General features: G+C 41.0%; 1 protein-coding gene across 2 annotated transcripts; it reads left to right on the top strand.

Annotated features, from left to right (window-relative positions):
• Positions 1 to 10,063: 10,063 nt before the first annotated feature.
• BRMS1L (BRMS1 like transcriptional repressor) lies at positions 10,064 to 63,338 on the top strand. Of its 2 annotated transcripts, none has more exons than XM_056133384.1 (10): positions 10,064 to 10,421; positions 17,247 to 17,337; positions 24,321 to 24,448; positions 27,066 to 27,145; positions 52,441 to 52,537; positions 53,565 to 53,648; positions 57,990 to 58,054; positions 58,727 to 58,766; positions 60,905 to 61,052; positions 62,299 to 63,338. In XM_056133384.1, exons 1-10 carry the CDS (start codon positions 10,280 to 10,282, stop codon positions 62,414 to 62,416), a joined length of 993 nt encoding a protein of 330 aa, XP_055989359.1. In that variant the 5' UTR covers positions 10,064 to 10,279; the 3' UTR covers positions 62,417 to 63,338. The 2 variants fall into 2 exon arrangements, with proteins under 2 accessions (XP_055989359.1, XP_055989360.1); XM_056133385.1 differs by having other exon boundaries at positions 10,067 to 10,421; positions 60,926 to 61,052.
• Positions 63,339 to 121,896: the final 58,558 nt, after the last annotated feature.

Below are 121,896 nucleotides of genomic sequence, written 5' to 3'. Positions count from 1 at the left end.
CAAGTGTTTTCCCTGAAGATCACCACTGTGCTGAAGAGCTTTGTGATATTTCCCACTTGGCCATAGAAATTATTAAGAAGGGTCCTTAGCGCTGAGGATGTGACTCAGTGGTAGAGCACATGCCTTGCAAATATGAGCTCCTGGGCTTGATTTTACCCCCAGTATCACAGGTGAAGCTTCAGCTGTCAACCACCAACCAATACCACCAACCACTACCCATAACCAGCCACCACCCACCACAAGATGTGTATTGAATACTTTGATATTATGAAGACATTTTCTACTGTTTTATCAGGAATACTCTTTTTTTTTTTATTATTCAGAGGGAACTAAGGAGTTAGCATGTTGTTGGTGTGTTGAGGCATTCATTACACATGCGAGGCCCGTGCTTTACCTCTGAGTTCCCAGCCTGGACCCTATTAGGAGCTTCTTAAATGAAATTGGCAGTGAAGAGTACAGTGAATATTTGAAGAGTTGGTCTCACTGAATTAATGCTGAGATGGTAAGTGCCAACTCTTTAACCTATCATCACTTTTACACAAGTAGTTTCAATGTCAATATATTTTGCAGTTTGTTAATTGTAATTTCATAGATCATGATTTAATTTTAGAGAAAATGAGAAATGGTAGCAAAGGTCAAGAAGCATTAGGGGGACAGGAGAATTCAAAGGGTTAGAGTACATGCTTTGTATGTGGAGACCTCAAATTTAGTCACTGGCACTGTATGTCTTCCTCAGCCACCACTGGGTGTGGCTCTGGTGCACCCGGCGATGCACAGGGGTTACTCCTGGCTCTGCACTAAGGAATCACTCCTGGCGGTGCTCAGGGGACCATATGGGATGCTGGGAATTGAACCCGGGTCGGCCGCGTGCAAGGCAAACACCCTACCCGATGTGCTATCTATCACTCCAGCCCCAAGGATAGAACTTCTTAAAGGTGTTTAAAGGAGCTTAGTTGAAGCAAGGCTGCTGATATTAGCATGAAGGAAAGGAATCAAATTCAGAGAGAAGGGAGAATAGTAAATTATATCCTATACCCTTACCCTCATGTCCTAAATTTAAGCCATTACTAATCTTTGCTTATACCACAGCTTTTCCTTTTCATTTTCTTCGTGGTGTCAGAGATTGAACCCAGGACCTTCCACTCAGAAGACAAAGTGCTTTACTACTTTGTGACAGGCACAGCTCCCCTGTGTTACTCAGGTCTCAGCAAGAAATGCTCCCAACGCCAGCAGAGAGCCCATCTCAGTTTACCGAGTTCAATAGTTAATGCTTCTCTCTTGGCTTTCTTCTAAGCCCTATATATCAGGTCAAGCTGTTTCTGTTTTGTTTGTCAGTGGATCCCTTGAAACCAGCACAGTGCCTGACCTATAGTATATGTTCAATACACAATTTGTGTGTGAATATGAAAGGTAGAAGTTTGTCAAAAATATATAAGAAATTACAATGGGAAGTTTTAAAATATTTTATTCATTGCTTCCATTCAAAACAAATACATTTTGGGAGCTGGAGTGATAGTACAGCGGGTCGGGCATTTGCCTTGCACGCGGCCGACCAGGGTTCGATTCCCAGCATCCCATATGGTCCCCTGAGCACTTCCAGGAGTAATTCTTGAATGTATGAGCCTGGAATAACTCCAGTGCATCGTCGGTATGACCCAAAAAGAAAAAACAAAAACAAAAAATCTAAAACAAATACATTTTAAAGGAAAAAAACCCTAGCTGCCTATTTTTTAAATTGTATTAAACTTTATGGTATTGATGTAAAATTTTTCTACAATCCCCTACTGCTTCCATCCTCCCCCACCTATGTACCCATGACCTGTACCAATATTCCAAGGTCACCTCCAGCATGATCTTCTGTCTCCCTCCTTTCCAACTGTTTTAGTTGCCTGTTTTAGTTAGGTCTCTTTCAACTGAAAGTAACAACCAAAAAGAAGCAGCATTGGTTTACATAATCCATAGTATTAAGAACTGACACTGAACACATAGTTCAGATGGATCCAGGTACTTAAGGAATATCATCAGGGATCTTTCACACTATTTCAGCTTTGCAATCCCCAGTCAGCTTTTCCTCTGTGTTGTGTTGGTTCCTATTCCCCCTGCCCACATCTCTCCCAAGAAAACATTCTAGCAACGAAGTATTCCACTGAGTGACTATTAAGGATAGACCATGTACCAGTGAATGGGCTATTTCAAACACCTTTGTTTCATTTTTATTTTGTTTTGGGGTTTTCGGGCCACACCCGGGAGTGCTCAGGCATTTCTCCTGATAGTGCTCGGAGGACCATCTGGGATGCCAAGACTCGAACCCAGGTCAGCTGCATGCAAGGCAAAAGCCCAGCCCACTAAACTATCTCTCTGCCCCCTGTGTTTCATTGTTAAGCAATTGAAACCACTGTTTTATATAACTGGTATATTCATAAATTGGTTTCTCTAAACCTTCTTTTATCTTAATGATTAAGAGGTTTCTACCCTTACTTCCTACTAGGGAATGTAGTTGCTTTCCTTCCTTTCTTTTTTTTCCGCTGTTTACCAGCAACTGGCTTGGACCAATCAGGAATGAAAGTTTGTGGCTGCAGAGCTGATCTCTCAGCTCCACCATGTGGTACAAACTCAAATTACCTAAACATTCCATTCAGAGGCTGGACCTGTCTATTTAGCAGTGCGAGCACAATTAATACAATGGTCAATTTAAATAATAAAAAAAGACTTCTAGAAGTTTCCCTAAAATGAATTTCTTCCAAACAAAAATGAAATAGAGGGCCAGGAGACACAGTACAGAGGGTAAGGGTTTGCCTTGCACGTGGCCAACCTGGGTTCAATTTCCAGCACCACATAATGGTCTGTTCCTTGAGCGAAGTAGTGATCCTTGAGCCCAGAGCCAGGAGTAAGCTCTGATTACTGCCAGGCCTCAAAACAAAACAGGACAAAGAGTGAAATATAAGATTATCTAAATAGAAGTTGTAATTTTTTCTCTTCCCCTCAAGATATATGGAGACACATGCCCACTTTGGAGAATACTGACTTTAGATAGACATCACACATATGCCCCAAGTGAGAGACAGGCGATAGTCGTTGAAGAAACATTTTTTGTAGTGAGCAAAGTTGGAAGTGTCCTTAATATGCTGTAGCAGGTAAATTTTCATATTTATTTCATGGAATATTTATTTCAAATAAGTATCTTAGAGTAGGTCAAATAATTGGATTAGAACTACTGATCTAGAGGCTGGAATAATAATTCAGTGTGTAGGGCGCTTGCCTTGTGTCAATCCCCAGCACCCCATACAGTTCTCTGAGCCTCACTGGGAATAATTCCTGAGTACACACCCAGGAGTAAGCCCTGAGCACTCCTAGGTGTGCCTCGCCCGTTCCTCCCCCAAAAGAACTACCCATCTCACAATGGATACATTTGAAAATCACTGTTGGGGAAAAAATAAAGTTTTTTTTTTAAATATAATACATAGTGCAGGAGTCCACTTTAAAATGTGTACTTTTAAAATATATTAAACGTTTATATATATTAATTATTTATGGATCCATACTCACCTTCCACCAAGGGGCCCTGGTGAGGACAGCCAGGCGCGGAGGCAGGAGACTCTGTGCTGTTCTCTTCCGGGAGCAGAGTTTTATAGTCTCTGGGTCTAGGCCGTTGATGGGATTACACAGCGCTGAGGGCAGTTGGTGAGTGTAATGCCTACATACTGGAAGATGGGGGAATCTGGGTGGAGGAGGCCCCAGTCCCAATCCGAGCAGACTTGGAGATCTACGCCTTGGGTTCCACACACCTGGATTCCTCTGCCGGTTCCTTCATGCATGAGGCTCATCTGAACGTGTGGAGAGTGGTCTTAAGCATGACTGTGTATGGAACCGGAGGTCTTCAGCTGCCAGGGCTCTGCTAGGGGTGGGGAGGGAAACTCAACCCACCCTCCTCCAAGGGGCCCCGGTGAGGACACCCCGAGCAGAGCCCTGGCAGCTGAAGACTTCCGGTTCCAGCCACAGCCATGCTTGGGACCACTCCCCATACATTCGGACAAGCCTCACGCATGAAGGAACCGGCAGAGGAACCCAGGTGTGCGGGACCCGGGGCGTAGATTTCCAAGCCTGCTTTGATTGGGACTGGGCCTCCTCCACCCAGATCCCCCATCTTCCAGTATGTAGGCGTTACACCAACTGCCTTTGGCACCGTGTAATCTCATCAACGGCCAAGACCCAGAGACTATAAAACCCTGCTCCAATAATGAGATGTTGCACGGCCGCATTTGTGGCCGCGCAACATCTTATTATCTAGTTCTTACTCTGGAGAAGCTGGCAGGCTATCAAAAGTATCCTGCCCACACGGCAAAGTCTGGCAAACTCCCTGTGGCGTATTTAATATATCAAAAACCAGTAACAATGATGGGTCTCATTCTCCTGACCCTGAAAGAGCCTCAAATGTGGCACTTTTTAAAATCTCAGGGTTAGGATGAAGGAGACATTACTGGGACCTGCTCGAGGCAATCGATGAACAACAGGATGACAGTGATACAGTGATAGATCCATGCATACAAATAAGTAAAGTAAAAGTAAAGGCCCTCCTGTTGATCATCAATTTGCTCGAGCGGGCCCAGTAACGTCTCCATTGGAGACTTTGTTGTTACTGTGTTTGGCATATCGAATACGTCACGGGGAGCTTGCCAGGCTCTGCCGTGTGGGCAAGATACTCTTGGTAGCTTGCCGGGCTCTCCGAGAGGGGCGGAGGAATCAAACTTGGGTCAGCCATGTTGGCTGCGTGCAAGGCAAACGCCCTACCGCTGTGCTATCGCTCCAGCTCCACATAATATGCATTGCAGTAGATAAATAATGCAATAGCACTGTAGCACTGTCCTCCCATTGTTCATCAGTTTGCTCGAGCAGGCACCAGTAACATCTCACAACAAATAGTGAGACTTGTTGTTACTGTTTTTTGGCATATCGAATATGTCACAGGTAGCTTGCCAGACTTTGCTGTGCGGGTGAGATATCCTTGGTAGCTTGTCGGGCTCTCTGAGAGGGGTGGAGGAATCGAACCTGGGTCAAAGATAGGATAATTGTTACTCTGGAAAGGGAAAGAATTGAAATTGAGAGAGGTCTCGAACAAATGTAATAAAATGCTTAAATTTAAAAGTAGGGGTGGTGAAAAATGAGTACTGGTGAAGGGAAAGGTGTTTGATCATTGTATGACCAAGACTTAAACCTGAAAGCTTAGTAACTTTTCCCACAGTGATTCAACAAATAAATATAAAAAGAAAATAAATAGATAAAAAAAATTAAGGTGGAGTTCATGCCCAATTCAATCAGCTAATCAATGGCTGAATAAACAGCAGTACTCCTATAAAAAAATTAAATGTAGGCACTGTGATTACACACACACAAATACATGATTGTGTGATAATCTGAATACCTTTCAATACATTTAAGTTGTCATGTAATATTAAAATACTTAGTTTAAAAAAGAAAAAAGTATAGTATGGTGGATAGGGCACTTGTGTTGCATATGACCGACCCATGTTTGATTCCAGGCATCCCATATGGTCTTCTGATCCCTGTCAGGAGTAAGTCCTGAATACACAGCCAGTAGTAAGTCCTGAGCACCACTGGGTATGGTACACTAAAACTAATATATGCATAAATCATGTATACGTATAACGAGGAAAGCCAAAACTTTTATTTTAGTTACATGCACCTGGTGTTCAGGGTTTGCGTGTGGCTCTACACTCAAGGATCACTCCTGGCAGGGCTCAGGGTATACCATATGAGGTGCTGGGAACAAACCAATCAACCCCCTTTAGACTGAGTGCATCTCTCTAGCTCAAGCCAAAACTTTAAAATTCCACCAGATCAAACTCATTAGAAATGGAGCGAAACAGGATCATCTACCTGAATATTGAAATGACCAAGTGTTATGAGAGACATACTTTTGGAGGAAATGACACCAAGCCAAGAGCTAAAATCTTCAGAAAACATGGGGAGTTTCCTAGGGGTATGGAGATAACATCCTCCAATGGAGCTACTGTTAGTATATCCTGATGACAGGCTGGTTGTTTAGGGAGGAGGAAGAGATTACCTAAAGGAACAGGGAAGACAAAGATCATCCTCACTCTATGACAGAGTGCTAGAAGGAGCACAAAGAAAGCAGGGTCAGAGGGGAGAACCATGGTTTCTTGTTATTATTATTTTTTTCTTTTGGGGGCTGACAGTAGAGCAGCGATGACCTCACCATGTTCAATGGCACTGGACTGCGGTTAAGACAGACCATGTGCTTCCTCTAGAGCAATGAGCTATTTTCCAGATCCGCCTAATTCCTGTAGGACAAGAAATTTAAAGGGATCACTCAGAAAAGAAAGCTAATATATAGTGAATTTTGCCTACGACAGCTCATGAGTTCCAGAAGGCTCCAAATAAATAAATATACATGAATCAATAAAATACAAGATATAAAGTGTATCTAATGGCTTTAAAGGCATATAGGAAATATAAAGTACTGCAAAAGTGTAAGGTGTCATGACTATGTCTAACTGCAACTGAGGAAACTTCCTTCTGCTTTAATTTCTTTTTGGGGGTTTTAGGTCACACCCGGTGATGCACAGGGGTCACTTCATACACTCAGGAATTACTTCTGATGGTGCTCGGGGGACCATACAGGATGCTGGGATTTGAACCCAGGTTGGCTGCGTGCAAGGCAAATGCCCTACTCGCTGTGCCATGGCTCCAGACCCTGCTTTCATGTTTTTATATTGCTTTTTGTTTTTTGAAATTAACAATATTCTCTTCCATTCTTGTTTTGGGTAAGGAACACCTGCGAGTGCTCAGGATTTACTCCTGGCTTTGTGCTCAGGTATCATTCTTGGTGGGCTTGGGACTACCTGTGAGGTGTTGGGACTGAACCCAAGTCAGCCATCTGCGAGGCAAGCACCTTACCTGTTCTCTCATTGCTTCTTCTATTCTCTTTCAATCTTGTTAGCTCTTCCTTTATGGTTCCACTTAAGTTTCCTACAAACATTCAAAAATCTGGCAGAAAAATTCTTTCCTCTTAGGCAAAACACTATAGTGCAACCTTAATTTCTCTTCTTATTCTCTCTGTCTTAAACACAAATACAATTAAGTTAAACAGTTTAATAGTAACTCACATCCTGCATATCAACTTAAACACAAATATAGTTCTGAAAAGATTTTTAAAGCTGGAAGAACACTCAAAAATAGCATAGAGCAATCTCATTATTTATACAATTGACCAGAAATTATGTAGTTTGTTTAATTGGATTGTCTAGTTAACATTAGAAAGGGGATAGAATCAATGCTCCTTTCCAGCTTTCTTGTGGCTCTCTTAAAACAATAAAAATGTTGCAACCAGAGCACATATGGTGCTGTTCAAGTCAGACTCTTTTGCCAGTATAACCAAGTTCAAACCTAAGATTTGCTACTCTTTGGATGTCTGACTTTGGTGAAGTAAGATTACTTCTGACTGTTCTACGTCCCAGTTTCCTGGAAAACAAAAGGTAGAATTTTATCTATATGCGGTAATTTGTAGTAAGAATTAAGTGAATTAATGTACTTAAAGAATGTAGCAGTGCTTGGTACAGTTTAGATACCTAGATACCCAGGAACCTAACTGTTGTTACTTTTGTTACTATTTAGCACACCCTGCAAGCTGAGATAGAGTAGAGGCTAGGGATTTCACTCACAGTTATTTTTATATGCTCTGGAAACAAAATAACAACCAATCAAATCACCCCCCCAAACTATTACATTATTACAAAACCTACACTTATAAATTAGGAAATGTCAGAGTTATCTAAATTTCCTTGAGAATTAGAAGGCCAGAACTTTGGGTGAGCAGTAGAATGCAGTAATAATAAACTAGAGCTAAAAAACAGATGCTCCCCTGGTCCATATAACTCACACAATGCACAGAAAGTAGACGAGTTTCTACTCCCCTGGCCTGGTGCTAGGGATTTAACCTTGGGCCTCACATATGAAAGAAAAATGTTCTGTTTTAGAACTACAAATGTAGCTTTTCAGTTTCCACTTTTTGGAGGTGGACTGGGGCCATATCTGGAGGCATACTCCCGACCATAGTGGTGCTGGGGATTCAACCTGGATGAGCTGCATGCAAAGCAAGTGCCCTATCTGCTCCCTACACTCTCTCTCCATCACCAGTTTCCATCTTTTAACTTTATTTCTATGAATACTACATGCTTGTAAAGTTGTATCCCAAACTCAAACCATCCCTGCAGAGGAGGAATTTAAATCTAGTGGGTAACCTGCATTTCTCAACAATCCAGCAAGATAAAACAAGAAAACAAGTACAAAGTTGCCATGTACAAATTATAGCAGATCCTGAAGGAACACGAATGTCCACCAAATGGTAGAGGAGCTGCTGGTGGAGTGGGCTGTCAGAACTGATTTTGTAAAACAGGTGGCAGACAGATTAGGATGCGCAGTGTATGATTCATAACCCAGGAGTTGTTTTAGAGAATATAGCAAGATGGGAGAAGTAGACTTGGTGTTAGGTAATAAAAGCCCTTAATTTGGAGGCAGTTATTGAAAAGATTTTTTAAATATTAAACCACAGATTTGACTTGAATCTATTATGCCTAGTAATTATCACAACCATCTTCTGGCAAACATGTTTATTTGAGCAGGTAATGTGGTAAAATCTATAACTACTAAATAGACATTAATAGCAATTGCCATTTCAAGAAAAAAGAAAAAGCCATCTTTATAGGGGATGAAAGAGTTGTGCTTCTCCCTTTTGTTTTCACTCTTTTAAAGATTTCCCCTTCCTGGGGGCTGGAGCAATAGTAGGGTGTTTGTCTTGCATGCAGCCGACCCGGGGTTCGATTCCCAGCATCCCATATGGTCCCCTGAGCACGGTCAGGAGTAATTCCTGAGTGCATGAGCCAGGAATAACCCCTGTGCATCACCAGGTGTGATCCAAAAAGCAAAAAAAAAAAAAAAAAAAAAAGATTTCCCCTTCCTTCCTACCCCTTGTTTGTTGCATTGTGTGTGAGGGGGTTGGGTGATGTCACATACTAGGTCTTGGTGCTGGGATCTGCATATTCATGGTGCAGGAAATAAAAATAGGCAGCGCAGGATATGGTAATCAGAGAAAGCAGGGATTGAGGATTTCTGCATTGTATGAGCCACATCCCTAGGTCAAGGAAAGTTAGATTTGTCTGCAAATAAAATTTTCTGTAAAATAGAGGTAATAGCACTTACCTTGGAGGTATTAAGTTGCGAATTAAACCCAGTGTAATCCTTATTAAGGGCCTACCTGATATAGGCAGGGCACCTGATACAGAATAAAAGTGGGCAATTACTAAATTAAAATCATTATATTTATTGAGCTCTTCTTGTCGATGTATTCTGTCACTGGGGAAGTATTACCTTGATCAAGTTAGATATGAGGTTTTAATTTGAAAACTGAAGTTAAATCCAGACGGAAGGTGGCATATTTGGGTGGCATTTTGTAAATAATACCAATAATATTAGATAAAAATTGTAGGGGAAAAAAAAACCCTTCCTTGCTACATTACTGACTTAAAACATTTTAGGAACAACTGAAAGTGCAACCGGAAAAGTGCAAATTACCGTCCACATTTAATAATTTAATATGATAGTTTGTTAATAAGTATGTGCAAATTACCATCCACACTTAATACTTTAATATAGCTTGGTAATAAAGATACTTAGGCAGAGGAGACGTTTCTTCAGTTTCCTCCTATAAAAGACCTCGTCACCTCTGACAGCAACACCTCGGATAGTATCCTGCGAACCCAGACAATCACTTGGCGGGAAAAGTGTATTTACAGAGCAAATTCGCACAATCTGTTTCTGTTTAGTTTATAAACTGCGATCGGGGCCGTCAGCGTTCGTGCCTTGTGGGACTTGAAGTCCAGAGGGAGGAAGGGCTCGGGACTGCTGCCGCCTGGAAGCCGGCAGCGTCCGCAGGGCCGGAGACGGAGGACTACAACTCCCGACAGAACTTGCGAGGTGGCGCCGCAATTACGAGCAACCAATCGGGTGGGAGCACGGCAAGCCCCGCCTCCCCGGCTCCGAGGACGCTCTCCACCAATGGCCGCGCTCCCGGAGCAAAGCCCGAGGGTTAGGTTGTGAGGCTCGGGCCGGGGGCGGGGAGGAGCTGAGGGGATTCAGAACCAGCTCGGCCGCCGGGTGGGTCGGGGCGTTCGGCGCGCCCTTGCTTGGAGCGGCCGTGGCCGGGCTGGGCGCCGGCAGTGGGAAACGGCGGCGCGGCTGGAAAATGCCAGTCCACTCCCGAGGGGATAAGAAGGAGACGAACCATCACGATGAGATGGAGGTGGACTACGCCGAAAACGAGGGGAGCAGCTCCGAGGACGAGGACACGGAGAGCTCGTCGGTCTCCGAGGATGGCGACAGCTCAGGTGCGCGACCCACCTGGGCTGGAACGTCGCGTCCCCGCTCGGGGCTCAGCGACAGGCCGCTTTCCGCACGCCGGGCAGCTGCGTCCTGCTGGGCAGGAGCGGGGCGGGGTGGAGGGAAGGGGCGGAGACTGGCGCCCGGCCCTCGGCTGCACCCGGACACCTAGCCGGGTGCTGTGCCTGCTTCTGCCGGCAGATCCCGGTGGACGCGGCCGGCGGGACCGCTCGGGAGCCCGGGGCGCCCCCCGCTCGCTCGCACGCCCTGCCCTGGGCATCTCCAGGCTGTGCCGGCGGCTTGGAAGCGAAAACCGGGAATGCCCAGTTTTGTCTGGGGGACCCTGGAAATGCCGCCTTTCCCCCAGACTACTGAGCAATCCCCTTAGTGTCCGCCCTACCCCCCCCCCCCGCCCCCCGCCACTTTGCAGCCGTCACATTTCAGCAGGGTGGGTGGTCGGGGCCGAAGGTCGATTTGGGGACTTGATCGAACCCCACGTTAGCCAGCACTGCGCTGCTCCCTTGCTGGGGATGGGGTGGGGGAGTGAGGGGTAGGGATAGTAATGGGGAGAACTCGGGAGCCGTCCCGATTGTGTCCTCGCCCGAAACTTTCCAAGATCGAGATGAGCCCAGCATCAGTACTTGTTCTAGATTTTATGCTGATAAATGGGATGCCTTTTTTTTTTTTTTTGGTCACTTTTGTTTGAACGTTGTCATGAATTTTCTTCCCTCCGATCTACTTAACTTGGGGCAGTTCCCAGGTTTTTCTTTGCAGAGGTCGGAAGGGCATTAACATCAAGAAATCAGTTTTGCAAGCTTTCAGGAATGGGTATTTCAAGAAAAGAATTTGTGATCTGGATGCTTTCCCTTCTGTTTATATGATGAGTCTGTCTTTGTCTTAGCCTGATTGGGGGGTCATTTAAAGCGAGGATTGATGACAGGTTGATGACAGCCTATTATCACCCCCCATTCATTCTCATTCATTCTCTTCAGGTTTCCCTTTCACAGCCCATCTTCCTTGGAAGGGTGTGATTTCAGGAAATCAGCGGACTGAAATAAGTAATTTTGAGGGACTTCTTTTTGCAGTACTGGGCACTGCTTGATGAGGCGCAAATAAATAGTTATCACTTAAGTGAAAGAACTGTCAGAAATTACTAATGTGATTAATTTTGCCAAATCAACAATTAATAGTACACAGTTTTGTAGTAATTAAAGTCAAAAGAAATCTTTTCAGAATAGGTGACTAGCATAGGCTATGTCGAGTTTACTTGAGTTGTCTTGTAGGATGAGTTTGGTTCCTGGTTGTTAATTCCTGGTTGTTAAAGATCAAGATTAGGCAGTGCAAAGGCCAGAGTTGAAAGCTTATAAAGGTGAGGAAACTACTTTGGTTGGAGAATGACGGTAAAGCAAGTTCTAGATAGCTCTGTCCTCCCATTGCTAATCGGTTTGCTTGAGCTGGCACCAATAACATTTCCATTGTGAGACTTGTTGTTACTGTTTTTTTGGCATATTGAATACACTGGGGAGCTTTCTGCTGTGTGGGTGGGATACTCTCAGTAGCTTCGGGGCTCTCCTAGATAGGGGCGGAGGACTCGAACCTGGGTTGGCGGAATGCAAGGCAAATGCCCTACCCACTGTGTCATCACTCAGAGCAACCATATGGTCCCCTGAGTACCTCCAGGAGTAATGTTCTAGATATGAAATCTATTTAAAAGTGCATCCCCCAACACAGATATTAATTGATGAGTACAAATTTAAAGTTAAAAGGAAAACCCAGGGAGATATTACAGGGGTTAAATAATGTGCTTGTTCTGAATGTGGTAAACCCAAGTTTTATCCCTGGTACTGCATATGGTTCTGGAGCATACCAGGAGTAATCACTGAACACCGCTGACCGCTGGGTGTGACCCCCCCCCCCCGACACACACAAGCCCTCAATAAATAAATATAATTCAGTCTTTAAAAAATGGAAAAATCCCAGGTACAGGGAGGAGCATGTGGGACTATGAACAGAAATAGAAAGTAAACTATTTGAAGTGAAGAAGAAAGAAGATTCCAGATATGCTGCTTTTGAGTTGATAGAGGCATGTTTAAGGGTTCCTGATAGGGGGAAATTGGCAGGCATTGGAACCTGGCATAACTTGAAATCTGCCTAGTGATGAAAGTCAGTGAGATTTTAACATTGAGGCTTATAAGGAAAGAATATTTAGGTTGTTTGAGAATCTATTACCTAGATCTGTGAAACATTTATATTCAGTTATTCATTTGATGTTTTATGGGTACTTTTACCTCACAAAACAGTACTTGCTAACATTCTCCCCCTCTAATGTTGTTGTTATTTTGTTTATTTTTTTTTTGTTGTTGGGGGCAGCAGCAGCAGTGTTTAGGACTGCTCCTGGTGGTGTTCTGAGACCATGAAGGATTCAACCAGGGTTTGAATCAGTCATTCAGATAGAAAAGCATTTGTACTATCCCTTTGAGCTATATAACTGTAACACTTGTGATTTTTAAAAAACTGCTTTATTCTATTTCTAGAAAATGGACATCTTTATTTGCGAAGAACATGTTAATTTGAACTACACATTAAACTTTTCAAGTACAGAGAAATTAGGTATTTTTCCAGTTTACTTATAAAGGGCTGGAGCGATAGCACAGCGGGTAGGGCATTTGCCTTGCATGTAGCTGACCCGGGTTCAGTTTCTCCGTTCCTCTCAGAGAGCCCAGCAAGCTACCGAGAGTATCCCAGCCCCGTGGTGTATTTGATATGCCAAAAACAGTAACAAGTCTCACAATAGAGACATTCCTGGTGCCTGCTGGAGCAAATCGTGATCAGCAGGAGGAGAGTGCTACAGTACTACTTATAAAAGCATCCCTTTTACCGTTTTGTGTGTTAAGCCTTTACAGTTTTCTTTTTCTTCCTTTTTTTTCTTTTTTTGCTCTTTGGGTCACACCCGGCAATGCACAGGAGTTACTCCTGGTTCATGCACTCAGGAATTACTCCTGGAGGTGCTCAGGGTACTACCATATGGGATGCTGGGAATCAAACCCAGGTCGGCCACATGCAAGACAAACGCCCTACCCGCTGTGCTATTGCTTCAGCCCCAGTTTTGTTTTTCTTAAGGCTACAGAAAAACCTCTGCTGTCCAGATATACTGAAGACTGAATCTGAGTGATCAGATTTTAAATAGTCAAGGACTAAATGATGAGCAAGCAAAAATAATTTTAATATAAATTATAAAATTTAAAAGATGAATCATAATTCCTTGCTATATGAAAGCAGCTGAAAATAATTTAACATTTTTTTCAGGCTCAACCTTTTGTTGAAGATTAACATGTCAGATGGTTTTGTGCTTCAATTATTTTGATATATATATATTTTTTTTCTTTTTGGGTCTCACTTAGCAATACTCAGGAGTTATTTCTGGCTCTGCGCTCAGGAATTACTCCTGGCGGTGCTTGTGGGACCATATGGGATGTCAGGGATCGAATCCATGTCTGTGCATGCAAGGCAGGGTCCTTCCTGCTAATACCATCACTCTGGCGCCTATTTTGCTATGTTAAGGTATGGGACCCAAAAATAGAAGATACAGAATATACAAAGGATCTAGTAATTAACAGCATCTTTTCTTTAAGTATTTTTCTTATTTTTATCCTCATTTTCCTCTTTCTTAATAAGTAACGCTAATTTATGAAGCAACAACAATGGAAGTAGAGGAGCAGGAGATCAAAATCTTAATGGTGAACATAAAGAGATTAAGTTTTCTCTTTAAATGACTGGGAATTCAACCATGTGAGCAATTGTGAAAGAATTTCAAAAGTGTTTTGAATAATATTAACTTTTTTCCCGCTCTTTGGGTCACACCAGTGATGCACAGGGGTTACTCCTGGCTCTGCACTCAGGAATTACTCCTGGCGGTGCTCAGGGGACCATATGGGATGCTGGGAATTGAACCCAGGTTGGCTGCGTGCAAGGCAAACGCCCTACCCTCTGTGCTATTGCTCTAGTCCCTGAACAATCACTTGATCACTTGACATCACGTTACTCATCATTGTGCTCGAGCAGGCACCAGTAACATCTCTATTTGTCCCTGTCACATGCTAGTGTAGCCCAATGGCATCTACTCGTTCTAGGAACACGGAGAGCCTCAAATCGATCGTTCAGGGTCTTGATGAAGAAGTCTGACCATCTCGTAGGTGGGTGGCCACGCCATCTTTTGACGTCCTGTGGAATCCAGTCGGTAATGGCTCTAGTCCAGCGGTCCTCTCCAAATCTCATTATGTGTCCAGCCCATCTGAGTTTCAGCATCTTGGCAAATGAGACAGCGTCCCTGATTCTTGATCATCGACGAAGTTCAAAACTCCGGGTTCTTTCTCTCATTTGAGCGAAGCGTGATTCTCCAAGCAAAGCTCTTTCGATTCCTCTTTGGGAGAACCGAATAGCGTTCTCATCCTGTTTTTGTAGGGCCCAGGCTTCTGAGGCCCTATGAAATGTTAATGCAGGAAGAACAGTGGAATCGAAGAGATGTGCCCAGAGCCAGAGGTTCTTTGTCCTTTTAGCTATTTCTTTGACGCTCTTGAAGGCATTCCAAGCTGCTCTCTTCCTCCTGCGCAACTCAGGTGCCAGGTCATTTGTCATGTTGACTTCTCGACCTAGGTACACATAACTGTTATATTTAGAGATGTTCATTCTGTTGAGAGTGAATGGAACGTCAGGAATGAGACTGTTTCTCATAAACATTCAGCTGGAGTCTGACCTTTCCACACTCAGGGTCAAAGTCGGCCAGCATTTGTGCCACTTGACTAATGTTTGGTATTATTAGAATGATGTCATCAGCAAAGCGGAGATGGTGTAGTTGCCGACAATCTATCTTCACTCCCATTCCTTCCCATTCCAGTCATTGCATGACGTTCTCGAGGGTGGCACTGAAGAGTTTCAGTGAAATGGTATCACCCTGCCGAACCCCTCTCTTGACATTGATGATCACTTCTTTGTAGGATGGTGAGATCCTGGTAGTGAATCTGTAATACAGCTCACGGAGGATCCTGATGTATTGAGTTTGAACACCCTGTTTGGCTAGGACTTCAATGACTGCTTCAGTCTCAACAGAATCAAAGGCTGAACAATATTAACTTTTAATCATTTTGGTGCTTAAATTCTGATGAGTTGGTGGAAACAAACCCAAAGTGGGTTAATTACTTCATAAAGATAGCTTATACAGAGTCCTTTAAAATGATTTTTAACGGGGGTATGGTGCCGCCAGCAGGTCAATCTGTACCTGTGACGCGAGTGCATCAGCAGCCTGATGGCGCCTTCAGACTTCCAGATACCCCAAAATTGCTGCTGTGCCTTTGGCCAGACCCCAAAAACTTGGGGCAAAGTTTACCAAGAAAATAAATGGCCAAAAGTTAGGTATGTGGTAAACACACCCACAAACCACCTCCGGCTCAGCTATATAATTGGAGGCAAGGCCTCTTTGGTTCCTGATTGAACTGCTTAATGGACATGATCCTAGAGACTCAGAAACGAATCTCAGAACCCCGTGGCTTTAGGTAGAAATGCGTCTGGTCTCTGCAATAGGCTACCGGTGCTGGGCCAACCCAGGTGGGAATAGGTTTCGTGCCTTGGCCTGTTCCCCCTGGTGGCCCAGTGGCCGCCATCCATCTGAGGCCACTGGATAGTCACATTTGGGCCCCCAGTGACGAGACACACAGGGCCTCATGGGATGGGGGTGGAGCCAGGCTTGTCCTCCCCACCCCAACAAGACCCCAAGTCATCGCCCACAAATGGCCTCTCTGGCTCCTGATCAAGCTGCTTAACGGCCATGATCCCAGAGACTCAGAAACAAATCTCAAAACCCAGTGTCTTTTGGCAGAAATGCATCTGGACTCCACAGTACGTTACTGTTGCCAGGCCACCCCAGGGAGGAAAGGGTCTTGTCCCTCCACCAGCTCCCTCTTGGCGACTTGGTGGCTGTCATCCTCCAGAGGCCATTGGACAGTCAGGCTTGGGCCCGCAGTGATGAAACTTGTTGGGCCTCACGGAATGGGGGCGGGGGGAGCCGGGCCTGTCCTCCCCACCCCAATGAGACCCCAAGTCATTGCCCACAAACGGCCTCTCTGGCTCCTCATCAAGCTGCTCAACGGCCATGATCCCAGAGACTCAGGAGCAGATCTCTAAACCCAGTGGCTTTGGGCAGAAATCCCTCCAGATTTAAGTGTTAAAATTTCGGAATTTCAAAACCACATGGCCCTACTGCAGCCACACGACATCATATGTTATTCATAATCAGCAATAGAACACAAATTGTCTATTGCCTTTTCATCAGATCTGAGTGTTGGGGTAAAATCTCAAATAATGGTGGGTCTGGTGTCGAAATAGTGAATGTGATCAAAGTAGAGAGAGAGTAATGTAGAAATCATCTGCCCCACAGGCAGGGGGAGGATGTGGGATGGGGGTATACTGGGATTTTTGGTGGTGGAGAATGGGCACTGGTGAAGGTACGGGTGTTTCATTGTATGACTGAGACTTAGACCCAAAAGCTTTGTAACTGCTCTCACGTTGATTCAATAAATAAAATTATAAAAAATGAAAAAAAAAGATTTTTAAAAGGATTAAAAACAAGGTCTAGAAACTGCTATAGTCATAATGCTCTTCTGTATTTTAGGTTACAGTCTATATAGTAGACTTTAGTTTGGATAATTATTTTTCCCTTATGACTTTGCACGTCTAATTTCATAAATATGGTTCTGTTGTTTTTCCATTTAAATTAATGTTCACGTAAATTTGGAACATAAAAATAATTTTTTCTTTGCCATTTTCCTTCTTATGACTAGAAATGGATGATGAAGACTGTGAAAGAAGAAGGATGGAATGTTTGGATGAAATGTCTAATCTTGAGAAACAGTTTACCGATCTCAAAGATCAGTAAGTAGAGACTTAAGAAGGTCATTGTCATTGAATTGTAACCATGTTACATATATATTGTGCAAGAAAAGTTATCTTCAGCCTGAAGTCTTTTCCGTTATGTGTTTTATGATATTACTGATCTAAATGGGGCTGGAGCGATAGCACAGCAAGTAGGGCGTTTGCCTTGCAAGCGGCCAACATGGCCGACCCACGTTCGATTCCTCTGCCCCTCTCAGAGAGCCCGGCAAGCTACCAAGAGTATATTGCCCTCACGGCAAAGCCTGGCAAGCTACCTGTGACGTATTCGATATGCCACACACAATAACAACAAAGTCTCACAATGGAGACGTTATTGGGCCCGCTCGAGAAAATCGATGAACAACGGGAGGACAGTGACAGTGACAGTGACAGTGACTGATCTAAATGAGGCTTTCAGTGTTTGCTGAAGTCATTACTTTAACTGAGGATTCTGAAGTAGGTGTTTTGGGGGATTTATTAAGATTTCTTTATGGATAATTGATTGCCTATTGGTAAAATGTTTTTCCTGGTTGTTGAACTCTTGGTCCTAATCTGCCTCATTCATTATTGTGATAAGTAGTTGGATAAAGATAACATTATAATTTAATTTAATTTTTTGGGGGGGCCACTTCCGGCGGGGCTTAGGAATTACTCCTAACTCTGTTCCTGGCAGGCACAAGTACCATATAGGGATGTCAGGGATCGAACACAGATTGGCAGCAGGCAAGGCAAGCTCCCAACCTACTGTAATATCACTTTGGCCCCTAAAGATAACATTTTAAATATTTGAGAATAAAAGAATATTTTCTAAGGATGACATTGTGATTTTTATCTACATCTCATATTTGATTGTACATACATGTTTTCACGTGTATTTAGTTTAGTGTACTTCTTGCAACAGCTTCAAGGCTGGGAAATTTTTTTTCCCCCTCATATTTTGTGGTCAGAAAAGTAAAATAATTTTTCTACAATTCATTAGAAAGTAATGTTAACTCAGGCTTTGTACTATTGTGTTCCTTCCACTAAGGCAGATAATATTAGAAGAAGTGTAGAATAATCCAATCTTTTCTGAAATTAGTAAAGTATAATAACAGCTTCCTTATTAAGTGCACAAGGATTGACATGAGCAAGGTGTAAAATTTATAGACATTTGCTTGGCAGGTGTTGGGTTCTTATTAGGTACTGCTATATCCTCCCTGTCCAATGCCAGAATTTTTTTGGTTTTATTTTGGGACCCTCCTAGTGGTTTCAGAGGCTAGTTGCTGTGCAGCGTCCTCATCTCGGGTCATGTCAAGGGGACCCTGATGAGACCTGGGACTTCCACATGCACAGCATCAGCTTTTGCGCTGTTTCCTGGCTTTGAAGTGCCAAAACTCTTTTTTTTCTTTTGCTTTTTGGGTTACACCCAGTTATGCTCCCGGGTTACTCCTGGCTCTGAACTCAGGAATTAACTCCTGGCGGTGCTCTGGGGACCATGTGGGATGCTGGGAATCAAACTTGAGTCAGCCACGTGCAAGGCAAACACCCTACCTACTGTGCTATCACTCCAGCCTTGTGTCAGAACTCTTAGGTAAAGTTGGGGATAATTTAAGAGTGGATTGAGTGTTTCCAACATCAAAGATGGAGATGCAGAGTAAAAAAAAAAAAAAAACAAACTCAAAGGAGAGCTTTCACTTTGGAGCTAATTGGCAATATCATGTAGTACAGGTACATATTTGGACATATGTGAAAGCTGATGTACATGAAAGAACCGTCTGAGAATATAAGATAATGTCTATGCAGAAGCTGGTTCTTCAGTTTATTAATTTTTCACAATTGTGTTGCCTCCCCCTTAACTCTTTTGCTAGAGGGGACTGGTGAAGAGATGAAACCCATTTTCATGTATCTGGAATTGCCAGACTCAGCTGGGGCAGATTTATTTACCACATGAATTTGTCTACCATGACTGATGGATGATACCTTTTATGATATTAACTCTCACTGTATTAGAGATGAATAATGTTCTTTGCTTGTGCAACAGTTAATATAAGAAATTAATGTAATTGCTTATAACACATTATTATGTTATAACATTATATTATAACATAAAATAATATAACAATATAAGCAATTAGAAAATAATAGAAAGTTTAAAATTACAATTTTCTGGTTTTGGGACCACAGCCCAATGCTCAGAGCTTATTCCTGACTCTGCAGTAAGGGATCACTCCTGGCGAGGCATAGGGAACCATATGGGGTGGACCATATGGGGTGCTGGGGATAGAACTCTGGTTGGCCTCATTCAAGGCAAATGCCTTACCCGCTGTACTATAGTTTCAGCCTGAAAGTTTAAAATTATTTTGACTTTGTAAAACATGGTGTAATTTCCTTCCTCTTGAGACTTATATTATTAATTTAAATTGAAATTACTTTGGATTTCCAAAGAATCAGTCCATTATTTGGGCATTTTTGAGAATTTATTGAGGATCTTTCTGGAAGAGAGGCAACTCTGTACTTTTGTATTTTAACATAATAATTCATGTATAATTTTGTTTGTTTGTTTTTGGGCCACACGTGGCAGTGTATGGGGCTTACTCCTGGCTCTGTGCTTAGGGTTCAGTCCTGGTGGGACTCAGGGGATCATATGTGGAATCAGGGATAGAACCTAGGTCAGTTTCATACAAGGCAAGCACCTTGCCATGTACTATCTCTTTGGTCTTTTACTGTAAAATTTTTCTATAGTTAATTAAAATATACCTATTTTGCTTTTCAAGGATGTTTTATTGTCAGCCAAAAAAATAGAAATTATTATAATGCTTTAATATAATGTATTATGTAGGAGAACTTTGCAACTGTATAGTCATTAAATCAATCTTATTCATTGAGCGCTGACAGTTGCCTTGATTTATGCTTTCTCATAGCTCACGTGACTGCTAGCTCGTTGCCCCTCTCAGCTTATTCATTTTGAGAATATTAAAAATAGGCTGTTGGGGGCTTAAGAGATAGCACAGCAGGTAGGGCGTATGCCTTGCAAGCGGCCAACCCGGGTTTGATTCCCAGCATCCCATATGGTCCCCTGAGCACCGCTAGGAGTAACTCCTGAGTGCAGAGCCAGGAGTAACCCCTGTGCATCGCCAGGTGTGACCTCAAAAGAAAAAAAAAAAAGGCTGTTAGCCCAGAGACACAGTACAGCTGGTAAGGGACTGACCTTCCAGGTGTGACCCAAAAAGGAAAAAAAAAAAAGGCTGTTAGCCCAAAGACACAGTACAGCTGGTAAGGGACTGACCTTTTGAGTAAGACCCTCAGCACTGGTCAGGATTTATACCTGAGCATAACCACGAGTAAACTCTGTGAACCACAGGGTGTGGTCCAACAACCAAAGCCCCCTCTCCGAAGTAGACTTATTTCTTTTACTTAATAATATTCTTTTTTGAGGAATTGATATCCAGAAATGCGTTTTAGAAAAAAAAGTAATAATTTTACTAGGTATGTAATTATCTTATGTTTTCCTCCTGCCCAAATTTGTTTTTATCGTGTATACTGTGTATCTCTTAAGATGTCTTAAATCCTTTTCAGGAGAATAGGAAAGTATAATGGTGACAGTAAGTAGTAATGATTATGTAATAGTACAACAATAAGCAGCAACAAGAAGATTTTCCTGCTTCTGTTTTAGCACCACAGGACAAAATATCGTTACTCTCATAAGGTAGTAAATCCACTATAAACATATCCACTATATGCAGTTTGTACAGTGGTAGAAAGTGAGTTCTGTCAACTCCTTAAAAAGACAGAGGAAATTCTGCAACTCAAATTTCCATTCATGTCAGTGAACTGTTCAGTAACCTGGAGCATTAACTGAATAACTCTAGCAATGTGTTTGCTGCTGAGGCATTCATGATCTAACCATTATGAGTATATGTTAAATCCTGAGGTTCCGGAAAAATATACTGATTTGAGGAATCTTTTTTGAAGTGGATAGTTAAGTGAATATTGTTTTTGTTCAAGCTGCTGTTCACCTATTTGGGATTAATATTTTGTGTAAATTTTGTGAGTGTCAGATACAGTCATTCTTTGTGTCACATTTTTCTAATGTTTACCTAACATTGTATTTATAATTTAAAAAATACAAGTATCATGATTTGGTCTGACTTTGCACTTTTTTTTATTGAATCACCATGAGCTACAGTTACAATGCTTTTTTTAATCATCAAATTTTATGTTTTAGAAAAATTTTGCCTAGATAAACATGATAATGTATTATTTTGGCAATTAATTCAGATAATCATTTTAAAAAATTTAATTGAATTAAAATAATTTATTAATTAATACTAAAAGTTGCTTTATTTCTTCAGAATCCTCCTCTAAATATCTCTTTATAATGATCAATGATAGATGGATGATACTGCCTTAATTTTATTGGTTTTTACAAATGAAAGCCAGATACCATAATTTTTCAAAAAACAATTCCTATGATCACGCTGGACAAGAGCTTAGTGTTAAAAGTAGGTATAGGGATATTCTAGATAACCTTTTAGCATCAATATTGCAAACTACAATGCCCGAAAGGAAAGAGAAACAGAGAGAGAGAAGAGAGAGAGGAGAGAGAGAGAGAGAGAGAGAGATACAGAGAGACAGAGACAGAGAGGAAAAATGCCTTCCATAGTGGGGATGGTGGTGAAAAAAATAAAATGGGATGTATTTTCTTATAGAAATGCAGAAATCATGATAAAATAGGGTTGATAGAATCATCATTATGTCATTCTGAGTAATATTGTTAGAAAATTAAAGAATAAGTCACAAAAGGAAAGAGGATACTTCTAAGTAATATATGTAATCAAGAACTTGTATCCAAAATACATAAAGAACTTTATACTGTATTCTCTTTCAGCAAAATTACTGAACACCGACTTTTAAAAAATGTACAAAAAAATTTCAAGAACTCACAATAAAAAAATTAAAAAAAAAGATTGCTAGTTACACATAACAGCATAGTCTGTGGTTTCTTTTAGAAATTGCTATATGCCATTTTGTGATATATTAAGACATATTCTTCACCCATAATAAAATGATAAAGGCCCAAAATAAATAATTTGCGAAATGATCTTCAGTTACTAAACTGCCATAAAAACATTTAAAATAAAATTTGGTTGTCAAAGTTTTTCTTTGGTGCTGAGAATCACACCCAGAGCCTCATACAGGCAAAGGATATACTCTACCTCTGAGCAACACTCTTGGCAACACTAAGAAATCTTTTACAATATCCTTGAAAAGCCAATATTAGAATTGCCTTTACTAATTAAGATTAGAAGTTCCTTTCTTAAAGAATGATGGTATAAACATTTTACTTTTTTTTTTTTTTTTTTTTTTTTTTGCTTTTTGGGTCACATCCGGCGATGCTCAGGGGTTACTCCTGGCTCATGCACTCAGGAAATGCTCCTGGCGGTGCTCAGGGGACCATATGGGATGCTGGGAATCGAACCTGTGTTGGCCATGTTGGCTGCGTGCAAGGCAAACGCCTTACTCGTTATGCTATCGCTTCAGCCCCTAAACATTTTACTTTAAAAAACAAAAGTTTGTCATTGAATTACTTCCAAAAATAAATACTGAACTGTTCCATATACTCTTTCATAGTCAAGCTAAAATTATTGGTGTAACAGTTGGAGAATCAGAATAAATCTTCCATATGGCAATAGGATCATATGTCCCATTTTTCATTTTCTATCGAATATCTTACTTTGTTACAGCTTCCTTATTGTCCAGACAAACTGGGTATGTTACATAACAAGTGGGAATCATTGCCTGGCTTTACCTTTATCACTCCATTTCCCTTAAATTCTTTTTAAAGTAGATTGAGTACTATAATTACTGACTTCAGAAAAAGTAAAGAAAGCCGGAGAATTCTTTATTTTCCTTGGATAATTCCTAAGACAACTAGTAATTTCTATCTAGAGTGACATCTAGACTATTCAGAATGATTTGTTTTAAAAACTGAGTGTCTAAATATACCTTTCTTGTAGAACTGATTTATTGTTTTGTTAGTAAAAACTGAAATTGTGTGGGAGAGAGGGCTCAATGATCTAGATCGTATACTTTGCATGCAGGAGGCCCTAGTTCTATCCCTATGCTGCATCTGATCCCCTGAGTATTGAACTTGGAGTAACTGAATATTGCTGAGAATGGGTCCAAAATAAAACAGAAGAACTGAAAACTGGAACAGAGAGTTGGGGAATGTGGTTCTGCAATAGAGGATTTGCCCTGCATGTGCTCTGGGTTTGATCCCTGTCATCACAAAAATAAAAATTATACAAATAAATGAAGCACTGCCTGTGAATGTACTCAAAACAGACACACACACACACACAATCACACACACACACACACACACAGAGAGAAACAAAAGTTGGAGGTGTCCAAAACTAATTCAGCTGTATTTAAGAGATAAAAATGAGGAGCCCAGAGAGAGCTCAATGATCTGAAGTGTTGTTTTGTGTGCAGGAAGCCCTGGTTTGATCCCTGCTGGCACTTGTACTCTCCCCTTAGAACTCTGGGAGTAGATTCCAAGTTTTTCTGGGTGTTGCTCAAAAACTAAAACCAAAACAAAAGACAAAAAGATACACCTAGTTCAGTGGGTAGTGCGTTACCTTGCATGCGGCTCACCCTGGCTTGATCCCTGGTACCCCATATGGTCTCCTGAGTTCACCAGGTATGAACTATCAGCACAGAACCAGGGGTAAGACCTGAGTGCAGCTGGATGCCACACCAACCCTCCCACCCCCTCCCCCCTAACTCCGCAAAGATATATCTAAACAAAAAAGGAAAAAAAAATCTAGTTTTGTGATTATGTACAGAGAATCAATTTAATTGAATTTTGTGATCAAGTCAAAAGTACATTCATCAGGTTATTAGAATATTAATGATATTAATGAAGAGATTACAAAGAAATGGTGAAATATTAACCTTTGTTGGGCTTTTAAAATTAATACAATGATTTTTGCTTTGTTAAGACTTTATAAAGAACGATTAAGTCAGGTGGATGCAAAACTACAAGAAGTCATAGCCGGAAAAGCACCAGAATATTTGGAACCACTGGCAACTCTACAAGAGAACATGCAGATTCGTACAAAGGTAGCAGGTAGGCAAGTGAAGTATCTTTTTCATTTAGTAGATTATAAATTCTTTAATGAATTTAAAAGGGGTTGATTTGAAAGGTGTTGACAGTTCTGATTATTAATAATATTCAAATATATTTGTACTCATAATAGTAGTTTATTACCCATCAGTCCATGATCATTATTTTTTAAATTTTAGATTGTTTTGGGGCCACACCTGGGATTGCTTGGGTGTTACTTCTGATTCTGTGCATGGGGTCACTCCTGATGATTCTCAGAGAACCACGTGGTCCTAGGGATAGAACCCAGGGGTCATGCGTGCAAAGTATGCACTTTGCCTATTGAGCTATCTCTCTGGCCCACACTTATTATTAAAATAGCTTTTTGCTTTTCTTGGCTGCTGTGGGGGATCAAAAAAAAGACCACAGTATTGTTGAGAAGATATTTCTAATCACACTGTGAGCAGTTAAAAAATCTTGATTTTTTTTTCAGTACTCTTTTTTTTTCCCAGTGTCATAGCTTAATTTCCTATTAGATAAATTAATATTCCACTTGAATAGGAGTGATAAGGACTTTTTAGTTTACATATTTTTTAAAAGTTTTATTAGAATATTATAAAACAGGGGATTATACTTCACCTGAATAATAATTTTTCTGTTTGGAGGCCACACTCAGGGCACTTACTCTAAGCTCTGGGCTCACAGATCACTCCTGACAGGACTAAGGAACCACATGGGATGCTGGGAATAAAACCCTGGATTGACTGTGTACAAGGCAAATGCCCTATTCATTATATACTATTTCTTCTGCTCCCCTGAATAATAAATGTATCCTTTTGATGTTCACTTACTCATTATGTGACTATGGATAAATCAACATGTACTATAGTTGCATGGTTAATGTTCAGTTTTCTGCTTGTTGCTGGAATTTAGCTTATTAACTGTGTCCTAGGACTCACAATAGGGATATATAGATAATTAAAGATCACGTGATTTTTCATATTTATACTAAAAGTTAATTTTAATTAATGAGTATGTTCATTGTTCTGGGGATACAAGTTGATCCCCATGTACTTGTTATTGTTATGTAAATACCTATAGCATTGTTGATAACAGTTTCTTTTTGTACTAAACCTCCCTTACACATCCGTTTTATGCTTGAATACTTAGTAACTAAGTATGTAAATGATGTGACTTAATGTGGTGCTGTTTTTAAAGTTTGACTTTGCACACCATTGAAAATGAGCACATCCCTAATTTTTGTTGACATTCTGAAAGAGCTAAGACTCATTGGATGTTTAGGAAATAATAATGTGAGCCAGTGACTTTTCTGTGCTGGGGCTTCTTCGAGGGTTTTGTTTGCGTGAAGTGGTATACATTGCTCATGGCAAAATTTCAGATTCTGTCTCTTTCTATGCACGAAAGAAATTAATTTCTAGGGCCACTTTTTGTGTCAACTTTTGTAAATATGTTTACTATTTCTCCATTGAAATATGTGCATGGCTCTGTTAATTGTGTTACACTATTATCTTGGAAAACTCTCTTGTGGATTCATCGACCTTGTAGATGAAGTCCTGTTAGAAGTATGTGATCATCATAGATTTTATTGCATAATTTGAAAAATCTAACTCCTAGAAGCATTAAAAGGTAAAGGTAAAGGCCCTCCCGTTGATCATTGATTTGCTCGAGTGGGCCCAGTAACGTCTCCATTGGAGACTTTGTTGTTACTGTGTCTGGCATATCAAATACTCTCGGTAGCTTGCCGGGCTCTCCGAGAGGGGCGGAGGAATCGAACTCGGGTCGACCATGTTGGCCGCTTGTAAGGCGAACGCCCTACTGCTGTGCTATCGCTCCAGCATTAAGTTCTGAAAATAAATATTCGTTTTTTATAAAAGATGTCTTTGATGACTCTGGTATTCAGTTGTTACTTTGAGTGTATGTATGTGATTCACGACACCATATACTCAAATATTTTATTGAGTTCCCAGGGCTTGTCTTTTCTTACGAAGAGTTATTTTCATTTTGCTCATTTCATTTTTTCCATATCAAACATTCCAGAGTAGTTTTTAGAAGACTGGGACATGAACTAAAATTTGCAGTGTAGTTTCTTTTCAACTCTTAAACTGTTTTTTTTTTTAATATCTAGAATTGATTTCTCTGGCTTTTTCGGTCACACCTGGAAGTGCTCCTGGCTATACACTCAGGAATTACTCCTCACAGTGCTCAAGAGACCATATGGGTTGCCTGGGATCAAACCAGGGTTGACTACAGACAAGGCAAATGCCCTGTCTGCTGTGCTATTGCCCCGGCCTCTTAAACTGGTTTTTAATCTTTTTTGATATATTTGTTTGCTGTTTGGTGGCCACAGCCAAGAGCTGTTCGTGGTAAGGGTCCCTCCTGGCAGTAACTTGAGTCTCCTCTATGCACATCAGGTGCTGTACTGCTACTCTTTGAGCCATCTACCCAGCTGGTAAATATTTTAACTGAGCCTCTATTATTTTGTTTTTAAATACAAAATTAGAAATAACTGGTTAATTTCTTCGTCATTCATTTTTTAAAATGTAGTGAAGATATTCTTGTAGGAAGAGATGAGCAAACTCCCTATTGCTAACATAATCAGAGTAATTGTGTTTGGTTGCAGGAATCTATAGAGAGCTCTGCTTAGAATCTGTAAAGAACAAATATGAGTGTGAAATACAAGCATCTCGCCAGCATTGTGAGGTACGGTTACTTTGCTCAACTTTCAAGCTAACTTTATGTTTTCAAGCCTTTTCCAACTGCAGTTCTAAAAAAAATTAAATAACACAAAAATGATACTTTAGTTCATCACTTGTGTGATTTTTCTTTTTTCTTGTTTTTTGAATACAGTTTCACTGGAAGCTGTATTGGAAATAGAACACAAAGAAAGGATCATAGAAAAGAAACCAAGTGAGCTAACTTTAGAAGTTTGTCATTTGACATCACTGAAAATATTAGTATAATTAATGTAATATACAAATTAAGATTTAAGAATGCATCCAGTAGTAATGTTAGACTATTGTAATTATTTATTTGTTTAATTTTTTTTTTTGGTTTTGGATCACACCCAGTGGTGCTCAGGCCTTTCTGGCTCTGCACTCCTGGTGGGGCTCTGGGGTTCATATGGGATGCTGGGGATGGAGCCTGGGTCTACCTCATGCAAGGGGAGCCCCCTTCCTACTGTCTGTTGCTCCAGCCCCTGTATTTATTTTTGACTCACTAGATCTGTTTCCATAGCTCTTTTTTGCAAGGGAGGTTTACGCTCCACTGCCGGAGCATGGGGCTTCTCCTGATTCTCTGCTCCAGGAATCTCTCCTGGCATTACTTAGGGAACCATATGTGGTGTTGGAGATCGAACCCAGGTCAGCAGCATTTAAGGCAAGCACCTTTACTCCTTTATTGTCTCTCCAGCATTTATTTCCATTACTTAAGGAAGAATTGTCCATGGGAAAAATACGTGTATTTTATGTACTCTTTATCTTTTTCTTTTTTGGGGTCACACCCAGTGATGCTCAGGGGTTACTCTTGGCTTTACACTCAAGAATTACTCCTGACAGTGCTTGGGATGCTGACAATCGAACCTGGGTTGGCTGTGTGCGAGGCAAACACCCTACCCGCTGTGCTATTGCTCTGTACTATTTATTTTAAATACTGTTTTAATCACAGTGTTAATTTTGCAGATAACTTTCTTTTTATTTGGGAGCCACACCTGATTATACTCAGTGCTTGTTCCTGTACTACTTATTTTAAATATGGTTTAAACCACAGTGTTAATTTTACAGATAACTTTCTTTTTGTTTTGGGGCCATACCTGGTTATACTCATGGCTTATTCCTGACTGCACTGAAGGGCCACTCCTGGCAGGCTTGGGAGATTTAAGTGGCACTGGAGATTGAACTTGGGGTCAGCTGCATGCAAGGGAAGTGCCCTAGATGTTGTACTCTCTCTCCAGCCCTGCAAATAATTTTCTTTAAAGCTTAGACCAGGTCATAAATATACTAATAGGACAAGTTCTGTAACCATTCTGGTCTTTAGTATATCATATCTTTATATATTATTAAAATACTGGGTTGATAGGTTAAAAAATGAAGCTGCTTGTTTGATTTCTTGATTACAACTGAGATAAAACATCTTTTTGATATTTACTGGCTGCTTGGATTTTCCTTTTCTAATAAGTGCCACTTCATGACTTTTGCCTTTCTGGTAGATTGTTTATATATTCTGGATATGATTACTTTGCTGTTTCTATACTTGGTAAATATTTTTACCCAGGCAATGGATAAAAATCACCTTTCTCCTAACTTGATATATAGGAGTTTTCTCTTTTATTGTATTAGTTATCATTTGTCCTTAATCATAAGCATGAGCTTTGTATATCTTTTCTGCTTTGAGGTACAAAGTCCTGTTTTTCTTTAAAAGTTGACTTTAAACCTTTGGATTGCTTAACTTTCTTTAATTTTGTCTATGAACCTATCTGTAATTTTTTTATACATGTGTAGTTAGACTGATCACTATGACATGTTCTGTTGTTTTTTATTGGGCAAAGGTGAAGACTTCACCTACTGGTAGTTAGCATTAGGACTCTTATGCTTGTTTTCAATTCAATCAGTGGCATAGTCTATGCTGCAAACCAGATTTGCAAAGAATGGCCACTTGGTCCAAACAGAAGTAGATGAAGTATTTTATTGTATATGTCACATGACTACCAAAGTTTTCTCCCATGGCACAGTGTAGGTGGGATTGTGCTTCTTTAGGTGTAAGTTGCATTGTCTCTCTTTATGTTTTTCTACCTTCTCAGTAACACATTCCTGAGTCCAGCCTGCCGTATCTCTGATGGATTCTGGTGGTGACTTTTCAGACAGGTAGGCAGGTGGCTGTTGAGCAGGGCCTCCAGGACATTCCTGGGGCTGAGTCAGATCCTGGGTGCTTCGGGCCCTTTTGAAGCCAAGGCACATCTCACACACTTTTTTGTTTGTTTCTTTGTTTGTTTGCTTTTGGGTCAAACCTGGCATTGCACCGGGGTTACTCCTGGCTCATGCACTTAGGAATTACTCCTGGCGGTGCTTGGGGGACCTATATGGGATGCTGGAAATCGAACCTAGGTCAACCACATGCAAGGCAAATGCCCTACCCATTGTACTATTGCTCCAGCCCCTCACACACCTTTTATGCTCCATGGCCTGATGTATGATTTTGGCAAAATTTCTCTTTAAAATCACATTTCTTAGTATTTTGGATATTTACCCTTTTTCAGATTATGGGTTGCAAATCTGCCATCCATTCTGTAGATCACCTTTTCATTCTTAACTGTGTGAAATCATTTATGCTTGATGTAGTTGGATTTGTTTGTTTCTACGTTTATGTAGCCTTCAGGACTGAGTCATCATTTTCAGAGAAAACTTCCTGCATAGGCTGAGGCAGATTTGCCTCTAGGAGGTCTTTATGTTGTAGTTGTTATTCTTGTTGAGACTGGCCACACCCAGCTGTGGTGGGAGGGTATGGAAGTAAGGTGGCATGCAGTACTGGGGAACAAACCCAGGATTTTGCATGTACATGTAAAACATGTTTTCTCCCCCTTGAGCCCACATCCTTTTTTTTTGTTTTAAATGTAGGAGTACTGCTGTTTACTCAGCCACTGATTAGCTGATTGAATTGGGCATGAACTCCACCTTACTTTTTTTTTTATATAATTTTATTTATTTTTTTTCTTCTTATATTTATTTATTGAATCACTGTGAGAAAAGTTACAAAGCTTTCAGGTTTAAGTCTCGGTCATACAATGATCAAACACCTTTCCCTTCATCAGTACTCATTTTTCACCACCAAGAACACCAATATGCCGCCCTCCCATCCCTCCCAATGCCTGTAAGGCAGATGATTTCTACTTAACTCTTCTGTACATTGATTACATTCATTATTTCGATAAAAGATGCACCATTATTGCTTAGAATTTCCCCCCCAACAATCAGAATTGCTGAAAAGGCGTTGTGAAATACTTTGTTTTCTATAGCTGGTATGAGAATCATATAATGTCATATAATGATTTTGGATTTCTGCAAAGAGCCAGATCACTAGGAGATTGGTTGTGTGTTTTCAGAAGGTCCGGCGGTGCTCTATCTCTTCCGCCGGTGCTCAATCCGTTTCTCCCACCCCAGGGAGGTTGATGGCAATGGGCAGGTGAAGCAATGAACGAGGGCCAGGCTGGTCGGTATCAATTGTAGTTTATTCCAGTCTTCACTCTCACCTCTGATTCTGCCCTCTGGAGCCCAAGCTCCCGAGCCCAAGCCCACGCCTCAGCTTGAGCCTCTGCCCGAGCCTCTGCCTGAGCCTCAGCCTCTGCTCTCTTGAGCCCAAGAGCCCAAGCCCCCTTTGAGCTTACAGTCTTAGTTTATATAGCAGTTGCATAGGGTGGTGACACAAAGGTGGGCTGAACATTAACAAATCAGCAAAGAGAGGTAAAACCACTCCTCGAGGAGATTAACTCAAGGATTAAATCTCATCTAAAGAGATTTATTCCAGATTACTAGGAGATCTGCTCAAGGGTGGGATCCCTACAAGGGTGTGTTCTTTCCTCAGCTAGTAATCTACTTAAATAGTTGTAGTAAGTCTACTTCTAATATTTCTAGCAATGTCATTCTGTATGAGCACAGTAAGAGATAAATTAACAGTTTGGTTCTTCCTGAGGACATCTCACTATATATTCCGCTATATATATGGGCTGGAGCGATAGCACAGCAGATAGGTTATTTGTCTTGCATGCAGCCAACATGGCCAACCCGAGTTCGATTCCTCCATCCCTCTCAGAGAGCTCGGCAAGCTACTGAGAGTATCTCGCCTGCATGGCAAAGCCTGGCAAGCTACCCATGATGTATTCGATATGCCAAACACAATAACAACAAAGTCTCCAATGGAGACGCTCAAGCAAATCGATGAACAATGGAAGGACAGTGACAGTGATATCTATCAGGCCAGGTTAGTCTTCCTAGCCCCAGCAGGGTCCTAGTCTCATCGTTACTTACTTTTGGATCATGACAGCATTTGTCTATGATCATGCCCTCAGTTTATAGTTGAGTATCGTGGTGCTTTGGCCTGGCCAATTTTTATGCCAGGGTAGCTCACAGCTTGCCCTGGTCCATTCAGCCCCTCGTCGGGACCCTGCTTTTGGGGTGCCAGGAACTAAGGGCAACTGAGTCAAGAAAGCAGATGCCCAGGAGTAAATATTATTCGGAGTCAAACAACTCCCAAGTTACAAAGCATAATATTAACTGTCTTTCTGTGTCCAGACAGAAAGGACATTGCTTTAAGGTAAACTATGCAGAGGACATAACTTACAATACAAGTTCAGTGTCCTTAGAAGGATCTAATCTTACAAGCTAACAGAATCTGATTAGGGAGAAAAGGTGATTCATTGGCTGGGGAGGAGAGCACAGAGAAGAGTTTACAGATAAACAGAGGAATGGGAGCACTGTGATGGGTGTAACCCGATAAACCTAAGCTCCTTGTGGCAGTGTTATTCTACAGTTGGTTTCTGTGTGTCTGGTGTTGTGGCTGTGCCGGAGAGCCACTCATCGGAGGCAACTTGTGACCTTGGTAGGTTGTGAAGGACGAGCCAGTACTGCTCCCCATTCCCATGAGACTGCAGTTGCCCCGTCACTGCTGGCTCATACCTGGCTTTTCTATAAGCTCTGAGGCGGTGGCCACCTTGCTGTGGGGGTGTGGGGGAAGGGGGGAGGGCGGAAGGGAGCAACACCCTTTCCCTCCTGGGGAGGCATGGCGCCATAGTTGAATGCATGGTCCATTCACTTTTCTGCCGCAAGCCATCGGGCTCTGAACTAAGTCCTTTTGCCTCTGGAGCCATGGCCGTGCCAGAGAGCCACTTGTGGGGGGCAACTCATGACCTCGGTCAGGCTTGTAGGACGAGCCGGTACTGTACCCCTTCCCATAAGACTGCAGATGCCTCGTCACCGCAGGCTCATACCTGGCTTTCCAATAAGCTCTGAGGTGGCGGCCACCTTATTTGCGGTCCAGATGCATTTCTGCCAAAAGCTGCTGTGTTTCAAGATTTGTTTCTGAGTCTCTGGGATCATGGCCATTAATCTGCTTGATCAGGAGCCAGGGATGCTGTTTGTAGGCGGCAACTTGGGGTCTTGTTGGGATGGGGAGGAAAGGGCTGGTTCCACCCCCGTCTGGTGAGGCCCTGTGTGTCTCATTACTGCAGGCCCAAATCTGACTGTCCTGTGCCCTCTGGAGGATGGAGGTCACCAGGCCGCCAGGGGGAACATGCTAAGGCCTGAAACCTATTCCCACCTGGATTGCCCCAGCACTAGTAACCTACTGCAGGAACAGGATGCGTTTCCACAAAAAGCCTTTGGGTTCCAAGATTTGTTTCTGAGTCTCTGGGATCATGGCCATTAAGCAGTTCAATCAGGAACCAGAGAGGCCTTGCCTCCAATTATATAGCTGAGCCGGAGGTGGTTTGTGGGTGTGTCTCCCACATACCTAACTTTTGGCCATTTACTTTCTTGCTAAACTTTGCCCCAAGTTTTTGGGGTCTGGCCAAAGGCACAGCAGCAATTTTGGGGTATCTGAAAGTCTGACTGCTGATGCACTCACCCAACAGGTGCAGACTGACCTGCTGGTGGCACCATACCCCTGAGCCCACATCCTTTTTAGGTGGTTATTATTATTTATTATTGAACCACATGAATTACAACATTACAAGTTATTCATGATTAAGTTTCAGGCCTACAGTACGTACAGTACCAACCCCTTCACCAGTGTCCACTTCCTCCATCAGTGTCCCCAGTTTCTGTCCCAGTAGGTGAGTTATTTTCATCTTTAATCTACTATTTTGTTTGGGGGAACCACATCTGGTTGTGCTTTTGGGTTACTCCTGGCTCTGTGCTCAGGAATTACTCCTTGCAGTGCCCAGGAGACCATATTGGATGTCAGGGATCAAACCCAGGTTGACCACATGCAAGACAAATGCCCAATCCCACTGTACTATCTGTCTGTCTGATCCCCCAGTCTACCTTTTTATTCAGCTTAAAGTTTTCTAGGACTACTCTTAGCTAATCTTTAGCTTTAGGATGAACTTCTCAGAGCTGTTGTCCCTGTGCCCTCCTAACTTGGGCCCATGATCTCTTTTTCCCAAACAATCTTTAAAACCATACCTCTAGTTTATTGACATCAGAAAATATCCTCCAGGGATTCACTGGAGATGCTTGATACTTGATATGTAGACTGTAGACCCAAGGAGATCGCCACTCAATACATCTGTTGCAAACGACAACACCCTAAAGGAAAGAGAGAGCAAAAGAGAATGCCCTGCCACAGAGGCGGGGCTGGGTGGGGGTGATGGGGTGAGGGAGGTGGGAGGGCTACTGGGATCATTGGTGGTGGAGAATGGGCACTGGAGGAATGGGTACTCGATCATTGTGTAACTGAAACAAACCCAAGCACAAAAGTTTGTAAGTCTACAACTGTACCTCATGGTGTTTCACAAAAAAAAAAAAAATGCAAAGAAAAGAAAAGAAAATACCCTCCAGGCAGGAAACAACGTCTCAGCAGGGTTTCTAGTATCTTGGGGTTTTTTTTTTTTTTGGTCCTTAGGGAGAATTGTTACTTTCTTAAGAGTTTAACTGTACCTTTTAAAAGAATGTTTTTAGTGTTTTACCAAAAAAATCTGACTAGGTGGGATGAAAGTTCTTGTTTGTTTGGAAATGTCTGTACTATATTGTTAGAAATAAAAACCAAACCAAGGTAGTAGGGTTTTTTTTTTTATCTGTATTAATACATTAGTATTTTTCCTCTTTCATTAATTTTTAGTTTTGAATTCTGCCTTCCTTCATAGACATGCTAAGTATTTAACCTGTAATTAATGTCCTGTAACTTATTGTTTGATTTTTTAAAATGTCTAATTATAGTGCTTTACCTATTATCTAAATAATCTGAAGATATTTGCCAGTAATTCATGAATAATTTAGACAAGAAATAAGGGTGAAAGGGATTGGGAAGTGTGCTAGGATGTAGCTGAGTGATAGAACACAAATGCTTATCATATATGAACCCTGTGTTTGATCCCAAGATTAAAATAAAATGGAAAAGGAGTTCATACTTAAAATATATGTTGTTTATTTGTGGCCCATTGTAGTCTTTATAACAAATTTATGGAGTAGGGATTATCTTGGTTTTATGAGTTACTTGAGCTTCAGCAAAGTTAAGTGATTTGCTTAGGGTCATACAGTTAATGAGCAGCAAAACCTGAATCGAAATTCTTTGATCATTCAGTCTTTCATGGAGTTTATCAGTAAAACTGAACTTCATTATTTATGTAAGACTTTTAAATAGTTTATTCCCTAGTTCTATATGTGATACTCATAGAAGTAATTTTGAGAAGCCAGGGAAATGGGGAGAAGGGAGACACATTACCAATGGGCAGAATACAAGTTTTATTAAGCAACAAATAGAATACAAGGACCAAAAACAGAAACTCAGTTGTGTTCATTCACATTTGTATACAGAATATGGCAGAAAACTACAGAGGCAATTGAGGCAGCAGATGGTTTGTGTCAAATTAAGGAACTAACAGTATGCCAGACACTGAGACAGGTGGAGATACTTTATGTAGGTTTTCTCATTTAAGCTTCCCTACAGAGCCCAAGATGAAAATAAAGACTTAACAGCAGGTGATAGTCAGGTTCACAAGAGGAATTCCAGTTTGTATTTATTATTCAGGTTGCATGATTTTCAGTGGTGTAGGTATCTATGCTTGTGGTATACAGCGTGGGAACTACACCACACCCACCATTAAAATGCCAGTATTCTTCCACTCCATCCCTCGGTCTCTTCTAATCTGCCCTGTCCCTCCCCCAGCCACCACTATGTACTCACTCCTGTTCTTAGAATTTAAGGATTTGTTTTTTATTGACCTTTGTCATGCTTTGTTTCTAGATATCTCACATATGGGTGAAATGCATTTTTTAATTTCTGTGTTAATTCCCTTAACATGATAACTGCCAACCAAATTGCAGTGAACTGCAAGATTTCATCTTACAGCTGAGTAGTATTCCATTGTATATCGAAGCATACTGTCCTTTCTTTTTTCTTTTTTTAGCATTAAAATTTTTTTTAATAAATCACCATGAGATACAATTACAGACACAAACTTTTGTGATTACGTTTCAGTCATACGATGATCGAGTACCCATCCCTCCACGAGCATAGCACACTTTCTTTACCCACTCATCTGTTGTTAGCCACTTGTGTTTTTTCCTAATCTTGACCACTGTAAATAGCACTACAGTGAACATAAGTGTGCATATATCAGTTTGAATTAGTGTTTTTGTATTTTGGGGATAGTTACCAAGGAGTGGAGGATTGTAGTTCTTGAGAAGATTAGAGAGCTCTTAAGGGCTCTGATCTTTTGATTGTATATTAATTTAATTATTTTTGTCCTGCTATAACATTTGTAAGTATCATTTGAGAAGTCTAAAGAAGGAAACAAATTCAACCATAATCTACCAACGAGAAGTAATCATTGTTGTTAAGTGGGTGTATGTATTTATAATTGTTTTCAAATAGTGGTTATGATTCTATATATGCCATTTTGTATCCTAACCAAGTTACAAGCAGCATTTCTTGGCCATTCCACAAAATAGCTTTAAAAATTTATTTTCAGGGCCTGATATGTATATATATTTATGAAGGTACAGGCCTGTTGTGATAAGCAGCAGTCTTCTCCCATTTGTAAATTTTATATCTCGGTGGCAGTTATCCAACTTTTTTGACATTTGGAATTTGCTTCTGGAATTTGCTTTTATATTTTTGAGTAATACAAGTTTTATACATTGTTTTCTGTTGTGGAAGTTGAGGATTCCAGATTAGTTTCCATGACCCTATTCTAAAATTGTCATGTCTCTTTTTTTGTTTATATTTTGGCTTTATCCAGTAGTACTCAATGCTACTGATTACCGAGTTGCCCTGTGCACAGGGATTACTCCTGGTGGCCTGTGAGAGTCATATGTATTGGTGGGGCTAAAACTCGGGTTGGCCACGTGGAAGGCAAAAATGCCTTACCAGCTGTACTATCACTTCAGCCCCCATTTTTTTTTTTTGTCACCAAGGCAAGAGTTTTTCTATGCTTAGGCTTTCCTTCTTATATAACCATTTTGTTTAACCTTATAGTTAACAATTCAAATTTTGTTTGCCTATCTTTTTGTTTTCTCTGTTCTTCCTAGAGATTTTGGAAGATCTATGAAAGCTCTCTAAATGCTATTTTCTAAGTGATCATATACATCATTGATCGATTGATGTTTCATCAATTCTATTTTCTTCTTTAACCTTTCATCCTCATAGCAGCCCACCCACCTCAAGTCCCCTTGCTTCTTCTAGTCTGCTATACCCTCAGATGTTTCTGGTCCAACTGCAACTCTTGTCTTCATGGGGAATTTGGTTTGAAAATCTTGGTCTATTAGGCCTGGCCTCTCCAGTATCTGACTGAGCCTTCATCACCTGGTGCCTGTCTTTTGCTACCGTGATTAGTTTTAGAGAACAAGACAGAAATAACAGTATTTTTTATGACTTAGATTTCGGTCAAATCCTATTGGTTAGATATGAGTTGTTAAGTTCAGCAACTTGTTCAAGGGGAGGAATTATCAGCAAAAGATGGGAATGTCAAAGATTTATTGGATTTTAAAAAAAAGATTTATTGGACTTTAAAATACATTTTATTTTATTTTATTTTTGCTTTTTGGGTCACACCCAGCGATGCACAGGGGTTACTCCTGGCTCTGTGCTCAGGAATTACCCCTGGCAGTGCTCAGGGGACAATATGGGATGCTGGGAATCAAACCCCGGGTTGGCCATGTGCAAGGCAAATGCCCTACCCGCTGTACTATTGCTCCAGCCCCAAAAATAAATTTTGAATGTTTCATAAAGTTCATGTCACAAAACATCTTGACTCTCTTTTATTAGGGAATTCTAAGTGACAGTGTTTCCTTAGAATTGAGGATGTCCTAACCATGCCTTCTAACTTTTCTGCTGGCATGAGAAACCTCTTTTGATTTTTATCTTTGTATGTGGTCTGTGCTGTCCTTGAATACATAGAACTTTTCTATATTCTTAATGCTGTGGAATAGCAAGATGATATACCTTAGTATGGGTATCTTTTCATTCATTGTGATGAATACTCAGAGGAACTTTGTATAGGGAAACATCTTTATTTCTGTTAAGTTTCTTAGATTGTTTCATTTTTTTTGGTATATAATGTGTATTTTTTTCCTTATATTTATTTATTGAATCACTGTGGGAAAAGTTACAAAGCTTTCAGGTTTAAGTCTCGGTCATACAATGATCACACACCTTTCCCTTTACCAGTACTCATTTTTTACCACCAAGGACTCCAATATACCCCCCTTCCACCCTTCCAAAAGCCTGTGAGGCAGATGATTTCTACTTAACTCTTCTCTACATTGATTACATTCATTATTCTGACAAAAGATGCACCATTATTTAGAATTTCAACAATCAGAATTGCTGAAAAGGCATTGTGAAATACTTTGTTTTCTATAGCTGGTTATGAGAATCATATAATGTCATGCGGCCACGATTTTGGATTTGGAGCGATAGCACAGCGGTAGGGCATTTGCCTTGCATGCAGCCAACATGGCAGACTCGAGTTCGATTCCTCCGCCCCTCTCGGAGAGCCCGGCAAGCTACTGAGAGTATCTTGCCCACACAGCAGAGCCTGGCAAGCTACCCGTGATATATTCGATATGCCAAACACAGTAACAACAAAGTCTCCAATGGAGACGTTACTGGACCTGCTCGAGAAAATCGATGAACAATGGGAGGACAGTGACTGTAAAGAGTCAAATAATTACGAGATTGGTTTTTGTGTGTCTGGTGTTATGGCTCTGCCAGAGAGCCGCTCGTGGGGGGTAACTCGTGACCTCGGTAGGGTGTGAAGGACGAGCCGGTACCACCCCCCTTCCCATGAGACTGCAGTTGCCCCATCACCACTGGCTCAGACCTGGCTTTTCTATAAGCTCTGAGGCAGTGGCCACCTTGCTGCTGGGAGGGTGGGGAAGGTGGAAGGGAGCAACACCTTTTCCCTCCCGGGAAGGCATGGCACTGTACTTTAACACATGGTCCATTCACTTTTCTGCCGCAAGCTGCCGGGCTCTGGATTAAGTCCTTTTGCCTCTGGAGCCATGGCCGTGCCGGAGATCTGTTCGTGAGGGGCAACTCATGACCTTGTAAGAGCATGAAGGACAAGCCGGTACTGCCCCTCTTCCCATGAGACTGCAGTTTCCCAGTCACTGGTGGCTCATACCTGGCTTTCCAATAAGCTCTGAGGTGGCAGCCACCTTGTATGAGGTCCAGATGCATTTCTGCCAAAAACCACTGGGTTTCAAGATTTGTTTCTGAGTCTCTGGGATCATGGCCGTTAATCAGCTTGATCAGGAGCCAGAGAGCCATTTGTAGGCAACGACTCGGGATCTCGTTGGGATGGGGAGGAAAGGGTCAGTTCCACCCCCATCTGCTGAGGCCCCGCATGTCTTGTCACTGCAGGTCCAAACCTGACTGTCCAGTGGCCTTTGGAGGATGGCAGTCACTGGGCCGCCAGGGGGAACAGGCCAAGGCACAAAACCTATTCCCACCTGGAGTGGCCCAGCGCCAGTAACCTACTACACGAACAAGACGCATTTCTGCCAAAAGACTTTGGGTTCCGAGATTCATTTCTGAGTCTCTGGGATCATGGCTGTTAAGCAGTTCAATCAGGAATCAGAGAGGCCATGCCTCCAATTATATAGCTGAGCCAGAGGTGGTTTGTGGGTGGTCTCCCACATACCTAACTTTTAGCCGTTTACTTTCTTGGTAAATTTTACCCCAAGTTTTTGGGGTCTGGCCAAAGGCACAGCAGCAATTTTGGGGTATCTGAAAGCCTGATAGTGCCATTAGGCTGCTGATGCACTCGCCTCACAGGTACAAGTTACCTGCTGGCGGCACCATACCCCCATAATGTGTATTTTTTTTTTAAATTTAATTTCTCTTTTAGTAAAACACCATGAGGTATAGTTGTAGACTTACAAACTTTCGTGCTTGGGTTTCAGTTATACAATGATTAAGTACCCATCCCTCCACCAGTGCCCATTCTCCACCACAAATTAACCCAGTAGCCCTTCCGCCTACCCCCCATTACGCCCACCCCGCCCACCTCTGTGGCAGGGCATTCCCTTTTGCTCTCTCTTTCCTTTAGGGTGTTGTGGTTTGCAATAGAGGTATTGAGTGGCCATTGTGTTCAGTCTATGTCTACTTCAGCACGCATCTCGCATCCTTAATGAATCTTCCAAACATCTTTTATTTGGTGTTCCCTTCTCTATCTGAGCTGCCTTTTCCCCCAGCAAGTGCTGCCAGCTTCCAAGCTGTGGAGCAGACCTCCTGGTACTTATCTCAACTATTCTTGGGTGTTTGTCTCCCATTCTGTTACTTTATGTTCCCCAGATGAGTGCAGTTTTTCTATGTCTGTCCCTCTCTTTCTTGCTCATTTCACTTAGTATGATACTTTCCATGTAGAACCACTTGTTTGCAAATTTCATGGCTTCATCATTTCTATCAGCTGTGTGGTATTCCATTCTGTAGATGTACCAAAGTTTCTTTAACCAGTCCTCTGTTCTTGGGCACTCAGGTTTTTTCCAGAATTTGGCTATTATGAACAGTGCTGCAATGAACATACAAGTGCAGATGTCATTTTGATTATACTTTTTTGCCTCTCCAGGATATATTCCCAGGAGTGGTATTGCTGGGTCAAATGGAAGCTCAATTTCTAATTTTTTGAGGATTGTCCATACTATTTTCCAAAAGAGCTGAACCAGTCAGCATTCCCACCAGCAGTGATGGACGGTCCCTTTCTCGCCACATCCACACCAACACTGGTTGCTTTTGTTCTTTTGGATGTGGGCCAGTCTCTGTGGTGTAAGATGATATCTCATTGTTGTTTTGATCTGCATCTTCCTGATGATTAGTGAGGTAGAGCATTTTCTCATGTGCCTTTTAGCCATTAGGATTTCTTCTTTGACAAAGTTTCTGTTCATTTCATCACCTCATTTTTTAATGGGGTTTTTAATGTTTTCTTCTTGTGGAGTTCAGCCAGTGCTTTGTATATCCTTGATATCATCCCCTTATCGGATGGGATTTGGCTGAATATCCTTTCCCATTCTGTAGCTTGTCTTTGTATTTTGGTCACTGTATCTTTTGCAGTGCAGAAGCTTCTTAGTTTAAAATAGTCCCATTTGTTTATCTCTGTTTCCACTTCATTGGTCAGTGGCTTGTCATCTTTGAAGATACCGTTAGACTTAATATTGTGGAGGGTTTTGCTGACCTTTTCTTTAATGTACCTTATGGATTCTGGTTTGATGTTGAGGTTTTTAATCCATTTTGATCTGACTTTGTGCATGGTGTTAAGTTGAGGTCTAAGCCAATTTTTTTGCATGTGGTTGTCCAGGTATGCCAGCACCATTTGTTAGAGAGGCTTTCCTTGCTCCACTTCATATTTCTTGCTCCCTCATCAAAGATTAGATGTTCATACATTTGGGGTTGTATGTAGGGATATTCCACCCTGTTCCATTGGTCTGCAGCTCTGCCTTTGCTTCAGTACCATGATATTTTAATTGTTACTGCTTTGTAGTAGATTTTGAGGTTGGGGAGGGTGATGCCTCTCATCATCTTTTTCCAAGAATTGCTTTAGCTATTCGTGAGCATTTATTGTTTCAAATGTATTTTAGGAGTGCTTCATCCATTTCTTTGAAGAATTTCATGGCTATCCTTATAGGGATCACATTGAATCTGTATAGTGCCTTGGGGAGTATTGCCATTTTGACAGTGTTAATTCTTCCTATCTATGAGCAGGGGATATGTTTCCATTTCCTCATGTCCTCTTTTATTTTGTTGAGTAGCGTTTTGTAGTTTTCTTTGTAGAGGGCCTTTACCTCTTTAGTTAGGCAGATTCCAAGGTAATTGATATTCTGGGGCACAATTGTGAACAGGATTGCTTTTTTCTTGTCTCTTTCCTCTGTCTCATTATTTGCGTATGGGAAGGCCACAGATTTTTGGGTATTGATTTTATAGCCTGTGACTTTATTGTATAAGTCTATTTCTAGGAGTTTCTAGGAGTTTCTTGATAGAGGCTTTAGGATTCTCTAGATATAGTACCATATCATCTGCAAAGAGTGGGAGCTTGATTTCTTCTTTTTCTATCTGGATGCCCTTAATATCTTTTTCTTGTCTAACTGCTATTGCAAGTACTCTCAGTACTATATTAAACAGAAGTGGTGAGAGTGGGTATCCTTGTCTTGTCCCTGATTTTAGAGGGAAAGCCCTTTAGTTTTTCTTCATTGAGGATAATACTTGCCATTGGTCGTAGATGGCTTTGACTATCTTGAGGAAAGTTCCTTCTAAGCCCATATTGGTGAGAGTTTTCATCATAAACTATGTTGGATCTTGTCAGATGCTTTCTCTGCATCTATTGATATGATCATATGACTTTTATCTTTACTTTTGTTGATATGATGTATTATGTTGATTGAATTCCGAATGTCAAACCATCGTTGCATCCCTGGGATGAATCCCACTTGGTCATGGTGTATGATCTTTTTGATGAGTTGTTGGATTCTATTTGCTAATATTTTGTTGAGGATCTTTACATCCATGTTCATCAGAGATATTGGCCTGTAATTTTCTTTGTTAGTGGTGTCTTTGTTTGTTTTTGGTATTAGGGAGATATGTGCCTTATAGAAACTGTTTGGGAGAGTTCCTGCTTTTTCAGTTTCCTGGAAAAGCTTGAGGAGAACTGGCAACAGGTCTTCTTTAAATGTTTGGAACAATTTGCTAGTGAATCCATCTGGGCCTGGGCTTTTGTTTTTGGGAAGACTTTTGATTATGGTTTCGACTTCCTTGATATGAATGGGTCTATTCAGGTATTCCAAGTCTTCTTGACTCAGTTTTGGGAGATCATAGGAATCCAGGAATTTATCCATTTCTTCTAGGTTCTCTTGTTTTGTGGCATACAGACTCTCAAAGTAGTCTCTGATGATCTTTTGAATTTCATTGATTTCTGTTGTGATATCCCCCTTTTTCATTTCTGATTCGGTTTATTAGGGTTTTCTCTCTCTCTTTCTTTGTGAGTCTTGCTACTAGTTTATCAATCTTGTTTATTTTCTCAAAGAACTAGCTCTTGGTTTCATTCACCTTTCGGATTTTTTTTTGGGTTTTCACATCGTTAATTTCTGCTCTACGTTTTATTATTTCTTTCCTTCAGCCAAGTTGGGTTCCTTCTGTTGATCTTTTTCTAAGATCTTGAGCTGTGAAGTCAAATTATCTATGTAGGCCCTTTCTTTCTTCCTGAGGAATGCTTGCAAAGCTATAAAATTTCCCCTTAACACAGCTTTAGCTGTGTCCCATGGGTTCTGGTTGCTCATGTCTTCATTCTCATTTGTTTTCAGGTATCTTTTGATTTCTTCCTTGACTTCCTTCCTGACCCACTCATTGTTCAACATTGAGTTGTTTAATTTCCAGGTGTTTGATTTGTTTCTTGGTGTCTTTGTGTGATTTGCTTCTATCTTAAGCACATTGTGATTTGAAAAGATACTTGACGCACTTTCTATCTTCCTGATTCTATTGAGGTATGTTTTGTGACCCAGCATGTGGCCTATTTTAGAAAATGTTCTGTGTGCACTGGAAAAGATTGTGTATTCTTTCTTTCTTACCTAACCCTGTATAGGTCTGTTAACCCTCTCTCTTCTATTTCTTCCTTCAAATCCAGTGTTTCCTTGCTGAGTTTTGTTCTTGTTGATCTATCCAGAGGTGATAAGGCAATATTGAAGTCTCTGACTAATATTGTTTTGCTGGCAATGTCCTTCTTAAAATCTGTTAGCAGTTGTTTTAGGTATTTAGCTCATTAGGTGCATATACATTTAAGAGTGTGATTTCTTCCTTTTGTACATATCCCTTGATAAATAGAAAATGGCCTTTGCTGTCCCTTCTAATCTTTTTCAACCTGAAATCTATGTTGTCGGATACTAGTATGGCCACTCCAGCTTTTTGACGGAGTTGTTTGCTTGCAGAATTATTTTCCATCCTTTAACTTTGAGTCTGTGTTTGCTTTGACTGTTCAGATGTATTTCTTGTAGGCAGCAGAATGTTGGTTTCACTTTCTGGATCCATTTTGCCACTCTGTGTCTCTTGATTGGTGCATTTTTTTTTTGATTGGTGCATTTTTTTATGTAGGAATATGCTATTTATTCAACCACAGATCAGGCCGATTGAATTGTGCATGAACTCCGCCTTACTTTTTTTTTTTCATTTTTTTAATTTTATTTATTGAATCGCCGTGAGAGCAGTTACAAAGCTTTTGGGTTTAAGTCTCAGTCATACAATGAAACACCCGTACCTTCACCAGTGCCCACTATCCACCACCAAAATCTCCAGTATACCCCCATCTCATACCCTCCCCCTACCTGTGGGACAGATGATTTCCAAATTACTTTCTCTAGAGTTTGATCACACTCAACATTTTGACACCACACCCACCATTATTATTTGGGATTTTACTCCAACACTCAGATCTGCTGAAAAGGCAACAGTAGACAATTTGTTTTCTATTACTGGTTATGAATAACATATGATGCCATGTGGCTGCAGTAGTGGCCACGCTATTTTGAAATTCCGAAATTTCAACAATTAAATCTGGAGGGATTTCTTGCCAGAACCTGCTAGGTTCCAAGATTTGTTCCTGAGTCTCTGGGATCATGGGCATTAAGCAGCTTGATCAGGAGCCAGAGAGGCCTTTTGTGGGTGGCGACTCGGGGTCTCGTTGGGACGGGGAGGAAAGGGCCAGCTCCACCTGCATCCTTTGCCGGCCCAAACCTGACTGTCCAATGGCCTCTGGTGGATGGCGGCCACTGAGCCACCAAGGGGGAGCAGGCATAGGGAGAGACAGCACCCTTTCCCCCCTAGCATAGCCCGGCTACAGCAATCTACTGCATGGTCTGGATGCATTTCTGCCAAAAGCCACTAGGTTTCAAGATTTGTTTCTAAGTCTCTGGGATCACGGCCATTAAGAAGCTTGATCAGGAGCCAGAGAGGCCATTCATGGGCGGCGACTCGGGGTTTCATTGGAATGGGGAGGAAAGGGCCTGCTCCAACATGAGGTCCCATGTGTCTCACCACTGAGGGCCCAAACCTAACTATCCAGTGGCCTCTGGAGGTTGGTGGCCACTAGGCCGCCAGGGGGATCAGGCCAAGGCACGAAACCTATTCCCACCTGGGGTGGCCCAGCGCCGGTAACCTATTGCAGGGGCTGGACGCATTTCTGCCAAAAGCCATTGGGTTTTGAGATTTGTTTCTGAGTCTCTGAGATCATGGCCATTAAGTAGCTTGATCAGGAGCCAGAGAGGCCGTTCATGGGCAGTGACTCCGGGTCTTGTTGGGATGGGGAGGAAAGAGCCGGCTCCACCCCCATCCTGTGAGACCCCGCGTGTCTTGTCACTTTGGGCCCAAACCTAACTGCCCAATGGCCTCTGGAAGATGGCATCCACCAAGCCACCTATGGAGATCAGGTACAGGGACAACACCCTTTCCCCCCTGAAATGGCCCCACAACAGTAACCTACTGTGAGGTCCACATGCATTTCTGCCAAAAGCCACTGGGTTTCAAGATTTGTTTCTGAGTCTCGGGGATCATGACCTTTAAACTGTTCAATCAGGAATCAGAGAGGCCTTGCCTAATTGTTGCATTTAGACCATTGACATTGAGAAAGATTATTGTCCTGGGGTTTTGTGCCATCTTTCTGTAAGGATTTGTTGTGCTTATGGGTGTTTTCCTTCTTGAAATACAGGAGCCCTTTTAGTCTTTCTTTTAGGTTTGGTTTTGAGTCCATGAAGTTCCTGAGTTGTTGTTTACCTACAAAATGGTGTATCGTTCCATCAAGTTTGAGTGAGAGTTTAGCTGGATAAAGTATTCTTGGTGAGGCGTTCATTTCATTGATTTTTTTCACTGAATCCCACCATTGTGTTCAGGCTTGGAGGGTTTCCTCTGATAGGTCTGCTGTAAATCTAAGGGGTGCTCCTTTGTATGTGATTTACTTCTTTGACCTTGCTGCTTGCAGTATTGTGTCTCTATCCACGGCATCCATCATTCTGACTATGATATGCCTTGGAGTATTTTTATTAGGGTCTCTCTTAGCTGGCACCCTTCTGGCTCCTTGGATCTGGATGCCTACTATCTCTAATTCTGGGGATTTTCAGCAATGATTTCTTTAACTGTGGTTTTATCATTGTAGTTGCCTCCCTTTCCTTCTGGTACTCTGATGATTCTAATGTTATTCCTCTTGGAGCCATCCCCAAGTTCTCTGATTCACCTTAGACCTATCTTGAGGTCTTTTCCCATTATTTGTTGTCTGTACGATTTCCTTTGCTCATATTGAAGCTCACTAATTCTGTCTTCAGCTGTAGTTATTCTAATGCTGAGGGCACCCACTGAGTTTTTAATTTCATCTACTGAATGCTTTATTTGTGACACTTCTTTCTGTAGCTTGCCTATTTCTGCTCTCATTTCTTCCTGTAATTTCTCGACTATCCGTTCCACTGTTTCTTTCATTTCTTCCTTTACTTTTCTGGATGTCTGCTTCATTGATTCTTTGAGTTCCTTGAACATCCTCAGCATTTCATCTCGGGATTCTTTATTGGAGAGATTGTATTTGTGGGTAACCCCTGTTGGGATTAGGGACTCTTTTCTTGGTCCTCTTCTCATAGTGGAGATTTGCTCTGTTTCCTCATGTTTTTGTGGCTGTATAGACGTAAAACCTTCAAGTTCATTAGCACTCTTCCCTCTTATTGTGGGAAAGGATTCTAAATAAGGTCAGTTGATGGTGGTCACCCTTCTCCCCTTCTAGAATAAGTCCTTCCTCTCAGATGTTATTCTGTGGCTTGTGATAGGTCTCTAGTGAAGCATTGGAGGAGGTGCTCTTTTATATTGGGCTTGTACAGCTTGTTGCGTACAATGTTCTTTGGTTGGAATTAGAGTAGTCAGGTGGATTATTGTCATATTGTGTTTGAGGCAACAAGACTTTTTCCACAGCGTTAGGTGATGAAGATTGGGATGTGAGTTGAGAGTGCTGGGTGTGGGAACTATAACTGCAGCTGCGGCTGCCACACAGAAGTCCACGTCCACTTTTGAGTAGGCCACACCCATACAGTGAAGGCCACACCCCCAGCCCCTCCTAATGCTAGTCCACAGACCTGGGCCAAAGGGCCTGGGCAGAGGGAAGGCGTAGGCTGGGTGGGCGCCCACGGAGGAACTCCGGTGGTGCCCTCAGGGAGCTGTCAGGGAGGCAGGCGATCTGGAGCACTGGGCAGGACAGGATAGGGGGCGTGCAGACAGACCCAGCTGTGCAGAGGGAAGGTGGGGGTTTTGTGGGCGCCCGCAGCGTAACTCTGGAGTGCCAGATTGTTTCTTTAATGTTTTCTTCTTCATCATTTCTTGTTTTTTTTTTGAAATTCTTATTGGATGCAGAAACTTTCAAGATCTTAGAAATTTCTTATATTTTTGATTTTTCTTTTTTCTTTTGTTCCTTTTACAAAATTGTTCAACTTTCTCTCCTACTCTTTGCTGAATATTGCCTTTCTGTTATATTTACTTTCCAAGAATACATATGTCTTCTATTTATTTTTTATAACATCTAGTTCTTTTTCTGTGTATATGGATATTCTTTTTAATATGGGTATTAAAGTTTTATTTCTTTGTCTTTATACTCATTTTTTGTTTTTTAGTGTCTACTAAGCAACAATATGCATATGTAAAAATTTATGTAGCCAGTACCCTATTAGACGATTTTACTTTGTTCCCCATCATGTGTGTTGTTTAGTGTTCCTGTTACGAGCATCCTTTCATATACAATTTTGGTGGAGGGTTTTTTCCTAGTATAAAATCTTCAATGTATAAGTAACAGATAAAAGATTATTATTAAGGGCCTCATTAATTTTTTAAAAATTATTTTCCAAAGTTTTGAACTTGTTTATATACTCAACAGCAGTCAGCATTGTAAATTATAATTGAATAAAAAAAACTTTGGTGAAAAATGGTGCTGGATATGCACATTTTAAATTTGTGTATGTGTGTGTATTTTCTTCTCTCTCTTTTTTTTTGGGTGAATGTGTGTGGTTTGGGCTCACATCTACATTGTTTATTCCTGGCTTTGCATTTAGTAATCACTCTAGGTGGCACTTGAGGGACCAGAAGGGATGCTGTGGATTGAACATGGGTTGGCTACTGCCCGCTGTACTTTCTCTCTGGTCCTCTTTTATACCTCTTACATATGTCCTTCCGTTGTTCATGGATTTGCTCGAGCAGTCACCAGTACCGTCTCCATCGTGAGACTTGTTGCTAGTGTTTTTGGCATATCAAATACATAATGGAGCTTGCCAGGTTCTGCTGTGTGGGTGGGATACTCTTGGTAGCTTGCTGGGTTCTCCAGGAGGGACAGAGGAATCGAAATTGGGTCAAAAAATGGGCATTGTTTACATTTTCCTTATTGATTTATAATGTTTATTTAATGCCATAAGGACTATCATACTGCCTAATATGTATACTTAACTGTCTTTTATTATTTTTTTCAATTATTTTTATTTTGTTTTTATTTGCGGGCCCTATGGAGTAACTAGGCCATTCCCAGCAGGGTTGGGGAAGGGCATGTAGTGCTCGGGAGAGAATCCAGGCCGCACACAAGGTATGCATGTGTTCTACTACTTGAGTCACATCCTTCACCCTACTCTTATTTTATAACAGTTAAAGATTTTATATCAAGTCTATTTTTCCTTTTCCGTTTAAACATCAAATCTTCATTTTCTTTTAGTTTTCATTTAGCAAATTTAACTCTAGCCCATTTATTCCTATGTGTAAGACAATCTTAAATTTTTGTTTTATGTAGTTAAACGCATTCTTTTTTTAAACATTTATTTATTTATTTTTTAACTTTTATTAGTGAAACACCATGAGGTACAGTTGTAAATTTACAAATTTTTGTGCTTGGATTTCGATTATACAATGATCAAATACCCATCCCTCCACCAGTACCCATTTTCCACCACCATGGATCCCAGTATCCCTCCCACTCCCATCCCCTCATCCCACCTTGCCTCTGTGGCAGGGCATTCACTTTTGTTCTCTCTCTCCGTTTGGGTGTTGTGGTCTGCAAAAGAGGCATTGAGTGGCAATCATGTTCAGACCATAGTCTACTTTCAACCTGCATCTCCCCTCCTGGGAGGATCCTCCAAATATCCTTTATTTGGTACCCCCTTCTCTATCTGAGCTGCCCTTTTCCCTGGAATGCCCGGCTGGCCTCTAAGCCATGGAGTAATCCTCCTGGTACTGATCTCAGCTATTCTTGGGTTTTAATCTCCTATTTTGTTACTTTATGTCCCCCAGATGAATGCAATCTTTTTATGTCTATCCCTCTCTTTCTGACTCATTTCGCTTAGCATCATACTTTCCATGTAGTACCACTTGTATGTAAATTTCATGACTTCATCTTTTCTAACAGCTACATAGTACTCCATTGTGTAGATGTACCAAAGTTTCTTTAATCAGTCATCTGTTCTTGGGCACTCAGGTTTTTTCCAGATTCTGGCTATTGTAAAGAGTGCTGCAATGAACAAACAAGTGCAGATGTCACTTCTACTATACTTTTTTGCCTCTCTGGGATATATTCCCAGGAGTGGTATTGCTGGGTCAAATGGGAGCTCAATTTCTAATTTTTTGAGAATCATCCATACTGTTTTCCAAAAGGGCTGAACCAGTCGGCATTCCCACCAACAGTGAAGGAGGGTCCCTTTCTCGCCACATTCGCGCCAGCATCAGTTGCTTTTGTTCTTTTGGATGTGGGCCAATCTCTGAGGTATGAGATGGTATCTCATTATGGTTTTGGTTTGCATCTCGCTGATGATTAATGATGTAGAGCATTTTCTCATGTGCTTTTTTGCCATTCGGATTTCTTCTTAGAGAAAGTTTCTGTTCATTTCGTCGCCCCATTTTTTGATGGTGTTGGATGTTTTCTTCTTGTGGTAAACTCATTATTCTTATTGTCATTTATTTGGTCAGATTTCTAGGTGATTTGCAAAGAAGGCTTTATCAAAGATTAAAGTTTGCTGAAGTCAGGATCTGTTTCTGACCTTTTAAATTCTATTCTATTTTTTATTTCAGTGTAGAACACTTTTTAAAAAGATTTATAGCCATTAAAAAAATTAAAGATCATAGCCAGAATTTCACAGGATTTCTTTTTTTTTTTTAATTTTCCGTGGTGTTTTAGGCCACACTTGGCAGTACTCAGGGGTAGGTAACTTCTGGCATTGCACTCAGGAATCACTACTGGTGGTACTTGGGGGACCACATGGGATACCCTTTCCCACACCCACCTCCACCCAAGATTACTGTTCTAAAAGATGTTACTTGTTAGGTTCATGTGCTTGAACCTCTGAGCCTCTTCCTGGCTCTGTCACATTGTTTTGATTGTTCGATGGAGTGCTGCTCTCTTCCTGATACATAACATTTCCAAGTATTAAGGCTGGACTATCTCATAAGACTTGACCAAAGGCAGCAGACAAGTGAAACGAAGTAAGCATAGAGGTTAGCTTGCAACAAGATAATTTTTCAAGAGTGAGAGAGCTAAATTAAAGCTCTAGAAGTGTGCCTTGCATGTGCTATTCCCTAGATTTGATCCCTAGCAGGGATGGCCCTGGTGTCTCCTGAACACTGTGGAGTATGGTCTTGGTAACCTCCAGATCTGAAGGATTCCAGAAGAACCACATCAACATAGGATTCCCTCTGTTCACTAAAAAAGGATGCTTTTCTCTAGGAGATTAAGCTTCAGACTTCTTTTACTTGCCTTTTTCTCTCTAGCTCATGACTTGCCACATGACAAAAACTGTCTCTTCCCTGTGACTCAGGGGCTGTTGAAGCATGTGTAAACTCTAAATTTCAAAATGTCAAGAAAGAACTTCAAGATTGACACTGGAATGATGCCTACAATGGATGTGGCCTGCGTCTTCCACAAGAAATTATACCTAATGTATCCCCAAAGCCTCTATCAATGGTTAGATACAGCTCTATCTGAGCAGCCTAAGATTCTTACTAGATAATAGCATGTGATAGCTGGCTTGGGAGTCTGTCTAAAATCCTAAATATAATGAATCTATGTATTATACTTTATGCATGTTTTATGGCTTTATTTTATGTTTTTAAATCAAATTATGCTGATTTACCATTGGTTTATAATACTATTTCAGGAGCATGTGTATAATACTAAATCTTACCCATAGCTGAAGTTCTAGTGTTTACAGATATTAAAATAATGGGTACTGTGTTACATAAAAGAATAATGAAGTGGAATTAGTAAACATGAATTCTGTCTGGCCTGTAAAATGTGTCCTGTGTCTTTTATGGAAGGCATTTAGTCTTGCTAGAGTTGAAAAATTTGGATATAATTAATCCATAATTTAATGATCTTGATTTTAACTGGATTATTTTAAGTGATTCTAAAACATACATAAATCCTTCTCTTTCTGTTTTTATGTCTATTTTAATATTATACTGAGATACAAGTGAGGAATAAAACAATAAACAACTGATTATTGTTCAAGTGAGAAAATATGCATTTTATTAAATGTAACATAGATCTTTAGGACAGGTTCTTCATTATGGTGACAAGTGGAACTTCGTTATTTTTAGTCCACCTCAGGCAATGCTCAGGAATTACTCCCAGCTTTGCACTCAAGAATCACTCCTGGCCATTCTCAGGTGACCGTATGGGATATATATGGAGATCACACAGGTGACCGTATGGGATATACTGGAGATCACACTTGGGTTGGCCACATGCAGAGCAAGCTTCTTATCCTCTGTACTGTTGCTTTGGCCTCCCTTCTTTTGCTTTTTTTCCCTTATTCTTTTTTTTTTTTATTAGTGAAACACCATGAGGTACAGTTGTAGATTTACAATTTTTTGTGCTTGGGTTTCGATTATACAATGATCAGATACCCATCCCTCCACCAGTGTTTTTCCCTTATTCTTAAAAAGTATTTCCCTTTCCCTCTGTTGTTGCTGTTGGGATGATTGGGGCGACACATTTGGTTGTAGAGCTTGCTTGGGGTCGCATACTATTCTAGTTGTTTTCACCCACATGTTGGTAGTCTTGCTCACTGAGGGTCACACATGTACTTGTTTCTGAGACTGAGGATCACAAAAAGCTGCCAGGATTGCACTTGGCCTATAAGGCAGTGCTAGGATCCAACTCACTGCCTTATGCCTGCAACAGTATCCATTATTTTAATAATCTATAAACACTAGAACTTCAGCTACCGGTAAAGTAAAAAAGTAAAGTAAAGGCCCTCCCGTTGATCGTCGATTTTGCTCGAGCGGGCCCAGTAACGTCTCCATTGGAGACTTTGTTGTTACTGTGTCTGGCATATCGAATACGTCACGGGGAGCTTGCCAGGCTCTGCCGTGCGGGCGAGATACTCTCGGTAGCTTGCCGGGCTCTCCGAGAGGGGCAGAGGAATTGAACTCGGGTCGGCCATGTTGGCCGCGTGTAAGGCAAATGCCCTACCATTGTGCAGCTACCGGTAAGATTTAGTATTATACTCACTGGGCTACATCCTTGGGTATTTAGAAAGTAAATACTTAGTTCTTCCTACATTTAAACTTAGACATTCTTAACATACTTGCATATAGTTTGCTGGATAATTAGATTATATATTTTTTAGTTTCCTAAATATCATACAACATTTGACATTTCATCTCTAAAACTCTTAAGTTGAATCTTAAAAAGCAAACAAATAAATACTGTATGTTAAGGTACTTGAAGAAGAAGTTACTTAATACTCTTGGTTAAGAAAGGCCAATATTTTCCTCTCTATTTATGTATAATCCATTTGTTTTTTCTTTAGAGTGAAAAGCTTTTGTTATATGATACAGTCCAGAGTGAACTCGAAGAGAAGATAAGAAGACTTGAAGAAGATAGGCACAGCATTGATATTACATCGGGTAATGTGAATGATGTGATTGTGTTTAAGTTATTCTGAATTTTTGATTTGCTGTTGTGAGTTACAGCATTGTTGTCTTTTAATGTAAGGTTGAGCATTCTAATTTGATAGAACTGTTATTGTTGTTTGATTTGAACTCACACTTCAGAAAGTTAGAAAATGGACATATAAAAGAAATTACATAGAAGTGTAACAGGAACAATGAAAAGAGTATCCTAGGAGAGTAATAATAATATAATTAATATAGAAATGGAAGATAACCACTGCATATGTTATTTCCCTTTGAGTCTTGAAAGTTTCTCATGTACACAAAGGAATAAATAATTTTTTGGTACCACACAGACTAGGGTAAATGGATAAAAATGAAACAGAGTCAGCTTTTTGTTTCAGAAACAGAAAACATTAGAATTAGATCAATATAAAATTTGCTTTCTCATGGAGGATTATGGAAGGGGTTTCTATCAGGGAACTGTCATAATTCTTGCAAATTATTTTTTAACACTAAACATCTCAGAGATAGGTTTGAAGATGAGAAAATACTTGTTATTTCTATTTAATAAAGTCCCTGACAAAGACAGAGAAATAAAACAGGGGTAAAAGAGCATGCAAGGGAAGCAGCCTACCCTGGTTCCATTCTGGTACCACCAGGAATGACCTCCAAGCACAGAGCTGGGAGTGGACCACACCAACCCCCCCAGCACCAACAGGTATGGCTCTAAGTTTTTCCCCCTGAAACAAAAGCAAACAAATAGAGCAAAGTGAAGTGTCTGACATAGGTTTATTGGTATTAGTCATTAAGTGTAAAGTTGAGTTTTACTTTCATGAAGAAGAAAACTTTAGATATATAGCTATTCATGAATTGGTGATACATATGTGTATGTGTATACACAAATAGTTGCCTATGAAATCTCGCTACCATGAATGATATGCATGTATATGTAAATATGTACATATATACATACATATACCCTTTTACTTCCCTTCACTTCCCATAAATACTCTAACATTTAATTTTATTTACTTGCCAGAGCTGTGGAATGATGAACTTCAGTCAAGAAAAAAGAGAAAGGATCCATTCAGTCCTGACAAAAAGAAGCCAGTCGTTGTTTCAGATATCCTTTTCAAAGTTTTTAGGCTTTCTGTTTTGCTCTCACAAAATTTTGTATTGTGTATTCCTTTGTAGCTCTTAATTGGCACACAGATTTTGTTTGTATCATCCCATAGTAAGCAAAAAATTATTTCTAAAACTAATTAAAGGCAAAAGGGTGTAGTTTAGATTCTGAGGAGTAAGAGAAGAAAATTAGTCATGATCTCAATTGGAAGTCAGTATGAGTATGACTTTATAGCTCACGAGGACTTTGATTTGAAATAAATGCTTGGTGTATGGCATGCTGCTTTAATTTTAATGTACATAACATCTTTCATATTTCTGGTATTGAAATGTCTTTAAATTAAATTAGTATGTGCATTACAGTCTTGGAATTCTCTGTGGTAACTTCTCCTTGCTTCTTTCTCTTCCCCACCTCAAAAAATGTTTAGGTTGGAGATGCATCTTATAATCAGTGGTATTGTAGGAGTGTGTGGTTATAGTGCTAGGGATGTAGCTAAAATTGTAGCACACTTGCCAGTGCCATAACAGTGACAATGACAATAGTGAAAGAATGGTTTTAGAATGTGAAATAGTGGAATACATTTATCCAGGTGCTAAGTTTTTTAGTTAAAGAATTATTTGAAGTCAGAATTTATGCTTTTTAAAAAAAATTTTATTAGTGAAACACCATGAGGTACAGTTGTAGACTTACAAATTTTTGTGCTTGGGTTTCAGTTATACAATGATCGAACACCCTTCCCTCCACCAGTGCCCATTCTCTACCACCACTGATCCCAGTATCCCTCCCACCCCTCATCCTCCCCGTCCCACCCGGCCTCTGTGACAGGGCATTCCCTTTTGTTCTCTCTCTCATTTGGGGTGCTGTGGTTTGCAAAAGAGGCATTGAGTGGCAGTCATGTTCGGTCTGTAGTCTACTTTCAGTATGCTTCTCCCATCCTGGGAGGATCCTCCCAACACCCTTTATTTGGTGCTCCCTTCTCTTTTTTTTTTTTTAATTAATTTTTATTAGTGAAACACCATGAGGTACAGTTGTAGACTTACAAATTTTTGTGCTTGGGTTTCAGTTATACAATGATTGAGTACCCATCCCTCCACCAGTGCCCATTCTCCACCACCACTGATCCCAGTATCCCTCCTACACCCCCCCCCCCCATCCTACCCTGCCTTTGTGGCAGGGCATTCCCTTTTGTTCTCTCTGTCCTTTTGGGTGCTGTGGTTTGCAGAAGAGGCATTGAATGGCAATCATGTTTGGTCTATAGTCTACTTTCAGCATGCTTCTCCCATCCTGGGAGGATTCTCCCAACACCCTTTATTTGGTGCTCCCTTCTCTATTTGAGCTGCCTTTTCCCCTAGCATGTGCGGCTGGCCTCCAAGCCGTGGAGTAAACCTCCTGGTACTTATCTCAGCTATTCTTGGGTGTTGCTCTCCTATTTTGTTACTTTATTTTCCCCAGATGAATGACGTCTTTCTATGTCTGTACCTCTCTTTCTGACTCATTTCACTTAGCATGATACTTTCCATGTAGTACCACTTGTATGTAAATTTCATGACTTCATCTTTTCTAACAGCTACAAAGTACTCCATTGTGTAGATGTACCAAAGTTTCTTTAACCAGTCATCTGTTCTCCGGCACTCAAGTTTTTTTTCCAGATTCTGGCTATTGTAAAGAGTGCTGCAGTGAACAAACAAGTGCAGATGTCACTTCGACTATACTTTTTTGCCTATCTGGGATATATTCCCAGGAGTGGTATTGCTGGATCAAATGGAAGCTCAATTTCTAATTTTTTGAGAATAGTCCCTACTATTTTCCATTCGGTATTCCCATCAGTAGTGAAGGAGGGTCCCTTTCTCGCCACATCCATGCCAGCACCAGTTACTTTTGTTCTTTTGGATGTGGGCCAGTCTCTGTGGTGTGAGATGGTATCTCATTGTGGTTTTGATCTGCATCTCCCTGATGTTTATGATGTAGAGCATTTTTCTCATGTGCCTTTTAGGCATTCGGATTTCTTCTTTGACAAAGTTTCTGTTCATTTTGTCACCCCATTTTTTAATGGGGTTGGATGTTTTCTTCTTGTGGAGTTCAATTAGTACTTTGTATGTCTTTGATATCAACCACTTGTCAGATGGGTATTGGGCAAATATCCTTTCCCAATCTGTAGACTGTCTTTGTATTTTGGAAACTGTTTCTTTGGAGGTGCAGAAGCTTCTTAGTTTAAGATAGTTTCATTTGTCTATCTCTGTTTTCACTTGCTTGGCCAATGGCGTGACATCTTTGAAGAAATCATTAGCTTCAATGTCATGGAGGTTTTTGCCAACTTTTTCTTCATTGTACCTTATGGATTCCGGTCTGATGTTGAGGTCTTTAATCCATTTTGATCTTACTTTTGTACATGGTGTTAGGCACAGATCTGAGCCCATTTTTTTGCATGTAGCTGTCCAGTTTTGCCAGCACAATTTGTTAAAGAGGCTTTCCTTGCTCCACTTCACATTTCTTGTTCCCTTGTCAAAGATTAGATGATCATATGTTTGGGGGGAGATATCAGTATATTCAACTCTGTTCCATTGGTCTGCGGCTCTGCCTTTGTTCCAGTGCCATGCTATTTTAATTATTACTGCTTTGTAAAGGGAGGTTGATTCCTCCCATTTTCTTTTTCCCAAGAATTGCTTTAGCTATTTGTGGGGGCTTATTGTTCCATATGAATTTCAGGAGTGTTTGCTCCATTTCTTTGAAGAATGTCATGGGTATCGTTATAGGGATCACATTGAATTTGTACAATGCTTTGGGAAGTATTGCCATTTTGACAATGTTAATTCTCCCAATCCATGAGCAGGGGATATCTTTCCATTTTCTTGTTTCCTCTTTTATTTCCTGAAGTAGTGTTTTGTACTTTTCTTTGTACAGGTCCTTTACTTCCTTAGTTAAGATGATTCCTCGGTACTTGATTTTCTGGGGCACAGTTGTGGACGAGATTGTTTTTTTCATGTCACTTTCTTCTTTCTCGGGCTGGAGCGATAGCACAGCGGGTAGGGCGTTCGCCTTACAAGCGGCCAACATGGCCGACCCGAGTTCGATTCCTCCGCCCCTCTCGGAGAGCCCGGCAAGCTACCGAGAGTATTCGATATGCCAGACACAGTAACAACAAAGTCTCCAATGGAGACGTTACTGGGCCCGCTCGAGCAAATCGACGATCAACGGGAGGGCCTTTACTTTACTTTTCTTCTTTCTCACTATTTGCGTATAGGAAAGCCATGGACTTTTGGGTATTGATTTCAGGGCGTTTGCCATGGGCGCAGCCAGCCTGACCAAGCTGGGTTCGATTCCTCCGCCCCTCTCGGAGAGCCTGGCAAGCTGCCGAGAGTATTCAATATGCCAAACACAGTAACAAGAAGTCTCACGTTACTGGGCCGGCTCGAGCAAATAGATGAACATCGGGAGGACAGTGTTTCTTTCTTTCTAACAAGCCTGCAACTTTACTATACAAGCAGAATTTATGCTTTTACAAGAAATGTAATAAAAGGGGGATGCCTCGATCACCCTAGATCAACAGTGTTTAGAGAAGAGAAGGATAGAGAAGGAAAGAAATCAAGGGGGTGGGGAAGAAAAGAATGGGAAGTAGTGGATGAACAGGCATCAGGACTTCAGTTATACTGGTGGTATGGGTGAATGGTATAGCCGTATATCCTGAACACAGACTCAATAACACTGAAAACATGAGATCAAAGCTGCAATCTCTGTAACTTTGTAATGTGACTGTCAGATTGACAGGTGGGGATCGGTGAAGGTTGGGATGGAGGGAATATATGAACACTGGTGGAGGATAGTTGACCCTAGTGGTAGGATTGGTGTTGAAAAACGATATGCCTAAAACCCAACTATCAATAAATACCTATCAATAAGTGCAAATCACAGTTCTTTAAATTAAAAAAGGAATTCAACCTCTTACAGTTTTTTTGAAGACTAAATTCAAGCCAGAATTTAGCATACCAAAAATTATAGATCACTGATCACGGTCCTCCCGTTGTTCATCGATTTGCTCAAGCGGGCCCAGTAACGTCTCCATTGGAGACTTTGTTGTTACTGTGTTTGGCATATCGAATACATCACGGGTAGCTTGCCAGGCTTTGCCGTGTGGGTGAGATACTCTCGTTAGCTTGCCGGGCTCTCCGAGAGGGGTGGAGGAATCAAACTCGGGTCGGCCATGTTGGCTGTGTGCAAGGCAAATGCCCTACCGCTGTGCTATCGCTCCAGCCCTCAGAAATTATTGTGTTATCTGGAAAACAAATTAAAAATAGAATTTAGACTGTAATGAACTTATCACTAAACTGACCTTGACCTTTCAACGTCCATATATAGTCTATATGCTGCAAGATCTTGATATTCTTGAAGACTGGACAACAATTAGAAAGGTATGATTAAAAAATAGTAGAATACAGGTGTATTATATTTGTATAGCCTATTTTTAAGGATTTCTGTTTTTTTATTAATATGTCACAATATGATCATTGCAAATTTGCTTTGCATCATTCTCTGGGTAATTGGTATTAAAACATAACAGTCTATTGCAAAACTACTTTAAGAGACAGGTTAACAGTTTTCTATAAGAATACAGTAATTTATGTAAAAGTATTTATTTTGGTTGCCAAAACATAAATAAAACTGTCTTGTGCTTGGTCCATGACCCAGTCCTGACTTCTAGAAGATACTCAGTAAATATTTGCTGACAGAATGAAAATGAATAATTGAACCTTTTACTATATGTCTTATACTTTACACTCTATCATTAAACATTCAAGAGTTATCAATAGGGTTGTCTGTGCTAGTTTGAAAAGACATTTTCCTTACTAAGTTTTTCTGTTTTCAGAAACTTGTTGAGGGTAGAGATGATTTCAGGCATTAACCACATCTCTAGGAGAAATTGTTGTTTAAATATATTCTTTATGGTCTTAGTAACAATTTATTATAACAGCCAAAGGTTGTATTTCACTGCTTGTTATTAAGTTTATCAGTAATGTTTTATATTAGGTTCCAAAATAGTCTATTAACTCAAGACAACCTTTTTCTTCTTTTTTTAAATCAAGGCAATGGCTACATTGGGTCCTCACAGAGTGAAAACAGAACGTAAGTCACTTAGTCTGTTCACAGATCTTTTCTGTGAAGGTTTGAAACCTTGGAGTTAGATATTCTACACGTTAAAGAGTTCCCCATTAGTGGTTTATATCAGTGAACATTCTGCCTGGAGTTATATAAAATAAGAAATTTTATATTCTTTGCTTCATTTTAAAATTTCAAGATTCCTAAATGTGATACATTCCTTCTTTGTTTTAACTGTGTTGTTTTTTAAAAGTATCTTTAATTAATTTTGGGGGGTGGGGCACACCCAGCAATGGGTTACTTCTGCCTCTGCACTCAGGAATTACTCCTGGTGGTGCTTGGAGACCACACAGGATGCCAGGGATTGAAACTAGGTCAGCTGGTCCAAGGCCCTACTCACTGCACTATCACTCCAGCCCCTAACTATGTTCTTACTGCTATTAAGAGATGAATGATTTAATTAAATTATTTTGGGGATCACACCCTATGGTACTCAGGGGCTCTTTTGGCTCTGTGCTCAGGAGTAACCTTTGGTTTGCCCTGCAGAGCATTATTCAGTGCCAGGGATTGAAGCAGGGTCAGCCAAAGTGGCTATTTGCAAGGCAAATTGCCTTACCTTCTATCACTCCAGTCTCTGAAGCTAGATTTTTAGAAAACATATTTTGATGTTAAAAAAAGGAATGTTTAGGGTCGGAGAGTAAGTACTGGGGTAAAGGTGTTGCATGTGGCCCAGTTTGGTGCCCAGCACTGCATATAATTCCCAAGCATGATACTAGAGCCCTGGTGGCATCCAAGGCAGGGGAGGCCCTGCAGGTCCCTGACACTAAGGGCCCATATAGCACTGTCATCATGGGCACTAGCATTGAACAGTGAACAGTATAAAATTCAAGAATTACTGGGCGTGGCCCTTGCACCGCCTCCTGAGCACTGCTTGCAGGCTCTCCTCAGTGACAAAAAAAGATGAACTGAGAAACAGATGTGATGGTTGAGGAAGACCTCTCTAAGTGGAGACATTTGAATGTTACAGATGTACTTTTGACAGTGTACTTCCATGAAGAATATTTCTTTCTCTGCATGTTTTTATATGGTTAATGTCAGACCAACTTCTAGGATTTAAAATGGAAAGTTCTAATCAGGAAATTTCCTCTTAAGAGTCAAATGCCTTGAGAACTCTTGGAATATGTACTAAAACCTACTTCTTTGGAAGTGTTAGATATCTATCTATTGGGGAGAAAATAGTAAATAAATAAAATTTTCTGTGCAAATAAGACAATTGACATTTTAAATTTGGTTAAAAGTATGCACTGGTAATTGATGTACCTTTGTCTGTTGGCACTTATATAACAGATTTCTGATGCTTTTCTAGCTTTGTTTAGTAGTTATAGAAAAACAGTGAATTTCATTATATGTAAGAAATGCATTGCAGAGGTAACCCAGTAGCTCAGGGGCTGTAGCATGTACTTTCTTGCAGGTTTGATTTCCAGCACCACATGGTCCCCCAAATACTGCCAGGAGCTGCCCCTGAGCATCTAGTGGGGAATAGCCCTAGAGCACTGCCAGGTGTGACCCAAAAGACAAAACTCAAAAACAACAACAACAGAAGGAAAAGTAAGAAATTAATTTCCTTATGTGATTTTGGTCTGTTATCTAATAAGTATCTTTAGTGGGTTTTTTTTTTTTTTTTTGCGTAATAGATTGGTGTTAATTCTTTTTGTTTATTTGATCTGTTCGTTTTGGGATAAAAAGCCACCTGTGCTCAGGGCTTATATTTCTGGCTCTGTACTCAGGAATAACTCCTGGCAGTGCTCAGGGAACCATATATGCTGAGGATTGAATCCAGGTCATTAGCATGCAAGGCAAGTGCCTTACCTCCTGTTGTGCTACTTCTCCAGTCTCAGGTTTAATTATTTATTATTTTTTTTTGGGGGGGACACACACCCAGCAATGCTCCAGGGTTATTCCTGGCACTGCACCCAGGCATTACTCCTAGCAGTGCTTAGGAGACCATATGGGATGCTGGGAATTGAACCTGCGTTGGCTGTGTATAAGGCAAGCACCCTATCCCCTGATCTATAGCTCTGGCCCACAAAGTTAATTTTTAACTTTTTAAGAATGAAAAAGTTCTGCACTTGTGTTCTTCTAATACTGCATAATTAATTTAACAGTTTTTGATCTTATCACTCCAGCACCTGTGAAACTGGAAAAGCATTTGCACAGTGCTAGATCTGAAGAGGGAAGATTATATTATGATGGTGAATGGTATATACGTGGACAAACAATATGTATTGATAAAAAAGATGAGTGTCCTACAAGGTAAAAAGCCATTATCATTTCAGTGTTGCTCAGTATTAGAGTTTACATCATGTCAAAAAATATTGCTTTTGTGACATTTTTACTACAACATAGAAACATGGTTAAAAAATATGAAATAGCATTGAAGTGGAATAAACAGAAGTCTGTTTTGAAAATATTTAATGTTGGGACCATAGTGATAGCACAGCAGGTGGGCATGTGCCTTGCATGTAGCCAACCTGAGTTTGATTTCCAGCATCTCATAAGGTCCTCCAAACACTGCCAGAAGTAATTCCTGAGTGCAGAGTCAGGAGTGACCCCTGACCTCTGCTGGGTGTCAGAGAGGTCAGGGGTCACTCAAACAAAACAAAACAAAAATATATACATATTTCTGTGCAAAAATCAGAAGTGTCAAAAACCTGTACAAGTAACACAGGTAATTTGATACTGGAAGGTAGGGATTGGTATTTGAAATATATTTTAAAACCAAGGTTGATCAGAGCTGGAGTAATAACTATATGTATAGTGGTTGTAGCTTTACTGTCTTGTAGTAGGATGAGGTAGAGTAGGAAAAAATTGTGCATTTAACAGTTAGAATAGAAAGCTCTAACTATGAATAACTGTAATTCATGGTGCTTTAATAAAGTAAAATTGTGGGGGGTTGGGTGGGAAGAAAAGTAACATTTGCGGGGTCTGGAGAGATAGCACAGCGGGTAAGGTATGTACCGTGTATGCAGTCGACCCTGGTTTGATGTCTGGCACCTCATATGGTCCATGCACCACCAGAAGTAATTCCTGAGTGTAGAGCCAGGAGTAACCTTGTATACCATCAGGGTGTAACCCCCCAAACACCAACAAAATAAGATTTGCCAGCAGTAATAAGACAAAGGAGATTATTTAAAAAAAATTGGGGGGAGTGGGCCACACCCAGCGATGCTTATAGTTAACTCTTGGCCCTCTACTCAGAAATAACTCCTGTGGGCCTTGGGAAACCATATGGGGTGCTGGAGATTGAAATTTTGCATTCAAGGCAAATGTCCTATCCCTGTTCAATGGCTCTGGCCCTGAGAAACGAGATTATGAAGTGTTGCTGATTGTATTTTTTAAAGAATGCTATCCTGGTAGTTCATTTCTCTAGGAAATGACAATTGCATTCTTGAGTCTAATGCAGTCCAGGTATTTTGGTTATAGCTAGTACTTTAAAGCAAATGAAGGAGGTATGATGTTATTTTTTCGTTTATTCTTTCTCTTTTTTTTTTCTTTTTAGTGCTGTAATTACAACAATTAACCATGATGAAGTTTGGTTTAAGAGACCTGATGGAAGCAAATCTAAGCTTTACATTTCACAGCTACAGAAAGGAAAATACTCAATTAAACATTCGTAATCATGATTTAAGTGTTATCTAAACCTACCAAGTATGATGTGCCATGGGAGTAAAAAATGTATTCAGTAACTTAATATTCTCATCGAGTCATGAGAGACTGTGTATTTGTAGGTAATACTTGAGGTAGAGCTCATATTGGTATGTTATTAAGAGGTATGGTAATAAAAGTTTAATCAGGATCATACTTTTATTTACCAGTAGGTTCAGTGGCAACAGATATATATGGTAGGGGTTTCTTATTAAACTTTTTTCTTTGTTTTTTAAAAACATCATGCAAATCTTTTTTATCTCTAATGAGTTATGTTGCGAAATGATTACATTGATCTGCAATGTTTTTGATTTTCCATATCTTTGTCACTTATCAAGTATTTGTAAATAAGCCTGATACAATGTTTCCTATAAATGGTTTGTATTAGTCCATTAGTGTTAAATCAGAATTGAAAATTAAACATATATGTGAGTATGTACATATGGCATCATCAGCTTATTTAGAACTGATGGCCTTATCTTACAATCTTGTTTTACCCCAAATCAAGCTGTTGGATTTGAAAGCTAAAAGGAGCACTTTTGTAGAATAGCAGCTTTCCTTTTCCTCTTCCTTGATTGTATGGTGGTGACCTATTTTTACAAAATCTATGTAATGTTAATTAGTAAAATCAGTGTCAAATAATAACATGCTTCTACATGTATTTGTTGTGACTTTTTAGAGGGCAGGCATTTAAGCCTGGTATTTATGATGTAGTAAGTGGTGAACAGTGACTGACAGTATTGTGGTGCTTGCTCTACATGCCTGATTTTTTTTTAATTGAAGCAGATTTTTAATAAGCATTTCCAGAGGTAAAACTAGGTTCTTATTCTAATTTTATTCCCAGGGAAAAAAATAAGAAGGAATAATTTCCTTGAGACTATCCCCAAATTAATTCTTTTTTTTTTTAAAAAAAAAAAACCTTTGACGTTTTTACACTTTAAGGCCTCTTGGTGCAATTTAGAAAGTTTTGGCTTCTCTTCCCTTAGCTACATCAGAATTCATTTCTGAACCCTCAGGAACAGTACAAAGAATTGAAACCCTCAATATGGCAGCACATTGGCTGTCATATATATTAGGGTATAACCAAATCAAGTATTCCTGGTGGTCTTTGTGCACTTTAGTTTCTGTTGAAATGAGATTTAAAGAATGAGATCTACTTATTAACACACAGGGCAGGACTATTTGCATTATTCCGTTTATTTTCTTACTCTTTTACCTCTGCAAATACCTTTCTGTGCAGATCACTACTTCATAGTTGCCAAATGTTAAAAATGTTTGACTTCTGAAATTCGTTTATCAGCAAAGTTAAGTACTTTGTTCTGTTTCTGATTAACTTCAGCAAATGTATATAATGTCATGATTGGATAGTATTTGACGGACTTATGTATACAATGTTTCATAAGCATTTTTAATAAGATTTGTATTTTTAAATTTAGTATATAATAAAAATGTGTTTCCGTGTCATTTATAGTGTCTTGAATTACTTGGACATACGTTTTTATGATTATTTTGGTTTTTATTTGTTTTGGGGCCACACCTGGCTATGCTCAGTGGTTACTCCTGCCTCTGCACTCAAAAATTACTTCTGGTGGTGCTGAGGGGATCATATAGGATGCTGTGGATTGAGTCCTGGTGGACCACATACAAGACAAGCACCCTAGCTGTTGTACTATCTCTCCAGCCCCAGTTTTTTTTTTTAATCATTTATTACCTTTACACATTTTTTTCTTTTTGGGTCACACCTGGCAGTGCACAGGGGTTACTCCTGGCTCTGTGCTCAGGAGAAACCTTTACACTTTCAAGAAGGATTTGAGCCTGTTTGTGTTAATAGATAACAGGCTATAGTTTCTGCTTTCCTAAACCATAATGCAACCAAATAGATTTGGATATTTAAGACAGCTAACTTATTTATTTAGTTACTTATTTTATTAACCACCGTGAGGTATAATTACAAAGCTTTCACGTTTGAGATTCAGTCATACAATGATCGAACACCTATCCTTCTACCAGTGCAAACTTTCCACCACCAATATCCCCATTATCACCTCCCCCCTCCATCCCAGTTCTCATCCTGCCTCTATGGCAGACAATTGCTCAGATACTCTCTCCACTTTGGGGCATTATATTTTGCTTGAATTTTCCCATCACTATTCAAGCCTGCCTTCCAGAGGCAGATGCTAGATTATTTTCCGTTGCTCATTTTGCCTGTAATGAGAGGTCCTGTGGTCGTGTAAACTGAAGTTCTAAGATTGTAAATGGTTGGGTTCCAGAAACATCTCTGTAGGGAGCTATGACATTTTGAGATTCAGTTGGGAGTTTCTGGGCCTGGGCTGTTGGTGTGCCAAGATGGCACCCGGGGGTGGGTTGTGGGCATGACTTCCTGTATCAAGAGCAGATGGGAAGCTGTGCTGAGATTGCACAGTTTCACTGCGGCCATGCAGTTTAGAGGCTTAATCCTCAAACCTACATTCTGGGGCCTTGCTTCCATAAGCTCATGGTCGTTGGAATTCCATCTGGAGAAGGTGGGGAGACTGCACATCTGCCTGGAGTGTGCTGGTGAAATCAGCTCTGACTGGGGTCCAGAGAAATCTCCCATGCTGTGGTGCCTGCTGGAACTTGTCGCTTCTGTGTGCCTAACTTATACTTACTTAAATATATGCTAATCTATAATACTTTTTGTTTGTTTTGCAATCACACGTAGTCGTGCTCAGGGGCAACTCCTGGTTTATTGCTGGACCATTTACTGCCTGCAATCAGTGGTGTTTAGGGGAAACCATGCAATTCTGCTGATCAAACCTGGGATTATTGCATGAAAAGCATGGATCAGCTTGTTACCTTCTAGCCCCAAATATGTTACACTTTAATAAAAAATATGTTATAAATTCTGAAACTCTACATAGAAAGTCCATATTTTTTTTTCATGGTGCCTCATGCTTAGAAGACATGTGCTCTATACGCAGAGCATATCCCAGCCCCTAAAATTTTTATGTAAAAACATCCAACCCCAGGGGGTATGGTGCCGCCAGCAGATCAATATGTACCTGTGAGGTGAGTGCATCAGCAGCCTGATGGCAACGTCAGACTTTCAGATACCCCAAAATTGCTGCTGTGCCTTTGGCCAGACCCCAAAACCTTGGGGCAAAGTTTACCAAGAAAGTAAACGGCTGAAAGTTAGGTATGTGGGAGACACCCAAAAACCACCTTGGGCTCAGCTATATAATTGGAGGCATGGCCTCTCTGGTTCCTGATCGAACTGCTTAATGGCCCTGATTCCAGAGTCTCAGAAACGAATCTCGGAACCCAAAGGCTTTTGGCAGAAATGCGTCCTGTTCCTGTAGTAGGTTACTGGTGCTGGGCCACTCCAGGAGGGAATAGATTTCATGCCTTGGCCTTTTCCCCCTGGCAGCCTGGTGACCACCATCCTCCAGAGGCCACTGGACAGTCAGGATTGGGCCTGCAGTGATGAGACACATGGGACCTCGCCACATGGGGGTGGAGCCGACTCTTTCTCCCCATCCCAACGAGACCCCGAGTCGTCGCCTACAAACGGCCTCTGGCTCCTGATCAAGCTGATTAATAGCCATGATACTGAGACTCAGAAACAAATCTTGAAACCCAGCGGCTTTTGGCAGAAATGCATCTGGACTGCATATAAGGTGGCCGCCAGCTCAGAGCTTTTTGGAAAGCCAGGTATGAGCTGGCGGTGACGGGACAACTGCAGTCTCATGGGAAGGGGGGGGTGGTACCGGCTCGTCCTTCACGCCCTACCGAGGTCATGAGTTGCCCCCCACAAGCGGCTCTCTGGCACGGCCATGGCTCCAGAGGCAAAAGGACTTAATCCAGAGCCTGGAAGCTTGCGGCATAAAAGTGAATGGACCATGCGTTAAACTAGGGCACCATGCTGCCCGGGAGGGAAAGGGTGTTGCTCCCTTCCACATTTTTTCCCCCTGGCAGCAAGGTAGCTTGCAGAAGAAAAGTGAATGGACCATGCGTTAAACAAGCGGCTCTCTGGCATGGCCATAACACCAGACACACAGAAACCAATCTCGTAATTATCTGGCTCCTTGCAGAAATCCAAAATCGTGGCCACATGACATTATATGATTCTCATAACCAGCTATAGAAAACAAAGTATTTCACAATGCCTTTTCAGCAATTCTGATTGTTTGGGGGGAAATTCTAAACAATAATGGTGCATCTTTTGTCGAAATAATGTAATCAATGTAGAGAAGAGTTAAGTAGAAATCATCTGCCTCACAGGCATTTGGAGGGGTGGGTGGGTGGGTGGGTGGGATATACTGGGGTTCTTGGTGGTGAAAAATGAGTACTGGTGAAGGGAAAGGTGTTTGATCATTGTATGACCGAGACTTAAACTTGAAAGCTTAGTAACTTTCCCCACAGTGATTCAATAAATATAAAAAGAAAATAAGGTAAAGGTAAAGGTAAAGGCCCTCCCGTTGATCGTCGATTTGCTCGAGCGGGCCCAGTAACGTCTCCATTGGAGACTTTGTTGTTACTGTGTCTGGCATATCGAATACTCTCGGTAGCTTGCCGGGCTCTCCGAGAGGGGCAGAGGAATCGAACTCGGGTCGGCCATGTTGGCCGCTTGTAAGGCGAACGCCCTACCCGCAGTGCTATCGCTCCAGAAAATAAATAAATAAATAAAAATTAAGGTGGAGTTCATGCCCAATTCAATCAGCTAATCAGTGGCTGAATAAACAGCAGTACTCCTACAAAAAAAAATACAACCCCATCAAAAAATGGGGTGATGAATGGAAACTTTCTCAAAGAAGAAATCTGAATGGCTAAAAGGCACATGAAGAAACGCTCTACATCATTAATCATCAGGGAGATGCATATCAAAACAACAATGAGATATCATCTCACAACACAGAGACTAGCCTACATCCAAAAGAACAAAAGCAACCGGTGTTGGTGCGGATGTGGCGAGAAAGGGACCCTCCTTCACTGCTGGTGGGAATGCCAACTGGTTCATCCCTTTTGGAAAACAGTATGGACCATTCTCAAAAAATTAGAAACTGAGCTCCCATTTAACCCAGCAATACCACTCCTGGGAATATATCCCAGATAGGCAAAAAAGTATAGTCAAAATGACATCTGCACTGTATGTTCATTGCTGCACTGTTCACAGTAGCCAAAATCTGGAAAAAACCTGAGTGCCCGAGAACAGATCACTGGTTAAAAAAACTTTGGAACATCTACACAATGGAATACTGTGCAGCTATTAGAAAAGATCAAGTCATGAAATTTACATACAAGTGGTTCTACATGGAAACTTATCATATTAAAAGAAATGAGCCAGAAAAAGAGGGACAGACATAGAAAAACTGCACTCATCTGGGGAATATAAAGTAACAGAATGGGAGACGAACACCCAAGAATAGTTGAGATAAGTACCAGGAGGTCTGCTCCATGGCTTGGAAGCCGGCAGCACATGCTGGGGGAAAAAGCAACTCAGATGGAGAAGGGAACATCAAGTAAAGGATGTTTGGAGGATTTGCTGGGATGTGAGATGTGTGCTGAAAGTTGACTGAACACGATGGCCACTCAATGCCTCTATTGCAAACCACAACACCCTAAAGGAAAGAGAGAGCAAAAGGGAATGCTCTGCCACAAAGGCAGGTAGGGTAAGGGGGGATGGGGTGGTGGGAGGGCTACTGGGATCATTGGTGGTGGAGAATGGGCACTGGTGGAGGGATGGGTACTCAATCATTGTATAACTGAAACCCAAGCACAAAAGTTTGTAAGTCTAAAACTACCTCATGGTGTTTCACTAATAAAAAATAATTATGTAAAAAATTATAATGCATTTATATTAGATATTTTAATGTTTATATTACATAAATTACCCCCAAATATTGACAGTGATTAAAGTGCTATAAGATACATTTTATTATTGATGATTTTCCATTAGACTTTTGGCTAAAAGATCTAATTAGTTCAAAAAAGTGATTAGAACTGTGAAATGTGATGCTGCTGCTACTGTTACATTTATGATCAGCCTCTATCTGAGCATCAGTTCAGGAGCCTTTCCTGTGACAACTCTTAGGATTTCATGTTCACTCTACCTCTTCTATTACCTCCCATTAAAAAAGAATCTAGTCATCACTAATAGTTGTTAAACACTAATGACATTCCTTTTGCCCCTTTTCTCATTGCCCATAGTAGTAGGTTGGACACTGAGTACTTTTCATTATAATCTTCCTTGTGTGATGATTGTTCTGGTATATATGTTGTTACTTAGAATGCAAAACACCACTGAGAGAAGTATGTACACCTCATCAATATTTGAAAAGAACAATGATTTTGGCTGTTGAACCTTTTTGTGTTTGTTTTTTCAGTTTTTGCCAACCCTGCAGTGCTCAAGGGGCAACACCCTATAGTGCTCAGGGACCATGCAGTGCTCTTGATGGAACCTGGGCCTCACACATACATAGCACAAACTACAGTCTTTTTTTTAATATGGAAGACTTTTTTTTTTTAATGTAGGAGTAGTCCTATTTATTCAGCTATTGGTTAAGCTGATTGAATTGGGCATGAACTCCACATTACTTTTTTTTTTTTAATTAAAAAAATTTTTTTTGCTGCATCTCATAAGTTCTGGTAGCTCAAGTCTTCATTCTCATTTGTTTCCAGGTATCTTTTGATTTCGTCCTTGACTTCCTTCCTGACCCACTTGTTGTTCAGCATTGAGTTGTTTAATTTCCAGGTTGCAAACCTCAACACCCCAGAGGAGAGAGAAAACAAAAGGGAATGCCCTGCCACAGAGGCAGGATGGGATGTGGGGCATGGGGGGTGGGAGGGATACTGGGATTCGTGGTGGTGGGAAATGGGAACTGGTGGAGGGATGGGTATTTGATCATTGTGTAATTGAAACCCAAGCACAAAAATTTGTAAGTCTACAACTGTACCTCATGGTGTCTCACTAATAAAAATTAAAAAAAAATTTTTTTTAGTGAATCTTCGTGAGATACAGTTACAAAGCTTCGCTGTTTGAGTTTCAGTCATACAATGATCGAACACCCAACCCTCCACCAGTGCTCATCCTTCACCACAAATGTCCCCAGCATCCCCCCCCTTCCCCCTCCCCCTGCCTCTATGGCAGACAATCTCCCCCATATTCTCTTTCATATTGCTTGTTATGAATAGCATAAGATGTCACATGGCTGCATGCTTCTGGAATTCTAAAATTTTAGATAATTAGGGTGTGGAGAAATCTCTGCAGTGAGCTGTTGAACTTTTTGGTTTGGAGATTCTTTTGTGTGTCTCTGGATTATGGCCAGTAAGGAGTTTAAGTAGTAGCCAGAGGCAATTTGTGGGCATGACCTCCAGGGTCCCATGGGAACAGTGGGGATGAGAGGGACGGACCTATCCTCTATTCCTTGAGACCTGAAGTTTGTCGTCACTGAACCCATGTACCTGCACTTCTCATTGGGTTCTAGAAGTTGGCGACCACTGGGATTTTTAGGGGCCAGGTGGAGGGATGACGGCTGCCCTTGTATGAGGCACCCTGGTGTAGTCGGCCTGGCTTAAAGTCCGGAGGCATCTCTGCAGTGAACTGCTCGGTTCAGAGATTCTTTTGTTGTGTCTCTGGATCATGGCTGTCAAGAAGCTTAAGTAGCAACTGGAGGCAAACTACAGCCCTTTGAACTATCTCTCAGGCCTAGGTTTTGCTTTTTGACCCAGTAAGTCCAGTATGCTAAAACTGAGGTAAAATGAGTTTATAAGAGACAGAAATTGGATGGAGGATATATATGAATGAATATGCACATTAGGATTTGTGAAATCTCTTGCCATATTAGTTGCTAAAGATAAGGAAATATCAAATGTTTTAAAGAACATGTAGCTAAGAATGAAGTTAGAGAAAACACATGTTCTAATAGCCCACTCCAATAACTGAGACTTTTAAACTGCAATGGCTAAGGCAAAGATTCAATTACCGTTAATTATGTGGAAAACAATCTCAGCGTTTTTCAGGCCCCAGAATAATAACCTACCAAATTATGCCAAGTAATACAAAAACTAAAATGAGGCTAACAGCGAAACACAGGCATGAATCCATGACCCAGTTCCTGGGGAAGGGACTTGGTAGTGTCTCACTTTTTGAGAGTATGTTCTGCCTCTCTGCCACAAAATAAGTCCTGAACTCCGGTTTTGTTTTTATTTTTTTATTATATTTTTTAATTTTTTAATTTTTTGCTTTTTGGGTCACACCCGTCAATGCACAGGGGTTGCTCCTGGCTCTGCGCTCAGGAATTACCCCTGGCGGTGCTCAGGGGACTATATGGAATGCTGGGAATCGAACCCAGGTTGGCCACGTGCAAGGCAAACACCCTACCCGCTGTGCTATTGCTCCAGTCCCTGGTTTTGTTTTTAAACTTTGTTGCAGAAGGCATGGAGTCGGTGTATGTGTGTGTGTGTGGTGGAGGGGTGGTGGTGGATAGGAGGTGGGAATGATATACAGTGTTTTGTATATTCTCTATATCATTGGTCTATGTATCTCACACCCAACTCAGGGGCTGTGCCTCTGTAATCAGGACTTGCTTCTGAGATTCTTTCAGGGCATTGTGAGGTCTTCTGTAAAAGTAAAGTGATGTGAGGGAACTTGAGAAAAGTGGGGATGATACTGCATTGCCTTTCCAGATAACCCAAGGCCTTGCTTATAAAACTGGGTCATGATCCTACTGGGGAGTTGGGTAACAATGTGAAGATTGTGAAAAATTTGGCGATTCACAAGAACCAGAATCAACTATAAGGAAATAGCTGTGAATTTCTGGTAGTTCTTGCTAGTGCTGCATTTCTCAGGTGAAAAGAGTTCAGGAGCGTTGGGATTTTCAGGTGAAAAGTATTGGTAGGTGAATGGTAAAAGGTTATGAAGCCCTGCAGGAAGTGTGGCTGCTCGTGAGATCAGGTGAGATTCATTGAGGCAGTTTCTTCATTGGTTGCTGCAGCCCAGAGTCTTGCCTTTTACTTCACAGGCCCAGTGACTCAAGACTTGAATCTCGCTCCGATTTAAATCACCCCACTACCTCAGAATGTGACTGTTTTTGGAGATGGTTTTTTTAAAAAATTTTAAAATTTTAAAAATTTTATTGAATCATTGTAAGAAAGTTATAAGCTTTCATGTTTGGGTTACAATCACACAATGATCAAACACCCATCCCTCCACCAGTGCACATTTCCCACCACCAATCTCCCCAGTATACCCCCCTCCCAACCTCCCCCAGCCTCCATGGAAGACAATATTCCCCATACTCTCTCTCTACTTTTGGGCATTATGGTTTGCAATACAGACACTGAGAGGTTATCATGTTTGGTCCATTATCTACTTTCGGCACACAGGAGATGGGGTCTTTAAAGAGGTCCTCATTCAAAATGAGACTAAATTGGCCCTTCATCCTGACATTCATAGGACATGATGAAATTTGGACACCAGATGTGTATGTACTCAAAAGAAAGATATGAGCACACCTGACAGCATGGCTATATGCAAACCAATGAGAGAGGCCCCAAGAGAAAACAAAACTCCTGTTACTTGACCCTGAACTTTTAGTCTCTGGGAAGAAAATGAATTTTCATTGTTGAAGGCCTGTCAACTCTGGCAGCCCTGGGTTACAGTGCCCTAAGGTGACAGGTTGGGGGAGTTAGACAGTTTAGTTCACAGTGGATTGAAGCCACAGCCTAGTAAACTCTTAAAGAACTACACTGGGAAGTAGAACCAAGGAGACTGACTCTCTAAGTCAACTAGTTGGCACATACTTTTAGGGAAATCTATTTGAAAGCAAAACTGTAAAGATTTCTTTGGGTGAAAGTTAAAGGACTTCCCCATCCCCTGGTGAGGTACCCTTTTCTGGTACTGCTCTGGACATCGTTTTAGATTCTGACTTTCGGCTTTATTTTATATCGGCGTTTTTGCAGACCACAGTGTTGTCTCTTGACTGGTGCTGTCCATGCCTTGCTCACAGTCTGCCTCTAAGTTCTTTCTATGTTGTGTGTTATGTCACCTTGGCCAGTTTATTTAGACCATCAATGTGGCTCCAGACTCATGGGCAGCCAGAGAAAAAAATGTTTATTCTGTCGAGTGCCAGGAACTCCATTTAATGTCTGAGTGGAGAGTCATTTTTTTTTATGTTCAAAAAATGAGCATGTATAAGAATTTTTTTGGTTGCTTTTCCAGTTGATCTTATACTAAAAATTTCTGGCCATGGATTTTTTCTTTTTTGTTATTGGGGTCTGCTGCGTGCAAGGCAAGCGCTTTATATCTGCTGTACTATTTCTCTTACCCCTGTCCTAATATTCTTTAAAGTTTATTTTTTCTTTCATTTTCTATCATCCTGTATTGAAATAGAGGTTTGAGGTCAGGGAGCTTGCCTGGACACATTCTAAAAAGGTCATGATTCTGCCACAGAGTGGCATTCAATCTCTGCTAGTAAAGGCTAAATTTGTGATGGACTGCAAAGAAAGCCAGATCTTTCTTTTATTTTTAGTGAAGCAAGATAGTTTTTATGGAATGAAACTTGCTTAGAAAGATGTGAGGGAAGAGGAAGAAAGGAAGTAGCTATTCGAGATAGATCATGAGCTCCTGCAGGATGGAAAAAGCAAACAAAGATATATTGAGACAAGCAAGTGAGATGAGTTCAAGGTAGAATTTGGGCTTGAAGAGCAAGGCAAAAATCAGACCTATAACAGAAAATAAATGGCACCCACTATTGTAGGAGTGTGAAATAAATATATTTATTACTTAGTGAAAGAATTAGAAATTACTTGGCAGGCAATAAACTGATTTTTCCTTGTTCAAATGTTATTTTTGTTTGTTTTGGGGCCATACTGGTATTTCTTGGCTTATTTCTAGCTCTGTAATAACTCTTAGTAAGAAATCACTTACTAAGTGAAATCACTCTTAGTAAGGCTCAGGAAACCATCTAGTGTGCCAGAATTCATACTGGGGTCGGCCATGTGCAAGGCAAATGCCCTACCTGCTGTACTGCTCCAGCTCTGAATATACTACAATCTTTGCACAAGTCCCTGACTATATCAAAACATACTAAAATATATTAAACATGCTAAGCTTTAAATAAGTGGATTGGAGTGATAGTACAGCTAGAAGGGCGCTTGCCTTGCATCTGACCCGGGCTCAAATTCTGGCATCCCATTTGGTCCCCTGGGACCCTGCAAGGAATAAGGAATTAACTCCGAGCATTGTCAGGTGTGGACCTGCTCCCTAATTTTTTTTTTAGTATACTCAGTGTATTTCAGTATAGTAGTTATGCTTGGGGCTGGAGCGATAGCACAGCAGGTAGGGCATTGCCTTGCATGGTCAACCCAGGCTGACCCAGTTTTGATTCCTCTGCCCCTCTCAGAGAGCCTGGCAAGCTACCTAGTATTGTGCCTGCAGGGTAAAACCTGGCAAGCTACCTGTGATGTATTCTATTTGCCAAAACAGTAACAACAAGTCTCACAATGGAGACATTACTGGTGCCTGCTCGAGCAAATAGATGAACAACAGGAGGAAAGTGCTACGGTGCTACAGTTATGCTTATTTATAAAAAAAATTATTTTTTTTAGAATTTAGGCATTGTCCAAATTATTTTTTGCCTGTGACAGTGTTTGACTTAACGTTTATATTCCACTATCCTTTCATTTTAATCAATGTATTGATAATGTCCATGTAAAATCAGTGTCCACTACACATGGACCAATTTGCAACGCAAGGGTTGAGTCCTTCCTCCTCTCTTAGGGCTATGCTGGGGTTAGTCTGAGCTTTTCATAAAATGGAGAAATCAGGAATGTGTCCAGTTATGACCTTTCTCCTCCTTTAGATCTTTCCTCTTTCTCCTGATGTGGAGCTGAAGGATATTCTCAATGCTAGTCTGGTTCAAGCCCTCCCTGGGCAGACTGCCAAAGCTGGCAGGGGACCTTGAAGGATCTGCAGCTGCCCTGGCCACTGCCTACAGGAGGCTGCATGCTGTTTTCTTCTGTTTCTCTAGAATTGCTCATTTCCTGTGTCCGGTTTGAGCTTAAAAAAAATAAAAAATTCTATCAGCTTCTATGCCCTAGATAGTTTTTATTTTTCTGTCAAGAATAAGGCATAACAGGATCATATTTTGTTTTGTTCTTAGTTTTGGGGTCACACCTGGCTTGCTCAGGGGTCACCCCTGGTGGTGTTCAGGAGATTATATGCAGTGCCAAGGATCCCCCAGTGTCTGCTATATGCAAGGCAAGTTAATCCCTGTACTGTCTCTCTAGCCCCAGTCTGTGAGCCTACTCTTGGTTTTCCTTAGGCTGCATAGTGGGACCTTATTCAAGTTGTTTTAGATTTTTTTTTTTTGTTTAATTGAGTGGTGGCTTCCACCAATGTCCTGACAACCTCAAACCTAAATCTCTATTTTTATCCCAGTTATACATTCCAGTCTGCTTGCTGGGCATTTCCATCTGCTCTCCAGACTTTGAATTTAGAATATAGAAAAACTCTACTATTCTCTTCTCATCCTTCCTCCAGCTCCACATGTACTTCTCTTATATTCTCACCCTGGAGTCCTGCCATCATCCACCAAAATTCACCTACTGGAGACCTTGAGGAGGGTGAGGCAGGTGGCTAAACCGAGGGATTTTGGAGCAAGATCATCCGTGTGTGAGCTATACCAGTCATAAACCATCTGACACTGGACAATTTCTTAACATTTGTGTGGCTCAGTATCTCATCTGAATATAGAAAGGGTTGTGGGAATGACTTAATATCATGAATTAAAACAAAACCACTAACGTTAAATCTGATATAAGGACTATATAGATAGAAAGATAGATAGATGCCTTATTCAATTGAATTATTAAATCCTATAGGTATTTCCTGAAATCATCTCTTCTTTGGTTCCTCCAACATTGCCATAGTTCAAGTGTCTAGCATATTTTACTGGGATGATGTAGAAGCCTCATAGATTTCCTTACCTCTTGCCTTTTCTTTCTGCAGCAAATGTTCTCTTCCTTGAACCCAGAACTGATCCTTTAACTTCCTGGTTTACTTAAATTGTTTTGCCTTCCCAGCATTTCACTTTATCTAGGGCGTGCTTCTTTGCTAACCCTTGAACATAACTGAAAAATCTAATATAATCCCCAGTCCTAGAAGTGCTGCATCCTGATAACTCCTTTCTCAACTGCTCACAGCTCCCCATGTATGTGTCCCCGTTCAGTGGGCACAGTGCAGTGATCAGGCAGCCCAACTAATTTGCAGGTGGTTCCTGGTGGTCACTCGTGGAGGCACTGATATGCAGAATATTTATAGTTGTGTTGTTTGAAAAGTTTCTCTACAGTTTTCTAGTTGTTCCTGGGATATGCTGCAATTAAGATGACTATAAAACAAACAGCAGAGATCACTTTTTTTTTGGCTTTTTGGGTCACACCTGGCGATGCACAGGGGTTACTCCTGTTTCTGCACTCAGGAATTACTCCTGGCGGTGCCATAAGGAATGCTGGGAATTAAACCCGGGTTGGCTGCATGCAAGGCAAACGTCCTACCTGCTGTGCACAGCAGACATCAATTTTTATCTAACATGTTATAAAAGACAAGAAATGGTGAAAAACGTCCGTATTGAAATATCAACTGGATTGCATTTTGTTTCCCAAACCAGAAATTAATGTTAATATTCTTACTTTCCTGCTATATTAAATAGAAACTAACTGTTCTCTGGAAATGTAAGCGCTGCAGCATTAGTGCATTTTTATTACCTGAAGGTGGCAGTAAATTCCTACAAGACTTAGTTGCTTCATTTAGTATTGGTGTTTTTTTCTTCTAATTATTCAAAATCCTTTAGTGAGATTGCAGTTACTTTTAATTCAATTTTATCCTAATTAAGGGATATTTAAGCAGAAGATAAAACAAATAAGGATTATGTCACTTTATATTAACTGTGTTTATATTCAAAGTGTTCACCTTTTAGATTTAAGGTACGTTGTCATTGATTATATGTTTGAGTTACATCGATTATATGTAACTAAACAAAAAAAAAACCTTAAACTATTTTGGGGGGATAGTTTAGACCACATCTAGTGTTGCTCTGAGACCGCTCCCAGCTATATGCTCAGGGCTTATTCCTGGTGGTGCTTGGGCGACCATGTGGTACCAGGGAGTAAACGTAGGCTTTCCACACACCTTGCCAAGGCTATTTATCACATTGAACTTTTGACCTGAAACATTAAAGCTTCTTTGGGAGGTGGCCCACACTTGACTGTGCTGATGGCTTACTCTTGCCTCTGTGCTCAGGGATCACTCCTGGAGGTCTTGGAGAACAATATGCGGTGCCAAGGATCAAACAAGGATCGAACAGATTAGACGATAATGAATTATTAACTTGATTTAACATATTGTTAATCGATTAGATTAATAACCTTGTTGTAGGCTTTTGACCAGAACCTCCACAGTTTTACCCTTAACATTGCCTTTCATAATCAATGGACTCACTTGACTATTATTAACCAAAATGTCTTAAATGGTAATGTAATATAGAAAATTTACAAATGTAAAGTTAATGAATATTAATAATTTTTGAAAATGAGTTACTTCACTGATATAATGATTTAGAGTTAGTTTGCTTCATAATTTCTTCTCTTAGGGAATTAATATTGTTATTAGTCGATTGAATTATACCCAAAATTATAGTGAATTTGTAGTGACTTTAGTATATAGGCAAAGACAAGTCTCACAATGGAGATGTTACTGGGAGTACAGTGCTACAGTGCTACATTCAATGACCATCCTAAATTGAATATGTACAGACGAAGTCTGCCTTCTTTTTAAGTTGTTGACTAGTGGTGGTTAATCCTAGTGCCAGCAGAGGGCACTTTAGGGGTTATGTGATAGATTCAAGACACTGGTGATGATGGCAGCCTAGAGTATTCCTTTTCCTCAAAGTCAAGGCATTTGTGACATATTGTTATTTCGTGTGATTTTCCTTCTTAGTTTACAAATGCCCGGGCTGGAGTGATAGCACAGCGGGTAGGTCGTTTACCTTGCACGCAGCCAAGATGGCTGACCAGAGTTCGATTCCTTCGTCCCTCTTGGAGAGCCCAGCAAGCTACCGAGAGTATCTCGCCCGTAGGGCAAAGCCTGGCAAGCTACCCGTGACGTATTCGATATGCCAAACACGGTAACAACAAAGTCTCACAATGGAGATGTTACTGGCCCCGCTCGAGCAAATCGATGAACAACGGGAGGACAGTGACAGTGACAATGACAGTTTACAAATGCCCAGACTGTCTGGCCAAGGTTACGGTGGTCATTTGGGAAAAAACCAGCAGCATGATCCAGTATCTAAGAGGTAGTCTTATATGGTGAAGTTTCAGGAGGCAAGAAACTCTGAAGTTTTGTCCTGAATTCTTCTCAACATTATGACAACTATCTTAGGGAAATCTGGAGCCCAGAAATAAAAGTGTGTGTGATTTTAAAGCAATCTAGCAAGTAAGCACCAACTAGAAAAGATAAGGTGTCAGAATGGAACCAGAAACAAGGTTCTAATGACCTTGGGGACATAATTTTTAAGCTTTTTGACTAGGATACATGTGCTCAGATACGTGTGTGTGTTGTGTTGTACATTTCCCTAATAATAGTATATTAGAGACAAATACAACTTTTATTATTTATTTTAGGGTCACACCTGGCGGTGCTCAGGGCTTACTCCTGGCTCTGTGCTTAGGGATCACTCCTACAGTGCTCAAGGAACCATATAGGGTGCTGGAGATATCTAGGTCGATTGTATGCACTGCAATCACCTTTACCCTTGTACTATCTCTTTGGCCCTCGGTATATGCAACCTATTTTAAATAAATAGGATCACTTGATCACTTGACATCCCGTTACTCATCGATTTGCTCAAGTGGGTGCCAGTAATGTCTCCATTCGTCCCTGTAACGTGCTCAATGGCGTCTGCGCGTTCTAGGAACACAAAGTACCTCAAACCAATGTTTCAGAGTCTTGATGAAGAAGTCTGACCAACTCGTAGGTGGGCGGCCACGTGATCTTTTGAGGTCCCATGGAATCCAGTCGGTAATGGCTCTAGCCCAGCAGTCATCTCCAAATCGCATTAGTGTCCAGCCCATCTGATTTTCGATGCCTTGGCAAACAAGACAGCGTCCCTGATTCTTGACCGTCAACAGAGGTCAGAACTCTGGATTCTTTCTCTCATTTGAGTAAAGCGTAATACTCCAAGCATAGCTGTTTTGGTTCCTCTTTGGGAGACCTGAATAGCATTTTATCCTGTTTTTGTAGGGACCAGGTCTCTAAGGCGTATGTTAATACAGGAAGAACAGTGGAATCGAAGAGATGTGCCTGGAGCCAGAGGTTCTTCATCCTCTTAGCTATTTCATCAACACTATTGAAGGTGTTCCAAGGCACTTATTTATCCAAAATAAATAGGATATGATAAATAAATTCTGTATTTAGAAAATCAGGATATTACAAGGAAATTGAGAAGTGATCGGGAAACATGGATGGAAGAATAAAGGGCCAAAAATAGCCAGAACACTTCCAAGGAAGAATAGGGGGAAGGTAATATTTTCCTACAAAATGTTAGATATAAAATAAGGATTTGGTGATTAAAACTGCAAGGTATTAGCAAAACTGACTTTAATTAATTAATTAGTTAATTAATTATTGTAACTCACTGTCACTGTCATTGTCATCCTGTTGTTCATCGATTTCCTTGAGCAGGCATCAGTAACATCTCCTTCGTCTTAGTCCTGAGATTTTAGAAAGTGTCACATTCGAGGCTCTTTCAGGGTCAGAAGAATGAGGCCCATCATTGTTACTGGTTTTTGGCATATTGAATACGCCACGGGGAGTTTGCCAGACTCTGCCATGTGGGCAGGATACTTTTGGTAGCCTGCCAGGTTCTCCAGAGTAAGAACTAGATAATAAGATGTTGCACGGTTGCTTCCGGGACCTGGTTTTTGATGGGATTACATGGCGCTGGGGGCAGTGGGTGGGTGTAATGCCTACATATGTAATGCCTACATACTGAAAAACGGGGGATCTGGGGGAGGAAGCCCAGTCCCAATCCGAGCAGGCTCCAAGCCGGGGCATAGATCTCCAAGTATGAAGGAACCATGAGAGGAACCCAGGTGTGCAGGACCCGGGGTGTAGATCTCCAATTTTTTTAATTAATTTTATTAAATCACTGTGAAACAGTTACAAGCTTCCACATTTGGGTTACAATCACACAATGATCAAACATCCATCCCTCCACCAGTGCACATTCCCCACCACCAATATCCCCAGTATACCTTCCCCTTTCCCACTCTCCCTCTGCCTCCATGACAGATATGATTCCCCATAATCTCTCTCTACTTTTTGGTTATGGTTTGCAATACACACTGAGAGGTTATTATGTTTGGTTCTTTATCTACTTTCTGCTCACATCTCCCATCCCGACCAATTCCTCCAGCCATCTTTTTCTTAGTGATCCCTTCTCTATTCCAGCTGCCTTCTCCCCTTTGCTCATGAGGCAGGCTTCCAGCTATGGAGCAATCTATCTATCCCGTGTATCTACTGTCCTTAGGTGTCAGCCTCATGCAAAACTGACTTTAGAGCTAGATAAAGGGCACAAAGTATTGTCAACAAACAAGAACTTGGGAAGCATTATTCTAATTAACTCTACCTAAGGGATCTATGAGAGAATGTGCTTCAGGCAACCAGATAACTAGAGAAACATCAAAATAAGAACTGGTGAGGATTAAAATATAGTTCACTGTCATCAATACTGAGGGTTAAGAGAGGTGATGTTTTAACTAATATCTGTTTTAAATTAAAATACCTTACTTTTCAACCCTATCTCTTCAGTGTGTGAGATACCATATCTTGCAAACTATTAGTTTTAAAAAATCTTCTTACCAACAATAGTAAGACTTGAACAGATGGATGATTACTGTGCTATTCAAACAAGAAATCACATTTTTGATGAATGAAATTTCTCCTAACATAAATGTTGTGCGCTTTTCTGTTAACTAATAAAACAAGGTCCTGGTACAATAAAGATGTGTATAAGTGAGCTATTTTTCAATGACACAAGTAATCTATGTGGTTATTGGATCATGGTTTTCAAATATTTTCACTTTTTAAAAGTAGGATACACTAACCTACAGAGTTGATGGTGAGGCTAGTAGTTTCTATTGTGGAAGTAATAATGGTAGGGAGCAGGGTAAGGGCCTGGGGTAATGATGGTACTTTGTTAAGTTGCTTATCAGTATGTTCAGTATCTCTAAAATAAAAAGATAATGAGAAAGCTTTATTAGTATTTTACTACTAAACCCTAGAATATCAATCACTGTCACTGTCCTCCCGTTGTTCGTCGATTTGCTCAAGCGGGCCCAGTAATGTCTCCATTGGAGACTTTGTTGTTACCGTGTTTGGCATATCGAATACATCACGGGTAGCTTGCCAGGCTCTGCCGTGCGGGCGAGATACTCTCGGTAGCTTGCCGGGCTCTCCGAGAGGGCGGAGGAATCGAACTCGGGTCGGCCATGTTGGCTGCGTGCAAGGCAAACGCCCTACCACTGTGCTATCGCTCTAGCCCAGAATATCAATACAAATAAGTAAAATGATAGCCTACTCACATAAGACAGAGGACAAAGGGCTGCCAATATCCAAGACATATAAAACTCACAAAACTCAGTAACAAAAAGCCAATAATCTCATCCAAATCTAAAACAGAAAGAAACACTGAACACTTCCCCAAATAAGACATATGGATGACCAGTAGGCATGATAATAATTGTTCATCGTAATTTACAATCAAGGAGATGCAAATCAAAAGAACAACAGGGAATTGGAGAAATCAAAATTGGGAACAGAGACCAATAGTAGCTCTGTGAGCACTGCTTGATGTGTCTCAAATCACCCCCACCCCCCAATTAAAACAAAATGAAAAAATGAGTGAGATATTTCACCCCAGTGAGAATTGCATCACTTGATCACTTGACATCCTGTTACTCATCAATTTGCTAGAGCAGGCGCCAGTAACATCTCCATTTGTCCCTGTCGTGTGCTAGTGTAGCTCAATGTCGTCTGCTCATTCTAGGAACACAAAGAACCTCAAACTGATCGTTCACATCTTGACAAAGAAGTCTGACCATCTCTAGGTGGGTGGTCATGCGATCTTTTGACGTCCTGTGGAATCCAGTCGGTAATGGCTCTAGTCCAGCGGTCATCTCCAAATCTCATTACGTGTCCTGCCCATCTGATTTTCAACACCTTGGCAAACAAGACAGCGTCTTTGATTCTTGATCATCTGACAGAAGTTGGAACTCCGGATTCTTTCTCTCACTTGAGTGAAGCATGATACACTAAGCATAGCTCTTTCGATTCCTATATGGCATAAATTAAAAAAAAATCTGGAAATAACCAGTGCAGGCAGATATATGATGAAAACAAACAAACAAATAAACAAAAAGCCCTCATTTACCGTTGGGAATGTCATCTGACTCATTCTTTATGGAAAATAGCGAGAAATTTCTCAAAAATAATAGAGGAGCTATAGGACCCAGTGACCCTTTGCATCTACCCCCCAAACACAAAAAGACTTGAAATGAACACGTTTTTTCATTGTAGCACTTAGTACAATAGCCAGGATATGAACACAACCCAAGTATCCAATGAGAGATGAGTGAGTAAAAGTGCTGTGGTATATAAATATATACAAATGGAATATTATGCAGCAGTATAAGAAAAGATGAGATACAGTTTTCTGCAATGTGGATAGAAGTAGAGGGTATCACAACAAATACACAGGTGAAATAAATCAGAGGGAAGACAAATGCAAATGATCTCACTCATTTGTGGATTATAGGGATAGAGTAGGGGAATAGGATGTAATGAATGATAAAAACCAATGGCCTTAAATTACAAAATAGACATCACCAAGGAGTGAGGGAGAGGGAGGTGAATAAAGAGGTGGACTAGAAATGACATAGGGTTAGTTATGGAGGTTCTAGGGCATTCTTGTGATGGTGCAGGTGCAGTAACTTTTTATACATTAATACCATAAATGTTAACACTTTAGTAATTATGTTTCCTAAATTATAATAAATAATTAAAATAGAATAATATACATATTATCACACAAAAATTGATGGTATGATTCCTTAGTTATATATATGTGGGATGTTCACCACAGTAAGTCCAATTAACATGTTTCACCATATAGGTATATATATATATATTTCTTGTTATAAAAACTCAAGACCTAGTCTTAGTAAATTTCTACTGTATAACACAATATTCAAACTCAATACATCAGGATCCTCTGTGAGCTGTGTTACGGATTCACTATTAGGATCTCAAAATTCTACAAAGAAGTGATCATCGATGTCAAGAGAGGGGTTCGGCAGAGTGATACATTTCACCAAAACTCTTCAGTGCCACCCTCAAGAATGTCATGCGATGACTAGAATGGGAAGGAATGGGAGTGAAGATAGGCAGTCGGCAACTACACCACCTCCGCTTTGCCGATGACATCATTCTAATAACACCAAACATTAGCCAAGTGGCACAAATGCTGGCCGACTTCGATCGTGAGTGTGGAAAGGTCGGACTCCAGCTGAATCTCACGAAGACAATGTTTATGAGAAACAGTCTCTTTCCTGATGTACCATTCACTCTCAATTACCATCTCCGAATGCAACAGTTATGTGTACCTAGGTCAAGAAGTCAACATGACGAATGACCTGGAATCTGAGTTGCACAGGAGGAAGAGAGCAGCTTGGAAAGCCTTCAAGAGCATCGAAGAAATAGCTAAGAGGATGAAGAACCTCCAGTTCCGGGCACATCTCTTCGATTCCACTGTTCTTCCTGCATTAATATATGCCTCAGAGACCTGTGCACTACGAAAACAGGATGAGAACGCTATTTGGGTCTCCCAAAGAGGAATCGGAAAAACTATGCTTGGAGTATCACGTTTCACTCAAATGAGAGAAAGAATCCAGAGTTCTGACCTACATCGACGGTCAAGAATCAGGGACGCTGTCTCGTTTGCCAAGGCCTCAAAAATCAGATGGGTTGATCACGTAATGAGATTTGGAGACTATTGCTGGACTAGAGCCATTACCGAATGAATTCCATGGGACATCAAAAGACCGTGTGATCGCCCACCTACAAGTTGGTCAGACTTTTTCGTCAAGACCCTGAACAATCGGTTTGAGGCTCTTCATGTTCTAGGACGAACAGACACCATTGGGCTACACTAGCATGCAACAGGAACGAATGGAGACATTACTGGTGCCCGCTCGTGCAAATCGATGAGTAACGGGAAGTCAAGTGATCAAGTGATAACACAATATTACCATAGTCACCATGCTGCACACTACCACTCCAATACTTATTTTACACTTATTGTTTGTATTTTAAAATCATCTTCACTCATTTTGCCCATTTTCACCTCCTACTACTGGCAACCTCCAATTTAGTTCTTTTAGGCTTAGATCTGAGTCTAATTCAATCTCTAGATCCAGCTGGCAACTTTCAGAAATTCAGACAAAAGAGAATCTTGACCAAGAAATACGCAAAGTCCAATCAGTGTGAAATTCTACAGGTCAAACCATGTTATTTAACTGAACAGGTGTAACAAAATGAGATGAGGGAGAATAAGGCATTAAATATTCTGGATCAATAGTAGTGTCGGTAGGGTGCTTGTCTTCCACTGTGACTGACTTAGGTTTGACCCCAGCACTGTGTATGGCCCCCAAGCACAGCCAGGAGTGATCCCTGAATGTAGAGTAGGTATAGAACTCCTGAGCCCTCCTGGGGTTTCAAAGCAACCTGCTTCCCCAAGATTTAAAAGAATAGGCAAGAGAAATGGATAGTAGATAGAGATATACATTTGGGTGAGAAAAATATATTTTTTTAAGACAAGGAAGTGATTATCATAGAAGTCAGGAGGTGGTTACATACAAAGGAAGAGGAGTGAGCAGGACATATGGAAGCAGCTTCAGGAGCTGCTAGCTCCATTCTACTTGTTTTGGTGGAAGAAGATGGATTGTTTTTTGTTTCCAGTGAAACAAGAACATTTTATTGAAACATTTAGAAAGATGTAAGGGGAGAAAAAGGGAGAAGAGGGAGAAGAGCATGTTCAAGAGAGAACACAGACTTTGCCAGAGTGGAAATAAGCAAGTAAAGAAACGGACAAGCAACTGAGGTATGTGTTTAAGAAAGAACATGTGCTTGAAGAGCAAGTCTGCTTGGCGTTTCTTTTACTAAAAGTTATTCTAATGGGCATGTATTATTATTCCATTGTGCCTTTGATTGACATTTTCCTTATGACTACTGATACTGAACCACTTTTCATGTAGTGAACTATGTGTATATTTTTTGCTTTTTGATTTTTGGGCCACACCCAGCAACGCTCAGTTTCTGTACTAAGAAATTACTCCTGGCGGTGCTTGGTTGGGGGAGGGGGTGGTCATATGGGTGCTGGGGATTGAACCCCCGTCAGAAGCGAACAAGGCAAATGCCCTACCCATTATACTATGGCTCCAGCTTCATGTGTATGTTTTCTTTGGAAAAATATTTTTGATGACTTCTTTTTCACTTGATCACTTGATCACTTGACATCCCGTTGCTCATTGATTTGCTCAAGCGGGCATCAGTAATGTCTCCATTTGTCCCTGTCGCGTGCTAGTGTAGGTCAATGGTGTCTGCTCACTCCAGGAACACGAAGAGCCTCAAACCGATCTTTCAGGTTCTTGACGAAGAAGTCTGGCCATCTCGTAGGTGGGCGGCCACATGATCTTTTGATGTCCCATGAAATCCAGAAAGAAGTAAGGGGAGAGGCAGAAAAGAAAGATGAGAAGGAATGGGGACCAGGTCAGGGGACTAAGGTACAAAGGTGGTACTAAGGAATGATAAAGTGGGCGTGAGCAATAGTACAGTGGGTAGGACATTTGCCTTGCATGCAGCCGACCCAGGTTCAATCCCTGGCATCCCATATGGTCACCCAAGCACTGTCAGGAGTATTCCTGAGTGCAGAGCTGGGAATAAGCCCTGATCATCACTGGGTGTGACCCTAAAAGAGAAAAAAAAAAGGATGATAGAGTCAAGTATCCAAACCACAGAGTCAACAACACTGAAATCAAACTTTAACAATCATTTTAGAAAGGTACCTTTTAAGAGGACAGGCTGGTGGGTAAGAGGGAACCTGGGAACATTGGTGGAGGGAAGTTGACAGTGGTGGTGGGATAGGTGCTGCAATATTGTATGTTTAAAACTCAACTGTGAATAACTTTGTTAATCATGGAACTTTAATAGGAAAAGGTAAGAAATTCTCACCTCAATAGATGGACTGCAATAAGTTACTAGAAATGATCCCAGGCAGTTGGCATTATGGATCCATACTCTTGTTTTTGTCTTAATAGTCTTAGAAAATGGACACATCTGCTTTGTAAAATTTTTTGAAGTTTAAAAGTGTTTTTTGGATGCGAATTATTTACCTTAAATCATCTGAAAATTATGAACTTGCTTTGCCAAAATCTGGTTGTTTAGTAGTTACACAGCTGAATACTCTCTCTTAACTTTTAACCCTATTTACTGAAAAATATCCACAGGGTTTCTTTAGTTAGAAAACAAAGCATTTGCCTAATTCCAATCAATGGTAGCTTGAGGGGCTGGGTTGCAGAATCGGCTTTATTGGGAATACTTATTGCCTCTTGATGGAATTCTTAGAACCACTGCAACGTTTGAAGTCATTATGTATGAAAGCACTTTGAGTTTCTCAGAAAAAAGGAGCTTTAGAAGTCCAATAGAAATCTGTAATCCTGATAGAATATAGAATTTAGGTGGATTAATTGATAGCCTTATTAAAGCATTATGCTAGAAATAAATTTATAAGTCCAGATTAAAATTAAAATCTCCTTTATGTTCTTTAGTGGTGCATATAGGAACTTTATATTATTGATTTTTCAACATTTGTCCCCCGTAGAATAGCTTTAATGTATACTTCTTCTATTTATTAATGTATCGTTCTTTTCCTTTTTTTATTTTGGGCCTTAAGACTGAAAAAAATTCATATCATTGTTAAATATTGTTGATATTTAATATAGTTAACTAATAAATGAACACTATCCTTTTAATATTTAATTTCAATATTAAGTGTTTAGTAAAAATAATTCAACTATGTACTGTTAAACTTTCTCTTTGTTTTTTCAGCTGGTGCTTTTCCATTCATTCATCATCCTGTTATTTGTCGATTGCCTCGAGCAGGCCCCAGTAACGTCTCTTTCATCCTAGCCCTGAGATTATATTCACGGCTCTTTAGGAGAATGAGACCCATCATTGTTACTGGTATTTGGCATATTTGGTACGCCACGGGGAGTTTGCCAGACTCTGCCCTGTGGGCAGGCTACAGTTGCTTTTTATCAATGTCATAAATTTTTTACAATTGGATTTTTATTAGGTTCTTCTAGGAAAAAGATGAGAATATGTGTGTAAATATTTATCAAAACCAGTGATTTAAAAATTAATCTTGGGGCTGGAGCAATAGCACAGCGGGTAGGGCATTTGCCTTGAAGTATTAAACCCGGGTTCAATTCCCAGCATCCCATATGTTCCCCTGAGCACTGCCAGGGGTGATTTCTGAGTGCAGAGCCAAGAGTAACCTTTGTGCACCGCCTCTGGGTGGGACCCAAAGAGCAAAATAAATAAATAAATAAATAAATAAATAAATAAAAATAAAACGTAATCTTAAAGGCATTAAAGAAGATATGAGATTGTATTAGTTTTCTATAGCTCTGGAAACAATTACCTCAAATTTAGAAATTAAAAATAACAAGCTTATCATAGCTCTGTAGTCAGACATTTGATATTAACTCATTGAGTTAATATTAAGGTATCACCTGAGCTGCATTCCTTCTGAAATCCCTTTCATTGTCTTTTCCAGCTTCTAGAGCCTACCCACATTCCTTGACTTTAATCCCTTCCTCTAGCTTCAAATTCAACACACAGCATCTCTTCAATTCTAATTTCTTGGTAATGGTTACATCTCTTTTTGTGACTCTCTTTTGTCCCTCTGTTCCACTTTTAAGGACCTTAGTAATTATATTGGACCCACTCACAATACAGGTTCATATCCTATTTTAAAGTCATCCTTGCTAATATTGATTGTTTCAAGTCAAATATGTTTGGGAAGCACAAAAATTCATGCAATAGTTTTTCCTCCATGATACCCAATGACCGACATACCTCAACAATTATCATGCCTTTAGTTATTATCCACAAGAGATTTGGCCAAGTGTTCCTACTGACAATAGTTTCTGAGTTTTGTTCTTGCCACATTATATAAATAATACTGGCAACTGATTGAAAAAAAAGACTTATTTATACCCATGTTTATTGAAGTGTTATTTATAATAGCAGTGATCTGGAAACTACTCAAGTGCCAACAGCAGATTAGTGGGTAAAGAAACTGGTATGTATGTATGGAAAACCATATTTGGCACTTTGCTATATACATTGGGTGGAACTGGAGGGCATCATGTGAATCCAAGTATGTTAGAAGAATAAACACTAGATGATACTCAAAGGAAGAGTATGAAGACACAAATCTAGGGAATAAAACATGGTCAATAAAAGCAAACTTCAGCTTCTGCCAACAGAACTGAGTCTGCCAAGTCTTACAGAGTGGAAGAGAGCAAGAGTCTATGACTTGCTTTAGCAAATGCAAATCGTTTCTGGGGATTATTTTAGTCATGCCAGCAATGATTGCGGTTCTCCAGGGCTCACCCAGAGATCCTTGCACGTGCAATGCTGGGGATCAAACCAGGGTCGGCTGCATACAAGGCAAGTAAGTGCATTAACTCCTGTCCTATCTGTACCGTCAGTACTAACCGTTATTCTCTCTCTGGCAAAAAAGTAACACTGCTTACAGGTACAGTGTTGAGACTTGTGGTTTATCACTTCCCTTTCTCTTTCTTAGCACTTAGTCTCTGTGCCAAGTAAGGTTTATTTTAAGTCCCTAAAGTAAAAAAGGGCTGGAGCGATAGCACAGCAGTAGGGCGTTCGCCTTACAAGCGGCCAACATGGCCGACCCGAGTTCGATTCCTTCGCCCCTCTCGGAGAGCCCGGCAAGCTACCGAGAGTATTCGATATGCCAGACACAGTAACAACAAAGTCTCCAATGGAGACGTTACTGGGCCCACTCGAGCAAATCGGCGATCAACGGGAGGGCCTTTACCTTTACCTTTTTACCTTTTAAAGTAAAAAAATATATATATTTTTAAAAAAGAGTCCAAAGTCAGTTCAGAGTTTTTGGGATCAATTTTAAGTCTTTGTTATGAACACGCCTCTAAGATTTGGGTGTTTAAAAATTTCTATGCCATTGTTTATGGTGTATTTGACTGATCCATTCACTCTTATTGTCAGCATAGACATTCTGTAGCATTCAGTTCCAAAGTCTCATCTCACTAATTAGAGAGAAGTGCATTCGTTCTTGTCTCCCAACAGATCTTAAATATACATCTTCTCTTGAGTATCTCCCTGAGATTGCTTTAAGGATTACCTGAATAAAGATATAAGGTGCTTACTGACCATGGCTGGTACACTGTAAGTGCTTAAAAGGATTAGCTAGTATTATTTTATAATGCTCTCTTTGTTTTATTGCAATTACTTTTAAGATATTGGTCTTTTTAAAAAAATTTTATTAGGGAAACACCATGAGGTAGAGTTGTAGACTTAAAATTTTTGTGCTTGGGTTTCAATTATACAATGTTTGAGTACCCATCCCTCCATCAGTGCCCATTTTCAACCACCACTAATCCCAGTATCCCTCCCCCCCCACTCCCCCCCTATCCCACACTGCCTCTGTGGCAGGGCATTCCCTTTTGCTCTCTCTCTCCTTTTGGGTGTTGTGGTTTGCAGAAGAGGCATTGAGTGGCAATCATGTTCGGTCTGTAGTCTACTTTCAGAATGCATCTCCCATCCTGGGACGATCCTCCCAACACCCTTTATTTGATGCTCCCTTCTCTATTTGAGCTCCCTTTTCCCCTAGCATGTATGGCTGGCCTCCAAGCCATGGAGTGAACCTCCTGGTACTTATCTCAGCTATTCTTGGGTGTTAGTCCCCTATTTTGTTACTTTATGTTCCCCAGATGAATGCAATCTTTCTATGTCTATCCCTCTCTTTCTGACTCATTTGACTTAGCCTGATACTTTTCATGCAGTACCACTTGTATGTAAATTTCATGACTTCATCTTTTCTAACAGCTACATAGTATTCCATTGTGTAAATGTACCAAAGTTTCTTTAACCAGTCATCTATTCTCGGGCACTCAGGTTTTTTCCAGATTCTGGCTATTGTAAAGAGTGCTGCAATGAACAAACAAGTGCAGATGTCATTTCGACTATACTTTTTTGCCTCTCTGGGATTATATTCCCAGGAGTGGTATTGCTGGGTCAAATGGGAGTTCAATTTCTAATTTTTTGAGAATCATCCTTACTGTTTTCCAAAAGGGCTGAACCAGTCAGCATTCCCACCAGCAGTGAAGGAGGGTCCCTTTCTCGCCACATCTGTGCCAACACCGGTTGCTTTTGTTCTTTTGGATGTGGTGTGAGATATCTCATTGTTGTTTTGATCTGCATCTCCCTGATGATTAATGATGTAGAGCATTTTTTCATGTGGCTTTTTGCCATTCTGATTTCTTCATTGAGAAAGTTTCTGTTCATTTCGTTGCCCCATTTTTTGATGGGGTTGGATGTTTTCTTCTTGTGGAGTTCAACCAGTACTTTGTACGATATTTGTCTTTAAGACTATGATCATTTGGAGAGCAAGGACTATATTATCTTTCATCATTGTATTAGAGTCGTCTGGCTTGGTGCCTAGTACATAGAAGACCCTGACTAATAGTTGCTAGCAAATGTATATTTAAAAATATATTAGGAATACCAGTTTCTCTATTTAACATACTTCCACTGTGTTTTGTTTCCATAATTTAGAGAGAGTATCTCGCCCGCACAGCAAAGCCTGGCAAACTACCTGTGACGTATTCGATATGCCAAACACAGTAACAACAAGTCTCACGATGGAGACATTACTGGGCTCGCTGGAGCAAATCAATTATTTTTATAACTTGAACAATGAAGAACAGGTACTAGATTACATTAAAAATTTTAACAGACTCGGGGGTATGGTGCCACCAGCAGGTCAATCTGTACCTGTGAGGCGAGTGCATCAGCAGCCTGTATGCGCCTTCAGAATTCCAGATACCCCCAAATTGCTACTGTGCCTTTGGCCAGACCCCAAAAACTTGGGGAAAAGTTTACCAAGAAAGTAAACGGCCAAAAGTTAGATATGTAGGAGACACACCCACAAACCACCTCCGGCTCAGCTATATAATTAGAGGCATGGTCTCTCTGGTTCCTGATCGAACTGCTTAATGGCCATGATCCAGAGACTCAGAAGCAAATCTCGAAACTCAATGGCTTCTGGCAGAAATGTATCCAGTCCCTACAGTAGGTTACTGGTGCTGGGCCACCCCAGGTGCAATAGGTTTTGTGCCTTGGCCTCTTCCCCCTGGCGGCCTGATGGCTGCCATCCTCCAGAGGCCACTGGGCAGTCAGATTTGGGCCTGCAGTGATGAGACACGTGGGGCCTCATGGGATGGGATGGAGCTGGCCCTTTTCTTTTTTTTTTTTTTTAATTTATTTATTGAATCACTGTGGGAAAGGTTACAAAGCTTTCAGGTTTATGTCTCAGTCATGCAAATATCAAACACATTTCCCTTTACCAATACTTATTTTTACCATGAAGAACCCCAATAAAACCCCACCCCCCACCCCTCCCCGTCCCTGTGAGGCAGATGCATTCTAGTTAACACTCTATCTGCTTTGATTAGATTCATTGTTTCAATAAAAGATTCACCACTATTATTTAGAGTTTACCCCCCCCCCCCCAAATCAGACATGCTGAAAAAGCATTGTGAAGTGATTTGCTTTCTACGGCTGGGTTCAAGAATTAAATGTTGGTTTTGGATTTCTGCTCTTTTACCTATTGACCCTGGAAGTATTTCTACTGAAAGTCAGATAGTTAAGAGATTGGTTTCTGTGTTCTGGAGTTCTGGCCGTGCTGGAGAGCCGCTCGCGGGGGGCAACCGGTGGCCTCGGTAGGGCGTGAAGGGCGGAGCGAAATGCCCCCCTTCCCCTGAGGTTTTAGTCGCCCCCACACTCCCGGCTCATACCTGCTGTCCACAAGGCTTCCATGTGGCCGCCATCTTTCTTTCCAGAGAGGAGAGGGCGAATGGGGCAACACCCTTTCCCGTCCGGCAGACTTGATGGCCTGGATCAATGCATAGTCCATTCACTTTTCTGCTCCAAGCTGCTGGGTTCTGCATTAAGTCCTTGTGCTTCTGGGGCCATGGCCGTGCTGGAGAGCCACTCGCGGGGGGCAACTGGTGACCTCGGTAGGGCGTGAAGGACGGACCAGAACGCCCCCCTTCCCATGAGGTTTTAGTCGCCCCCACACCCCGGCTCATACCTGCTGTCCACAAGGCTCCCATGTGGCCGCCATCTTTCTTTCCAGAGGGAGGAGGGCGGAAGGGAGCAACACCCTTTCCCCTCTGGGCAGAAATGATTGCCTGGATTAACGCATAGTCCTTTCACTTTTCTGCTCCAAGCTGCTGGGTTCTGCATTAGGTCATTGTGCTTCTGGGGCTGTGGCCGTGCTGGAGAGCCGCTCGTGGGGGCAACTGGTGGCCTCGGTAGGGCATGAAGGGCAGACCGAAACGCCCCCCTTCCCATGAGGTTTTCGTCGCCCCCACACTCCCGGCTCATACCTGCTGTCCACAAGGCTCCCATGTGGCCGCCATCTTTCTTTCCAGAGAGGAGAGGGCGAATGGGGCAACACCCTTTCCCCTCCGGCAGACTTGATGGCCTGGATCAATGCATAGTCCTTTCACTTTTCTGCTCCAAGCTGCTGGGTTCTGCATTAAGCCCTTGTGCTTCTGGGGCTGTGGCCGTGCTGGAGAGCCGCTCGTGGGGGGCAACTGGTGACCTCGGTAGGGCGTGAAGGACGGACCGGAACGCCCCCCTTCCCATGAGGTTTTAGTCGCCCCCACACTCCCGGCTCATACCTGCTGTCCACAAGGCTCCCATGTGGCCGCCATCTTTCTTTCCAGAGAGGAGAGGGCGAATGGGGCAACACCCTTTCCCCTCCGGCAGACTTGATGGGCTGGATCAACGCATAGTCCTTTCACTTTTCTGCTCCAAGCTGCTGGGTTCTGCATTAAGTCCTTGTGCTTCTGGGGCCGTGGCCGTGCTGGAGAGCCGCTCGTGAGGGGCGACTGGTGACCTCGGTAGGGCGTGAAGGACGGACTGGAACGCCCCCCTTCCCATGAGGTTTTAGTCGCCCCCACACCCCCGGCTCATACCTGCTGTCCACAAGGCTCCCATGTGGGGAGCTGGCCCTTTTCTCCGCATCCCAACAAGACCCTGAGGCGTCACCCACGAATGGCCTCTCTGGCTCCTGATCAAGCTGCTTAATGGCCATGATCCAGAGACCCAGAAACAAATCTTGATACCCAGTGGCTGTTGGCAGAACTGCGTCTGGACCCTACAGTAGGTTACTGTCACCGGGCCACCCCAGGGGGGAAAGGGTGCTGTCCATCCGCCTTGGCTGCTCAGTGGCCGCCATCCTTCAGAGGCCTTTGGACTTTCAGTTTTGGGCCTGTAGTGATGAGACATGTGGGGCCTCACAGGATGGTTGTGGAGCTGGCCCTTGCCCCCCATCCCAACGTGACCCTGAGTCGCCACCAACAAACAGCCTCTTTGGCTCCTGATCAAGCTGTTTAATGGCCATGATCCCACAGACTCAAAAACAAATCACAGAACCCAGCGGCTTTTGGCAGAAAATGCATCCAATCACTGCAGTAGGTTACTGTCGCCGGGCCCCCCCAAGTGGGAATAGGTTTCATGCCTTGGCCTGTTCCCCTTGGCGGCCCAGCGGCCACCATATTCCAGAGGCCACTGGACAGTCAGGTTTGGGCCTGCAGTGACAAGACACATGAGGCCTCATGGGATGGCGGTGGAGCCGGCTCTTCCTTCCCATTCCAACGAGACCCTGAGTCGCTGTCCATGAATGGCCTCTGGCTCCTGATCAAGCTGCTTAACAGCTATGATCCCAGAGACTCAGAAACAAATCTCAGGCCCGTTGGCTTTTGGCAGAACTGTGTCCAGACCCCGCAGTAGGCCACCCCAGCGGGGAGAGGGTGCTGTCCCTCTGCCTGCTCCCCCTTGGCTGCTCGGTGGTGACCATCCTTCAGAGGCCATTGGACAGTCAGGTTTGGGCCCGCAGTGACAAGACACGCAGGGCCTCACGGGATGGGTGTGGAGCCAGCCCTTTCTCCTCCATCTCAATGAGATCCTGAGTTGCTGCCAACGAATGACCTCTCTGGCTCCTGATCAAGCTGCTTAATGGCCAATCTACCAGGGACTCAGAAACAAATCTTGGAACCCAGTGGTTTTTGGCAGAAATTCCTCCAGATTTAATTGCTAAAATTTTGGAATTTCAAAATTGCGCAGCCACTGCTGCAGCCATGCAACATCATGTGTTATTCATAACCAGCAACAGAAAACAACTTGTCTACTGTTGCCTTTTCAGTATATCTGAGTGTTGGGGTAAAATCCCAAATAATAATGGTGGGTTTGGTGTCAAAATATTGAATGTAATCAAAGTAGAGAGAGTAATGTGGAAATTATCTGCCCCACAGTTGAGGAAGGGTGTGGGGTGGGGGCATACTGGGGTTTTAGGTGGTGGAGAATGGGCACTGGTGAAGGTACAGGTGTTTCATTTTATGACTGAAACTTAAACCCTAAAGTTTTGTAACTGCTCTCACGGTGATTCAATAACTAAAATTATAAAAAAATTAAAAAATTTTTTAATAGACTCAAATTGTCTGTGACGTAAGGTAAGTTTCTACAATACTTTAAAACTTTTTTCTCTTTTGAAAGAAAATTCTTTACTTGTGTCCTCTTTTACTTTTACATGGTTTTTGTACCACAACTCAGCAGTGCTCAGAGCTTACCTATTCCTGACTCTGTGCTCAGGAAATCACTGCTGGCAGGGTCAGGGAACCACATGGGGTTAGCCGCATGCAAGACAGGTGCTTTACTTGCTGTACTCCGGTTTCTCTTGTGTTACTGTCACTGTCACTGTCCTCCCGTTGTTCATCGATTTGCTCTAGCAGGCACCAGTAACGTCTCACAACAAATTGTGAGACATGTTGTTACTGTTTTTGGCATATTGAATACATCACGGGTAGCTTGCCAGGCTTTGCCATGCGGGCCAGATACTCTTGGTAGCTTGCCAGGCTCTCCAAGAGGGGCGAAGGACTCAAAACCAGATCATCCTTTTATTTTTTTAAAATTTATTTTAATTTTTATAAGACACCATGAGGCACAGTTGTAGACTTACAAATTTTTGTGTTTGGGTTTCAATTATACAATGATTGAGTACCCATTCCTCCACCAGTGCCCATTTTCCACCACCAATAGCCTTTTATTTTTTATTTTTTTTTGTTTTTGGGTCACACCCGAAGACGCTCAGGGGTTACTCCTGGCTCTGCACTCAGGAATTACTCCTGGCAGTGCTCAGGGACCATATGGGATGCTGGGAATTGAACCTGGGTCGGCCTCGTGCAAGTCAAATGCCCTACCCGTTGTGCTATTGCTTCAGCCCCTCTTGTGTCATCTTTTAAATGTGGTTGTTGGAATTAAATTATCTGAGTTTACATGTAAGGAACAGTTTCTGACACTGAGGAAAACATTTGATTAGTGTTATTATTAGTTATTTTTTTTACCTTTGGCTTTCTGACATGTTAAGCTGTCTAATTGCAAAACTAAGAGTCTAGCACTTTATTCATTACTTTAATAGAAATAATATGGGTGGGAGAGAGAGCTCAATGGGCTGGAACCCATGCTCTGTGGGAGTATTTGGAATGTCTGCACTTCATGGTACCCCCAACACCACCAGGTATGAGTGCCTCACCTGGAAAAAATAATGTGATATTTTTATCATGTGCCTTGAGTTTAATAGACTAATTATAAGTAACATGAATTAATATTGTGTAGATTTGATTATTTGAATTTAAAATAATACCAGATGTGAGTGAATAAGATATTCACTAATGAATTTAGCATTCTCAATATAATAAAATTCCACAAAGAAAATTGTGCTTGTCTAATGAAATGTTGGAAATGAAAAGCACATCTTACATAGATTTCATGCCAATATCACAATTACTTCTCTCCTATCTGAAAGAACCAAATATTATCTGTATTAAATCTAGATATACCATTTTTTAAAAAAACAGATTCTTGCATCTTTAGAGGTAGGTGCCAAAAATACTCTCAATGGGTAATCTTTAACTCATTCTAGAAAACCTGTTCAATCTTTTCAAATGAAATTGCAATCTAGTTAAAACTAAGTACCCCTTTAGAAACAGAATAGAAGAGTGAACAAGATTAAAAAAGAAAACGGTCTAAAATGTGACTCATTCCTCTGGTTTGAGGTTTTAAAGAGACATGCAAGGGAGAGCAGAATATAGATTTTCATTTCGTGGTGAGTAAAAAATTACCCTAGTGGTAAAGTGGATACCGTTTTGCATGAAATACTGCAATTTTTGGAAAGAGTAATCTAAAAACTTATTTGGATCATTTTTTAGCAAAGTTCAAACCAAGTTTCTTCAAAACATAGTTCTAATATTTCCCCAAACTTTTCATAGAACTATAATGAAAATATGAGGAAAATATTTTGGTATAAAAATGTTTCCCCTACTATTGTAATCTTTACTAATCACAATTCATTATTTCTATGGTTGAATTTTTAGTCCTTTTATGTTGTTGTTCAGAAACCATGTGTCAAAATTAGTTACAGCACTTTGAAATATCACTATCACTATCTCTATCATCCCATTGTTCATCAATTTGCTCGAGCGGGTGTCAGTAACGTCTCCATTCATCCCTGTCATGTGCTAGTGTAGTGTGATGGCATATTGGGGGATCTTTTAGGGTCAGGGGAATGAGGACCCTCACTGTTACTGTTTCAGGCATATCGAGTAGGCTACAGGTATCTTGCCAGGCTCTGCCATGTGGGTGGGATGGAGGCTTTTGGGGAAGCCTCTAATCACCTTTACAGGTGTTCCCAGTCAGGCATATATGCGGGCAGGATACTCTCAGTAGCTTGCTGGGTTCTCTGGGAGCGAGAACTAGAAAATAAGAGGTCTTATTAAACAAGCTTCTGGGAGCTTGGTTTTATAGTCTCTGGATCTTGGCCATTGATGGGATTACATGGTGGGGGCAGTTGCTGGGTGTAACTGTCTAGCTACTGCAAGATAGGGGATCTGGGTGGAGGAGGCCCAGTCCTGAACCGAGCAGGCTTGGAGATCTCAGTCCCAGGTCCTGCATACGTGGGTTCCTCTGCCTGTTCCTTCATGCATGAGCCTGTCCTAGCGTGTGGGGAGTGGTCTCATCATGGCTGTGGCTGGGTCCCAGAGGTCTTCAGCTGCTGGGACTTTGCTCAGGGTGGAGAGGGAAACTCAATCTGCCCTGCATCAAGGGGCTCCAGTGAGGACAGCCAGGCGCAGAGGCAGGAAACTCTGCATTGTTCTCTTCTGGGAGCTTGGTTTTAAAATATAAATATATATATATGTATATATATTTGAAATATAAACTCTGGTAAATAAGTGCTTGGAATTAATTTTGTCTCGTAAAGCACTCTAGCACTGTAGCACTGTCCTCCCATTGTTCATTGAAGCTTGTTTGCTTGAGTGTGCACCAGGAACGTCTCCATTGTGAGACTTGTTGTTACTGGTTTTGGTATATTAAATATGCCACAAGGAGCTTGCCGGGCTCTGCCATGTGGGTGGGATGCTCTTGGTAGCTTGCAGGGCTCTCCGAGAGGGACAGAGGATCGTACCCGGCTTGGCCGCCTGCAAGACAAACGCCCTACCCGCTCTGCTATTGCTTTAGCCCTTGTCTCATAAAATGTTTTTAAAAGTTAGAAGTACTTTTTTCTTTTTGCTTTTGGGTCACACCCTGTGATGCTCAGGGGTTACTCCTGGCTCTGCACTTGGAATAACTCCTGGCAGTGCTTGTTGGACCATATGTGATGCCAGGGATCAAACCCAGGTTGGCCGCATCCAAAGCCAATGCTCTCCCTTATGTACTATTGCTTCGGTCCCAGAAATACTCTTAAATGATTGGGGCAGCTCTTTTTATCTTCTTCACGAAAATTTAAATATCTGTTTCAACATGTTTTAGGGCTCTTCTTTGTCATAGTTTTTCTTCTTTTTAAAGTGGAAATAGAGCTCATTGCGACCATTTCCAAAAGTATTAGAAAGAATATTTAAAAATATTTTTTGTTTTTGTTAAATTTTATTTTAGTCACTGTGATTTACAAAACTGTCAGAAACAGGGTTTTTTTAATTGAAAAATAATAATTTTTATAATTTTTTAACTAAAAAATTGATAGAAGACTGTTTATTATGGATCTTCATAAACATGTTGAGAAATTTCCAGATTTGAAAAATTTATATATGGAATTAGCAATTCTGTATTTATTTGACTACATGATGACATTTGATTATAATGTTCCCATAGCTTATATTTTCTGGTGTTTTAGAGTTTATGCTAATAATCTTTAAGTGAAATGTTGCACTTGACTATTAACAAGTAGTGGTGTAATTGCTTTGTGTTGACAACATTTATAATACTTAAATTGACAGCATAAGACCAAAAGCAATTTCTTCTGGGGATTTAATAGTTACTCTTCTTTCTAGAAATGCAACTATTGTACAAGAAGAACAATTTAGAAAAAGACTTTTATGAACAAAACATCCACATATCAACCTTCTGGTTCATAACCTGTGGAATTTTAGAGGCACTAATGTGTCAGTCATGACTAAGTTCCCATATTCTAATTGAGGAAGAAGTCAACATCACCCCAATCATAGTCCATCATAGAACATAGTATATATTATGTGCACCTATTTGGAAGTCAGACAGACCTTAAACTGCCTGATTTCTCCCTCCTACTGTCTAGAACAGACAACTCAATCTTAGGTTTGTCATTTAAAAAATGGTGATCATCTATCACTCAAGGTTGCCTCTTTCGAACATACTATCCAGTATGCACTTAATGCCTATTACTATTATTATATAAGTGTAATACTTTTTACTTTACCGGGTACAAAGTGCTTTCACATGCATTTCTTGTTTGAGAGAATTATATCCTGAATGATAATGCATCTTTTTATCAGAGAACTGTGCAAATATTTAATAAGTGCTTTGGCCACTAGGTTTGTTCAGATGAAAAAGCAGCAGTTAAATTTCCTTTGCTTTGATGTAAGTATGTTAAAGTTCCGATTTTAAAAATAATATCCATTTAAATATTTATTTTCTTCTTAAATTGTACCTGACTTTATATCATTTAAATGCACAACTTCATTCATCTTTGTTAGACTTTATCTCACAGAGCTTTTTTTTTATCTGCTCTTCAAGCTAGGGGAGAGAAATGAGAAATCACATTCCTAAAGCCAAAAGACAATCAGTTTTGTAGTCAATCCTCATCTGATAGTGAAAGCCTTAGCATGTGCTGACTCTGCCTTGGCTCCTAATGAATTCTGAAGTTTTCAGATCTTGTTTGCAGATTTTTTGGATGCACAGACTGAAAATCAGTCATGAAAATAGTGGTTATCTGAAGCCTTTGGTAACAGCCCTGCCATGCAGTCTTGGCTGTTTATGCCTTTAATCTTCCCATGATCAGCAAGTACTATACCCAATATTTTTTTTTGTAGGGGGTAGGCCACACACAACAGTGCTCAGAGCTTGTTCCTAGCTCTGCACTCAGGGATCACTTCTGATGGGGCTTCAGGGACCATAGTGAGTGCCATGGATTGAAACCTGGCAGGTCGCACGCAAGGCAAGCACCCTTCCTGCTGTGCTATCACTCTGGCCTCCAGTGTTATATTCATTTTAAAAAGTATCCTATAATAGTAAATTGCATGGTTTTGTTTTATAACCTAGTTTTATATGTATTATCACAGTTTATATAGTCACAGTTTGTAGACACTTGGATTATTTCCAGATTTTGCCTATTGTGAACTGTGCTGCAATGAACATAAGGGTGCAGATATCTTTTTTGAGTAGGGTTTTTGGTTCCCAAGAGTAGATGTCAAGAAGTCGTATTGCTGGATTATATGAAAGTTTAATTCTTAGCGCCATATTATTTTCCCAAAAGGTTGAACAAGTCGACATTCCATCAGCAGTGGATGAGGGGTTCTCCCTTTCTCCATATCCATGCCAACATTGTTTGTTTCTGTTCCTTTTTATGTGTGCCAGTCTTACTGGTGTGAAGTGATAGCTCATTCCTGTTTTTATTTGTGTTTGTTTTGATGATCAGTAATGTAGAGCATTTTTTATTCATGTACTATTGGCCATTTGTATATCTTCTTTGAGAAAGTGTCCACTTATTCACCTCATTTCCGCTTTTTAACTGGTTGATTGCTTTTTTTTTTAAAGTTTTACAAGTTCTTTGTACATCTCAGATATTAATCTTTTGTCAGATGAATGGTGGGCAAATATTTTCTCCCAGTATGTGGAATTCTTTTTATTCTAGTCATTGTTTCTTTTGCAGTGTAGAAGCTTCTAAATTTGATTTAGTCCCATTTGTTAATTTTTGCTTCCAACATCTTGGCCAAAAACATTGAATCATACCCTAGATTCAGTTAAGAAGGAACCATCTTATGTTTTTTTAAATATAATTTGTGTATTTAGACCTGATATTAATTACTTTAATCTATTTTAAATTAATTTTGTGTATGGTGTTAGATAGGGGTCTGAGTTAATTTCTTAAAACATTTTATTTATTTATTTATTTTGATTTTTTGGGTCACACCCAGCGATGCTCAGGGATAACTCCTGGCTCTGCACTGAGGAGTTACTCCTGGCGGTGCTTGGGGGACCATATGGGATGCCAAGGATTGAACACAGGTTGACTGTGCTGTGTGCAAGGCAAATTCCTTACTCGCTGTACTATCACTCCTGCCCCCTGAGCTAATTTTTTAACTAACCAGGTTTTCCAATACCATTTTAAAAGAGGGTTTTACAGAGGTAGACAAATGGGACTATCTTAAACTAAGAAGCTTCTGCACCTCAAAAATACAGTGATCAAAATACAAAGAGTGATCAAAATACAAAGACAGCCTACAGAATGGGAAAGGATATTTGCCCAATGCACATCCGACAAGGGGTTGATATCAAGGATATACAAAGTACTGGTTGAACTCCACAAGAAGAAATCACCCAACCCCATCAAAAAATGGGACAATGAAATTATCAGAAACTTTCTCAAAGAAGAAATTCGAATGGCTAAAAGGCACATGAGAAAATGCTCTACATTATTAATCATCAGGGAGATGCAGATCAAAAGAACAATGAGATATCATTTCACACCACAGAGACAGGCCCACATCCAAAAGAACAAAAGCAACCGGTGCTGGCGTGGATGTGGTGAGAAAGGGATCCTCCTTCACTGCTGGTGGGAATGCCGACTGGTTCAGCCCTTTTGGAAAACAGTAAGGATGATTCTCAAAAAATTAGAAATTGAGCTCCCATTTGACCCAGCAATACCACTCCTGGGAATATATCCCAGAGAGGCAAAAAAGTATAGTCGAAGTGACATCCATCTGCACTTGTTTGTTCATTGCAGTACTGTTTACAATAGCTAGAATATGGAAAAAACCAGGGTGCCGAGAACAGATGACTGGTTAAAGAAACTTTGGTACATCTACACAATGGAGTACTATGTAGCTGTTAGAAAAGATGAAGTCATGAAATTTACATACAAGTGGTACTACATGGAAAGTATCATGCTATATAAAATGAGTCAGAAAGAGAGGGACAGACATAGAAAGATTGCATTCATCTGGGGAACATAAAGTAACAAAATAGGAGACTAACACCCAAGAATGGCCGAGATTAGCACCAGGAGATTCACCCCAAGGCTTGGAGGCCAGCCGCACACTCTAGGGGAAAAGGCAGCTCAATAGAGAAGGGAGCACCAAATAAAGGGTGTTGGGAGAATCCTCCCAGGATGGGAGAAGCATGCTGAAAGTAGACTATAGACCAAACATGATTGCCACTCAATGCCTCTTTTGCAGACCACATCACCCAAAAGGAGAGAGAGAGAGAACAAAAGGGAATGCCCTGCCACAGAGGCAGGGCGGGATGGGGGGGACGGGGGGGGGTGGGAGGGATACTGGGATCAGTGGTGGTGGAGAATGGGCACTGGTGGAGGGATGGATACATCATTGTATAACTGAAACCCAACCGCAAAAATTTGTAAGTCTACAACTGTACCTCATGGCGTTTCACTAATAAAAATAAAAAATAAAATTTTTATAAATAAAAAAATAAATAGAAGAGGGTTTTATTTTCCCACTTAATACTCTGAAACTTTGTACAAGATCACCTGTTCATATACCTCTCTGGGTTTTCAACTTTATTGCACCGGTCTGAGAATCATTCATTATCCCAGTACCATACTGTCCTGATTTCTATAACTTTATATTTTAATTTATTGTTTGTGAAGGAGAAGCCTCCATCTTTTTTTCTGTAGGACTGCTTTGGTTATTTGGGAGTTTTATAGAATCATGCTAAGTGAATAGAAATAAATATAACGAGGGAGCAACAATAGTCAAAGGCAACAGAACTTGACCACTGGTCTGTAAAACTGAGCTTACTATGGTAAATGGGGGCACTGAGGAGTGGTACATTGAGGTAGTTGTGGAAGGAAATGGACGCTCTGGTGGAATGAGTGGTTTTGGAATGTTATATATGCACCAAATCCTGTCATTAACAGTATTGTAAACCATGGTGCCTAAAATTAAAGGGGAAAAGTACCCTGTAACCTCCAAACTTAAGTAGATAGAAAATGGTTTGGGGATCAGATAAAGTGCTGTGATATGATGAGGACATTTTAAAATAATATTTCCCAAAGGAATTTCCATTTTGACAAACGGTTGAGGTATTTTTCCCTCTCTGGGTCTGCATGGAGTTAGGTTCTTGCTAGAAATACACAGATCACAGATCACAGATCACAGATCATCCTGTTATTCGTCGATTGCCTCGAGCAGGCCCCAGTAACATCTCCTTCATCCTAGCCCTGAGATTATATTGAAGGCTCTTTAGGAGAATGAGACCCATCATTGTTACCGGTATTTGGCATATTGGGTACGACACAGGGAGTTTGCCAGACTCTGCCGTGTGGGCAGGTTACATTCGGTAGCCTGCCAGTTTGTCAAAGTGGGAATGAGATGTCGTGGTTCCGGGATCTGGTTTTTATAGTCTCTGAGTCTTGGCCGCTGATGGGATTACACGGCGCCAGGGGGCCAGGTGGTGGGTGTGACCCCCGCCTACTGGAATTTGGAGGATCTGGGTGGAGGATGCTCGACTCCAATTCGAGTAGGCTTGGAGATCTTGGCCCTGGAACCCACGTGGCTTTGTCCCTCTGCCGGTACCTTCAGGTGTGCGGACAGTGGTCTCAGCATGGTGGTGCCTGGTCCTGGAGGTCTTCGGCTGCTGGAGCCCTGGTCGGGGCGGGGAGGAAAGCTCAACCCGCTCCCTCCAAGGGGCCCCGGTGAGGAGTAGCCAGGCACGGGGGCAGAAGACTGCACTGTTCTCCCTCCAGGATCTGGTTTTTATAGTCTCTGAGTCTAGAAATACAACCAACATAATATTCTTAGAATGATCTATGAAGAGGCTGTTTTACTGGGTATTTCTTGAGGCAGATGATAATTGCTGCCATTATCTCAAACCAAAAACATGTTAGTGATGCACATTTAAAAAATGTCTGTTATACAAAATAGGAGACTAACACCCAAGAATGGCCGAGATTAGTACCAGGAATTTTACTCCATGGCTTGGAGGCCAACCACACATGCTAGGGGAAAAGGGAGCTCAGATAGAAAAGGGAACACCAAATAAAGGGTGTTGGGAGGATCCTCCCAGGATAGGAGAAGCATGCTAAAAGTAAACTATAGACCAAACATAATTGTCACCCATTGCCTCTTTTGCAAACCACAACACCCAATAAGAGAGAGAGAACAAAAGGGATTGCCCTGCCACAGAGGCAGGGTAGGATGGGGGGGATGGGGGGTGGGAGGGATACTGGGATTCGTGGTGGTGGGAAATGGGCACTGGTGGAGGGATGGGTATTTGATCATTGTATAATTGAAACCCAAGCATAAAAATTTGTAAATCTACAACTGTACCTCATGATGTCTCACTAATAAAAATTTTTAAAAAATGTCTGTTATAATTGAACTAGACGGCAACTTTCATTTTTTGTGGGTGGAAGCACAAAGAAGGTTCTCAAAGTCCAGTTAGAAAAGGAGGCATCTGTAGTGTCCTTATTGTTCTATTTTGATTTATGCATTTGCTATTTTGAATTATTTTTCTAAAAACTGGGGACCTAATCTATAATTTCTTGGGTGGCATCACCAGGTGTAGTCTATTCATTCTTACTCCCTAACTCCCTTTCCCCATTGAGTTAGAGTTTTTTTTCTAATTAAAAAGCTCTGGCTCAATGGCATATTCTTCTTAAATTTTTGAGTAAGTTCATTTAGAAGGAAATTTAAAAAATCTGAGTATCTAAAATATATTTTGAAAGGAAAAAGTAAACGTATTTCTTAATTTCTTCTTTTTTTGTTTTGTTTATTATAGTTTATGAGCAATACACAGCAGGGATCAGGGCTTATGCTTGGCTGTGTTAAGGACTCACTCCTGGTGATTCTTGGGGGACCATATGGAGCAATAGGAATTGAACCCAGGTTAGTTAGTTAGTAGTAAGGCAAGTGATTGTCTTACTTGCTGAACTACGCTACACTCCCTTAATTTTAATCCTTTGGCAGATAACTTTCACATATGAAGGCATGATAATAGAATAAAAGCATGGAAAGAGACATTATAGGAAAGAAAGCATGCTGAGACATCATTAAATTACTCTAACCCCAAGTATCTAGCACCCTTCAGATAAAGATGCATGACAAAAATATTTTATGGAGGGGCTGGAGAGATAGCACAGCGGGTAGGGCATTTGCCTTGCATGCGGCCGACCCAGGTTCAATTCCCAGCATCCCATATAGTGCCCTGTGAACTGCCAGGAGTAATTCCTGAGTCCAGAGCCAGGAGTAACCCCTGTGTATTGCCAGGTGTGACCCAAAAAGAAAAAAAAAATTATGGATTTATTTAGAAATTTTCTCCCAGAATGAAAATTAAAACAAAAGTATTTTGTTTTAAAACAAAGGTAAAGGTAAAGGCCCTCCCGTTGATCGTCGATTTGCTCGAGCGGGCCCAGTAACGTCTCCATTGGAGACTTTGTTGTTACTGTGTCTGGCATATCCAATACTCTCGGTAGCTTGCCGGGCTCTCCGAGAGGGGCAGAGGAATCGAACTCGGGTCGGCCATGTTGGCCGCTTGTAAGGCGAACGCCCTACCCGCTGTGCTATAATTTGTAAAACAAAAGTTATTTTGAGATCTTATAAGTATTGGGAAAAAGCAACTGGTCTGTTTTATACTTCATGTGGGAAAGCGTTCACATTTTAGAATAGAATTCTGTGATTCTTTATAATGAGAAAATAAAATATAGGTGACTTCTCCAGGAATCAATATCCTCTTTTCTCCATTCTGGGTGTTTTGCAGGCTGATTAATTTGCAGAGGTTGGGTTTGATTGCTGCTGAAGTAGAAAGCATTATAGATTCTCTGTTATTCTTCAATCCACTTGGCTGAGGTCTATGTTTCTCTCTATGTATTTATCTACCTTTCCACACGGTGCTTAGCACCATTACTCTGGGCCTCTCCTAAACTTATTGTGAAAATATATTGTGCTGAATTCTCAAGTCTCTTGCTATGAATAAGCAACTATTCTCCCTCACGCTGTTCTGTTAGGGAAAGGTAAATGAGCTAGACAGAGAAAGGCATTTAGAAAACTGCTTTGCATATATATGAAGGGTGCTATCTAGTTATGTTATGAATGTTAAAAGGGGAAATACCAAAGATTATAAAATTTCTAGAAATATGGCAATTATTGTTAGAGAAGGCACTATCTTTATCATGATGGTTGGCTGTCAGTCAATTCTGGATAAACATTTTCAGTTTCTTTTGAAGTTATTTAAATGAACTGTATCAACAATATCCAAATTTTTCTCTCCTCAATAGTTTGAGCTAGCAACAAAACATTGAGGAATAGTGTTTTTTTTTTTGTTGTTGTTTTTTGCAGGGGGACAGTTCAGTCTAGTCCAGCTTCTCTCCTAAACTTCTGTGCTGCACTATCTTTATCATGATGGTTGGCTGTCAGTCAATTCTGGATAAACATTTTCAGTTTCTTTTGAAGTTATTTAAATGAACTGTATCAACAATATCCAAATTTTTCTCTCCTCAATAGTTTGAGCTAGCAACAAAACATTGAGGAATAGTGTTTTTTTTGTTTTGTTTTTGTTTTTTGCAGGGGGACAGTTCAGTCTAGTCCAGCTTCGAGTATTTCTTGGATACATCCTTTCTTCATTCTACATTTAAAATATTTTAACATTAACTGTGATCCAAAGATACTGGAAGACAGGGGAGAGGACCTTAAGATGAAGGTGGATGGATCCTGACACTCTGCTGGTGGTCATGGTGAATGTATGTGTTAGAGAAAACTGGATGAAGTTTATGCAAATTTACAGGCTAGGTAAAGGTAAAGGTAAAGGCCCTCCTGTTGATCGTCGATTTGCTCGAGTGGGCCCAGTAACGTCTCCATTGGAGACTTTGTTGTTACTGTGTCTGGCATATCGAATACTCTTGGTAGCTTGCCGGGCTCTCCGAGAGGGGCGGAGGAATCGAACTCCGGTCAGCCATGTTGGCCGCATGTAAGGCGAACGCCCTACCCGCTGTGCTATTTACAGGCTAAGTTGGTTTAAATAAAAATGGAGTTTGGTGAGATAGAACAGGAATTAAGGCATTTACTTTATCTGAAGTTTACCTGGTCTCAGTCTGCAGCACAGTATACAATCCCTGAGCACTGCTAGGTGTGGCCCCCAGCCCAGTCAATAACAGTTTATATATTGTGGCAATGTAGCACTGTTGTCCCTTTGTTCATCGATTTGCTTGTGCGGGCACCAGTAACATCTCCATTGTGAGACTTGTTGTTACTGTTTTTGGCATATCAAATATGCCACAGGGACCTTGCCAGGCTCTGCCATGCGGGTGGGATATTCTCTGCAGCGGGCAGGGCTCTTCAAGAGGGAAGGAGGAATCCAACCTGGTTAGGTCACATGCAAGGCAAACACCCTACCAGCTGTGCTATCGCTCCAGCCTAGAGTTTAAATATTATAGGATTAAACAAATTCAATGTGCTTGGTGGATTTTAGAAAAATTGGTTAAGTAAACCTGGTTAATTAGGAGGACTGGTCGACGTTAGGAAGCTTGCCACCAAGGGGAAGAGGAGAGCAGTTAGGATCCACTATGGCAATGATAGTTGGAAATGATCGCTCTGTGCAATAACTGAGGGCTGAACGGAGATAAAGTGATATGCATGCTACCCTTTCAGTAACAGTATTGTAAATCACCTAAAAGGGGAAAGAGAAGAAGAGGGAAGGAGAGGGAGGGGTAGGGGGAGAGAAAAAGGGAATGAGGGAAGGAGGAAGGGAGAGAGAGAAAGTGAGAGAGAGAGAAAGAGAGAGAGACAAGGGAGAGAGAGATCTGTCATAGTGGTGGGAAGAAAACTGGGAACATGGGTGATTGGAATCCTACACTGGTGAAGGGTTGGGTGTTGAAACATTGAATGACTGAAAATAAATTATGAACAAATTTGAAACTATATATTTTATTGTTATTAAAGAAAAAACTGGTTAACATTTTTTGTATCTAATGTGAGAATAAATAACCTGTTACTTTTTTTAACAAAAAATCTGGTTAAAAATATGAGCTACTTAAAGTTAAGCACTTTAGAAGGATAACTCAATAATAAACTTAATATATTTCTTATGAAGAAAGAGGTTCATGCTTTAGTAACAAGGGTGACCTATAAGTAATAAGACATCTAAATGTTTCAATTGGTAGCTTTTGAAAATATGATTTAATTCATTGTATTTCAGAAAATAAAATACTAAGTATTTTTAATATAAAGTCTAGATATGAAATAATTTAAATTCTTTCCAAGAAGGAAATCTAGAATCATAGCAGTGAATAAACACCATTATTGCTACTGCAAACAGCTACTTAAGAAATCTGCTCCCAATTAACCTTATAGAAAAATGAAAAACCATCTTATAAAAATGGGCATATTTATTTCTGTAAATGTGTAAATTCCTGAGCATTTCCACAATGTTAAAATAAACTGTTTTCAATCTATATTTATAGATTAGAGTTGGGAGTGATTTCTCTATCTTTTACAAACAGCCTTGACTGCTTATTCTGAGTTCAAAACAGCCTTAAAATGTGTCAATTTTTGTATACAAAAGGCATTCTAAAATTGTATTATGCAGTTATTGTGCTGAAAGAATGACCCTTGCCATGCTTTGTTTACTGAATGTCAAATTTTCATTTGTATTACAGCTGTGTACCATAGCAGTTTCGGTTTTGTATGAAGGGCAACTAATGCACAAAACAGTCAAACCACAGAGCAGTAATTAGTCTGGAAAAGATCAAAGTGTGCTCTTCTAAATCCAGCCAATTTGCTCTGGGTGTGCAAAACCAATAGTCTTCCTTTTGCTAAGGTCTCTTATTAATTTTTGCTTTCGTTTGTTGCAGAGCAGCTGCTTTACTGTCAATCCAGCATCCTGCTTTAAAAAAATCCATTTTGATGCCACAAATGCAATTTCAATGGGTTTAGGAACTGGCTTTTTTTTTCACCCCACTTCTAGAAGATAGAAACTTGAAATGAAAGTTTTTAGCATCTGTAAAGTGAAAGAAAGCAACATAAGTCAGAGCACTGTTTGGATTTGTTGTGCTAGAAAAAGCTGAAGAAGATTGATCTGTAAATATTTCTGCTTTTAACCAGCTCTATCCTTAGTACTATAGATATCTACTGTTCTTTTCTTCTTATACAAGCTCCTTTTATGCTTGTGGTTTTATGTGATTTAACAGACAAAGCAAATGATCCAAAGAGTTAAATTCAATTTAGGAGAAAGATAAAATATAAATAGTTTACACAGGGGAACACTCTGAAGATTGTAGTATAAATAGAATAAACATTTACCAGAAATGAAATGAATACATTAAGCTTACTTTATAGATGGTAGTAGGTAAAGTCTTGAAATCAAATAAAATATTCATTACTTTTCTTTGGAATCATTTAGGTCTTAACATGAATTTCTCTGTAGTTTAACTTGAAGTATGACACTTAACAAGTAAAATGACCTTGGGGAACATGAATATACTTTTATTTAGAAAAATCCTAAAAATGTTTCAGTGTAGATTCACAAAAAAGATACTGAGGATAATGGATGATTCTGGCAAATTCAATAGACATCGTTCCTCCCCCAGTAATATAAAAGGGTAGTTAACTTGCAAACCATAGGTGTAGATTGTTTTATTATTAATTTATTCTATATTATTGAGAATGTTATATGTGCAACACGTGAGCATAGCCTTGTATGAGTTTCCCCACATCCTGGTTAATTAAGTGAAGCCAGAAAAACAGAAAATTTCAAGAAGTGAAAGGAAAGAAACAAAACTAAAGACAACAGATAGGCTATTAAAACTAATAAAAGAGTCCAGTGAGGTTTCTACAGAGGTCAATAATAATAACGGTCACTGTCTCTGTCCTCCCGTTGTTCATCGATTTGCTCGAGCGGACCCAGTAACATTGTGAGACTTGTTACTGTGTTTGGCATATTGAATACGCCACGGGTAGCTTGCCAGGCTTTGCCGTGTGGGCGAGTTACTCTTGTTAGTTTGCTGGGCTCTCTGAGAGGGGCAAAGAAATTGAACTAGGATTGGCCATGTTGACTGCGTGCAAGGCAAAGGCCCTACCGGCTGTGCTATTGCTCCAGCCCAATAATAATAACAGTTAAAAATATCAGTAATGTTAGTTTATATTGGCACTAACCAATTAAAACATCACTGGCACTGTATCACTGTCATTCCATTGTTCATCGATTTACTCAAGCAGGTGCCAGTAATGTCTCCATTCATCCCAGCCCTGAGATTTTAGCAGCCTCTCCGTACTTGTCTTTCCCAACGCTGCCGTATTGGAGGTTCTTTCAGAGTCAGGGGAATGAAACCCGTTATTGTTACTGTTTTTGGTATATCGAATATACCATGGGTAGCTTGCCAGGCTCTGCCATAATTAAAACATAGTGGACATTATGTCTTTTATTATGGAATAAAATGTGAGTATCTAGAAATTAATCTAACAAAGTACAGAAAATATTAAAGAAATTTACTAACATTCTGGGCTGGACTATAGTACACAGCAGGTAGAGCACTTGCCTTGCATGCGACTGACTTGGATTTGATCCCCAGCAGCCCATGTGATTCTCCAGCCAGCACTGATCCCTGAGCACAGAGCCAGGAGTAAACCCTGAGCATTGCCAGGTGTGGCCCTCAGAAACAGAAACAAAAAAAATGCTAATATTCTATTAGGAGGCACAGGGAGACCTTTGTCTAATGTGGTTAAGGTGTTCAGAGTTTGAAACATGTTAGGCAAGGAAGAGATATTTATTGTATGAGTGAATATTTATAAATGGCATATTTATGTCATTATCATAGATGGGAAAGCTGGCTTTGTAGGGTCCTCATCCTCTACTCCACCTATAAGATTTCAACATGGTGGGGGAAGAAGGAAAGGAAGTTGAAAAAATGGAATTGAAAAAATCCCAGGGGAATGACACCAAAGACAATAAAAGCAAAAACAAGATAAAATAGCGGCTATGCTTGTACTGATAATGATAGTGTTCCTTGAGTTAATTAATTGCATAATGGACACTTAAGAGCCAGGAGGGGTAAAAAAGTAATATGGAAAAATTTTATTGAATAGAAGTTAGCAAATGGTGAAGATCCACAAGTTAGAGGATCCTATGGATGATTGATAGTGATCATCATCTGAGAAGACAGAATATTTATGATAAAACTACAAAGGAATGACTGGAGAGATAGCACAGTGAGTCGGGGGTAGGATGCCTGCCTTGCAATGGCCAACCCAGGTTCAATTCCTGGCATCTTGTATAGTCTTCTGAGCACTACCAGGTGTAATTTCTGAGTGAAGAGCATAGCCTTGTATGGCTCCCCCCACATCCACCCACGCCCCTCCAAAAAAAACACCCCAAAATACCCTCCCTTCCCTTGCACACACACAAAGGATTGACTCTGAGCAAGATAAAATAAGATCAATGTAAAGGGAAAGTCTTGTTCTTAGGTTCAAAAAAGTCAATGGCAAAAATACTGTACAAAGATAAATGTCTTCATCATACCCCATGTTGATTTAAGAGACTTGTTATTTTAAAAGGCTTACTGTAAATCGAGAGAATATTATAATTGGCCCCTTGCCCTTATCTCTGTCAGCACTGTCAGCACTGTCCTCCCGTTGTTTATCAATTTGCTTGAGGGGGCACCAGTTAACGTCTCCATTGTAGGACTTGCTGTTACTGTTTTTGGCATAACGAATATGTCATGGGTAGCTTGCCAGGCTTAGCTGTGTGGGCACAATATTCTCGGTAGCTTGCCGGGCTTTCTGAGAGTGGTAGAGGAATTGAACCAAGATCGGGTGCATGAAAGGCAAACACCGCTATGCTATCGCTCTGGCCTGTCCTTTCCACTAAGAGAGGAAAACTGTAGATCTGAAGACTGATAAAGAAAATTAGGGAGATGACAAGAGATGGCACATGTCTCCAATGCTGAAAGCCTGGGTTTAATATCCAACACCACAGTCCCCTGCTTACTACACCAGGAGTAGCTCTGAAGTATTTCTGGGTATGACACCAACACCAAAAATAAATAAAAAGTAATAAAGTATAACTATATAATCTGACAACACTTGAGTCTGTATTTCTAAGTGTAGCGACTGACTTTTTTCTCTTGTGATGGATTCATAAGATGGAAATTCTTCTCAACCTGCTTTTTCTTTCTTTTTTCTTTTTTATTAATTCTCCGTGAGATACATAACAAAAATTTCATGTCTGAACTTCGATCATACAGACATCAAACACCCATCCCTTCACCAGTGCACATTTTCCACGACCCAAATCCCCAGTATTCTCACCCACCCCCCTTCACACCCCTTCCTGCCTGTGTGGCAGATAATTTGCAAAGTATTCTTTCTCTACTTTAGTTAACTTTGATATTTTGAGACCAGTCCTACCACCCCTCATACTTGCCAAAAATACAATTACTAGACAGTGTGTCTTCTATTGCTTGTTATCGATAGAATATAATGTTGCACTGCCACAAAAGCGGCCACACACTCTAGGAATTCTAAGATTTTAATAATTGGGGTCTGAAGAAAAATCACTGCCACAAGTTGCTCGGGTCCAAGATTCCTGTGTGTGCCTCTGGATCATGGCCACATGGGAGCTGGTGCTTCTTACTGGCTTCTAGAAAATGGCGACCGCTGGAACTCTTAAAGGACAGGTGGTTGGACGGCACCTACCCCCATTTGGAGCAGCCCAGTGGAGAAGGCCTATTGCAAAGTCCCAGGCCATCTCTGTCTCAAGTTGCTTGGGTCTGAGATTTCTGTGTGTTTTTGCTTTTTCAGTTTGCTTTTACTTCTCTGCTTTTCTGGTATTTCCAGTGAAGTAAGGGCTATACTATATCTAGAGTATACTTTGGTCACGGTCCTCCCGTTGTTCATTGATTTGCTCGAGTGGGCCCAGTAACATTGTGAGACTTGTTACTGTGTTTGGCATATCGAATACATCATGGGGAGCTTGCCAGGCTCTGCCATGTGGGCGAGATACTCTTGGTAGCCGGGCTCTCCGAGAGGGGCGGAGGAATCGAACTCGGGTCGGCCATGTTGGCTGCGTGCAAGGCAAACGCTCTACCCACTGTGCTATCGCTCCAGCCCAGAGTATACTTTAGAAAACACAAATCCTGTCATGTCATTTTCTAGCTCTAAATATTCAACAATGTGTGTTCAGTCTTCCTGTTGAATTTCTGGTTGATATCCACAAGAAATATTTGGAGTATGTGCATAAAATACTCATGTATGTATTTCTTTTGTATGTGATAATTCGCACCAAAATTTTTTAAAGAATGAGATGCAATTAAGACAATTTATTAATGAAAATATTTTGTAATGTATTTAAATATGATATTTAATATTTTAATGCAAATGAGATTTTAAAAACTGTTTTCTCTTTTTTTTTTTTTTGTTGCATTTTTTTTTATTTTTTTTTAATTTATTTATTGAATCACTGTGGGAAAGGTTACAAAGCTTTCAGGTTTATGTCTCAGTCATGCAAATATCAAACACATTTCCCTTTACCAATACTTATTTTTTACCATGAAAAACCCCAATAAAACCCCACCCCCCACCCCTCCCCGTCCCTGTGAAGCAGATGAATTCTAGTTAACACTCTATCTGCTTTGATTAGATTCATTGTTTCAATAAAAGATTCACCACTATTATTTAGACTTTACCCCCCCCCCCCCAAATCAGACATGCTGAAAAAGCATTGTGAAGTGATTTGCTTTCTACGGCTGGGTTCAAGAATTAAATGTTGGTTTTGGATTTCTGCTCTTTTACCTATTGACCCTGGAAGTATTTCTACTGAAAGTCAGATAGTTAAGAAATTGGTTTCTGTGTTCTGGAGTCCTGGCCGTGCTGGAGAGCCGCTCGCGGGGGGCAACCGGTGGCCTCGGTAGGGCGTGAAGGGCGGACCGAAACGCCCCCCTTCCCATGAGGTTTTAGTCGCCCCCACACTCCCGGCTCATACCTGCTGTCCACAAGGCTCCCATGTGGCCGCCATCTTTCTTTCCAAAGAGGAGAGGGCGAATGGGGCAACACCCTTTCCCCTCCGGCAGACTTGATGGCCTGGATCAATGCAGAGTCCGTTCACTTTTCTGCTCCAAGCTGCTGGGTTCTGCATTAAGTCCTTGTGCTTCTGGGGCCGTGGCCGTGCCGGAGAGCCGCTCGCGGGGGGCAACTGGTGACCTCGGTAGGGCGTGAAGGACGGACCAGAACGCCCCTCTTCCCATGAGGTTTTAGTCGCCCCCACACCCCCGGCTCATATCTGCTGTCCACAAGGCCCCCATGTGGCCGCCATCTTTCTTTCCAGAGGGAGGAGGGCGGAAGGGAGCAACACCCTTTCCCCTCTGGGCAGAAATGATTGCCTGGATTAACGCATAGTCCTTTCACTTTTCTGCTCCAAGCTGCTGGGTTCTGCATTAAGCCCTTGTGCTTCTGGGGCTGTGGCCGTGCTGGAGAGCCGTTCGTGGGGGGCAACTGGTGACCTTGGTAGGGCGTGAAGGACGGACCGGAACGCCCCCCTTCCCATGAGGTTTTAGTCGCCCCCACACTCCTGGCTCATACCTGCTGTCCACAAGGCTCCCATGTGGCCGCCATCTTTCTTTCCAGAGAGGAGAGGGCGAATGGGGCAACACCCTTTCCCCTCCGGCAGACTTGATGGGTTGGATCAACGCATAGTCCGTTCACTTTTCTGCTCCAAGCTGCTGGGTTCTGCATTAAGTCCTTGTGCTTCTGGGGCCGTGGCCGTGCTGGAGAGCCGCTCGTGAGGGGTGACTGGTGACCTCGGTAGGGCGTGAAGGACGGACTGGAACGCCCCCCTTCCCATGAGGTTTTAGTCGCCCCCACACCCCCGGCTCATACCTGCTGTCCACAAGGCTCCCATGCGGCCGCCATCCTTCTTTCCAGAGAAGAGAGGGCGAATGGGGCAACACCCTTTCCCCTCCGGCAGACTTGATGGCCTGGATTAATGCATAGTCCTTTCACTTTTCTGCTCCAAGCTGCTGGGTTCTGCATTAAGTCCTTGTGCTTCTGGGACTGTGGCCGTGCTGGGGAGCCGCTCGTGGGGGGCAACTGGTGACCTCGGTAGGGCGTGAAGGACGGACCAGAACGCCCCTCTTCCCATGAGGTTTTAGTCGCCCCCACACCCCCGGCTCATACCTGCTGTCCACAAGGCTCCCATGTGGCCGCCATCTTTCTTTCCAGAGGGAGGAGGGCGGAAGGGAGCAACACCCTTTCCCCTCTGGGCAGAAATGATTGCCTGGATTAACGCATAGTCCTTTCACTTTTCTGCTCCAAGCTGCTGGGTTCTGCATTAAGCCCTTGTGCTTCTGGGGCTGTGGCCGTGCTGGAGAGCCGCTCGTGGGGGGCAACTGGTGACCTCGGTAGGGCGTGAAGGACGGACCGGAACGCCCCCCTTCCCATGAGGTTTTAGTCGCCCCCACACCCCCGGCTCATACCTGCTGTCCACAAGGCTCCCATGCGGCCGCCATCCTTCTTTCCAGAGAAGAGAGGGCGAATGGGGCAACACCCTTTTCCCCTCTGGGCAGAAATGATGGCCTGGGTTAACGCATCGTCCGTTCACTTTTCTGCTCCAAGCTGCTGGTTTCTGCATTAAGTCCTTGTGTTTCTGGGGCTGTGGCCATGCTCCAAACTTAACTCTGATTTTCAGGGAGAAAGATTGGGTGGTTTACTTCTCATTGATCACTTTGTATATAGAGAGATGTCGCGCGGCCGCGTAAGCGGCCGCGCGGTTTTGAGAAAAAGTCCTCGTTCCCGCATACTCGAGCTGTGTTTGTAGAGGCTTCTGGTCACCAGGGTTCCATCTGGGGGAGGCGGGATGCGGCGCCTACTCCATCTGGAACTTCCCGGTGCTCTCGGCTCTTTTTGGAACCTGTTTTTTCTTTTTTCTTTTCCTCCGGGATCCCGCACCCTCCATGTGTTCCTTCTCTTAAAACTGTTTTCTCTTATATCAGTTTTTCAATATTCATAAAAATAAGTTGCTGAACTTGGATTTGTTTATTTAAAAAGTGCTTGGATAATATGCTAGTGACAATCTATTCTCAACACTAGGAAGGACAAACATATTCTAGACATTTGTAAAAGAAAAACTTCAGAACTTATCTTTAAACATAAAGGTTTTTTAAATTTCAGATGAGATAGTTAACACTTCTGTGTGATACTGAGATTTCTTTTACCTTTTTTAATCATTTAATAATATATAAAGATTGGAGTATACACTAAAGGGTATTTTTTCAATACAATTAATTCTATTATTGAAATTTTTTTGAGTCATCATTTTTGCATTCAAATATTATTTCTTGTAATTAATTAACTTTATTACTGCATTAACTTTGTCATTTTACCCTAGAGTCATTTATTTCTTTCTTTCTAAGAGATAATTTAAAATTTACATAACCTTAAATAAAGTCATAAAAATATCAACACTAAGGTGAATATATGCTCTTATTACAATTCATATGTAATTTGTAATATGGATCATTTTGTAATATGGATCACAAAAGCATTATTCCCCATGTTTTTTATTATTGATAGAGTCTTGTGACTATCAAGAGCAAAAAATACTATTAGAAATATTTAGTTTAACCTGTTTAATAGATTTTCCCCTCATTCATTTATCCCTTTGTTGTTCCTGTGATGACCGGGTGTTGCACACACTTGGTTGTGATTGCTGGGGGTTGCAGTGTTAAGTGGCAGTGCTCACATGTTTTTTAATTGTCTTATGCTGTTATTGCACATTCTGACGATGCTAGAGATCACCATTGGTCATGGCACTGGGATTGCATTCAGCATAGCGATGGTGCTGGGGATCAAACCAGTGAGCTATTGACTACTATGTGTTCTACCACTGATCTATTTCCTGGTTCCTCAGTTCACTTTCTGTTGTTTGATTTTTTTGTGAGAGCACACTGGAGATACTCAGGACTTACTTCTAGCTCTGCACTTAGGGATCACTCCCGGTGGGGCTCATTAAACCATATGGGACCCTGGCTATTGAACCCAGCTCATCTTCATGCAGGCAAGTGACCTAATAATTGTACTATCTCTCCAGCCATTCTGTTACTTGTTTCTTCCAATATTCAGCTTAGCTTTCCATTAAAATGTATTATTCTTGGAACCCAAGCAATTGTACAGCAGGTAGGGGGCTTGCCTTGTAACTGACCATCACATGCAAAGCAAATTTTCTACCCACCACACTATCTTTCCAACCCTGTTTATCTTTTTTTTTTTTGTAGGAGTACTGCTATTTATTCAGCCACTGATTAGCTGATTGAATTGTGCATGAACTCCACCTTACTTTTTTTTTCATTTTTTATAATTTTATTTATTGAATCACCGTGAGAGCAGTTACAAAGCTTTTGGGTCTAAGTCTCCGTCATACAATGAAACACCCGTACCTTCACCAGTGCCCATTCTCCACCCCCAAAAACCCTAGTATATCCCCATCCCACACCCTCCCCCCACCTGTGGGGCAGATGATTTCCACATTACTCTCTCTCTACTTTGATCACATTCAATATTTCGACACCAGACCCACCATTATTATTTGAGATTTTACCCCAACACTCAGATATGATGAAAAGGCGACAATAGACAATTTGTGTTCCATTGCTGGTTATGAATAACATATGATGTCGCGTGGCTGCAGTAGGGCCATGTGATTTTGAAATTCCGAAATTTTAACACTTAAATCTGGAGGGATTTCTGCCAAAAGTCACTGGGTTTCAAGATTTGCTCCTGAGTCTCTGGGATCATGGCTGTTGAGCTGCTTGATCAGGAGCCAGAGAGGCCATTTATGGGTGATGACTTGTGGTCTCGTTGGGGTGAGGAGGACAGGCCCGGCTCCACCCCATCCCGTGAAGCCCAACAAGTTTCGTCACTGCGGGCCCAAGCTTGACTGTCCAATGGCCTCTGGAGGATGGCGGCCACCGAGCCGCCAGGGGGAAACAGGCGGAGGGACAGCAACCTTTCCCCCCTGGGGTGGCCCGGTGACAGTAACCTACTGCAGGGTCTGGACACATTTCTGCCAAAAGCCGCTGGGTTTCAAGATTTGTTTCTGAGTCTCTGGGATCAAGGCCGTTAAGCAGCTGGATCAGGAGCCAGAGAGGCCATTTGTGGGCGATGACTTGGGGTCTTGTTGGGGTGGGGAGGACAAGCCCGGCTCCACCTCCATCCCGTGAGGCCCTGTGTGTCTCGTCACTGGGGGCCCAAACCTGACTATCCAGTGGCCTCTGAAGGATGGCGGCCTCTGGGCCACCAGGGGAACAGGCCAAGGCACGAAACCTATTCTCACCTGGATTGGCCCAGTACCAGTAACCTACTGCAGGGACCGGACGCATTTCTACCTAAAGCCGCTGGTTTCCAAGATTCATTTCTGAGTCTCTGGGATCATGGCCATTAAGCAGTTCAATCAGGAACCAGAGAGGCCTTGCCTCCAATTATATAGCTAAGCCGAAAGTGGTTTGTGGGTGTGTTTCCCACATACCTAACTTTTGGCTGTTTACTTTCTTGGTAAACTTTGCCCCAAGTTTTTGGGGTCTGGCCAAAGGCACAGCAGCAATTTTGGGGTATCTGGAAGTCTGAAGGCGCCATCAGGCTGCTGATGCACTCGCCTCACAGGTACAGATTGACCTGCTGGCGGCACCATAGCCCCCTGTTATCATCTTTGACCTGAAAAATTCTATAAGGAGTGGAAAGAGGAACTCTTTCTTAGCTCATACACTATTTATTAGTGTATCTTCACTTTGAGGTTTCATTGAAGAGACCTTTTGAAACTGCTTGTCTATTTTATGAGGGCCATTTACTTAAAAATAGATAATATAATCCATATATAGATGATATATTGACCAGATACCATAAACTTTAACATGCTTAATAAAACAAAACAACAGAACTATGACCTAATCCCACAATTCAGTTATAAAAAATTTAGACAGTCTGTGTATTTATCAGGTTAAATCATATGTTAGAACTATTGTTTTTAGTTTTATTCCCCCCCCAAATATTATTTCTTTTTTAGTATCTTTTAGGGTTAAGGTTAGGGTTAGTTTTCTATGAAACATTCCTGACCATTTTATCACACCCCAGGGAGAATTAAAATTTTTTTCTAGAGTTTCCCACCCCTGTATTTTGTTGTTGTTGTTTTGTTTTGTTTGGGTGTCACACCTTGTGGTGGTCAGGGGTTACTACTGGCTCTGCACTGAGGAATTACTACTGGTGGTGCTTGGGGGTCATATGGGATGCCTGGGATTAAACATGGGTTAGCTGCGTGCATGACAAGTACCCTATTCATTGCACTATTGCTTCAACCCCTACCACTGTATTCTTAATCTCAGCCCTGAACTTCTTTCTTCCCACCCTTCTAATCCCTTGTTGTTATCATATCAAGGGCTTGCACACTGGGATGTTGTGTTCACTGCCTCAGCTCTTTCGTTAAACATACATAACATGTATTCTGGTTATTTCTGTTCTTCTGAATGAAATAAATTTGTTGAGTTTGCCTTTGTAAATTTAATAGATAGCCCTAAGTAGGCACTCAATTATGCATGTCAATGAACTGTAGAGGTGACAGTACTATTCTACACTACATTGGGCAATCAGCACACAGGATTGTGATTAGTTCTGAGACTTCTTCTTGTAGGAGGACTGCTAAAACTGATGTCTACTGGAAAGACAAGAATTTGAACAGTGATGCTGGAGCAGTGCTGATTTAGAACCAATATGTATAATAAAGGAATTTAGTTTTATTCTGTAAGGTAGACTTGCCTAACAATTAGAGCTGCTTGGACTCAAGATAAATGACTTTGGCATGAGGTGTTTTCCCTTGGAGGTTTTGAAATGAATTCTGAATGACTAACCTTCTAAGCAAGCCAAACAAGAGTTTACAGCATCTGGAGTCATCATAATGAATGGAGGAGAATTTAGATAATCTGTAAATTGTAAACACTTAAGTTGACATTTGCTCTGTTTAGAGGTAAGTACAAATATAACTATATACTTTTGTAGAGGCAAGTGATGTTATTTTGTTTTTGTCATTTGTGGAGCATATCTAGAAGTTCTTGGGACTACTTTCAGAGTTGTGCTCAGGGATCACTCCTGGTAGTGCCCTGGGGAACTATGTGGCACCAGGGACAGAAAACAAGCCTCTCACTTGCAAAACATGCATTTATTCAGCCGGTTGAGTTAAATCTCTGACCCCAGTGAGTCTATTTTATGTAAACAATTTCTCTGCAGTTTGAAGTTTCATGATTTGTATGAGACAAAAGAACAAGAGTAATGCTGCTTTAGCTTCTCTTGAATTTGTCAATAATCCAAAGGCTAAGCAAGTCTTTGAACATATGCTGATGCTGTTATTTTTCTTTGCGGGTGTTAACTTGCTTACTCTTTCATCTTAGAAGTCACCTTCACTTAACCAAAAATATATTGAAAATTTATACACTGAGAGTACATTATTATTGATCGTGTCTTGGGTTTTGAAGCAGAAGAAATAATCTTAATTTTCTTATATTTATTCAGGATTGCCCGAGAATTTTAAAATAAAACATTGCAAAAGCATGGCATCAATTAAGAAACCCAGGAAATAAAGACATTTTAGATCATGAATTATCTAATTTTTACATATTTCAAGGAGATGAATCATATGGAAACAGTGTAGTTAATGTTAGAAACTTGTCTAAAAGGTCTAAAAGCTGCAACAAAAAGTGTCAGAAGGTAGATAATAATCCATTGTATCCTATTTCACGTCCATGGGTTCCCATTTTATGGACTGCTTCAAAAATAGATAACGTGATCCCTACCGAAAGGATGTTGGAACTCTCATAAAGGGATAAAATATAGTCATAGAACAATCAGAGAATAACAAAAATAAAGTTAAGGCAAATTTGTATAGTTTGGAAGGTCAACAGGTGAGGATCATAGACTAGAGGACATGGAAGTTTTTATTAAGAGCGACTTTGAAAAAAAGCTCTGAAAGATAATTAGACTGACAAAATTTTTCTTTGATTCACAAAGTGCACATTGGCTTTGTCCACATTCCCCAGTGCCTTTCCTTTTATTTCTTTTTAGTTTTACTGCTCTTAACATACTAGCCAATAGGACACAAGCATCTAATTGCAGCAAATTCTTATACATTCCAAGTGACCCCCACAAAACAAGTTACCATGGAAACCAAACAAAAAGGGACTAGAAGACAGAAGCAAAGTATTTACTTAATGTCTGAGGAGCTCTCGACATGACTTTCATTAGACCCGATGCTAGATCTCTTTTTAGGTTTGGACACCAATCATTGTTTATTTCCTAAGCTGCTAAAACTTTATTGGACATTTTAATGGAATAAATGGTACTGGGCAGTGAAGTTGCAGTTATTGATTTCTTAGATGTATATTATACATAGTATTTAGAAATGTTGATTTATTACATAGGGTTGACTTCGAAGTTTGCATCTCCTGTCGGTGGAATTCAGGAGGAGAGAATAGGTCATTTGATAATGGTTAAGAGTCTTTAAAGCATGCTACTAGGAAGCAAGGTGATAGTAGATTTGAACTAATTTTGTTAGACCTTGCAGTTCATTTTTGCCACTTTAATTAAAACATACACTAACCTGTAGGCATGGAGACTTTATTACTAAGAACATTTTAAAATGTGTTAAGTGTGTTTATGTGTTTTAATTACCTCTCCTCCCTTTGTTGCTCTTGCAATTATAAAGATGAACACTTGGCCATGATGCTCACTGAGGTCACACACTTGGTTCCAGCGCTCACATACTTAACTGTGGTATATCCTTGGGTGCAGACCCACCTCTAGTGCCAGGGTCAGGGATTGCACTTTCCTTGTGGGTGGTGGCAGGGACTGGACACTTGGACTCCTCCTTGTAAGGGAGGAACTCTAACCCTCGAGTCACAACTCCGTGCTCCTATTGCTAATGATTTTCTGCGCAGTCTTAATTTAACAGACTATAGTACAATCTACTGCATTTAGCTCTTTGTAATTCTTTTATAAAAAAGAAACTTTTGAAAGTGAAACAAAGTCATTTAAGGCTCATAAAACAGATATAAAATATTTTATATACTGGGGAACGAGACCTACTTTCTTTATTTTTAGCAGCCTTTTGGTACCTCTTTGAGGCACAAAATTTTTTAGAACTAATGACAAACCAGGAAGAGGGCATCTATCCTGTATGACAAACTTTAGAAATGAAGGATGATTTGAGCAGGTTGGAAGGTTGCTAGGGTACTTTCAGAAGGCTGCTCCCTATAGTGCCCTATAGACCAAATGCTACTGAACCTGAGCCCCTTCTTTCCTGCCCTTGAGTCTTCCTTATTTCAAAAAAAGAATTCAGAACTGTGCACAATTGCTTCACCTGACATTTGTATTTAAAGGTCACACTTATGTGTATGTCTTTCTCCCCAATTTAAATGTTTTATTATAGTTTCAGTAACCCATCTACATAGGG

This window comes from Sorex fumeus, unplaced genomic scaffold (genome assembly GCF_029834395.1).
Source record: "Sorex fumeus unplaced genomic scaffold, SorFum_2.1 ptg000098l, whole genome shotgun sequence".
In the NCBI taxonomy this organism is placed as follows: Eukaryota; Metazoa; Chordata; class Mammalia; order Eulipotyphla; family Soricidae; genus Sorex; species Sorex fumeus.
The sequence above is the reverse complement of the archived record's forward strand: the minus strand, read 5'-3'. Positions and strand labels throughout refer to the sequence as shown.

Excerpts from the sequence above, each read along its gene's own strand:
- BRMS1L (XM_056133384.1), top strand. The coding sequence starts at position 10,280 with ATGCCAGTCCACTCCCGAGGGGATAAGAAGGAGACGAACCATCACGAT. Across the intron at positions 24,449-27,065 it reads GATTCGTACAAAGGTAGCAG|GAATCTATAGAGAGCTCTGC; the intron begins GTAGGCAAGTGA and ends GTTTGGTTGCAG. Across the intron at positions 53,649-57,989 it reads GAAGCCAGTCGTTGTTTCAG|GTCCATATATAGTCTATATG; the intron begins ATATCCTTTTCA and ends TGACCTTTCAAC.